The sequence below is a fragment of the Cinclus cinclus genome, chromosome 18, assembly GCF_963662255.1.
Source record: "Cinclus cinclus chromosome 18, bCinCin1.1, whole genome shotgun sequence".
NCBI classification, from domain to species: Eukaryota; Metazoa; Chordata; class Aves; order Passeriformes; family Cinclidae; genus Cinclus; species Cinclus cinclus.
In genome coordinates this window covers 14,379,019-14,485,442 of record NC_085063.1, presented here as the reverse complement: position 1 = coordinate 14,485,442, position 106,424 = coordinate 14,379,019, and the positions used below count along the sequence as shown (strand labels likewise).

At 47.5% G+C, this 106,424-nt stretch overlaps 2 protein-coding genes across 2 annotated transcripts; both read right to left on the bottom strand.

The window, feature by feature from the left end:
• Positions 1–19,419: 19,419 nt before the first annotated feature.
• Positions 19,420–64,063, bottom strand: ATP9A (ATPase phospholipid transporting 9A (putative)). The gene is made up of 28 exons (XM_062504792.1): positions 63,996–64,063; positions 56,877–57,021; positions 56,456–56,569; positions 54,678–54,786; positions 49,525–49,583; positions 48,611–48,662; positions 47,970–48,064; positions 47,556–47,636; positions 47,288–47,363; positions 45,187–45,263; positions 44,436–44,596; positions 43,576–43,718; positions 42,758–42,870; positions 40,789–41,001; positions 35,537–35,698; positions 32,017–32,109; positions 30,994–31,077; positions 29,958–30,128; positions 28,153–28,251; positions 27,807–27,896; positions 27,166–27,310; positions 26,606–26,670; positions 25,307–25,462; positions 24,915–24,979; positions 24,059–24,167; positions 22,760–22,817; positions 20,687–20,890; positions 19,420–19,556 (listed from the first exon to the last, which is right to left on the bottom strand). Exons 1-28 carry the CDS (start codon positions 64,061–64,063, stop codon positions 19,420–19,422), a joined length of 3,144 nt encoding a protein of 1,047 aa, XP_062360776.1.
• A 10,351-nt stretch (positions 64,064–74,414) lies between these two features.
• Positions 74,415–87,059, bottom strand: SALL4 (spalt like transcription factor 4). Its single transcript, XM_062504890.1, has 4 exons — positions 86,576–87,059; positions 76,798–79,332; positions 75,899–76,206; positions 74,415–74,828 (listed from the first exon to the last, which is right to left on the bottom strand). The coding sequence occupies exons 1-4, from the start codon at positions 86,643–86,645 to the stop codon at positions 74,415–74,417; spliced, it is 3,327 nt and encodes a 1,108-aa protein (XP_062360874.1). The 5' UTR covers positions 86,646–87,059.
• Positions 87,060–106,424: the final 19,365 nt, after the last annotated feature.

Here is a 106,424-nt window from a genome sequence, read left to right as displayed (position 1 = left end):
GCAGAGCATCTCCGTGCCCTTTAGCCGAGCATCTCCGCCCTGTCGCCCCACTTTAGGCATGTCCTGCCCGCAGCCCCTCTCTGCCGAGGTTTCAGGGTCCCTGCCGCTCCCTTGCCTTCTCCAGGCTTCGCACATCCCGCTCCATGTGCTCCCATGGCAGCTGCGGCAGCACGGGGATTTCCTGTCTGCAAGCATAGGACAACCTCTGGTAGCTGGAGCAGCTTTAGAAGCATCGGGTCCGTGGTGTTCAAGGCCTCTGTTCTCCTGCCTCGCTCACACACAGCGTCTCAGAGGATGGGCGCTCGCCGTGTTCCCTACTGACCACAGCCAGGTGCTGCCGGCTCGCCCAGGTGCCCCCAGCTACCTCCACCACATTGACTCCATCCATCCATCCATCCATCCATCCATCCATCCATCCATCCATCCATCCATCCATCCATCCATCCATCCATCCATCCCATCTTGCCCTGGCCCTGCACAGGGCGCTGCTCGCTGCCCCCCGGCAGACTCCTGCCCCTGGGATGGCTGCTACAACCAGCAGGGACTTCACCCGTGGGGAGCTGGGGACTCTGGGCTTGTGTGTCCGGGGCATCTGTGGTCAGAGGGCTGTTCCCTCGCTTACCTGTTTGTGTGGTGCCCTTTAGGAGTGTGCAGATGGCTGTCATCAGGTCTGTGAGTTTGAAAATTGCTCCTAGTAGACAGGGCAGGGAGGCAAAGGCAGAGGGACCAAGATCATTAAAAAAGTATTTTGGCGTTTACTTCAGCTTGTTTTTATTTGCTAAGCCTGTCAGCACGACAGCATTAACTGCAAGGCAAATCCGACCCTGCATTACTTGCCTGAGGTCACAGAGAGTCTGTTTTAAAGCACACATGAACCAGAATCTCTGCAGCTGGGCTTATAACCTACTGCCTTTCTCATTCATGTGTGCAGCCAAGTAATGACAAACTGCCTTCTCATCACACCCTTCTGCTCCATCCAGAGGACAAGAGCTCAGACCTTCCCTGCAGTTTGCAGTCAGGTTCTTCACTGAGCTTCTGACCAGTACTGGCTGGTCCCCCTGCAGCTCTGCGTGAGCAGGAACACCTCACAGGGCTGGGGCTGAAAGGGAACTCGAGGAGCAGCCAAACCTGCTGGGAGGTGGGCAGCAGTCACACTGGAATCAGGCCTTGTGGCATTAATTTGTTACTGAAGGTGCCAGGGAACAGGGAAAAGTGGCCGTCAGAAAGGGCAGGTGAGCCTGCAGACACAATGTTCACCGAGGTATTTACAGACACTCCAGCCCCAGGGGGAACCTGTGCTGCTCTCTCCGAGGGCCTGATTTGTTCTGAATTGTTTAAACATCTATGAAATTGGATTGTTTATGTCTGTTGTCCAGTGATCCTTACCGTTTGCTGAGCACTGGCCTTTTATCATTGGCTTTTCTATTTGAAATTCATTAGAAAAACAAAATATACTTGCTGATCTTGGCTAAGCACTAAAGAGAGCTGTCATCCTCACAGCTAACAGCACAAGGAGCAGGATGGGAGAACATCAGTTGTATTAGCCACAGAAAGAAATGACACAAACAAAAACACTGGGCTTTTAAAGTGAGATACAGGTGATTGGCAGGAGGGCGTGGGGAGATGACCCTGACTTCTGCTAAAGCTTTATCCTGTCCTTTACTTCCCAGCTTGCCTGCAATCCATTAGGCATGTGAAGTTTCAAACTTGTCCTCAGCTACTCCTAGGATTAGTAGTACTCCACAGATGGAAAATGTACCTTTTGCTTTCCAAGAGGATCGTGTCATGCAGAAGAGTTTTGCTGCTAACACACGTAATCATCAATTCTGACTCTGGCCAGGAATGAGGGTGACAAGACAGAAATGAGAAAAGTGTTAGAGAAACGCAGGAATTAGCTCAGCTTATAGGATTCAAGGTTTTTTGCCCAGCAGACAGCTTGACAGATGTCAAGGAGCAAGAGACACCAGGCTTTAATGGAGTGTGTCCCTGCTGCTCCCCCTGCAGCTCTCAGGGCACATGAGGACACCAGTCCCATACGATCCCTGCTCAGAACCTACAGGAACAAGAGTTTGCACATGCTCTGAGTGCTCAGAGATGTGAGTTTGAATGCTCTGTGGGCTGGGTTTGAACCTAATAGTGTGTTATCTGTAGCAGAAATATTGCAATTGCACAAAATACTGATCTGGCCAAAATATTAGAGGGGCGTGAAGCCATTGGTAGGTGCAGGCAGCTGCAGAATTCAGCTCAAGTGACAGCTGTAGTTTTTGGAGCCTTCCAAAGGCTGAGTGGAGTTTAGTTTAGACCCAAAACAGGCTCTTGAGCCCACAATGAAAATAAAGCATTATAAATTGTTTAAGCTTTAGCTGTTAATAACTATGTAACTACAAATACTCCCCACAGTCTGTCATTAATAATTAGTGGTGAAGGAAAGGCAGGGAAGCTCCTAGACTTAAATAGACTGTGGGCTCTTCAGCCCAGTATATACACCCAGGAACATCATCCAAATCAATGAGAAAAACCCAAACAATGTGACAGATGCTTCCCAAAGCTTCATTTCCATTCGGGCTGGAGTGAAAGGCTGGAATAGAGTGTCCAAAAGACCAGAAATACTGCTTGGTTTTCCTAAATCTCAATCTTTCTCACATCAGACCCTTCCTTTCTGCAAGGATCCTCTGTGCATTTCTCTTGTGTCCAGGGTCATGGAGACTGGTCCCAGCTCTGCTCAGGCTCTCAGCACCCACCCTGAGATCTGGGAGTCAGCATTAAGTGTGGGGTTTTTTCTATAAAGCTGTTTTCACGAGCCAAAAAGGTGTTTCAAGGACTGAGGCAAAGCCTGTCCTTGGCAGCATTAACAAAAATTGCAGCCACGTATGCTTGCAGCAGGCTCCACACAGAGCAGAACTGGAAATACACTGTGCTGCCATTTCAGGGAACTGCAGGATGGAAGGAGTCCTTTTCCACATACTTGGATCCGTACTGGCCTCTGGCAGGGCTGCACTTCAATAAAACTTTAGAGGAATGTGAATACTGGACTACCTAGGTACTGGGGGACGGGGAATCCAAAAACAAAGCTAAAAAGAGCGCTCCTAGTGTAACACACACAGTGAGTTACAGAGTACTTAACACACCGCTCAGTCTTTAAATGCACTGCCAATGCAACTTCTCATTTATTATTTTCAGTTTCCACTTGTACTGCCCCCCTGTATTCCCTGCACCAATAACTTCACTAATGCAAGGGATCAGAGGATGCTGCGAGATGAAGAAATTTTGTTTCATCTCAGAAATGTCTGTGCTAATTATTATTTATCCCACATGATACATAATTTACTCTGGATCTCTAATACTGCAATACCTTCACATTAAACTTTTTAAAAGAAAAAGACATAAAGTTGATTAAGAAAGCTGCATGTCTATTTAGCTGCTAAAACCCAAAGAAAATATGAATCAATGCTGTCTTAAAAATGTAAGTGTTCTAATGGTGTATGTGGCAGGCATTAGAAATTTAACAGGCAACTAAAACTTGCACATGGACTTAATCCAAGCTCTTTAAAATGAGCTCAGACTGTGAGTGACTGGTTGCTTGGTCTGGAGTGTTGGGAGTGTTATTAGAGAAAAAAAAAAGGAGGGAGAGAGAAGGGAGAAATGTCTGGTAGCTCCTTTGAGAGGCACAGGCACACACACTATTCAATTTTGGGGTCAGGTTGAGTCAGAGATATTACCCCCCAATTTTAAGCTTAAAGTGGTTTGGCAAGAAAGGACAATGGAAAAATTGCTCATATCTCCACGTTCCCATTAAGTTCTGAAGTCTGCTGGGCAAACCAAAGGAATGCACGTATCATAGTTTAAAAAAAAATAGATTAGGCCAGTAGTGGAAAAGAAGTTCTAGGATATTATTATCCTTGGCTATTTTTTTAAAAACGAGTGATGAAATTTCACTTAGAATATCTATTGGAATATTATAAAAGAGCGCTCCAGTTCTGTCAGTGTCCATCTGTGAATGTGATTCCTGCCCTGCACGAAAGACTCTGGAATCATTTGCTGACTGTAGCTGGTGTCCCCCAGCAGACAAAGGTCAAGTGGCAGAGAAATAACAGCTGTGGGACCCCAGGATGGCACAGGGAGCCAGGGGCACCTGGGGCAGATCTCTGCTGGGGCTCAGACTTGCTGAAGCCCAGCTCAGGGAGCAAAGGCACCGAAGCAGCTTTTTGTTGGCAGGGTGTTTGTGCAGAGCCTTCATTCCTCATCCTGAGCCTGCTCCAATCATAAAAGGGAATAAGGGCTTAAAATTATTAACACATCATCATTTACACACCCTGCATTAGTAAGACTCTAACACTTTGTTGTGGGTGCAGGAATCCTCCCGAAGGCAGAGACTGATCCCAAAAGTGCCATGTGTTATTAACCCCTTGCAGTTTCGTGCTGCTTTTTCCTTGTGGAAATGTTGGGAGCAGCCTTGTGACACAAAGGCAAGTCGGGGGCAGAGATTGCTCCAATCACCCCTGCACCACTGACAGGAGCAGACATTTGCAAAAGGCAAAAATGCATTCTGAGACCCAGGAGCATTTTCTTTCTGGAGCACCTCAAGGCCCTGTCGTGCAACTGATTGCACTGCTCCACTGGCTACTGTGGTTTCAAATATTCGATCTAGAAATAAAAAAAATAAAAATAAAAAAATAATGCTTTTCATTCTGGGCTGTGACTGCAGGGCTCCGGGGAAAGCAGAGCTGCCCAGCCCTGGGAGGGGTTGTGGTGCTGCCACCGGTGCTGCCCTGTGCTTTGATGCACTGCTGTCCTGCAGCAGGTGACATCACTGACAGGAGCACGAAACCTCCTCATTCCTTTTGCTGCTCTGCAGCAAAATAACTTCCACGGGCTGTTGTGAGAGTGACTAAGAGCAGCTGGAGCGCTCAGGAGAGAGGGAGTTCTGTCTGGAGAAAGCGGAGGAGACACGAGGCAGGGCAATGGCCTGATCCTAAGGCGGTATAAAGCCACTCAAGAGCCTTTCCATTGGCTTGTCCGAGCGTCGGAGCTCTCGGATGATCCCCTCTGGGTGTAGGTGTTAACGAGTGCGTTTTGGCAGGTGCCCGGGGAGCTCTCTCCGGCAGGAGAAAACAAACAGCCGCTCCTAAGGGCCCCTCAAAGGCGGCCGTGCCGCGCTCGCCGCGTCCCCCGGAGCCCGCTCAGCCTCCGGCTCTGACTCAGCGGCCGAGCGGCGCTGCCAGCGGGCGGGGGACCCGAGGATGGAGCGGCCGGATGGAAGAGCGCTTCCCTTCTGCACCTCCTCCCCCTCCTGCTCCTCCTGCCCCTTCTCCCCGCTCCGGCAGCGCTGTCACAGCCGAGCCCACCCGCCCGAGCTGCCGAGCTCGCTGCTTCTCGGGCGCGATGCAGGAGCGGGGCCGCGGGCGGCGAGGGCTTCCTCTCCACCGAGCATCCTCCGCCCGGCCCCGCAGAGCCCCGCACGGCCGTGCCCGGAGCCTCCAGCCCAGCATCGCCCGGAGAGGCTCCCCGTGCCCCGCTCCGTGCGAGCCCGAGCCCCTCCGCCTCCGCACGGCCGGCAGCACCCTGCCCTGCCCTGCCCTGCCCTGCCCTGCCCTGCCCCGGGCCCGCAGCCCGGCCGGCCAGCGCGGAGGATGCCCGGGGGAGCCTCAGCATCCCCGGAAGGCTGCCCCTGTCCCCGGGCGGCAGCGGGGACAGCCGCGCTGCGGCGGGGACGGTGGCACGGGGCTGACAGCGGGGCAGGCTCCTCCTCTCCCCGTGATTAACTCTTGCCTCCTCCCGCGGCCCCGCACGCCGCCCCCAGCCCCGACCCCCGCCCGCCGCGCGGCCCGGCCGCGCCCCCGCCCCGCGGGCACCGGTCCCGACCGCACCCCGGGCACCCCCGGGCACCCCCGGGCACCCCCGGGCACCGAGCCCCGGACCGCGCTGCCGCAGCCTCCGCCGGGCCCGGGGCAGCGCCGCGCAGCCCCGAACCCCGAGCCGGGCAGGCGGAGCAAGGGTTAAGCGGCCGGGTTAGTCAGCGAGACTCCTGGGGTGATGGCTTGGAAGAGGAGAGTCCCTCTGGCTGCAGTTTAAAGGAGGCTGCTCCAGACAGATTTGTATCGCCGTGGCGGATCTCTTCAAATCAAACCAAAGCAAACCAAAGCAAACCAAAGCAAAACCCAGCCCGGTCCCTTTCCCGAGGGTCCCTCTCGTGATCCCCTCCTGCCCACCCCTCCTGCCGGCGGGCTGGAGCCGAGCCCGGCCCGGGGGGGACCTGCCGAGCCCCGGGAGGGGAGCGACACAGGGACACGCACACAGCACCCAGACAGGCAGCAGTCACACCCTACCTTGATCCATAGACCTCATGATGTGGTGGTAGTGTACCAGCCTGCAGGCAGTTTCTCGCTGCATCAGGAATTTAAAAAAAAAAAATCTATAGCAGAAAAAAAAAAATTAAAAAGGAAAAAATAAAATCTCCTTTAAACCATCTTCGACCAGTGCTGCCCGGACAGAGGGAACCCCTCTTGCTCGCCTCCTCAGTAAGCGTTTGGAGGTGCACAGAGGGATCCGAGCTGGGCTGAGCGTGTTCCTGAAGTGAAGTCGGTTCTCTGCTCTGAGATGAGGGTTACTAGAGAGGGAAAGGCCACTTCCTTCCCTGCTCCGAGTGTTTATAGTCTTTGAATGCTGTAAAATAACGGGATTCCCTCACTGTTTCCTCCTGTTTATCCCAGTGCCATGGAAACCCCTGGATCGCCTCCATCTCCCAAACTGAGGGCTTTCCTGCAACTTCACACTCAGGAATCCATGACGTCTCCCAGCTCCGGGCCAAGGCAGCTCTGCGGCTTTCTCAGTCTGCAGCACAAGCACTTAATTGTTGAGCAGAAAGTTAGAGTGCGAGTAAGAAAGAAATATGGATGATGTTAAAAATCCCAGTGTGTGCTTTTTAAACAAAACTTGCAGGAACTGCAAAGCCTTTCAAAGCAACGGGGCTTCTGTGCAGAAGTTTTCCTTCTTCCCAGCAGAGACAAGCTCAGGCTGCTGCTGCTTTTACCTTTGAATAAATCATTCAGAAAAGCGAAGTCCCCAGCTTATATTTATGTCTTTTAAATTCAGCAGCACTTTATTAATACCCATCTTGTTACTGGCACAGGTTTTGGCTTCTAATTACCACTGGCTCAATTCTTCATACAAAGACGAAAAGAAAAATTAAGAATCGGTGAATTTGTTTAGTGGCATTTCACAGACCTCTCTCTGTTCCTAATTTTAGATCAATTCGGGAGAGGAGCAACCCCATGGATTTCCACTGATACACGTGGAGCTTAGCAAGAATGAAATAGCCAAGGAAGCCTCGGAAACCAAGACAACCCGTGTGTGTTTACATGTCCTATGTATAAACAGGAAAATAAAGCAAAAGAAAACAGGAAAATAAAGCCGGGATGTCATGAACTGCGGCTGTCTCACAATGCACGGTTTTCACTGGGGTGTGAGCAGCATCTGCCTCTCGCTTCTGCTCTGGGCTCGGTGTCTCCGTGAGATTGCACTTGCACAGAGTTCTCTCCAGCAGGGATGAAGAGGTCACACACACGAACGATTCTCCCCTCGGGGAGAGCGGCCGGGGTCAGCCGGAGCCCCGGGTGAGTCACGGCAGCCGCGCTTGGCCGGCTGAGCGCGGAGGGCTGCCTGGCACCCGCCCCGCATTTCCATTTTTCACTCCCTCGCTCCCCACATCTACTCGAAGGAGTTATCGCAATCAAACTTTCTGCTGCTCGGGTTTGTTGTCCTGCAGGCTAGCAACTGCAGGCAGCCCAGGGAAACTCAGCGCACCTCACTTTCCTATCCTTTGTCATCTTTGGACACGTCGGGACGGAAACACCTTCCCCAGCCCCGCGGGCCCGTTATGCAACCGGGGACAGGGGGAGCCCCGGCCCGGGGACCCCGCTGGCCACGGCTCCCCCCGAGCCCCCGCAGCGAGACCCCCTCGCACCCCTCTGTTCTCGGGGAGCCTTTTCCTCCCCGGCCCGCTGGGCTGAGCCGCTTTCCCGTGAGGATGTTCCTGCCTGAGCCCTGGCATGGCGGGGAAGGGCCGAAAAGTTGCACCTGATCCTCGGGCTCCTACCTGGAGGCTTTTCCTGTTCGCAGCCCTCCCCACGAGCGGCTTTGAAGCCACGGGAGAGGTCCCTCAAAGCCCCGGCAGTGCCCCCGCTCCCAGGCTGTGACCCAGCATCCCCCGGCACAGGGGTCACACCTGAGAGTCCCCCGTGTCTTCCAGCACAGGTGTCACATCTGGGACACCCCCCTATGCCCCGCACAGGTGTCACACCTGAGACCCCCCCCCGTGTCCTCCAGCACAGGTGTCACATCTGGGACACCCCCCTATGCCCCGCACAGGTGTCACACCTGAGACCCCCCCCCGTGTCCTCCAGCACAGGTGTCACATCTGGGACATCCCCCTATCCCCGGCACAGGTGTCACACCTGAGATCCCCGCCGGCTCTGAGCGCATCCAGCAGCAGCAGCAGCAACGGAGTCGGAATCATCGGATTCCTGTTTGGGAACACTTCAGGGAAACGGAGGTTTCCCAAAGCTGCTGCTTTGCTTGGGGAGCAAACGATTTTAATTAATTACTATTCGGGAGAAATAAGTAATTAACCCAGCTAACCCAGCTTCCACTGCCGCCTCCCCAGCTCCTCACTGCGGCTCTGACCGGTCACCCCAGCATCCCTGTGAGAGCTGCACTGGGCAGCGCACGGAACGCTCGGGACGGGGCTTCAGGCGGTGAAGCAGAGCTGGGAAGGGGCAAACTGGGGGGAGCAGGGGGGGCCCAGGGCACCTGGCCGTGCCAAGGGGATCCCGGAGCGAGCGGAGAATGGGCCACCCCGACGGAAAGCTCGGCGTCCTCCCACGCGGAGCTGCGGCGGGGGAGCAGCCCCGCGGTTCTGGGCACACAGGTTGGCTGCCCTAGGCTGCACCGTTTAAAAATACAATGTCTTTCTTTTAATAGCTCGGTTTGATCGGCTCCCGCTAGTTCACATGACAGGCTTTTCCTAAAATATCTTCTTCCACTAAGTTTTTTCCAACTTAAAACTGCTGAATCCTGCTACCCAAATTAAACTCAGTGCAACGCGAAAAAAAAAAAGAAAGAAAAAAAAAAGGAAAATAAATAAATAAAGAAGTGAAAGAGGGCTGGCGGCTGCCTCCGGACTAGCATTCCCCAAACCAGCATATGACACAACTGTAAGATTTCCAAGGCTTTTGGAGAGTTCAGCGAGAGAATCGTGTCCTCCACTGGCTGCAGCTTCCCCGCTGAGTTAAACTTTCCTGACGGAACCTTTCTCCATCTGGCCGCGGCTCCAGCGCGTTGTGAGCGGCCGCGGAGGAGAGGGGGATGTAGTTCAAGTCTTATATAACAGTGCAAGCTGGATGCGGGGGCAGAGACTTTCCCTAGAAACGAGAGATTTTTATATATATATATAGTTATTTTTAGCTTCCTTTTTCAAAGGAAGGCCAAATACCTCCGACTTTCCTTTGCTTTCTTATTTTGGTATCACTAAGGGATTTTATTTTTGGAGCTAAGGGGCTATTAATAGCTAATATTTTTAGCTATTTATTCCCTCTTTAGGAGAATACTTCCTCTTCCTTTTAGGGGCACATTCTGGACTGCATCCCTACCCCCCAAAAACCGACCCATGGCACCCTCTGGGATGTGCCCAGCGCATGCCTGGCTTTGGGGCCAGGGGAGAGATGCATCTGCTGGCCCCGACCCCGAGCAGCTCCCTGGCTCTGGGACGGATTTGGAAGCTGAGTTTGTCCCGGGAGCGGCCCTGCCGGGGCTCACCGCCCGGCTCGCAGCCCAGGGGGCCGAGCAAGGAGCTCCGTGCCCGGCCGGGGAGAGCTGCAGGCGGCCCGGGGGGCTCGGGGGGTCTGGGCAGCCGGGGTCCCGGGGGTCCCTGACTTCCCCTGGCAGCCGCCCACAGCATCGCCCTGCCGGAGGATGAACCTCCCTGCCCGGCATTTGGCAATAAAACCGATTATTTTTAAAAAATTATCATTATTATTATTATTATTTCTCATGCTCTTTAGGAGATAAGGCATCGAGGCTTCCTGAGGATGTGCTCTCAGGCCAGTGGGGCAGCTGCCTGGATTTTATCATCAGAGACTTCATGGAGACATCTCTGTTTTCCACTTGCAAAAGGTATTTCAGTCTCACAGCAACAATAAGTATTTCTGACAAAAGCTGCTCGCCCTTCCAAAGTAAATACTGCTGTCCCCGAGTGTGCCCTGGCACACGAGGCTCCCGGAGCAGCCTCCACACGTCCCTGCCGTGCTGCAGAGAAGGGCTCAGCAGGATTCCCACCCCCGGGCTCTGTCCTCCCGGAGCCCCAGCGGTGCCCAGGTCCTTCAATTCGGCACCTCCTTCCCTTCCCTTCCCGAGCTGTCCTGGAGCATCCCCACCCCGTGGCACCGCTTCAGGCTCGTTCCTGACCGTGCACTTGTCTAAAGAACAATGTCTAAAGGGTGTTCTCTCACCTGACTTACAGTGGACTGAGCTCCAGGGGCCCGGGGATCCCACCCACACAGAGTTCTCCGGGTCTGGAACCTGAACTGCCTGAATTTCCCCCAAATCAGAACTCGCTTTCCATCTACAATTGAAAATTCTGCTTTGGGAGGAACTCTCCAACCAACAGCCAGAAGTGAAAGATGCCAATTCTTCTCAGCCTTGGATTTTCAGACCCAGCTACCTGGAAAATTCCCATTATTGGTTATATCAGGATTAGAACTGGCTTGTGAACCTCCTTCCCTTTGGATAGTGCAGAAGGGAAAGGGAAAGGAAGAAACAACGAGGTCAGGCTGTGCAGGTTCAGAGCTGGATCAAGCCACAGCACCCCTGGAGAACAGAACACCTGGATTTCTGTCCTGCCTGCTCTGGCCAGTGGAGCTGGACACCCCTGAGATCCGTCCCCAAATGTCACTGCATACAGCGGCACAAGGAAAGATCTGTTCCCTTTGGTACCCTGCTCCCAGCTCATGAAAGGGTTTATGGAATGAAAATAGCATCATTATTTTTTTTTTTTCTCACACAAATTCAGGGGGAATTGTAATTTAAAATTATATTCTTGAACCTAAAGCCAGCCAGCCAACCCCTATCAGGGCGCTGGCAAAAATGCGTATAAATTGATAGCATTAATTTCAGTTACATTGAGACATAAGTTGGTTTAATAATAATAAACCCACAAATTAATGAAGTTAAACACCTGTGCATTAGGTTCAGGATGGAAACACTGATGCAGTCATTCATTATATCATATGATGGCTAAACTAAATAAAGATAATAAAGAAAGGTTATGACTGTTTTGAAAAGGTGGCTTTAGTCCTTTCATATCAGTGCCAGGGCAAGGGAATCTGATATTATATCCTGAACAGAATTTACAATTCATTACTGGGGCTCTGGCCACACCCGGCAGCTAATCTAGAATTTCACACATTTAATGAACTTCATAGTTGAAATATGTGGTCTGTAAAATCTGATTTACACTGTTGTTAAAATAGCTGGCGTTTGAAAGAGAATATATCTTAAACTATGTATTTGTGCACAAGGTTTGTTGTGTTTTTTTTCTTTCCAAAACCCCCAAACCCATTCATTAATTCACCCCAACACGTATAAAACCTTGCCCACAGTGTAATTTCTGCTGCAGTATTTCTTTCAGCACCTCAGATTTAGTCCCCACGTTTCTTCAGGAGCACACAGCATGCAGTTAGGAGAGGGGCAGGGAGCCCCCAGTGTGACCACAGGCACTTCAGTCCCTAAGTGAAGCTGACAGGCCAGCCCGTGATGGAGTGCAGGGTCTATAATTAGTCCTTACCTGCCACCTCCATAAACCTCTGCTTTAGGTCAGGCCTAAAGGGCCGGGCTCTGCGATCCCGATCCCGGCTCAGCCAAGCGTGTCAGCTTTTTATTGCATGTTAACACCTGATCGTTCCTCCAGGCTCTGCTTTTACCCAAGGCTTTGTGGCACTGTGCTCTTCAGGGCTGGAGAAGGATGGGCTGGGGCTGAGTAAATCAGCGGTTCCTGGTGGGGGACATGGCAAGGAGGAAAAGGTTGTCACTCGTGTGAAACACAAGAGGTTTCTTTCTTTGGAAGGCGATTTATGGAGAACACGGCACTTGTAAGAATTAGTTCCACACTTCAGTAATGAGCACTGGCAAGAATTCAGCTGGGGCTTGCAGAAACCCCGAGGATTGTGTGAGGGGGCGGGTGAGTGTGAGCTGCTGCTTTACACCAGCCCTGGTTCTTCCAGTGAGGCACCAACCTGTGCTCATGTTCCATCTGCTTTGGGAAGCTCCTCTCCTCAGGGCTCAGTGCTGCAAACAGAGATTTCTCTCTGAGAATTTCTCTTCTGGAGCATCTCTAGGAAAGATCAGGTACTGAAATCTGACAGAGGGAATGCTGATCCTTATAAATGTGCTTTTCCTATAAATGCACCATCCTTTGCTTTCCCAGAGCTTTTTGAGCATTATTTCTCCCCACGGCAGTGACACCACTGCTGCTGGAGCAGGGAAATACTTCAGTGAGACCATTACAGCGCATTTATTTGTTCTTATTTTGAATAGGACTGCTGGTCAATAGCAATTTGCATCACTTTTTGTCACAGGCTGGTGGCACCTATACAAAAGGAACCTGAGGTGATTTTAAAGCCAGCAGAGGACAGGCACAGAAACGCCACAGGTCCAGCACAGCTCTTTGGAGCAGATGTGAAGCCCATGAGTTGGTCTGGTGCCTGCCAACAGGACAAGGCAGGACACCCCCGTGTCCCAGTGCCACCAGGCTGTGCTCAGGGAGCTCCTGAGCACAACCACTCACTCCAGCCCACTCGCCTCCACTCGTGCTCTCCAGTTATCCCTGGGCAACTCTGCTTTTACCCTGCTAAACAACTCTCTGGATATGGTTAAGCTACTCAGAGTGTACATTTAAAATAAAATCTGTTTCACATAAAAGGACAAATGAGAATGACTATTACCCCCATCTTTACTGCATTAAATTCTTTTGCACAGATTGTTCTTGTTACTACTCCTTTCTGAGAGAATCTGAAGAGCAGACAAAATTCTGCCTTACGTGGACAATTCCAGCAAGCCAAGAGCAGGAGGCCTTGAAGTGGGAATGCAGTGATTTTAAAGCCCTTTTTTGTAACCCACTCAGGTCTTGGGTCACGAAGGGAAAAAGAGCAGCAGAGGGAAGGAGAGATCTCACAGCCAGATCCTGCAAGATGCTCATCATCTGTAACTTCAATTACAGCAGCAAAATTCCGGAGGTGCCCCACGTAACCCAGAGAGCCCCAGAGAGTTTTAAGTCCATCGAATGCTCATGGCCTAAGGAAGCCCCAGTGAGAGCCCTGGCAGTGCCTTGAGCAGGTGCTGCAGCAGCACGGTGTGAGTGTCACTCCCGCTCCAGCTCTCCTGGATTTCCTGTGCAGTTGTACAGGTGCCTTCCCTGCTGCTCCCCTCGGGCTCCCACAGCTCCCACAGACACTTCGGTTGAACATTTAGCCCAGGTGTGATTTGGAGCTGCGGTTCCAGAAGAACACAGAAGAGAATCCACTGAAATGATTGGATTGGGGTTTATCAACACTCCCAACCAGGTTTTTAAAGCCTGCACTTCTCATTTAAAACCAGACATCTGAATACTCCATGGAAGAAGGAACTTTCCTGTAAGACTCACTCCCACGTTTAAGGTGCTGACAATGTCCAATCATCAAAACTGAAATATTTTTCTGCTTTCTGTGCTCTGCCTGTGGGGCCAGCCCAGACCACTGATTCTGTCTGGCCCCATCTCCTACCTGGGCAAGGGGAACAGGAGCAGTTCTCTCCCTCTAGTGAAGATGTGAGACAATATTTAATGGCCCAGCAATGCAGGGGAGAAGAGGCAGGGGCAGATGTCATGACCTGAGCTCTCAGAAGGTGAAGAAAGAGCAGCCCAATGAGGTTTTCCTCTCTCCAAATGGTTCATGGTGCAGGGAGGCCTCTACAGCTCCATCGGGCTCAGTGAGACAGCCAGTTCCAGCCAGCACCTATTCTTTCCTCTCAGAGAAAAGGAAAAACAGAGATACACCACTGTACAATACAACCACAATTCAAAAAACAAGGCCACTGGCATTCTTTGGTAAAGCCCAGGCTGAAAAGCTACCCCAGGATGTGTGATCTTCCAAAAATCTGCCAGCCCCTGCAGTGTTCAAACTTCTTGCATGACCACAGCCACATGAAGAATGAAATGAAACCCCATGGAAATCTTTGACATTTCTACTATTATGCAATGTTTGGGTGAAAAAAAAAAATTGCTGAAATTCTCCTTCCCTTCCAGAGCAAGTTTAGAAAAACTATTTCTAGCTTTTTTTAATTACACATTTCACCATTAAAAAGAAACCATCCAAAAATTAAAGGAACCACTAACCAGAGCTTATGTAACCCATTTAGAGTGGGAAATTGGTAACACTTGGGAGCAAAGTCTGTTCCTGTAATTTCTGGAGTCTACACCATTCATTTGATGTGTGCAAACATCACAAAAATTGTTTATTTAATATTTGCGTTAACTACTTTATACCAAAAAAAGGTTAGTCATTAAAAAGGGCATCTGTGTCCTATAGAATCTAAAAGAAACTTCCATAGATGGTCACTGATCTGAGGGATTGTTTATTGAAAGCAGTGACAAACTGTCTCCCAAGTTAGAGACTTAACTTTATCCAACTGCACTCTTAATTTATTTTTTTTTTTTAAGAGTGTTTATGGCTCTATTACATTTTTGGTAGAAAAGTGCTGTGCTGTGTTTGTACTCAATACTATTGACATTTCCCCTGTGGAGAATATTCAGTGTTAAATCCTGCCTCTCCCCCTGTTCCTGACCCTGGGACTGCTCTCGTGCCGAGCCATTCACTGAATCAAATGTCCAAGGGATGAGAGCATTCCCAAAATAGCTGTTCCTAACGCTGCTGCATCACTGCTCTTCCCAGGGCAGCATATATCTGTGTTCCAATGAAAATTCCCTCCTCGCTCCCAGCAGTGGCTACCAGCAGCAATGACCACCCCTGTTAAAACCAAAACTGGCTCTAGAAAGAACTGAACGAAGCAGCTCTGATAATTTCTTGGATTTTCCTTTTTCTTGTGCATTTCCCCAACACAGGTTAAAGGGCCACAGTACAACTCCTCCATATCCTGACAATTCCCACACATCTGGGACAGATCATGGACTAACCAGGTACATCATACAGGGGTGAAGTAAAGAAGTTGCATAAAATTTATTTTTTCCACCTTGTTTTACAACATTCCCTTTTAAGTTCTTACACATCTGCGACATGTAACTCCACAGAACAATAAATAATTGGCATTCATATTTCTCTTGACTCGGGAGTATTTATAGGTTGTTTAGCTGGATGACAGGTACAAAACATCAGAATCACAGTAAATACCATTTTGACACCAGAATCCATCTCCCCATTAAAAATTAAATTAACTTACCATTGATTTTTAAAACAATTTTAACAATTAAAAATGTTTTCAAAGGCATGTAAGTACACGAGTTGTCGTAGGCAGTAGTAATGGACCATATTGGCAAAGCTGTGAACCACAGGATTTCATGCAAATCATAAAGTTTTACACTTATGGAATAACTAATAATAACTAAAGAGCCTGTCCAGCTCCTGCTGCAGTGGGCAGGACTGGCCCCAGATGCCGTGGGATGAGCCCAACCCCACAGGAGCAGCTTGGGACTGCACAAGGCAGGCATTCACATCCCTGGGGCAGAGCTCTGGGGGGATGCAGAAACCTTCTCCCACAGCAGCCCCAGGGAGCAGCTTTAGGGATCCCCTCTGACCTGGGGCTCCCTCACAAACCCAGCTCACCTCCAGCACAACCTCCCTGGCAGCTCCAGAGGCCGAGGCTGTCCCAGGCTTTGGCTGGGACAGCTCAGGGGAGCACAGGCAAGCACCTCTGCTGCAGCACTCAGCACAGTCCTGACCTCGAGGGGACACCAGGGATGGTCCTGACCACCCCTCAGCCAGCTCTGACCACAGCCTGCACAGGCTGAAGCTGCTGCTGCTGAACACAGAACGTTGGGTTTCCACTGCACCACCAGCTAAGCTAAACCAATGTTTGGACAGATGAACAGGACAAGCTCTGTGGAGGAGAGAAATGCAGAGTTAAGGGGATAGAGAGGGCTGTGACACACCTGGAATTACTGCAGAGGTGAAGGAAGAGAACAGTGTGTGCCACAAAACCTCACCCTGCAGCAGCAGCAGCTCAGCACGGGGTGTTGGCAGCAAGAGGCAGCAGGAACACAGTGAGACTCACACTGGGACATCACCTGGAGCAGCCCCACAGCACACAAGTGACACATGACCTGCTATAGCACATAACCCACAGATAAAGCAATAGGAAGAACACTAAGGCCACAAACAAGACACTACACAGAAAAAGAAAACAATGCTTCACTCCCCAAAAGTACAAATTATGAGCATACTAGAGGAAAAGATGAAATTTCCAGCAGAGAATCCATTTATTTTAACGTACAGTAAATAGGAATATGTACATTAAATTTTGCTTTTAAAAACATTTTTAAATAAGAAAAATGGGTTGCAAACATAAAGTGCTAAACTTGAAAAATAGAAGTGTTCCTCTTTCCTGCTGCTGGCTAGATGGCAGTTTTAGTCTCTGACTGCTTTGAAAAAATGTAGTGTATATCCAGGCAGAAATTAGTGCCTGGATTTACTATCTTGTGGAAAAACACGAGCTGCAAAGAACATAATCCACACCCCAAAACACAGCTACAGATCACTATCAACTCTACTAAATATGCTACTAAACTTATGATTCAATAAATACAAATGAAATCACAGTTCACTCCCTTTCTTGGTGTAAGCTAATAGTTTGCAAATATGGTCCACTCAGTGTAAACTGTATTGACTTGAGGAAACAGTGAATTCTACCATTTATATGTCTCAAATATTTACACACAGCAGCTTGGCACTGTTGCCGTTGCAGGACATCCAGCTACCAACACATGAGAGAGAGACTGGGCTGCTCAGACACCCCCTGGGGCCAAAAGGAATTCTTGGTTCTTGTACTTAAACTAATGAAAGCAAATTAGATGGGATATTGAGAAGAAATTGCTCCCTGTGAGGGTGGGCAGGCCCTGGCACGGGATGCCCAGAGCAGCTGGGGCTGCCCCTGGATCCCTGGCAGTGTCCCAGGCCAGGCTGGACATTGGGGCTGGGATTTAAGGTCCCTTCCAACCCAAACATTCCATGATTCTATGAAATGCTGTCTGGGGACTCCAGAATAGTGGCATGACCAACCCTATCCAGTCATGATGAAGACAATGTTAAAGATCTTTCTGGCAAAATGACATTTAATTCACAGGAGGCTGTGAGCCCAGCTCCCAGCAGGGAGCTCAGGCTCTGGGCTCTGATTTGGGACAGGAACTGAGGCTCTGGGCTCTGATTTAGGACAGGACCTCAGGCTCTGGGCTCTGATTTGGGACAGGAACTGAGGCTCTGGGCTCTGATTTAGGACAGGACCTCAGGCTCTGGGCTCTGATTTGGGACAGGAACTCAGGCTCTGGGCTCTGATTTGGGACAGGAACTGAGGCTCTGGGCTCTGATTTGGGACAGGAACTGAGGCTCTGGGCTCTGATTTGGGACAGGAACTGAGGCTCTGGGCTCTGATTTAGGACAGGACCTCAGGCTCTGGGCTCTGATTTGGGACAGGAACTGAGGCTCTGGGCTCTGATTTAGGACAGGACCTCAGGCTCTGGGCTCTGATTTGGGACAGGAACTCAGGCTCTGGGCTCTGATTTGGGACAGGAACTGAGGCTCTGGGCTCTGATTTGGGACAGGAACTGAGGCTCTGGGCTCTGATTTGGGACAGGAACTGAGGCTCTGGGCTCTGATTTGGGACAGGAGCTCAGGCTCTGGGCTGATTTGGGACAGGAACTGAGGCTCTGGGCTCTGATTTAGGACAGGAGCTCAGGCTCTGGGCTCTTTCCCTCCTGCACAGCCAAGGACCAACAGCACCAAGCAGTGCCAGCTCTGCCCGTGGTTTCTCTGATGTGGCAAGAAGACAGCAAGCAATTAATTTAGCACAGAATGAAGAACCTCAGACAAGAACAGCTGCCACTAAGAGCCCATCTGTGTTTGATGCATCAACCCAGCTCTAAAAGGACCCTGCAAGTCTCTGTCCTTCTGCTGAGAAGCCCAAGCACGTGTTGCTCACCTCATGATATTGTAACGTGGACCAAAGTTTATTATAATGACAGAACTCATTGAGTTTAATTCTCGAAAATTAAAAATACATAAATTTGCTCTGCACACAAGCCTAATGCCTTTGTATGAACCCACTGCTGTGATTCAGGTTTGGTTTTTAGAGCCAAGCAAGTGCCAGGTTCCAAAAACTGCTTCTCTGCAGGGAGCATGTCATTAAAACATCCACCTAGGAGTGCCTCTGCTTATTTGCAGCTCATCCTCAAAGTTTCACACTAACAGGAAACAGATTTCATGGAGCTGTGAGGAGTAGCAGCTCTGTGACCTCTCCTTTCAGTCTCCAAGGATTCAAGACACGTCTGCCACATTGTCTGCAGAACAGTACGAGTCTCTTCTCACGTTGTCGACACATTTCAAGGATGATCAACTGCAAAGTTCTGCTCCAAAGAGGATTTGCTTTAGTTTAGATAATTTTCTGCTACACAAATAAATACAGAGTAAAACTATTATGTCACCAGCTCCTTTTAACAGGAGGCACAAAAGCTAAACAAAACTGAATTGTCTCGTTCTGAGCTACCACTTCTCTGTCTTTATCAATGGCTGGATACCTCCAAAAATCACTGGGGTGACCACATTTCAACGGAAGGAAAATCTCAGACACACTCAGATTCTCTCTGCAGTGTGTGTAGATCCGACAGACTGGAGCCCCATTATGGAAACAACATGCCATAAATCAGGAATCAGCTGTCAGCAGTGTAGTGCATCACCTGCATTAAGGGATTTCCAAGATGTAAAAAGAATGTAACTGCTTGAATCAAAAAGACAACATAAAAAAATGTAACACAATGCAAAGAATAGTGCAGACACGTAAAAAAATCACTGTAAATTGTCAAACGTAAATCCCAAGGTCAGGTAGCAGCTTCCACAGACTTTGAACCACGCAAGAGAAATCCATTGCCACTGCAGTTCCATGCATCTGACCCCAGTTAAGTAGAACAAAAGTGCCAAGAACTGGATGAACTCAGAGCCTCCACCCTCCAAACACTCCCTTCTGGCACTGGGTTCCTGTCCAGAGCAGTCTGGAAGTCTCTCACTACAGCAGCAGGTAACAGAGATTACCATGGGGTGTGTTTGTTTTGGGACAGCTGGGGTTTGTCTCTGGGCCCTGGGCAAGGTCTGTCTTGTGCCAGGAGCAGCCCTAGGACGTGAGCTTCGAGTAGCTGGGGGGAGAAAACCTCCGTCTCAGGTACTTGAGGACGTAGAGGGGCAGGCAGCTCACCAGGGTGATGACAGTGACCTTCCACAGGAACGACAAGGTGGCAATGAAGTAAACATCTGTGTGGAGAAACCAGCACTGAGTCAAAAACACAGGGAGGAGCTTCTGGGAAGCAGAAAAACAGCTCCACCTACCACTGCCTCCTTCTGCCCATGGCACGGGGTTGGAACTAGCTCAGCTTTAAGCTCCCTTCCAACCCGGGCCATTCTATGATTTTGCAATTCTTAAAAGTGCCCCACCTCCAAGTTTCAGAGCTCATATGATACCTGGCTCCTCACTCTGCTTCCCCAGAAGATGCAGAGATGTGCTGAGCAGCGGGTTGTAGAGTATGTGGCTCTCACAGGTAACTGCCCTCCCAAACCCCACCTGAGACAGGGATACCCTCCTGGCACTGCCAAGCACTGCGTGTCCTCCCACTCTGGGAGCTGCCTCTGCTGCTTGGCTGAGTGCAGCAAACACACAACTCTTGACTCAAAACACCTCAGAATCTTCACCAAAAGAGTTAAAGCATCGTTCCAAATGGAACTGGTATAACCACAGGCAAGAGGCAGATCCAGCCAGGGGGAAGTTATCCCTGCTGTCTTCAGTTGGGAAAGAGCTTTCTGGAAGAAGCAGTGACATCTTGTGGTTCCTGAATGAACACTGGAACAAGCCCATGGGTCTGATATTTGCAACTCAACAGTTACTGGGGGAATCTGGAACTCCCCACCCTTTTTCCTCTAGCCAGGGAACAGGATCAGTTCTCCCTCAGGCAACCAAAACACCACCAACAACCAAACCCATAAAAGAATGGTCCCAATGAACAGATACAATAAGGTAAGTTGAAGAAGGCAGCTCCTTCACCCAGTTTAAAGGACCAAATCTTTCCATCCAACAGCAGAGACTTCAATCTTCCATCTCAAATTCCCATATGGAAATAAAGGTCACTGCTACACAAGACAGCTAACACATGCTAGAGCTCAAAGAATGGATGAGATTCACTGGGTAGCACATTCTGCTGACCGCCTTTACCTTTTCTAGCATTTTGCTGTGGCAAGGAACCACAAAATATCTTCCAAGTGCCTTGAAATCACACAGAGCTCACTGTGGTACCATTGTCACTGTGCCTGCTGTTGGCTCCACCAACAGCTCAGCTCAGTCCTGTTACCATCCAGCCCTGAAATGGCTGGGGGAGAGCATTAAACCTCACCAATAAACTCGTGCAAGAACACCAGGGAGGCGATGTAGCAGGAGAGGCTGAGCAGCTCGGCCACGATCATGAGCCAGTGCCACGTCTGGATCGTCAGCGCCACCATCAGAAGCTCGGTGAGAATCAGGGACGTGAAGGAAATGGCAACAATGTGCACAAACTCGGATTCAAACAGGAGGAGTGCTCCATACATGATGATGCTACCTGCAAGGGAATGGAACTGTTTCAGTCAAACACCAGGCTCAGCTCTCAAACCCACAGTTAGGTCTTGGAAAGGCTGAAACAATCCTATCTTGAGGCTGTTTTTCATGAAACCTGATGAATCTAACAACAATGAATCAGTTACTATTTAGGAGACAGAGCAGATGAGAAGACAGGGAAAAGTTACAGCAGAGGTAACCTAAGTTTTCTAACAGCCTATCACACTCATAGACACATGGAGATAGGAAATTAATACATGCTGTTTTGGCAGCTGGAGATCTCTAACATCATGAAACTCTATCCTCCCACAAAAGCACTCGGTCACTACTCAGAAGCTAGAAGATATCAAATTCTTCTCTATCTTACTGCAGTGCCTGGTGCCAAGAGGCAGCAAAGTGTTGAAAAGTTCAGTGGACACAAGTGAGCCTCAATTTGCACTGCAAGATCTCTCTCCTTTCCACCTCCCCCTAAGAGAATCCCATTAAAGCTCTGCTAATGAGGCATTGTTTGTGCTCCTCACTCTCCTGGCTGGCCAGGGCTCCCTCCAGGCCACCTGCACAAATAACTCATGTGAGTGAGCAGCATGAGTAATCCACACCAACATCCATCACTCAGGCTGCCTCCGGAAGGGAAAACCTGTGAGGGAACCCAGCTCGAGCCACAGAGTTCAAACCCAGCTGTGAACTTTCCAAACTTCTGGACTGCTCAAGTTCTGGTCGGGCTCATCTCTGCTAGCAGCTGGCCCCGTTGTTTGGCCACTGTTTGCTGGTTCTTGAGCACTGGTGAAGTCACTTGAACCAAACCCTGTAACCAGAGAGTGCTCTCAGCTCAAGGAGGAATCTTCTTCCCCATGCATCACCCTCAGGATCAGCCTCCCACCACTTGGGAGTGTTCTCTCAATGCCTTGGCTATGCCATGGGGTTATCCAGCATCCCCAGGCCTTGATCCCTGCTGTAGGACTCCTGTGATAGATTTCAGGAAATAAAGCTAATCACAGAGATTTCACACTCCTAGACTCACTCCCTGCTGGGGATGGCAACATCAATTACATCCATAAGAATGACCTGCTTATTTTGACCCCTTGCTCCGACTCTTGTTGATAAAGAGTTTTAGCAAGCAAGGAATTTGGCCACTCCAGCTTTTAGCTCCACATTATTGAGCTGTTTTCTACAACTCCCTGATTAATACTTACAGAGAACATTGGAGTTTGAGGGTACTCAATGAAAAAAAAGACAAAATGAAAGAAAAGGCCTTCTTAGCTATACACCCAAATTACTACATCCACTGTTGAAAATGCATTGTAACTAAGGCGTTTAATCACTCTAGCAGCCTAATTAAAAAGCATATGAGATATGATCAAGACTGACTTTGACACTGAGTTTCAGAAGCCTGTGAAGCAACCAGAACTATCCAGAACTCCTAATGCCACTTCCACTTTTAGATAAAATACAGAAGGCTACAGATGTTGCATTTTCCATGTTGACAGAAAAACTGCAAAATCCATAGATTGGAGAACTTTTCCCAAAAGAATGGGCAGGAGAGTCATGAGCTCTGCTTTACAGATGAGGCAACTACAGCAGTGCAAGGAACTTGCACAGAATTACAGTGGATGGTTCTGATGGGAAGAGGCACAATGGTTTGAATTCTGCATCACAGGGTTGACCAATTACTGCCAATATTTGGGTTTAGATCATTTTTTCCTTTGGTAACACTACTGACATTTTCCAAGACAAAAAAAAAATATATATTCACCACCACAAGGATACTTTGGGAAATTAATTTCATGCCTTACTTAACTTCTGCAATGCCAAAACTCAGATAGCCACACACACACTACACCATCTAAAGCACAAGCAGGAGTTGATTTCTTACCTTGATAAATGCTTATCAAGACCCAGATTAAAAACGTTTTGTATGACAACGGTCGTCCCTGGGTGGGGGGGGAAAAAAAGACAAAGCTCCATTGGGGTTTTCTTTTATGAAAATTCACTTATTGATCAACTTAGAAATTAATAAGAGAACTGGAAGGTGATTTGGAAAAAATGAACAGAACTAACCAAGCAGACCTGAGGCAGCACCCCTTTATTCTCATTTTTCTGGGTGCATGAAGAGGCTCAGGACCCCCTCAGCACAACCTGGCCCTCTCTACACACACAATTAATTCAGTGCAAAGATGCCTCGGGAGTTCAGTCACTGTACTGTGAAATAGAAGATGTGTGTACACACATCAATGTGAATACATTAATATTGTATTCTAGACACACACAAATCACCCTCATATTGAAGGCAGATAGATTTTAAAAAACCATCTCCAGCCAACACAGCTATACCAGCACAAAACCCCCTATGTTTAGACCAGGCCTAAGGATGGTTGAAGAATTAGTGGTTTATGACATAAGAGACAACATCCAAGTGAAACCAGATGGGGACTTATTGAGGCTCTGGAAAAATAGGCTGTGCTTCCCAGAGTATCTGTTTAACAGGAACCCTTGAGGGAAAGGATCTGGGGAAGACTCAGTCCACCCTTTCCTCCAACTAAGAAAGATGCTCCCAGGCTGCACACCCCAGTTATTCAAAACATTTTCCAAGGAGGAAGAAAAAAAAATTAAAAGGAACCTAAGACAGGATTTACCTTCCTGATATTTCTACGGTAAACATAAAATAAAGTTTTCTTTGTCTAAAGAGAAGGACCTGACTTAGATGCTAAAACTACAAAAACGGCACAGCAAGCAAACCTTTAGGTCATGCTCCAGTCAAATTTCAAATTGAAGAAACTCTGGGATAACCCCCTGCCTCCATCAAATGAGCACATCCCTTCCCCTCTTCCCTTTCCTGGACCCAGGACAGTGCCAAATCCCCAACAATTTCTCTTTTCCCTTTATTATGGAGCAAATTGGTAATATTAAATCCCTAGAATTTCCCACAGAATGGAATTTCTACTTGCCCAGCTGTTTTTAATAAATTGCATTTCATGCAGCATTCAATAAACAACTGCCAGGAACTCTGGTTCTATCTGTTGATTCAAATTTGACTTGAACAGAATTTTGCCTGGAAATGCCTGATAAAGTTCCAGGTCTCCTGGCAATATATTTGACTTTACACATTTAGAACTTCAAACCAAGATGAGGATCTTGCTTTAAAGCAAAACACACAAACAAGAGTCTCCCACACCTTAAGAAGATCTTTGTAGAGCTCTGGGTACAACATTGCGACTTCAGATTTCACATCCTTGTCCAGGACAAGAGAAAACACAGGAAACATGGTGTAAATTGTGGAGTACCTGGGAAGAAGGCAGGAGACCAACAAATTATCTCAGGTGGAGCAAACAAATGCTAGGCTGCAGAAAGGAAATACAATATTCTTTAAGTTACCAATAGTGTACACATTATAAAAACTGGCAAATGGAGCACACCAGAGTTTTAGAGGTAGGGAAAAACCATCAGGATTGATGTGATTGCTTTTTTGTGACTTTTGATTGATTGCTTTTTGATCAGGAACACTCATACACAAGTGACTGGTTCAAATATTCCAGTGGGCTCCTAATGGAGCCAAGGACTGACCTGTGCCCATCCCAAAGTCTGCTCTACAGCTCAGGGTTGAGTCTGTTTGCATCAGAAGGCAATGGAGATGAATTTGCTGGGTTTCTTAAATTATGTACTCAAAAACATAAGAAGTCATAGTGGGATTACAGTTGCAGAGGCCTGTTTCAGACAGATTTTGGACAGGAACTGAGGTTGGGTTGTCCCCCTTCCTGGCACTGCCTCTCACTGCTGTGCAGACACCAGCCCAGAACAACTGTCCCTTTGCTTTTTACTGGGATCAAAGGAACATTCCTGGAGGAGGGGATGCTTCACAAACCAGAAATGTTTCTGGAAGTGTCTGCACTGGAAGGGGATGAGGCTCACACCCAGCTCCTGAAGCAGTGCTGTGAGCAGAGTGCAGATGTGCATGGCTTGCATGTTAATCAACCCAAAAGTGATCATTGTGCAGAGGTTTTCCTTATTACCAGTAAAAAGTGAGCTCTTACCCAATGATGAGGAAGCCTTGGTAGAGAGGAACTGAAGCAAAGTAAAACACTGATGAGAAAACAGCCTAGAAAAGAAATGAGCTTTTTAGGCACTGAGATACTGCAGGAAAAGTAACAGCTTAAATACACACTCTGTTCAAACTGGAACATTCCTGAAATGAAGACAAACTAATGGAATATCAACCCTCAGTCCTTTGGAGCAGTTGCTGGTATTTGTCCAGTATCAGGAATTTTCTTACGTGTTTTCTTATCAAAGTAACAACCTCAAGTCCTAGCCCATGAAAATTTTCAGGAGAAGTAGCAGCAGCACTTCAGGTGAGACACAGGACCTTTCCTTTATGATTTGGCTTCTCCACCTCTCTTTAGAAACCCCCTCCTGGCAGCCCATTTACCTGCATGGTGCTGATGCAGAGGCTCCTGTGGATCACAAACTGGCTGAGGGCTGCAGACCTCTTGTAGCTGTTCCTTCCATGGACCATGAGCAAACGACCCAGGTGCTTGAACTGAGTGATGGAGAAATCAGCTGCCAGCGATGCCTGCTTCCCTTCCTGGGACCAAGAGCAAGGGCAAGAACAGTGAGATCATTTCAGCACTGGAAACTAAGAAAATTGTGTTATTATTGACTTATCACTGACAGAATTTCCAGGAATATTTGCAGTTCGTTAGGTTGGCGAGAGCATTGCCTCAGTACTTCTTTCACTGTGGGTTTTAAGCAAAGAGCAAAAATATGAGGAGAATTCCCACCTGAACCTTGGCCTCCAATTGCAAACAACCTCTGGATTCTGATCCACAACACACATGTTAACGTGACACTCCTATCAAGTCAGTGCTGAACACAAATTCTCAGTCTCAAAAGTTCACTCAATTTTGGCTCACGGCAAGCAGAGTCTGTCTCCTGCTGCCAATCCAGTCCTGCAGCTCCACACAGCTCCAGGTGCAGGAATCAGAGTTCTAACCCTGAGTTTGTAAAGTAGTACCCACAGCTGGTCTGTGGGCCAGAGAGGGTTAGTGAATGAGGTTTGTCTTTGAAAAGTATTCTCTGACCAAGGCTGTTAGCATGGAGACTGAGAAGGAGAAGGAGATAACCAGGAAAGAAAACCTGCAGCTGGGGAAAGTATTTTTAGAAAGGTCCTAGGACTTTTCTAAAAGGTGGACCTTTCTAAAGAGGACCTTTCTAAAGAGGTGGAGAACTTTTCTGCCAATAATTGTTATGTTGATTTATTGTAATCAGTGACTAAAGTGTAAACTTTGTAGAGGGTATGAAAAGACAGCATACTGTTGTAATAAATAGACATTAGCTCTCTGAAATGTAGTGTGTCTATTTGTATGTCACGCCTGCCTCTAAAGCAACAAGTTTGTTGTGCAAACTAATATGAACAGTTTTTAATTGTGCATGTAGGGTATATCTGATCAGTGTAATTAGAACTCCAGTACTTGGAGCATCTAAACCCTCCCAAACTAACCATGAGTGCACAAACTCAGGGATTCTGCCAAGAACCAAATAATGAATTTGAATTCCCTTTAACAGCAGTCTCCTTTACAGCTGAATTATTTCTCATGATAGGGCTACTGGTCTGATGATGATTCTTGTGGGACCTTGTTCCCTTTCTTGCACAAATGTCTGGGAATCCATTTAAGAGTTGCTTGAAAACCGGCCACAGAAATTCTCATTAAACATGAGGTAATCTCACCTTTCCTTCAACTCCAACACCACAGTCAGCCTCCTGAATCATGCTAACATCATTCCCTCCATCACCTGCAAGGCAGAGCACAAACAAAACTGGGAGTTAAGCAACAGGGGCAACCTGCAACCCCACCAGAGTCATCTGCACCACACTGGAATATTATAAGAAACACTTAACCCAATCAACCAAAGCAAGACTTTAAACAGAAATCATTAATTTAAGTTCTTAAGTTTTGTTTTAATAGACCCCAGGTCAGTGATCCATGTATCTCACTTGTAGGTGGTACCATTGTGTCTACAATGCTGAAACAAAGCTCACAGATTACCAGTGGCACTTCTCCTGATCACATTCAAGCTCTGTTTTGCAAAGATGCCACCTGAAAGGCTGATGAGAAGTTTGGCATTGAATTCCCACGTGCAAAATATCCATCATCTTCTCCATCGCCCCACAAAACCACCGCTCCCTAAATCCCCGTTTCCCGGTGGTACGAGATGACGCGTTCACCCAAAAAGAAGAACCTGGAGGTGCCATTGTCCACGGCCACTGCTCCCCGGCTGGTCACTCACCCACAGCACAGGTGAGTTTGCCCGTCCTCTCCTGCAGCAGCCGCACGATCTGGGCTTTCTGCGTGGGGGCACAGCGGCAGCACACGACAGCGGGGCACTGGCACGCCAGCTCCATGAACTCGTACTCGTAGTACTTCAGGCACACCTGGAGCACACACAGCACACACCTGGCTTACACCTGCTCTCTGGGCTTGCTCCAGCCCAGGCTGGCCCTGCTGATGCATTGAAAGTTTACTAAGAACAGGGGCTGGGCAGAGTTCAAGGAACAAAGCAGGGATTTATTAAAAACCCTTCCAGGGATTCCCCTCGGGCAGTGCGAGAGCCCGGCTGAGGTTACACCCAAGATGGACAATGGGTCACGAGTTTCACACTTTGATCAGTTTGGGTCCATTTCCATCTTGGGGTTCATTGTCCAACCCCAGCTCCAGGCTCTGCAGTCCCACCCTCCCAGATTCTGCCCTCAATTCTCTGCCCTTTGCACTTTTTGGGGCTGCAGCTGCAGTGGTGTCCTGGGGCTGGACAAGGATTTTTCTAACTACACTGTGAGGAGAACTTGGAGCACTTCATGTGAAGTTGAGAATTATACACTAATGCAGTACAGAATGTGGGAAATATGAAGCTCAGACTGAAGGCATCAGTACCTCCAGCGAGTCCCCGGAGATGACCAGCGCACAGTCGTGCTTGCGGCGGAAGGCGTTCAGCTCCAGGTGGGCTTCTCCTCGGTTTGTCACCTGGGGGAGGATTGAACTGAGCAAGGTGTGCTTCACTGGGGTGAGGAAACAGCAAAGAATCCCAGAGGGAACAAAAGTGACACAGCCAGGAGAGGCAGCACCCTGATTTGGGGCATGCAGTCACAAAAACAACAACTCGGGGGAGAATGCTGGGTCAAAGGAATAAAAATACCCTGCTGGGAAGCAGCTGTGATCTCAGACCCCTCCTGTCCCAGAGTCTGGGCCCTTTGAGAGAGGCTCTGTGGGTGTTACTCACTAGTCTGAAAATATGGATGTCCTGTGTCCGTGTCACCAGATGAGCATTCTTGGCTGTACACGTGGCTGTCTCCAGCTTATCCCCTGTCAGCATCCACACCTAAAACCCAAGCATTTTGTATGTTAAACAAAGCTTAACAACCACATCTGCAGGACCTCTGCAAGTACCACCTGCCCCTTCAGGCTAATAAAAGGGCTGTTAAAACACACATACAAATTATTCTTCTAAAAAAACCCTATTTTAAAACACGCAAGAAAATTCCCACACCTGAAAGAAAGCAAAGCACTTAAAGAGGCTGAGACACAAAGGAAGTTACAAACTCTGTGTAACATTTTTCCCACCTGCAATATTTCAAGATTCTGCTGATAAACCCACAAAATTCAAGCTAAAAAATGTGTATTTGTGTGTTAATGTGTCCCTCCCTGGCCATTTCTCAACCGAGCCCTGCTGCAGAAAGATCCCTCCTGGCCCAGCCTGAAATGTGGATGATGCAACTGGGGTTAGCTCAGTGCTGATGTGTATGTCTGGAACACACTCATTTGGTTGAGGTTTTTTATATATATTTTTTTTTTTTTACATCTACACTGCTCCTTTTATTTTGTACTGGTGAGGGGAGGGAGTTAGAAAGCAATGTCAGCAGCAATGGCTGGGAATTCCTTCTCCAGTGTAAATATATCACAGTGGCTTTGGTTTTTTCCACTGGCGTTTTTATTCTTTCAAGACACTGCCCAAGAATATTCAATGAAAAATACAAAACCCTTAAGAAAACCCCAAAACATCAACAGAAAAACCCGCACAAAGACTCGTTTATTTGTTCTGTCATGAACTGCAAGACCCCCTTCACTCTAGATTTATCCTCACTTGCAATGCCCTGATGAACACTGCAGTGCAAGGAGTGCTCAGCCCATCCCACACCTCCACAGCAGCTCCAGCCAAGGTGAGGAGAAAGGGAAGAAGGAAAACCCTTTGGAGTGCTGGGCCAGGACTACAACATTACAGGGGAACTCTGATTCCCCTGGTCTCACTCCTCTGCTGAAGTCTCTGTTGTTTACAGGGATGGCCCCAAACAAAAAGTACTTTTGGAAGCTTGTCCCAAGCACTGAATTCCCTTCCTTCCTCAGCCCCAAACACACAGCCCTGCTTTGCATTCACAGCACAGCTTCAGGGTTTTGCTCAATTTGCAACTTAAAGCAGAGAAACCACAACCAGGGTCTTTCACCTACTTTTCTTACCCAAATCTGAATATTTAATCCATTTTTTTCCCCTTTTGAAAAGCTGACAACGTTTTCAGAGAGGGAACCTACAAAGACACCACAGCAGCTCCCTCACTGCTGAGCACAGCTCAGGCTGTAGGTTTGGAGTCACAGATGCTGGAGCCCAGAAAGCCGGGGGAAAAAAAAATCCAGTCCCTGATTCTCTTGGCTCAGACTCCCCTCTAGTGGCTCCTGAAAATGTGGATATCCACAGCTCCAAGCCCAGCACGGGGGTTCACGCACCACAAACCAAACACAGCCAAACCTGCCTTGTTTCATGCAATTCCCTGAAAGAATTGCCCAAAAATCTCCTGTTGGATCCTCCCTTGTGCCCACACGATTCCTTTCTCTGCAGGAGGAGCCGGAGCATGAAAAGCACCAGAGGTGACACGCTCACGTGTTAGGATTTACTACTGGCAGCACGTTCTGCTCCCAAAGTGATGTTTTAAACCCTCACAGGGCCCCCCAGCTTTTAACTGAGTGTCCTTGGGACAGCGGCACGCACTGCAGAGGGTCTCTGCTCCTGCTGGAGCAGCCCTGGGTGAGGCAGACCTTAATGCCAGCGTTCCTCAGCGTCTCCAGCGTGGGCCTGACGTCCGTCTGCAGCTGATCCTCCACCCCAGTGAGGCACAGCAGCTCCATCTCCATCTCCAGGCTCTCGATCACCGTGGCCACTTTGAGGGAGCGGTCGTGCACGCTGAGCTTGGCCTGGACGTAGCGTGCCTGGGGACACACAGCACGTCACAGGGGACACGGGGCTGCCCCGCTGCAGGGGGAGGCAGCCAACCCCCTCTGTGGCCTTCCACGTGCTCCAGGGAAAGGTGTCCCCGTGCACAGCTTGGGACCGCATCCTCTTGAAGGTGCCTTCCAACCCAGTTCTGGTTCTGTGATTCAGAGCTGGAATCTGTAAGGGCTGGGGAGCTCCAGGTGCCTGGTACAGACTAAGGTGGAAAACGCTCCAAGGAGCTGTGGCTGTTTTGTCCCTGGGCAGTTCCAGGAGGGTACACAAAGGCACAGCAGCTGCTGGAGAGCCTCCAAGCAGCTCCCTCCCACCGCAGGCAACACTTCTAGAAAGAATGGCACCAGAGAATCCTCAGCAGTTCCACCAGCACATCCCTGCATTAATCGAACAGTTCCCCTTTCCCATTCTGCCTGCCTGGATAAGCCAGGCAGTGCCCTGGGCAGACACACAAACCCCACACGTGGAGCCCCTGTCTGCAGGGAGCTGCCTGGGTTGTATTCTGGCTGTTTGCAGTTTCCCTGGATGTCACAATGCAACAATGGAAATGAAAAGCCAACACATTTCCCAAACTTGTCTAACAAATGATGAGAATGTGCAGAATCTATAACCACAGGAGACTACAAAGCAGGATTCAGGAACTGCTTGAGAGGGTCCTCACCGGGATAAACACTTCATACCTGTCACTTGGAAAGCAACTTTGATTAAAAGACTATCGAGACACTTTAGAGCAACATTTCTAGCAGAGAGCTGGGAGGTGAGAGGCAGCATTATCACAAGAGTTTTGTGAGAATCACTTCAGTGATTCTTAGTTTAAAAACAAAGGGAAAAAAACAAATAAAAACTTACTTCAAAGTCCTGATACTGCTCTTCTGTCAGAGACTTCTTGGCCACGACAAGAACCCTCAGGCCTTCCCGAGCCATGTTACCACACTGCAAAGAAGGAGCACATTGTAAGCCATAAACTGCAGCTCCACTGAAGTGATTTATGCACAGCAGTGTGGAGATGGCAGTGTAAGATAGCAGGTTAAGAAAATAACCATCCCATTTGAGCAACCCCAGTGAGTCTGTAACATCTGATAAAGTGCATGATAAACTCGAGAGGAAAGAGGGGATCTGCAATGCTTTGTGACCTAGCCCAGTGATCAGGAAGAGAAATGTCCTCTGTGCGACACCAGGGTGGCAAATACAATCCCACTGATTACATTTTCTCTGTCTCCAAGTAAAAGGGCACAAGCCTGGGATTTGTAGACTTCACATCTTTGGCAATTAACTCTTTAAAATAAGACCAACTTATTGCTGTTCATCTGAATACCACAGAATCAGTAACTGAAGCTACTGCTGAGGATGCTCCATTCCTGAAAGTGTCCAAGGCCAGGCTGGACAGGGCTTGGAGCACCCTGGGCTAGTGGAAGGTGTCCCTGCCCATGGCAGGGGGTGCAGTGGGATACGATTTAAGGTCCCTTCAAACCCAAACAATTCTGGGATTCCATGAGCTCTGTTGCACCATTACTGCTAACCTGACAAACACACCCCAGGTACAAAGCTGCCAAATGTAGTTTTGAAATTAGACCCTTCAGGCTAAACCAGATCCAAACACAGAATCAAGCTCGGGACAAATCTGGTGAGTGTCAATCAGTTTTGAGCAAAACCCATTTTATTCACGGGACTTATTCTACATTAAATATGCTGAACTTGCCACTGCTGCCCTTGTTCCTGTGGACATAACTGGCTGAGAACTAACCCAACGAACTTCCAGGATCAGTGACCTCCTGGCTTGCAGGTATTTCAGCAGTGAGGTCCCCCCTGCTGCAGGGGCCAGCTCTGCCAGGTGCTGCCCCAGAGCAGAGAGCAGGAGCAGCCCTCCCCTACCTCCTCCTCCAGCCAGTCGTTGTACTGCACGATGCCAGCCATCACCACATCTGCCCCCTTCATGTAGAACGTGATCTCTCCCGAGGACTCGTCCTGCAGAGACAGCACAGAGACAGCACCAACCTCAGCTGGGACCGTGTGAGCACATCCGGGGGGCCTCAGCAAAGTGAGGGTGAATTCTCAGCACAGCAGGCACAGAATTGTGTGCTCTGGGGCGTGTGAAGGGCCACCAGCTCAGCTGCTTGGCTGGGGCCAGGAGAAGATGTCTGCTCAACTGCAACTCAGCTCCTTGCAGCAGGAATGAATGCTTTGAAGAAGGAGGATCAGCTTTTTAACCAGCATCTCCACAGACAGACCCTCCCAGCCCTGACTGCCTGTGCCTCCAGAATAACCTGAGCCCTCACCTGGAAACCTGATTCCCTGCTTGCCTGAAACAACAAAACAGATGCACAAAGCTCAGCAGAGTAAAAATCACTCTGACTTACCTGCTCTGTTGCACCATTTGGAATAAGCACAATTAAAGCTCATGCTTGCCACAGAAAACAAAGATTGCTGCCTGCCTTATCTGAGACAAGGAGTTTATAGGCTGCAAGCAAAGTGTATTTACATTACCACAAATCAAAAAGTCCCTTCTAAGCAAGCAGGTATGTAAGGAAGCCACAGCTCTGAGTACTACAAGCTAATGGAAACCCTGGCAATTTCCTCAAAAGACACGAAACAATGAGTAAGGAACAAACTGCTCTGTAAACTGAGACAGCCACCAGGGATAAGAGGAAAGCAAACTTAAAATGGAAAACAAAAAACCCCAGGAAGGTCTGAAATAAACAGCTGTGAATGAAAGGGTCAAAGTATTTTAGGAGTAAGAGAAATTGATGAAAAGCAAAGTGGACGCTTCTTCTTCGTTCTCTCACCTAATAATTGGGTGAGTCTCTTCCACCACTACAGAAATTAGTGATGGAGGTTCTCACACATGAATAGGTTAAAAGACCCAGGTCCTGTGGCACTGGCAAAATAGAGATTAAATTCATAGGAAAAAAAAAAATAATGGCATACTGTAGCACCTGATGTGGACACTAAAACTGCAAAGAAAAGGAAAGTCTAACTGAGGAAATTAAGAAGTAGCCAAGGGTAACAAAGCTCCTTTACTGAGTATTTTTGCCAAGCTCACAGAGATATTCACAAGGAAGATGCTCATAATTAAGCCCAAGTGTGGTTTTCAATGTGCTGGAACATCCAGCCCTCACACAGTGATACACATTCCACATCCCCAGAGGAAAATGGGTGTCACTCTTCCAAAACAACAAGAATCTGCTTAAATAAAACACACCACTTCTGGCAGTAGCCAAAGGTAAAAGTTTATCTATGAAATTATTTGATTAAAGAGTGTCTCACAACATCTCTGTAGGAAACTGAATAAAGACTGCACTTCCCGTGCTGCAGAGCTGGCTTAAGAAAGTTTAGATTTTTTGTCCAATACAAATACTATATCAGCTATCTCCTTGCATTAGTCATTTCCTCTGCCCGAGTTCAGGGGGAGGTTAGTACGTTCTCAGATCATGGCAAGATCACTCTATAAATCTGCACACAGATTTGCCAGTTATATTGTTTTGGGGAAGCATCTTTTTCCACCATGGTCTGCCTCTGGCCACGGTTCAAAGGCTCCTTTCAATTCCAGATATGACAATAGCACTATCTCTGCTCCACAACAAAGATCATTCCACATGGGTAAGGGAAAAAAAAAAACGCAAAGAAAACGAAGAATGGAAAATATTGTGGTCAAACAAACAGGCCTTCTTCAAAGAGGAAGATAAGTCAGTGCACACTATGGTGAGGAGGCTGCTTGGGTAGAACAGAATTTCTTAGAATTGAAATAATCAGGTACAAAAATGACAGTTGAGTGCAAGGAAACGCTCAGATATTGCAAAAATATCCCAAACCAGGCAACATCTGTGACTGGTTTTCACTATTAACTATTGCTTTATTTCCTAGCAGCTGTGTTGAAGGAGATCTTTTCCTTGGTGCAGAGCAGAGAGGATGTGCAGGGAGATGGTGCCTGCAGGGACAGCACTGCTGGGCTGGACACAGGAACCTCTGCTCACATTCTGGCCCCAGGCTGTGCAGGAAGCAAAATTCTCACAGGGGCTCTCAACAGCCAGAAAAACTGCAGTTGGTAAGTACAGGTAATACCTGTGCAGGTGAGCAGAAATGTTTCCCTCTGGGCTCTGCTCACTGCAGTGCTGAGTGCACCTTCGTCTCCCTCCCTGTCTATATTTTCTTCCAGATGCTTCCTGCTGCTCTCCCTCCCCCTATTTCTGTTTTTACACAAGCAGCACAGTTTAGGAGATGCACTGAAAAGGTGAACACCCTTCAAGCTGTGGATCAAACCAAATGGAGTGCCTACACATACACACATATACGTTTAATTAAATTGTATTTGCTAGCTACCTACTTATAAATTTATATTTTTAATGGAAATTAAAACCCTGCCTGAATATATTATTTTGGAGTATACAGAAACGTGACAAAGTAATACCCAGGCAGTCAACATCTGCTACTCAACCCTAACTCTGCACAGGGCACACAACGGAGCTGATTTTAGTGCCTCAATGGCCACAAAATAAAGAAAATTCACAGAGAGGGACCAATGCTTCTTTAAAGATATTTAGAGTCAGGATCTAGGCCTGATGTTGCTCCCACTGACCACAAGTGGGAGTTTTGCTGGTTTTGCCTAAAATACAAAATGCAAAATCTAGACAGAGAAGTACGAACTAGAAACCTTTTTCTTTCTAGTGAGGGAAGAGAGAAATAATAGGTTATTTAAAAGGAGTAAACTTCAAATCAAAGAAGAGAAAAGGAGCACTCTTACACTCAAGGTAAGAAAATTTCAGGGCATTCACTTCTGTTGAGCATAAAAACACAATTTAATGAGGCTCACCCAGGTTTTGATGGTTTGTCCACCTCTTGTATCTTTGATGAAACAGCATTTCATCAAAAGCTTGCACTTGCAGTAAAAGCAATGAGGAGGGAGGTTCTTTAGTCCTCCCTCTTCTGTTGTTAGTATTTTAATTCTAGGTCATTAAAAGATTGCCCAGTCTCCGGATATTTTTCATTATAGAAGTAATTAATCTGGAGCACTGACACTTGCTGTACTGACCTGGATACACACCTTGTCACAGGTACCCCCTGCAGCACAAGGTGTCCGTGGGAGCACTCGGTGTCTGTTCAGTGCATTCCCTGCTCTCAGGATTCCCACATTTAGCACAGTGATGACCGTGTACCAGCTCAGCCTCCCAGCTCACTTCCCCTGCCACCCCAGCTCTTGGCCCCGTGCTCGCTTCCCAAACTCTTCCAAGTGTGTCACCTGTGTCGTGCCCACGGAGGGAGTGGATTGTCCTGACTGACAGCCCAGCCCTGCCTGGCTGCCCTCCTGCGCTCTGGGTGACACCTCAGGCCAGGTGAGCCCAGGGTCCCTCCCAGGTGTGCCCGTGCCCCACCCTCAGCTGGCACACGTGCCCCTTACCCTGACGATGATGCCCATGCGCTTGCTCTCGTAGGTGAAGGGGAAGATCTGCAGGATGGTGAAGTTGAGGATGTGCCCCCCTGGGCTCCTCAGCTGCACTGAGGACTGGTCTCTGCCCACCAGAGTCAAACCCACGCTCTCTGTCCACTGCACCAGGGCCACCTGAGAGGAGAAGGACACGGTGAGGGCTCCTGCCACATCACACCTCCCGAGGGGAGGGACAGCAGCTGGCTGCAGAGAATCCATCGGTCCTTAACTCATCAGCCATTAATTCATTAGTCATTCACAGTGCTATCAAACAGGTCCATTGATAAACACGGGTGCTCCTCCATGGCTCCTTCCTAGTGGCTTTTTCCTGACCCAGACCCTTCCTGCCAGTGTTGGCAGGGTTTGGGCAGCCCAGCTCGTGTCTGATGCAGCTGTGGCACTGCCCACGGTCACCTCCCTGCCTTCCACTGCCACGTTCCACTGGACACCAGGAGGAATTTCCCCATGGAAAGGGTGCTCAGGTCTTGGAATTGCCCAGGGAGGTTTGGAGTGCCCGTCCCTGAAGGTGTCCAAGGAATTCCTGGACATGGCACTCAGTGCTCTGGGCTGGGACAAGGTGGGCACTGGGCACAGCTTGGATTCGATGCTCAGTTTGATTTTCCAATCTAAATGATTCCATTATTTCATTTCAAAGGACAACCCTCAGCAAGGGGCAGGCACTGGAATCCTCCACCCAGCCCTAGGGTGCCCAAACCTCCATGGTTTCCACCAGGGAAATCCTTTTACAAACATTTACTTTTGGAAAGAGTGATTTCCCAGCTTGCTGTCTATGAAATTAAGAATTCAAAAGGATACATTCACCCTGGATTTACAATTTCAAAGCCAGAAACACTAATGCAGCACATTAAAAATTCATATTAAAAACTCCCAAATAAAACAAGCTCTATGTTATTCTCTATGTGTTCAGTAGTAACAGCTCAACAGATTTCAACAATTTTGCAGCCTTCAGCAAGGCAGCTGAAGATTCTCAGATACTTCTTAGCAGAGAACCCTTCTCCCTAAACATTAAAAAACAAGTAAACCCCCCCAACAAAAACCCAAAACAACCCCCAGATTGTTCAAGGTTTAACTGAAGTGACGTGGGCATCGTTTTGATTGCAGCCTCTACTATTTCAGGGCCTACAAAACTGAGTTGTGTACAAGCCTTCACTCAATTGCAACCAGAGCCATGCCAGAAGACCAAAGCCTTTATTTTGCTTCCCTGAGAATGGCCCAGAGTGGCCAGCTCAGCTGACACATCCATCTCAGGCTGGGCTTGCTGAGATTTAACTCCAGAAGCTGTCTGGGCAGTAACAGATGGAGCAGCAGCTGACACAAGCCCATCTATCACTGGCCCCCAGAAAGGACCAAGGCATCCTTTCCCTAAACAGACATGAAATACTGCAAGTGTTTTACAGTGACATTTTCAAAGGCACAAGAGTGCTGGGCACATGGTTGCTGTCGACTTGAAGGTTAATTATCCCTCTGCCTTTCAGGTTCTGCCTCTACTGCCTGAAGCGACCACAAATACCTCAGTTAAAAAAGAAATGGATTCTGGAAAACCACGTACAAGAGATGCAAATAAAATCAGAACCTGTAAATACTCACATGGAGTTGAGATTTTATTAATGAATTGATAAAATTAGGACTAATGGAAGAAGCTTTTTGGACTCAGCTCCTTTTCATCCAAAAGTTTAAAAGAAAACCTAAACCAAACTTTTCCTTTCATAAAGTAGTCTTAAATTGTCAGATTAAAAAAAAAAAAGTAGTAATTGAGTTGGCTTTGCCTTGAAAGACCTTTAAGTCAATTTGAATCAATATTTGGCTTAATATTAACAAGTTTGTGCAGGCTTACTCACAAAGAATACAACAAATCAAAGACTTTCACGTTTATCTTTCTCAAAAGTTTCTTCAAGCCATCCTCAGTGCATTAAAGTGTGCAGTTAGATAATCCTCCTAGCAGCCTCAGAGCAGAGCTGGAGCTTGGCTTTGTAACACTCTAGTTAATAACCAATTATTGGGAATTATTTCCAGCATGATGCCGTGTGATGTTCAGCATGTGCAGCCCTGGCTGCTCTTCTGCCTGTGTTGGTGAGCTCCAAGTGCCCAGAGGAACAAACCTCTGCTCCCAGCTCAGCCTGTTAAAGATCTTTGCACAGACACCTCCTCCTCCTTCCCTGCCAGCAGCTCACTGCAATCCTATAAAGCTCTGGAAAGCAAAGCCTTGTGCAGAGGGACAAATGGATGAGCAGCACGTCAGAGGTGGCACCAGGGGACAACTCCACCCATGGCATCAGAAGCACTGACAGCTCTTCTGGCACTCTCTGGGATGGGATGCACATCCAGCTCCATATCAGACACAACAGGTTTGCTCTGTCCCCTACCAACAGCTAACTCAAGGTGCTCTCAGCCACAGCAGAACGATGAGAAATACTCAAGATGCAAAAGTATATTCACAACTTAAGAGGGGGGAGAATTAAAAGCAGGCTCGAAATCCCTCAAACACCTTAAAGGGAGCCCATGCTCACTGTTGAGGGAAATCAATGAAGTCCCTGCCAGCATTTTGCAGCTCCAACCAAGCCAGGCCTGATATAATCTGAGCATTTCAAAGCACAGCAGCCCAGCACAGGATCCTCCAACTTTGCTCTCTCAGACAATTAAATTACCCAAGCCACCAGTGAAGTGGATATCGACTAATAAATTTCATTCTGAAGAGACAAATTGATCCTTCTGTGCCATGAGCTCTCTGCAGGGTCCCCTTTAGGTTGCCTAGGCAGGCAGACAGCAGGCAGAGACCAATTGATCCTGCACCCTTTCATGTCCTGGCAGCTGCCGCCCTTGTCGGGGTTAAAGACTGTTTGCCCAGGAATCCCAGGCACTCTTATCTCTGATCAGATTATATCTATTTCATTTCCCCTGCTAGTTACTGTATGGCTACAACTGACAACTGGCTCGCAGAGCCCCAAGGCTGTAACTGATATCTGAATAAAGATACTTCAAGACTTCTAAATAGCAGCGTGCACAGGAAACAAATTTAGGAAATCCTGCTTTCTGTTACAGGAAATGAATCCTATGCCAACTGGTAGAAATTACCCTTGCTGTTAAAGTAAAGAGAATACAAGTTTTTGTACTCATTTCATAAACTGACCTTCCCTGCCATGGCAATATTTTATTGATATAGGATTTCAAAGGCTGGCTTTAACAGGAGTCCAAAGCCATTCCCCTACAGGGAATGTTATTTAACAGCATTACTCCCTTCTCAAGGACTCCACTTGTGTAGCTCCTGCATTTTGTACCATCTAGGATGACATACTAACAATATTTGTATATCTAAGACCTACAGACAAGATTTCCTCACTGCAGCAAAACATATCTGATTTCTGAACCTGCTGTAATTCTCTACTTAAGATATCACAAGAAAGGAAAAAAGAATTTAAACAATAATCTTGGAAGGATTAGTTATCATGCTATAGTAAAACAAATAAACAATATCCCCTGGGTATTTCAGACAAATTGCTGTGTAAATATTTTAAGGGCAGAGCAGTATAAAGCGTAAAAGCAAAAGAAAAATCACTGACATCACTGTACACCACAGTATGCATGTAAATAAACAGAAAACCTGTGCAAAAAATATCCTGTAAGCTTTAGGATAAAAAAAGAAAAAACTTAGATGCAGATCACAACAATTACCATCTGGAAATCATTCAGAACTCGTTTCACTGCAAAGGCAGTCGTTTTCTGCACGCTGCTTTTTCAGGGGAGAGCAACACATTCTAGAGGAGCAGGGAAGCAAACCCTGGCCCAGCCCAGCATGGGACAGGACACCCACACCCTGCCATGGAGGAGGTGCTGCTGGCACTTCACTGCAGCCACAGCCACGCAGGAGGCACAGCAGAAATGCAGCTTTTAGATAATGCACAGAAGGTAATCTATGAAATTAATTAATTGCCTACTTTGGGAGAAAAACACTATAGAGAATATTTTGAATGTATGCAAATATGCAAACCAGTTCTGTGCCAGCCTTTCAGTAGCACTACAGCCCCAAAATCCTCACTCAGCTGAGCTTCCAACGAGGACACTTAATTCCATGCAAAGCATTTCTCAAACAATGAGGCAAGCCAGCTTCTCTGCTGATGGCAAAGGTGGGAAGGTTATTATCAGAGGCAAAGCTGGTTGGTTTGAGGCAATACATGGGAGAACCCTTTGAATGTAGTCAAAAGGGTGATTTGATCTTACACTGTCAATGGGATTCTCAGGGGAAGTCTCAAACTTCAGTGTCTCTCTCCAGCACAGAGAAAAATGGAATTGTACAAATTAATATAAAGCAAAATGCATTACTTTTGTTGCATTAGAAGATGTATCCACAAAGCATAACCAATACATGAAATGAAACGTGGTTACATTTCATTCCTCCTGTCTTTGGCACAGAAGGAAACAACGCTATAATTACATTTCCCAAATTTTGCAGGGGGTGGCAAACAGCACTTGAGCTGTAATTCCTGTATTGAACCTGATCTCGCAAAGGCTCAGTGAAGTCTCCAGTGAGTCTCTGCAGAGCTCTAAAGCTTCTCCCCACTGTGCCACCTGCACAGCCCTGGCTGCACTGGGTGCTGGCAGAGAACTGGCTTTGCTCTCAAACAAACCTGTGCACTTCACTCTCTCCTCAGAATGAACCTGGCACCTGCACGTGGGATGTGCCGTGGTTACAGTGATTTTTACAGCTTTTCACTGGGCAGGAAGGTCACACACCTGACAGAGCTGAGCTGTGGGAGCATTCCAACCCTCTTCCACAAGCTGTCCTCCCCCAGGCAAGATAAGATTGCTCATAATTTATCAGACATGCTCATGGCATTGAAATGAAAAAAACAAAAAAACAGAGGCAAAATTCTGTGATGCAGAGCCAGAGATACCAGTCTGGATCTTCAGGCAGAGAGGGCACTTACAACCTATTCACAGCTTTTCAGAGCAATAAACACATTAAAATATCACCCCCTTGGCTAAGGAGCACTTCCCAAGGGAACTGTGGGGTTTGGGGACAGCCAGAGGGACAATGGAGCGCTTCCCAAGGGAACTGTGGGGTTTGGGGACAGCCAGAGGGACAATGGAGCGCTTCCCAAGGGAACTGTGGGGTTTGGGGACAGCCAGAGGGACAATGGAGCGCTTCCCAAGGGAACTGTGGGGTTTGGGGACAGCCAGCAAGGCACAGGGACAATCAGAGGGCTGACCTCGTCGGGGCTGGAGGTCTGGTACACCCTGCAGGAGTCCTCGTAGTGGCGCTCGGCCTCGGCCTGGTCGGTGACGCCGTTGGACTCGTAGACGGGGGTGACGTTGTGGCACAGCGCGATGGCCTTGACGGCCTCGTGCACGCGGCTGCTCATGGTGCGCCGCACCTTGGTGGCCAGGGACAGCCCCTTCACGGCCGGCGGCTCCTGAGGCTGCTGGGGGGACAAGGGACAACACAGCACGCTCTCACTGCGGGGACAAAACCAAACTTTGAGCTCAGTTCGCGCAGGCCCCGTCCCCAGAAACCGGCCGTGCTCGGCTCACGCCTTCACTCAGATCCTGTAGGCCCCCAAGATTGTTACACCGAGAAAAAGCCTTTTTACTGCAACTCCAGTACATGACTGGTCCATTTGGACTTCCATCCCCTTCTGTGCCTCTGCCTTGAAGGCTGAAAAGCACAAATAACTCACTGTAACTAGTAGATACAGCAGTGGTATTGACAGTAGTCAAGCAGTGAAGACAGAAATCTGAAATCAGTGCGAAACGTGACGCAAGGGGCAAAAGGGAAGAAAATTTATCCAAAATCGTAACATATCAGATTAGCCCAAGGAAAGAGAACAAAACAAATCCCGTATTTAACTATTAAAATATTTTTTTTAAGGATCTTATATTATTTGTACTACCAGGACACCAAAAGGAATTGCTTATATGCTTCAAAACTGGATTTTATTGATCTTAATGTTTATCTGTGCTGGAAAGGTAGTTGTATGTGATTACCAATTGAGAGCACATCCAATCTGATACTGTCCAAAGAAGATAAAAGGTCTGCCTCTTGGTCACTCTCAAGAAAAAAAGGGTGACACACCAACCTCAAAAGACTCAGAGAAACCACTTTTTTACTCCACCAAAAAACCCCCACTTTTTATCCACAAAAGAGCAGTGGTTTGGGAAGTTTAGAGTGACTTGGGTTTCATGTGCAAGAGAACATAATTGGTGAAAACACAAAACAGATGACTCGTATGGACCTAGAAAATCTTAATTGCATTCATTTATTTTTTAATACTATTTTTAGTATCAGAATGGGAGTCTTCGGATAATTGCACAATTACTAAATTATCCCAGTTGAAGAAGGGACACACAGTGATCCAGTTTCCTGCTCTGTTAACCTTTAGTGTCAAGAGGACAAAAGTTTCACTTCCAGGTCAAAGGGCCACAACATGGTAAAAATAAGAGCAAAGAATAAGAACTACAGTTGAAAATTAATCATGGCCAGCAAATGCTTCTCATTATAAGGACTCTCACTTGAAAGTTTTATAAGACATATCCATTACCAGGGTAATTCCACACGTTATTTTCCACTCTAGTGATCAGGACCCATAAGAACTTCAAATTTACTATCACTGCTCATCAGGACTGCTGCCAAAATGCAACAGCAAAATCCTGAGCTGAAGTGCACTCAGGCACTGCTCACACAGTGTACTAGTCACTCACCCAAATGCTCCTGAAAAATGCTGGACACTTTGGCAAGTAATTAACCAATAGTCAAGTCTTCTCTAAGGATTTAGTAAAAAATGAAGGCAAATAAAGCTGATGTCTGGGGGTTTGTGATTTTGGGGGGGGGGGGTGGTTTTTGTTTTCTTTTTTAATACAGTTCTGTCATTTAAGGGTCTATACACCAAAAGAAGAACCAAACACTAGGAAGAAGAAAGAAAAGAGCGAGTTGGATATCTAAATAAAAGTTATTTTAGACCTCAGAAACAGGACACAGGCACACACACTTATATGTGATGTGAAACAACCCACAGAACATAAAGAGCAATCATAACATGATTTATGCATTAAGCATCCAATGACCTTCACACTTTCCCAACAGCAGCTCATAAGCAGATCCCCACCGCATTAATTGACCACTAGGCCAGAGATGCAGACAACTTTTGGGGGCAGGGAGTCAGGGAATGCAGTTAACTGTACCTGTGTGTAAATGCTGAATATGTGGCTCTGCACCTCGTCCATGGAGTCCAGGCCGTATGCCACCGTGCCCAGGTGGAGTCTCTTGAAAACCATCTCGTTCTGGGTGAGAGTCCCTGGGAAAAGCAGCACCATGGCATGGGAACAACACCCCCCTTCCCCTGCACAGCCCCTGACCTGGCTGTGCCTCGGGCACAGAGAAATCTGAACCTGGGCCAGCAGCTGGACTGGTCACTGCACCACTCCCAGCACAGCCCAGGCTGCAGAAAACCCAGTATTAACAAACCTGAGGGCTCACTCTCCTGGGAATTTGGGTGCATAAATAAATGAGATGCACCCCACCAGCAGGAGCTGCAAGCATAGTTCTGGTCCCACTGGAACCAAAAGAAAATTGGAAATGACTCCAATGAGACCAGTATTTCATATCAGGCCAAGCTTTTCATTACAGTTCAGCTTCAAAAGTGTAAGGACAGCAGCAGACAGCTTCTGCCTATACAAGTTATCTTAACCTGGCTTTGAAAACTAGCTCTAAAAAGTTGATTTGAATTTTATCTTAACCTCAGCTTTTGTTTTAATAGGGTGCTGTACGTATTCCTTCATGTAGTATAATATTCCTGTCCTACCTTACCTATAGCACATTCAGGACAAAAAATAGCAGAACTTTGTTTCAAAAACTGATTAAATCATGTTGTCAAAGTGACAGGAAATACATATTTCTTCCAGACCAAAGAAATCTCCCACTATCCTCTTTTCCTGGCCAAAACCACAACAAAATCCAAACAACATGCCATGACTTAAAGCTGTATTTTCTGCACCAATACCTGTTTTGTCTGTAAGCAAATAGGAAATCCTCCCCAGCTGCTCAGGGATGGTGCTGGACCGAACCACAGTGCCAGGGATTTTGGAATCTCTGCGGATCACCCAGCTGTACACAATCTTCCCCATGTCCAGATTCACACGTAAACTGTACAGGAGGAAAGAGAAAAAGGAAAATGAAAAGTGCCACCAGGTAAACTTTGGAAAAAAGCCTCGTGAACTGCCACAGTGCAATGAAAAGATGACTTCCACAGGGCATCTGAGATGCCAAAGGAGAATTTCAGGAGAAGTTCATTCAAAGTAAGTGCTCTGGTGGCAAATGTAATTACACTGTGATTCAAAGACAGATGAAAAAATGACCACGAGAAGAGCAGGTATGATTTGAGGGGAAGGTGGACACAGGAAGGACAGTGATGGATACCAGAGAGCAGATTAAAAATGGAGCTGAAACGAATCCCAGTCCTGCACCCAAAGTAAGTTACTAATCTACTTACAAATATAGCACAATCTAATATTAAAGTTTCATTGCCCTCTAAATACATAATACATTATATTCTGTATAAAAGACTCTCTTTTTCCATTTTTTGCTTTGTTCTTATCACAGTAATCAGGTAGTCCAAACACTGAGAGAAGGGAATATAAATGCCTAATCCACAGCCTGAGCCAGTGAATGGGTTAATAAGATGAACAAATTCAGCAGAAAAAACAAAGCAATTGCTATGTTTGAACAGGAACTTCATTTCTAGCCTTGCTTAGGTGTGGAATGAGGAACAGGTAAGAGCTCAGGTGCTGTCCCACATGGAAGCAAGGAGAACACCCAGAGCAGGCAGTGTTAGCTGGGAAACATTCCCAGCTCTCCCCTCACCTGATAGGAATGATGTTTGAGAACAGCAGCAGGAATCTGATGATCTGCAGGTACCAACGGCCTGCAAAGTGCTGAAGGGCCACCATGACCAGGGACACCACCACCAGAGCCCCAAACAGGATCTTGGTGAGACAGTTCACCTCCAGATCAAAGAGGCCAATCTAGAACAGTAGGAGAGAGATTTCAGGCACACAGATGAAGACGTCAGCTCAGTGCAATATTCACAAAGGAAGTGAATTGCCATTCCATCCAAAGAGCCATTCCCCACTAGTCAGCTTCTCTTCTTTCCAAACACTACAAACACATTTAAATTTATAATCAATACTCTTGCTGACTTATTAAATGAGATTTCCATCCCTTAGAAGCTGAGCAGAGGATGCAGAGGTGTGAGAGCACTCACGCTGCCAAAAGCTGCAGGCTGTGTAAACATCCCTGCAGTGTGTCTTAGCTTTGCTACGATGGAAGAATGCAGCAAAAAGCAGCCTTTCTATTCTAACTGGGACTATCTCATTACAAACACATAAAACAATGGTTTTGACAACCTTAAAGAAAGTGAGAAGACACATGTATAATAGGATTTTAAAACTCAGGAGAAATAGGTTCTGTTATGGTAACTATCTTAAATCACAGCCTGGAAAATACAAATTATTCCTATGAGGTTGCCCCTCTGATGTGTACATAGACTATTTGGAAGGGTCTTCTTTTTAAAAATGATCCATTTATTTATTATAAACCTGTTTCTTCACCATACCTTACTTCTTGGGTTGGAAGTATTCATCACACTGCGCAGCTCCCTTCCTGTGTAGAGCACAACTCCCACCACAGTACCTGCACACACAAAGGTTTTCCCCATAAAAATACTGGTCAGGTGGAAAGGATTTTCAGCAGGCTAATTTCAGAAGCAACCAGAAATTCAAAAAGCAACACAACACCTATGAAAACACAGACTGGAACAGGAAACATCCTCCCAGGCAGTAATTCAGTCTCAGGGTTGGACTTGATGCAGCACCAAGAGTCCATCAGCTCATGGGAAGAGCAGCCAGCTCTGCTCTACTTTCCCTGACCACCCTTTGCATCCACTTGTCTCTCCACACTATAGATAAAAGTTGTTAGGGATGGAGGAATTCTTGGATTTCCTCCCACCACTTGCAGTCCCACTCTGGTGCTGCCTTCCACCGTTCATTGTGTGTGAAAATTAAACCAGCTCTGGGCTATGGTTATTTATTGGTAAAGGTTGACACAATCAGAGTAAATCCAACGAATTCCAGCGCTCAAAGAAGAATTACCTAATTTTAAAATCCACAATTTCCTTTAAGTGTTCATCTAAATACTGTTCCTACCACAAAGTGAATCATACCAACTCCTACCTTCCTGTAACAGATGGAGCTGCTGGGAGCCCATCAGTGAATCTGAATTCTCTGTCCCACAGTTGCTAAAGAGCTGAGAGCAACAAAGTTCTCAGTTTTCTTCTTGCAGAAAGATAATTCAGTTTAGCACCAGAAATTATGGGTTTTCTCTTAAGACACTTTGCAAAGAGCCATGAAAAAAAAGCTATCTACCATCAGCAGTTTAAAAGCTGCTATTGCCCAGTGTCAGGAGTCTGTAAAAATGCAGAAAACCAACTCTTAAAAAAGCAATACTGCCAATATATTGCTACTTTATACCCTACTATTCCCTGCTCTCACTAAAGATCAAAGTTCGAACAAACTGCAAGTGACTTATTTTTAAATAAGGCTGATTCAAGAGAGGTGGTTTCTAAAAATGTGCTGAGAAACATTCCTTTAAAAAAACACCCCTAAAAACAACCACAAATCGCTGGAGCCAGATGGCAGGTGGTGGCAAGATCATCACAACTCAGATCAGCAGATGGCACAGCTACTCCAAACCCAGTGCAAACAGCCAGAGTCAGACCCAGCCCTCCTGCAGCAGATGGAGGAAGACACATTGCTCTGCTTCATCTTACAGGGCCTGCCCCAGTGAGATGGCACCACAACCCCACAGCCTCCACTCACAGCAGAAGAAAAACAATATCCACATTTTCTCCTGACAGAAAGAACCTACAACGTGCTATTTCTTATTACCACAGAGAAACATACTCGAGTATTGTATTGATAAGTCAGTCAAAATGAGAGGAGGCACCTGCCAGGACTAGAAAAAGCTTGAAGACACATTGATCTGTAAAAAAGGAGTGTTCCTAGTTGGTTTATGGCCATTTCAAACACTCAATTGAATAACCCCTTTGAAAATATACTTGCAAATGCACTGTCATGTCTCTCCATTTGACAAGTTTAATTCCAGAACTGGACTCCAGAATTCCACTCTCCTTCAGCTACTGCAAACACACTGGGCAGGAAAGGAATGAGGCTTTTAGTTTGATGAGCTTCTACAAAGGGGCACTGATTAATCTCAGGCTCGGAACTTTATCGTATCTATGAGTCAAAATCTGTCCAAGACTTATATTTTTCCTTTTTTTTTTTTTTAAAGAGTATACAGGACAAACCCAATAGAAGCACTTACCTGGAAATCTTTCATCTCAGCTTCTGTTCCCAGAATCCATCTGACACCATTTCTGTTACACATTAGGATGTCAATGTGCACAGCAATTAAGTGCTATTCTGCTCCTAGATGCTAAAGAAGGGCCCCAAAGGCCACTCCACTTCTTTCTCATCTAGGAATGTCCAAGAGGCAATTAGATGTCAGCTCAGCTCCCCAGAGGTGCTAGGACAAGGGGGGAACCTCATTCCAGCTGCTAATTTCTCCAACTGACAGAATTATTATTCCATCACAGAAATACCTTTAAAAATTGTTAACATATTCCCTTAAAAACAATTTTACATGGGTCTCCAGCTTACCTGATGCAATCACTGTGCTGGCCCACAGGGTGTTTTCTATGCTTAAGCTTTCATTTACTGGAGGGTCACTGTCCTCCTACAACAGGAAAAAGAGAAAAATAAACAAACTTGTCAGTAATGCAAAAGAGCAGGGCATGAGAAGAGTCCCACAGAGGTGTTTGGAGAGGGATGCTGGGTGAGTTGGCAGAGGGATTTCTGCTAGGATGGAGAATTTTCATAAGCCCTGGTGAACCTGTGGTTGATTTTGAGCCCGTGCCAGCAGACTTACCCTGGTGAAGGTCCCCACGAAGTTGTGTATGTCAATATTGGGCTCTTCTGCGTAGACGTAGGAGCGGATTTGCAGCAGGTCCTATCAAACAGACACATCTATCACTTCCCATCAGCCAGCCACAGCTTAACAACGTACAAAAATTTTACCAGAATGCTTCACCAAGAGTCACTTAGCACGATTTAGACTTGACTTATCTTGACACCTACTGCAGCCCAAGCGTCCCACAGAAAACAGCCCCGGGGCAGCAGAGCACGGAGGGCATTTCCTGCGCTGACACCTGACAGACTCCTGGGCCTTACCAGGTGTCCCAGAAAGGAAACTGCAGCCTGAAAGCAGGACTGCAGCAGGCACACGACTGCAGGTAAAGCATGTGCACGGCTGCCCAGCAGCGGGCTGCAGGCAGGAGCTTACAGAGGCCGTGGGCAGGCGCTGGGTGCAGGTGACAGGCAGCCGCAGCTTCCAGTCCGTCTCCCCGTCCAGCTGGTCCGTGCGAAGGAAGCAGGACCCTGGGGATGGGAACAGCACTCAGGGATGCTTCCACTCTGCCTAGGCACATCTACAGAGAACTCACGGCATGGCTTCCCCTCTAGGACGTTCATCTCCTCTCTGTGGGAGCTGTGTCTGATTTACATTTGTTAATAATGAAAGGGTGATGGTCTGGCATCGCATTCCTTTCCTTCCACTAGGCCAGAACTCTCTGTGCTATACTTTTATAGACACTTGAAATGTTCCCATTAATCTGTTTTCTAATCCTTCTGATCAAACATTTCCTTATCCCACACCAAACAAAACAAGCCTGAGCAGCAAGTAAATACATCTAAAATGCAACCAGATTCATTTACCCTGGACTCAACACCCCTACGTTCTTTGATCAGCAAACAAAACTAGAGTATAACATCCTGAGAAGTGGTGGTCCATAAAGCTACTTTGAGTTCCCTCTCTCTCTAAAATTTTACTATTATCTACTTCTTCCACATTTCCAAAAGATAATTTTCTCCAAACAACCAGTGAAAGGTTAATGGCTATTTTGACAATTGGTTCCAGATGTTTACCATTCTTCTCCGACGTCCTCAGGAAGATCATGTCAGCAGGGACCCTCTGGTTCTGGGAGGAGAAGAAAGGCCATTATTGTGCAGCCAGCCCTGCATGCGTGTGCAGCGCCTTCCCCAGAGCAGCAAAGGCACAAAGAGGATTCCTTTGTCAGCCTGGAGCTTGGGATTCAGTTTGCTTTGAATCCTGAACTCGCTTCCCTGCAGAATTCCAAGTGCAGGATAATAACTGGTGCCAGCTCCCACTGACCAGACCCAAGGGTTAGGTTTACAAAAGGGTTGGAGAGTAATTCTAGAAGTATGAAGAAATCTTAAATGAGTGCTGGTTGCCTTTCAAGGAGTCCCATGTTAGCAGAAAGGCTGTATCTGGAATCTGCAGCTACCAAGTTTCTCTTTTTGTACTGTTTTCATACTGATGGTTTTAGAGGTCACAGCTGCTTGCAGAGAGTGGGTGGAAAAAACATAAAATAACTTCTAAAAACATTAAGAGTTGTACAAAGGGGAAAACACATACATGTATATACCAGTGCCTACAAATGGATCGTTGGGTCTCCCAGAACTGCAATGCTCATACCCAAATAAACACTTGGATGCTGCATTTGTTCCAGGTTTTTAACCTGTGCCCAGCAATCACAGAAAGGATAGGGAAACTCTTTTATCTTGCTATGGTGTAAGTAAAAAATGAGGTTATAGGTGCATGCCTACAGATGTGCCCTCATTTCTAAAGACAATGATGTTATTGGTAAGGTGGGGGAACCCTGTAAAGTGACTAAATATTTTAATTTGTGCTCAACACCTGATATTTTAAGCCTATTGCAAAGTAAGTAGGAATTCAGATCTCATTTTCTAAGGCCTTGCAAAAAAAAAAAAAACAAAAAACACTGCTTTACACAGGAAAGGTGACTATAAAGACAAACCTTTTCAACAATGATGAGGTCACCCACTTGAATGTTAGAGCTCTTCACCTTGACAGTCCCTGCAAAGGAAAGGTGTTGGTGTCAGAGCAGAGCAGGACAGGACAGGGTCTGGAGTGCTGCGTGCTGCTCCTCCCCTCCCTTCCTCCCACTGCACTACGGGAGCAAAAATGGGAAATGTTTCTACCACAGGAACTGGGCAATGCTGCCCTGTAAAGACTTCCTGAGCCCACTACTCCCACTGAGGGCTGGGTCTCCCAAAAAGGGCTGAAAGCCCCTCTTGTACCAGCTCCAGACCTCAGCCCTGGCTGCAGAAAGCCCCAGCCACTCCCTAGTCCTAACTCTGGAACAACTCCTTAAACTCCTCTTCTGTACTGCTTAACTCAGGAATCCAAAAATACTTTCAGCATCAGGCAGATGACAGAGCAAGAACAGAAAGTTACAGCAGGGAACCATCAAATCCAACTCCTTTTCCTCAGGTGCCTGAAAATGTAAAGCTCGACTCTCAAACCAAAGCCTGGATGCTGAAGTACAATGGGTTCATCCAAAATCCAGCCTCATTTCCTGCCCTGTTGCAGCTCCAGGATCTGGCTCAGCTCTGCCACCTCTCCTTTGCCTCTTGCAGGACCAGCCAAACAAGCAGAGAACAGGTCCTACAGAAATCATGTAAATATTTATTCCTGTGCAGCTGTCAAACATTTCCCAGTTGCTTTAAAACAGGGGATTAATTTAACAATTGGCTAGTAATTTCAAATCATTAGCCAGCTCTAGATTTGGCTTCTCAGACTAACTAGTGATTTATAATCAGTTAATTTGAACCCTGCCTCTACGTGTCTGTTGTATTTCAACAAAAGCCTCTTTAATCTGCTGCGATTTGAGTGGAAGTGGGGGAGGCACGTGGAGCTCACCCTGGCACGGACAACACTCCTACTGTACCTCAAAATTCAGGGCTAACTGGCCAGATAGCAGCTCAGGGGGAAAGCAGCAGGGGGAAGGGAGGGGGAATAGAAATTAGCACAAAGCACAAAGGTCACTGGGATTTTACTACTGCCAGTCCCTTCATTAGCATCCTTCTCAGGATATGCTTCAGTGTTTCTGCTCCAAATTAACAATGAAAGCCATTCTGGGCTGGGGGCAGCCTGCTGCTTTGGTGACACACTGTGTGCTTAACAACATGCTTCATCACTGCTGCTAATAAATGCAGACTTCCTTGCATGCTGTAATTATTCCTACAAATTATAAGCAGTCATGGCCCATTTCACAAATATCTCATAGGTCTTTCATAGATTCTGGAGTTTGCCTTGTGAGTTTGGTTTTTTTTGTTGTTGTTTTTTTGTTTGTTTTTTTAAAGTTTTTTGGGGTTTTTTTGGTTAAAAAAAATTAAAATTAGAAAAAAAAGGTAAACAAAATGAATGCTGGGCTAAAGACATCTCTGCCGGGGCAGGAAGCAAACTGGGGATTAAGAGTCCATTACGCCAGGGCTTGAAAAGAAAAGCTGCACTCCAAGAGGATCAAAAAAAGCATCCCTGGCAGTCTTCTGTATGGGCTATACAAAGTTAGGTACTATGACACTAAAAGGGTCTGACAGATAACATCTCTTCCTCCCCTTTTAATACGGTTATTCACAAAACAACAAAAAGTGCTTTTGAATATTCTCCTGTGCAAAGGAAGGGAAGGGGGAAAAAAACCCCCAAAACTGTGTGCTCTCCCTACACAGGCACAGCCATTCCCGAGCCAATGTGCAAAAAAGATGTGGATTTGTTTAAGCATATTTTCTGTATTCTCTTTAAGATCCCAAGGATTTATCTGGTGACTGTCAGCAGAAGCAGCGCTACCTGCAGGATTCAGGCAAACTTACTTTTGTAAGGTTTTCCTTAACGAGGCAAAAACTCATTTTCAAAAGAAAAATTAACGCCTGGACAAAGCTGCAACATGATGATTTCCTATCACTGCATACATAAAAGGCTTTTGGGATCATTATTCTGAAAACAGAACGATCTGTTTTAAAATTTCTCCAACATGAGAAAACCCAAAGCAGCTGAAGCAGATTTGTCTTGGTCACCAACCCTCCCAACCTCAGCTGTTGGAGGGCAAGACAAAGAGGGGACCTTGCTAACACGTTTTTATAACTCCTGGATAAATGAGATGCCCTTTTGAGGTAGCCAATTCTGCTCCTGCAGCCTCCCTGGCCCCCGTGGGTGACATCTCTGCAGTGTGCACCACACGTCCTGCTAAGAGGGCCCAGGACCAGATGTTTCCTTTGACTCAGGACTCCCATAAAGCAACTTACTTGAATTAGTTTTATTTTGATCTTGGGAATTCTGTAATTCCCTTTTCTTTCTGTGGGGAAACTGCCACCTAAACATGGGATGTTTTCTCATGCATGTTTAAAACCAGCTAATAGCACAACTGTTCCATTTCCCATTATTGCTCTGTTATTTGAGTATTTTTGTAATTATAAACTCCTGTTTTTCTAAGTGTGACTTGAAATGTTTCTTCTAAACACATACAGGTTTATTTATCATTTATATCACTTTCAGTTTGTACTTCCTTAAGTTAATCAGAATAGAAGTTGGTGTTTATCACTTTTTTTAAAAGGAACTGGTCTTGATGTCTCTTTCAAAAAATAAATCATTAAAATTTGTTCGTTATTTGTTTCATTCTTTGCTGTATCCTAATTTATCTTTTTAAAGAAAAGAAAGTAAACATAATCAAATGCAAACACTTTGCTCCAGTTTAAGCTATGGTCTTTGAAATTATCACCAAATCTGCAGCATGATGGAGGCACCAGAGGCAGATCATTTCAAGTAATAAATATATTATCCAGAAAAGATGCCCTTTGTCATCCTGCAACCACCTAAATCAAAATTTCACAATAGATCTGCAAAGCTGCACTGAAGTATAGATCCAAACACTTAATTTCAAATTAAAGATGAAGCCAGAGGTTTACTAGAACAAGTTAAACGCATCTAAAAAATAAGAAAAGGAGGGGGGTGGGTTTGTTTGATGTGCTGCACCAAACTTTTGGCTTTTGTAGCCTTATGCTGAGGAGCAGGACTCACAGAGTTTGGGAAAATATTGTTTTTTTTATGGCTGGTAAATGCCAATGATCTGTATCTTAAGCAGCACCCCTCAGTAGGAGGTCCCTTCCCACTTTTCTGTGGAGTTTCTCTCTATTATGCAGTGTTACCCAGCAAGGGGGGCTGCAGGAGAAGAAAAACAAGCCAGGAATTTGCAAGCACAGTTCGAGCTTTCCATCAAGCAGATCAGAACACAGACCCCTGAACACAGGGAGGCTTGTGACTTTATGAATAGGGGATTGAAATTTGATTATTTTTTTATAACAATCCAAACAACTGTCCTTTAAACGCAGAGCTTTCCACTTAAAATTAAAAAAAAAAAAAAAAAAAAAAAAGCTTTCCAGAAGTCTGCTGCTTTCATCATTTTGGAACATAAATGGATCCTCTGGGTAAAAAGATAAAAACGGTTTAGGGTGGAGGTTTTTTTGCCATTAGGTCTCAGTACATGGCTGTGCCAAAACCCTGCATGACCTGTGCTGTTCAACAGCAGCTAAAAAAGAAACAGCCTCTAAATAGCCCAAGTCCTACTGTCAGCTACACTGAAAATTAATTGTTCAGATCAGCTGTTCCAAATTTATTTTGATGTTTGCTGCTTCTGCTTCCGAGCTGCTGACACTCTCCCTTGAAAACCCAGCTCCTTCCTCTGGCTGTACAAAGGGGTGAGATAAATCAAACCCCAAATTTCCATCCCCAGCCTTACCAGGCCCTTCCTTGCTCCTAGGTAATTCCCAGAGGTGCTGAGTTTTTAATCAGTGGAAAAGAGATGATCAGCTCTACCAAAAAATTCAGTACTGAGATTCAGTGAGGGACAGAAAATTACTTTTTGCCCCAAACCATGTGACAATCATAAATAATTTTCTACATGTTTTTCTACTCTAAACTGTACTACAGAGTCTCATTCCTGTTTCTGCACAAAATCCATTTTAAATACAGTGGCTTGAGATTTTCAGCTAGTGCCCAGCTGCCAATCCTCCTTGGTTTCTTTCACAAAATTAGAAAAGTTAAAGGACTGGGGGCAGGGAAATCATTCATGGGAAACGTAATAGCAATATGAAAAGAACTAAAGGAGAGGTCAGGCCCCTTATAGATCATTGAATAGAATCCAGAAGGCAACTCTTTTATATCTTTAAATAGATGTAGTACTCCCCTCTTGGATGAGGCTTTTGTTGGTTGCCAAGCATTTTAAGTGTTGTAGTAAGAACACGTTATTAAAAGGGGATTTAATATTCAGAAACTCAAACTCCCCGGTTTGGAGCTGCCTCATAACCCCTGGCATGTGAAATATATCCAGCCTTAGGCAATTACATTTAAAAAGCAGCCTTATTCCTACAAACTCAGCGTATTTTTACTACACCTACATCGCTGCATCTTAATTCAGGGGCATAAACTTTCATAACTAAGGAATTGGAAACAGAAAAGAACCAAAACTCTCAAATCCCCTTTTTAAAACAAAACTTTGGCCTCACCATCTTTGTCATGGTATTAAGGGTAACTGCACAGTGAGGCAGCACTGAATTGTTGAAATGAGAATTTAAATGTCTTTGTTAGGTACAGCACAGCTCGGAACAATGGCCAGAGCAGGGTCAGGCTCAGCTGAGCCCCAGGCTGGGTGCACTCACAAACCAGGGCTCCAAACTCGCCAGGGCTGAGGGCATGGAAATGCAGGAGCTGATCCTGCCAGCCCTGAGGAACCACCTCGGAGTCTTTTTAGGGTGTGGAGACCTTGGCACACAATTCCCAGAGCAGCTGTGGCTGCCCCTGGATCCCCGGCAGCGTCCCAGGCCAGGCTGGACGGGGCTCGGAGCACCCCGGGACAATGAAAGGTGTCCCTGCCCACGGCAGGGGTGGCACCGGGTGACCTTTAGGGTCCCTTCCCACCCAAACCATCCCACGAACCCCTCGGCAAACCCCAACCTCCAGCAGAGCCTGCTGAGGAACCACCCAGGAGCGGCCACCGGGACCCCAGCAGCAGCGTGGCCACCAAGCCACGTGCCTGGGAGCCCCCAGCCCCCTCCCAGAGCCTGAACTCTGCCTCTGGCTGTCAGCAGGGCTGGATTCCGGAGCCACGGAGCCGACCTCTGGCTGTGAGCTTGCTGTAGATCTGCGAGTTCACTTCCTTGTCCCTCATGTAGCATCGGATCTCCTCGGCCGCCTCGCGGATCACGGTGACAGCCAGCACAAACCCCTGCCAGCAGCACGGGGGCAAACAGCAGGGATGAAAAGGTCAGGGGGAAAAAAAAAAATCACATCTGCCTCTAATAACAGCAGTATTTATCAGTGCCAACGCCAACAATCTGCATTTCCTCACTCTGTCTGATCTGCCTGAATCAGTGCAGCGAGATGTGCAAACCCCCAGAACCAAACATGCAGCAGCTGCTTAAAAACAGACCCGGGGCTTAAGAAACTTCCCAGTTTTACCATGGTGCTCTCCCCAAGCACATCTTTGTAAAGGTAATCCCCCAAGCAAATCTTTGTAAAGTTTATCCCCATGAAAATCTCTGTGAAGTTTCCCTGAGGAATGGAAGCACCAGATCTCATTTCACCTCACAGCTGAGTAACTAAGACTGAGAAATCCAAGGCAAGGCAGGATCCCTCAGTTCTCAGTGCTCACCACCTCAGGGCCTCTGAAGACAGCACAACTCATCTGGGAGACTTCTCTGTATGGAAACTGATACAGCAATCTGCATAACCCCCTTTTTATATACACAGATAAACAGAAAATGCATGTGCCTTCATGAGTCTGTATACAGACACTCCACCTACACAAATGACACTCTGAAGAGATTTATGTGCACTACTCATGGTATAATTACATGTTTGCCTGACTGGGGCTTCAGTCCTACTTTTCTGTGCATATGAGCAATAATTTCATTTCCTCTTGCCATGAGGAAATGCCCACATCACATCCTTCTCTCTATAAAAAAATATTAATTAATGCAAACCAATTCTTCATGGGCTAGCATCACAAAGCTTCTATCAGAGACTATTAGCTCAGACTCACTAAAGAGTTAAAACACTCCTCATGCATCACAGAAAATGAACATTTTACAACTTGTGTTGAAAGTTGCAACCAGCTGCTGATTATCTCTGTCAGTAAGGAACTTTAAGAAGGGAGCAAGGTGATGCCAAAAACTGCAGGTTTCTAGTACGTACATATATCTGAATGTGTGATCTAATTAATTAATATAGCAATGAAATGCATTCGTTCATTTACCTAGAAATTCCTACCTGCTTTCCAAAATAAAACTAAAATAGCAGCAGCTATTTACAGCTCAGGCTTCAGCTGTTTAAACAGCCTTCAAATAATCACCCCAAAATATTCCCACAACTGACTGTGTTACCTCGTGTGTCATTCCAGCCCCAACACCCATACTAGCAGCAGTAATGAACAAAGAATTTTCTTATCCTGTTTTCTGGCAGCTCATATGCAAGTTCTAATTTGCTCACCAGGCACACTCAAGTCACAACTGCCTGTACAACAGAAAGAGAGATCCTCTGTGGTCATGTATTTTCAATTTACTTAATTTACAGGACAGGATCCTACAAAACCAACAGCAGATTCACACAGCAAATGCAGTATAGCATTTAAGAGAGAATTCATGGAGATCCAGGCTTTAAAACAAATAGATTTTTAACAGCAGTGTCCCAAAGCTCCCCCTTCACTTCTTTCTGGCTTTTACCAGGGATCTCACTGCACTGCAAGTCTAAACCCTGCAACATGCACAGGCCTCAGCAAGCAAGTTAAAAATATTATTTAAGGTGTAAACTTACACCCCACAGAAAAGCAGAAGCAGCACAAGAAATTTTGTCAAACACCAAAACTTTCTTGGATAAATAAAGCTTGAATGACCTACCAGAGGAACCCAGTATGTGTAAAGTGCACCAAGCCTCATCTCAACCACGAACTGAGAGCAGGCCAAGAGCAAGAAATAAAGGTTGAAGAAGTACTTGAACTGGTTAAACAACACCTAAAAAAACAAAAACAGACAAAAAGAGGAGGAAGGATGTTGTGCATGTTGAAGTAACCACCAGAAACATTTCTGCATGCTCTCCTAGTGACTAAATGCTGACTTGGGGCAGCTTTAAAGCAGTCCTGGACACTCAGGACAGTTCTGTGTCTGGTTTGCTGCTGCCCTGAGGCAGTTTTTACAAGAAGCCAACCAAACACAACCCCATCATTTTCTCTCCAGATTCCACGCTTACCTACCATAAATTCTGAAAAATGGGGGAAAGCATCAGGGTAGGACGATGAAAAGCAACTTTATTCATGCTTACCCCAGGTAGAAAGGTAAAAAAGTTGTATTTCTGGTTGTTGATGACATTGCGAGGGTACCTCTGGTCTCTCTTCTCTGGGTGCCCAAGCCACACAGTCCGAGGCCTGGGGTCTCTCCTCCCACAGCATCTTAAGCACTCACAGCACCTGCAGAAGGACCAGTAGTGAATTAATGAGTTCATTTCCAAGACACTTCTCTGGGTCACGCACCCCCTGAGCCCCTGGCCCACCTGCACCAGCCCCAGGTGCCTCCCAGGACCTCCAGCCTGGCACTGAGGCCACCAGCAGCTCTCTGCTCACACCAGTTCTGGTGAAGAAAACCCTGCCCTGCCCCACATTACAAACCTTTATTCCAGGCATGCAACCAATCTGAGGTCGGGTCCTTCAGGAAAGATGCAAAGATGTATCAGCCCTCCTTCCTGTGCTCTGAAAAAGCATCTCTGTTCAAAATCACCTCCCAGACCCCAAAAAGGACATTTTTCTGCTGTCACTGCTCCTTCTGAAAGCCAATCTCTTCCCAACACCCTTGTTCCTTTAAGAACAGACTTACTGAATTGCACTGACATTTGGGAGAGCCAGCATCAGCCACACTGATCACCAAAAGCTTCAGAGCTCTTAGAAAACATCCTTCGAGAATGTGCCACAAAGATTTGTTCTTGAACCAAGAGTTCTGCCCCAGAAGTTCAGTTCAGTGCACAGCTAACAAAGAAATAACTGCTGAAGGAAGTGCACAAAGCACTCAGCCAGTGCCTGTCTTGCCAGAGGATACACGAGCAGAGCTCTCAACTCACCACACAAGGTGGTTACCAACAAAAAACTTAATTTTTTAATGTTTCAAGCCCTGCTGGCTGCAAATAAAAAGTAATATTATCAGCTAAGTCAGTTCCCTGAGTACAGAAAGGGATTAAAACTCAAAGAAATAAAGAGGTGTCACCACGAGATTCAGTGAAGCTTCACCAGCCTGACTGGCAAGATGATTTCTCACAGGCTTTGGAAACTACACAAAAGGACTTCTGCTTAATCAAACTACTTGGGAATTATTCTATTTCGTGAAGAGTCACAGACGAGCCCTGAAAAGGTGGATTTTCTCTAGTGTGTGCCAAGCACAAGCTAAGCCTGAGTGTAGAGATGCCCCCGAAGCACAGGGAAGGTTTTCTTCTGAGAGCAGCTTTGAGAGCAAAGTGCAGATGAGACAGCAGGGCTGCACAGCAGGGCTGCAGGAGCAGGGAATCACAGGCTCTGCACGGTGCCCAAGAGACTGCAACAGCTCCAGCCACGAGAGCAGCGAGCACCTAAATCAAATCACTGGAATGAATTAACTGGAGATGTTTTCATGCTCAGGCATACATAAGAGTTCTGATTTCCTACAGACTTGCAGCAGCACTGCTGCCATGCCTGCTTACCTCTGCATAGGGACATTCCCTGTTATTCTGCATTTGTAACTTTTCTAATTGCATTTCCCTCTTTAACTACTCCCTATAACCATAATTAATATGAATACCCTAAATATAACCACTGCCCCTGAAACTCTCCATTTTTGTCACCTCTACAAGCAATTTTTGTTTGTTAAGAAAACTAATTAGCACATTCTTTTACCCCTCATTTATGTACAAAACCCACATTGAAAGGCAGTTGGTTACCAAGACCAGACAAATAGTAAAATCGATGTTAAACACTCAAACTGAGAAGCTTTACCAGAAAAGTGTATTTTATGAGCTGGGTACCTCTTAATTGCAGTTGGCTTTTGTGTTTGCAGGTGAAGAACTAAGAATATATTCAAACAGAAAGTAGTGGAAATGGTGGTATTTGGATTCCAACAGAATATAGATATGCTCTACAGGGAAGGAAAAAAAAAAAAAAAGAGAGAGAGAGAAAAAGTGGTTTTCCTTCTTTCACAAAGGAGAAAAGGCTCCAAAAAGCAGCTTTACCCAAGGGAGCAAATCTGGTGTCCACACACCCTATTTCATCACAATATGCTTTCCAGTTAGGAAAAATCAGTCAGTCCTTGCAATCAGACATCTAAAACCATTTACCTTTTTTTATTTTTGAGGTTGAGTCTCTTACATGGATTGTACTCAACAGCAAAACTCCTCCCACACCTATATCATAATATTTACAATAGGGTGACCCCTTGTAGCATTTCCACCACAAAGAAACTTGTTGTAAGAATGGTAATTTACAAATGCTGTGCTACTACCTAAAAATAATGCAGCTCCAAGAATAAACAAGAAATGGCATGGGAGAACCTGCTGAGTAAAAATAGCAGGTGTGTGAAATCCCTGCCTGGCTGCAGTCAGTTTTTGCAACCTCCTGAATTACAGGGAAAGCAAACTGAAAACCTAATTAGACAAACAAAAGAAAAACTTCCTGCCTAGCAAGTTTTGAAGGCAAATATCAGGAGCATCGATGCCCAAGCAAAGAACATCCAGCATTTCTGGAGTCTCCTACACAGCCTTGCAGCACGAGGTTTCTGTAAAGTATTTGATTAAAAAATCACCAATGAACAGAATACTGCAACCAGCACTGGGAGCCCCACGTTGCAAAGCTTGGCCTGGGGAGGTTCCTCAGCAATCCCAGCTCAGGAATCCCACTAACATCACAGCCCAGGGCTGCAGCCTCAGCCAGGAGCTCCTGTGCCAGCAAAACCTGACTTTTACCCCATAAACATTCCAAGATTTTTGTTCTGAAGGAACCTACTCGTCCCCAGTGCTGGGATTTAACCCTCACCTACCCTGTGACTGTGTTTTCCTCTCCTGTGCTTGGCTGGGTGGGCACAGAGCAATTCACCACTCAAACCCTGCATTAGCAGGAAATAATTTCTCAAGTTCCAGCCCATGAATTGCTGAAATAAGTGAAAAATGAAGTTTTGGTTAGAACAGAGTAATTTCTCAAGCACGGAACCATGCCATCATTCTTGCAGCCAGACATTTATCACTCCTCCCAAAGGTAGCCAATTGCCTTAATTTTTAATTATTTTTAAACTTTTCAGTGACATCTTAAACTTCACTGGGGAAGAATCAATAAGATGAGTAGTTCTCCTTTTCCCATTCTCCTCTAGAAATTGAAAAATCTTAATGCAAAAAAGAAGAATCTATCCATATGGGCACCAGAAACAAAGTTCTCTGAGCACATACAAGTGTGTTTTCAGACTAGCTTTGGTGCCCATTAAATAAAAAGTCCTTTTGACTGGAGCTGTCAGCTTTTTCCAGTTACTATATTTGTCCCTCCCTGCAAGAATTTTGCAGGCATTGTGTAGCTCTGTGATCTGCTGTTTCTCTGGCTACCACCCCTATTTTTAAGTCAGTCTTAGAGATGCAGATGATGAGGGAAAGGACTGCTTCATTACTATAAAATTCTCTGCTCAGAGCAAAGGCAGTGGCACACGAGGAAGTTCCTGGCAGAGAATTATTTGCATTATTAGGAATAATAAAACAATTTTCCATCATGAAATCTGCATCCTGGAAAGGGAAAGATCGTCTAAAAAAACAGCTGAGAGTTTACATTGCTGCTGAGAAACGCTGATAAAATTAACGTGCACTTTCCAAGAATAGGAATCACAAAGTTACAGAAATGTAAAGTTTTCTATAAAAGTTTAGGAACATGTTCTCCTTCTCCATTTTGCATCTGAAGGACTGAAGAACAATCCTGGGATAACCCCTGAAGTATAGAAAACTAGCAAATGAGGGTAAACAATGGACTTTAAAAATTATCACCTTACAGAAAGACCATGAAGACAGCTTATATGGGACAGCTTATACAGCACTGTGCAATTCACATTTTAAATCATAAACTCGGCAAAAATAACAATAGGAAACAAACTCACAAATCCTCAAATAGAGTCACAACCACTGAAAAGAATCTCTCTGGATGCAAACTGTACCTGAAACTCAGTCCTGTAAGTGATGCTGCCCTTTATCTGCAGAGGGATCCGAATGAGCAGCAGGAGCTGAAGAACAGGTCTGCTCTGCACTCCACCTGGGATTGTATTTGCTTACAAAAACACGTTCCCAGTGATGATGTAAGAGGCAGTAACAGCAGATTGACTGTCAGTTGTCAGGTGAACAGTCACTAGCAACAAGCAGGTTTTATTTCTAAATGCAGTGTGTTTGACGGAGAAGTATTGGAAGATCAAATGAAAAATATTTCCATGTAAAACAAACCCAGTGGGAAAAAAGTGCCACGTTTGTGCAATACTGAGGTAGCATTTGTCAAATTAGTGCTGAAGCTCATCGAATATTTAGTCACTTCTAAGCCAAGCCCATTTCTCAGATTTTGTTTCCGTGGCCCTCATGGGTTGCGCTTGGCACCTTTAACACACAAACCAACCCCCACGTGGCATTATTCCAAAAGCAGGGGACAAATTTTCCATGGCTAAAGAAACTAGAGCCATGCACGACCACCTAATCCTTTTATGCACCTGCACATGAGACGCCCCACGTGAAACATTCTGGAACGTTCCCACTGCAGTCCGTGCAGCCGGGATGGCTCTGGAAGGGGCCAGGAGAGCTGCAATTCCTGCAGCCTGGCTGTGGGAAGGCAGCCCAGCCCCAGCCCTGCACCTGCCAAGGCACACCCACACCGGCACACCGAGGGCAGGAGCTGCCCCGGCTCTCTGTTGACTCTGAAATGGAATTTGCCATTTTAAACAGAGCCAGAGCACACAGGCAGCACAATGGCACAGCCTCATCAAGTGCTCCTGTAAAGCTCCTCCTTCCCTGCCTCATTCCCTCTCCTTCCCCCTGCAGCTCTGCATCGAGGCCTTTTCCACAGCAGCAGCAGGAGCGCAGCAGCGTGCTGCTTTAAAAGGAGCCTTGCGGGATTGAGGACTGACACCACGAGCTATTTAGGGGAACACTCGTGTCATGTGCTGAGCGCAGCACCCGGGGTACTCCGGGAACTTGCAGCTCCCTTCCTGGCAGAACTGGGCCCTGGAAAGCTCAGGCTCATTCCATTCCCATCCCATTCCTGCTGCAGTTCATGCCACCCTGCCCTCCTCACCGGCACAGCGCTCACAGAGATTCCCAGGTTGTGCAAAGCCCTGGGATGAACACAGCAGGATTCAAGGCACACAGCACGGGAATTCAGAGCTCAGCCTTAGATGGGAGCAAGGAGAGCCACACTGAAGTTGTGCTCAGGAGCAGATCCCCACTTCTCCCTCGGTTCATCTAGCACGTGGCTTCTCTCCAACACAGACCTGAGCTGTCTGAGCCATCACTCATCCCAAGGCTACTGAGCCAGTTCCTCCCTGGCTTCCTTACAAACCATGCCAGAGGCTGAGGGTAACGAAAGCCTTGCTGGATGGCACCTGCCCTACAGGTGAATTTGGCATTTCTCAGTTTTATTTGAACAGAAACAAAGATTTCTAGAGAGTCATTAATGAGCAGAAATCTGCTCCCCACTCCAGTTGACCACACCAACAAAAACCTGTCTGAAAAGTCACCCCCACTGGTGGGGGAGCCCCCAGAGTAGAAATCAGCTGGGGCCATGGTGAAGTGAAGCCCATCAACACTTGCTCATCCTGGGTTTTCATAAGCATCGAGGAACATAAACTGGATGGATTTTGCTTGGGTTTTTCCTCAGAGGGAACAGAAGAAAGGAGGCCTTGATTATGGCATAGGATTCCCAGGACTCTGTTCAGGCTGTGACACCAGGGACCCCTCGACTTGCTGGATGATTTCTTCTATGGTTTATAACACTGGTTTGGATTGGCTTCACTTCAATGCTTTGCTATCCATCACTTGATCAAATACCAAGAGATCACATCACAAAAAAAAGGGTTCCTCACGTATGACAAATCCCACCCCCAAACAATTACTGCACCAAACAGAAACCCCAAATCCAATTTATTTCAATTGCTATTGAGTAAAAACCCTAGGCAACCTCCCTTCCCATGCTGCTGGAATTTTTTGCTGCCACTGGAAAGCCTCTCTGTGGCTGCTAATCAGGCAGAATCCACAGGCAATGAACCATAGCTTGGGTTAGCTGAGGGCAGGTTCTGCTAGGCAGCGCTAACCACATCCGAACACCCAAGAGGCTCTTGCTGGAGATTAGAGAACTCCAGGAAAAGAAACCATTCCAGCAGCTTGGAGAACTTTCCCAGGCCATCACCTCTCCCAGCTCGCTTCAATCACGTCACCAAATGCAAGGCCATGGTGGCTGCACCTTGTGGCACTTGCTCAGTGGTGCAGGTGACACAGGCACAGGCACTGCTGCTGCATCACACACACCTCCCTGCCGTGGTACCAGAAACAACACTGCCAGTAAGCAACAAATCTAACGATGAATAAACTATGGACAACAATGCCAGTTAGAGGACTCAGAACCCGAACTACCAACCAGAACCATAAACAAGGCAAACTAGTTTATTTCCCCGTGTTCTAACAGCGAAGATTTCCTTCAATATTTTGGTTTATTATGCTAACATCACTCGCCACATTTAAAAAAACCCCAGATTCTCCAGGGACGAATGAAGTGCTGTGATAATTGACAGCCAGGTGACTTGAATACCACGTACACCCTGCTGTGTGCAAACCAACCTGTCTGCACAGCGGCGCAATTTCATAATGGAAGACTATCGGAAAACCATTTTTCTCATTTAACTTCCCGCACGGGAACACCGCTATGAACATGTCCATACGTCTCCTTGAGGGACGCACCGCTCGCTCGGGCTACGGCAACACGGCACGCAAGGATATTGTATTGCTGCGCTGATACAGTTCATGGGAGCCGGGCCTTTGTTACACGCACCATGGATGCTCCTGCGCTCTTCCGCAGCCACGGCCGAGGGATTCTCCAGCCCGGCCGTGCCACACAGCGGGGATGGATGGTGACACGCAGGAGCCGGGCGGGGACCCGGCGGAGGGGACACGGCCCGGCCCCTCCGGGCGCTGCTTCCCCGCTGTGTCCGCGGCCCCAGCGCTCAAGGCCGGCCGGGCCGAGCCGCTCCCCGCCGGGGCTGTCCCCGCTCCCGGATCCTGCGCCGGGCGTGCCGCGGCAATGGCGTCAGGAGCAACCTGTCAGCGCCCGCCTGCCTCCCCCTCATCATCATCATCATCATCCTCCTCCTCCTCCTCCTGCCCCCGTCCCGCACACCCCGAGCGCGGCCCCGCCGCCTCCCTCACCCTCCGCGGTGCTTGCTGTCCATGCGCTTCTTCTGCCGGACGGGCTGCAGCGGGATGTTGTCGGTCATGGCCGCGGCTGCGGGGCGGAGCGGAGCGGAGCAGAACGGGGGATGCGCTGCCGGCAGCGCCCAGCCCAGCCCGGCCCGGTCCGGCCCAGCCCAGCCCAGCCCAGCCCAGCCCAGCCCGGCCGCCGCCGTCTGGCGGCACCGCCGAGGGGCCGGCCCGGAGCCGCCGGCTCCCAGCACGCAGGTGCCGCGTCCGCCCCGCCCGCCGCTCCGCCTCCGGGCACCGGGCAGCACCGGGCAGCACCGGGCACCGGGCAGCACAGCTCCGCCTCCGGGCACCGGGCAGCACCGGGCAGCACCGGGCACCGGGCAGCACCGGGCACCGGGCAGCACAGCTCCGCCTCCGGGCACCGGGCAGCACCGGGCAGCACCGGGCACCGGGCAGCACAGCTCCGCCTCCGGGCACCGGGCAGCACCGGGCAGCACAGCTCCGCCTCCGGGCACCGGGCAGCACCGGGCACCGGGCAGCACAGCTCCGCCTCCGGGCACCGGGCAGCACCGGGCACCGGGCAGCACCGGGCACCGGGCAGCACAGCTCCGCCTCCGGGCACCGGGCAGCACCGGGCAGCACAGCTCCGCCTCCGGGCACCGGGCAGCACCGGGTTCCGCCAGCCCGGCCTCCAACGCAGGCACCCGACGGCTCCACGGGGTCGGGTGGAGTGGGGTGAGATCGGGTCCACTCCGCCCCGGACCGGGCAGGGCAGATCAGCCCCACCCTGTACAGCCCCACCCTGATCTGCCCCACCCCGATCAGCCCCACCCTGAGCTGTCACCGGCTCTTCCCTTCTCCCCATCCTGCCCTTTCTTTCCCCCGTGGCCCCACGTTCGTTTCCCGTTCTCTCCCAGCCTCAGCCCCGCTGCAGCGGAGCCCTCCTGTCCTTCCCCTGCGGCCACAGCCCCATGTGAGCTCTGCCTCCCTCTGGGCTCCCTCCTCTCACCACCCCAGCCGCCTTACAGGGCTGGGATTTTTGGTGCTGCTGCTGCTTGCGCCCTTCCAGCTCGGTGTCTTTCACCCACTGCTCTCAACACCCATTTCTGGATCCAAATTCTGATGTCCTCTGCAAATTTAGGCACAAATTGCTACAGCACTTCTGTTTGTGATTTCAAGCATCTCATTACACTATGGATTACACCAGCACAAAAGCTGCAACTGTCATTTCATGTCTTTTTTTCCAGTTGAAGTAGAGTCATGCTGGCGTTTTGCAATGATGACATTTCAGCAAGACAATGAAGAGTTACACCAGTTCCAGTCAGGCACCAGTACTGACACTGTTTAGACAGATATTCCCAATGCCATCCTAACTCGGGATGTCTAATTACAAAAACTTCGTAGGACTGATTTTTACGCTGTATTTCAATTAAGCAATACCATGTTTTAACTTCTTATTTCCCAATCTACTGTTCTTATTCCATCATAGAGACAATTGAAGTAGAAACAGAAATCCCTTCTCCCACAAACACTTTGACTCACAAAACATATTTTTTCTCATTTGTTTTATGTGAAAGGATATGATGCTGGAATTCACTGCAAAATATAATTTAGTAAAAGGAGCAACTGAAGAACCTAAAGAGGACCTTGTACTTGACCAAAAGTAGTCACACCATTGCCACAAACCCACTTCCCTAACACTGCACAGGCTGAAATGCCAGTCTGAGCCTCCAGCCTTGATTAAAATAAAACTTACCAAATGCCATTTTTATTTGCTTTGATGTGAAAGTAGCACTGGTTTGAAAACATCCAACATTCTCTTTAGCACCCCATTTTTGGCCCTTGATACCTTTGTGATCAGACAGAACTTCATGACATTCCTCCTTTACATGGAGCAGCTGAACTTCCTCCACGTCATTCCTGCCCAACTCCAACATCCAAGAACATGGGAGGGGGAACCACGGAGTGTTGTAGGGTGACTCAGTCGCAGAAATCCCAGAGGAGGAGCACAGGGATGCCCTGCAGCCTGTAGACTCACAGCATCTGAGCCAAACATCCAAAGCCTCCCTTATGGATGCTCTGATTTTCTGCCTTGTAATGAGACACTTGTGATTTTTAATTAGAAAATCACTCTGGATGATCTAGACCAAGCTGTAGCCCAATGGACTAAACCCACTTCTTGACATATTTCTGGCACATTTGCTTTGCATTTCTGGCACATTGACATTTGCTTTGTTGGAAAGAATTCACTTGTGACCTCGGCACTCACAGCAGGTACAAGCTCTCCTGGTTTCTAAGCCTTTGATTTTCATTCTCCTATTGAGAAGGGATGCCCAAGGGAAAACCTCCAGCCTCAGTCTGAGAAGTTTTAAATCAAGTGAAATAAAACCGATTTTGGGGTTTTTTTCTGATGCCACTGGCTTGCTTTGATGCTCTATTTTTGCCAGCACAGAACTTGAGGCTCACAAAGGAGCCCTGCAAGTTCCAGAATTCATACTGCACCACTGCTAATTAAAAGGAGCTGAGATTTCTCACCCACACCTGAGGCCTTCCAGGGCCCCACTGATCCTCAGATTCACCCAGGTCTCTCAGCTTCACTGACCAAAGAACATGTAAATAAATTGTATTTTGGGGGTTTGCCTGTACTCCTTCAAGGAGCAAGTCCTGCTGCCAGTTCCCCACTCAAACAATGGATTGGTTCTGACAATGCATTTGCAAATTGTACTCATTACCTATTTAGCACAATATGTTATAAATTTTCTTCCACTATAGTTTTGCCACTAAATAAATAATTGGGCTTTTTTATGCATAGGATTATTTTTTTACCTGATGAACACACAGGAAAATCTTAATAATTATATCCTGTTTGACTTCTTACAAACTGAAAGATTAATTCAATTTTGGAACTACTTTTGTGTTTGTTTATTTTTTTCCCTAACCATAAGTATCAAAATACAGGGAATTCTGACATCTAAGGAGTTGGCTCGGACTAAGAGTGTATGACTGGTTGAACAAAATGTTTATAATTCCACAGGCAGCCCAAGTCATGCCATTATTCTCTGTACCTGTTATTATCTGATTCCATAAGTGCATGTTTTACAAACACCAGGGTGCACGTTCTTTGTCTGGAAGCACAGCCCGTTGCACATGGGATTTCAGCTTTGTTTCAGGGCTGTGTTTGCAGCTGCCCTGTTTGTAAGGAAGGCAGCAGGAGGAGAAGGGGTTTGGTTGCCAAGGGCAAACGTGCAGCCTTGGCTCCTACACTGGGATAATTCCCCGTGCTCCTGACCAGGGACAGGCAGAGAGGTGGGTTAGGAGCTGTGAAACATCACTGTTCCTCAAGCAGCACTGAAACAGGCCTGCACTGTGGCATTGCACCCCTCAAAATCAGAGGCAGCCTGCCAGAGCTGCCCATTCCTGGGCTGGGCTCTGCAAAGAGCCACTGAGAGCCAGGGAAGCACAACCCTGAGATGGGACAGGGACAGGAGAGCCCTGAGATGGAACAGGGACAGCCCTGAGATGGGACAGGACAGCCCTGAGATGGGACAGGGACAGGAGAGCCCTGAGATGGGACAGGACAGCCCTGAGATGGGACAGGGACAGGAGAGCCCTGAGATGGGACAGGGACAGCCCTGAGAGAACAGGGACAGCCCTGAGATGGGACAGGGACAGGAGAGCCCTGAGATGGGACAGGGACAGCCCTGAGATGGAACAGGGACAGGAGAGCCCTGAGATGGGACAGGGACAGCCCTGAGATGGGACAGGGACAGGAGAGCCCTGAGATGGGACAGGGACAGCCCTGAGAGAACAGGGACAGCCCTGAGATGGGACAGGGACAGGAGAGCCCTGAGATGGGACAGGGACAGCCCTGAGAGAACAGGGACAGCCCTGAGATGGGACAGGGACAGGAGAGCCCTGAGATGGGACAGGACAGCTCTGAGATGGGACAGGGACAGGAGAGCCCTGAGATGGGACAGAGAAAGCCCTGAGATGGGACAGGGACAGGAGAGCCCTGAGATGGGACAGGGACAGCCCTGAGATGGGACAGGACAGCCCTGAGATGGAACAGGGACAGGAGAGCCCTGAGATGGGACAGGGACAGCCCTGAGATGGGACAGGACAGCCCTGAGATGGAACAGGGACAGGAGAGCCCTGAGATGGGACAGGGACAGCCCTGAGATGGGACAGGACAGCCCTGAGATGGGACAGGGACAGGAGAGCCCTGAGATGGGACAGGGACAGCCCTGAGATGGGACAGGACAGCCCTGAGATGGGACAGGGACAGCCCTGAGATGGAACAGGGACAGGAGAGCCCTGAGATGGAACAGGGACAGCCCTGAGATGGGACAGGGACAGCCCTGAGATGGAACAGGGACAGCCCTGAGATGGGACAGGGACAGGAGAGCCCTGAGATGGGACAGGGACAGCCCTGAGAGAACAGGGACAGCCCTGAGATGGGACAGGGACAGGAGAGCCCTGAGATGGGACAGGGACAGCCCTGAGATGGGACAGGACAGCCCTGAGATGGGACAGGGACAGCCCTGAGATGGAACAGGGACAGGAGAGCCCTGAGATGGGACAGGGACAGCAGAACCCCAAGCTGGGACAGCACAGAACGAACCATCAGCACGCTGGGATCGTGGTCCCAGTGCCCTCAGCCTCCACGGGCTGCATTCACCTTGGAAATTTATCTCGGAGAGGGCCGAGCCCAGACAAGACTACTGCGATTAATTGGGGAGTTAAACACTCCCAGATTATCGGGCACTGTTAACACCTGCAGCTCGGGGCTGCACGCATGGCTTTGATATTATTTTTGCTTTTGACAAGTGGGCGATAGCGGATATCCTTTAAGCCTATATTTAATGAAGCCCTCCATAAATCCATCAACACTTGCTAAGGGAAACTACAATAAAGCTCCCACTGCCATGGGCTCTGCTATGCAGGGAACATTTGGCATTCTCATAATGAAGTTTCAGAGCAGATACTGCTCTGAGGAAGTGCAGTCTTTGTGTAGAATCTTTTTCTTCCTCGCATAATTATATGGTGTGGACCAAGAAGAAAACAACCCTTTAGCACCTAATTTTTAAAACCATAATAGTCAAATTGTCGTTCAGCTAGGACAGCTGTCAGCTTAAGGAACGAAGAAAGAAAAAGGCTTTCTAGACAAATAAACTCCCACTTGCATTTTATGTTTGTATTTTGTTAGTTCTTGAAATGATCTGGCTATCTGCTGTAGCTGTTCTGTGAATTCTTGCCATATTATTCTTGTGCTACACCTCCTATGAGTGTGATAAAAAAGTAAAGCTATAAACTGAAAATATTTGTTATATGTTTTATAGGTGCAACTTTTGTAAAAAGTAAAAAAACAAAAAACAAAACCCCTATATAATGTAGTTATTTTGCCATTTAAGACTGGAAGAATTGAGGGGGAAACAGAAGAATAAGTGATGAAGGAATCTGATGTTTTTGAAATGTGGACTTTGGGACTTGGAAGGGGTGGGGTACTTTTAATACATATAGAAATTTAGGTACCCTGAGGCAGCAAATCACCTGAACGTGTGCTGAACTTCAAGGACTTAAGTAATCAAACTGGTTTCGTGGGAAAGAAAACCAAAACAGTGTGTCCAAAAAAAAAAAAAAATTAACAAGTTATGTTTGGTATTCTGAACATCTAGACTGCATGGAGACAATTTTTTCTAAAACAAACTTTGCCAAGTGGATTGACAGGACTCTGAAGGGCTGTAAAGCCAACCCAGGTATTTTGATGTACACACATCCTCTGTCATCACACGCATAGGACTGCAAAGGCAGGGAGTATCTGGGAAGAGCAGGTGAATGGATTTCAGGACTGATTCTGTATTACTACGCTGAGAATACAGGTTATTTGTCATTCTTTCCCCCATACATTCCTCCTGCCTCACCTTCTGCTCACAACACACCATGGTTTGTGTTCCTGAGACAGAGTCAGAATGTCATGAGTTCATAAACTGAGTGCTTTGACTCAGCTCAGTTTTGTTCCCTTCCTGGAAAGGGTGGCCAGGCCCTGGCAGGGGCTGCCCAGGGAGATTTGGATCCCCATCCCTGGAAGTGTCCCAGGAAGGGCTGGACATGACACTCAGTGTTGAGGACAAGATAAATACACATATATATATTTACTAGCACTAGATATGTGAATTTTACTGGATTTGGGGTTTTAGTTTTCTTTAGAGAGACACACACCCAAATGTTTAGTCCTGTCTGGATTTTGCCCAAACCAAGTATGGAAAACAAGGCCCATGATGAGATCCACCTGTCCTCATTCTGACTTGAGACTTCACTTTCTGCACAAAGTAATTGATTCAGAGAAGTGAATGCTTGAATGCTGTGCGATGTGACAATCAGATATATTAATAAAGAAGTTTAAAAGGAGAGTGATGCTGCTAGAGAGTGGCTGGGAAGTCCAGCACAAAATCACTTATAAGAGGCATTAACAAACAATCCTCTCAATAAACCAGTCAGCAATCAGAATGTTGCAAAGAACACGGCCCTTTATATGCAATGAACTCCATGTGCACAAACCAGAAGCTGTGATAACAAAACAGATAGCATGGCGATGGGCTCCAGGAGTGTGTAATTGCTGGTTCTTTCTGTGCCTCTGAGCTGTTTCCTGTCCTGCTGTGGCTGTGCAGTGCCAGGAGCTTTTCTAGGTCAGTGGTGAATGTGAGCTGAAGTCAAACACGTGAGCCCAGCACTCAGCACACTCCGGCCAGCAGGCAAGGGCAGCAGAGAGGAGCCCTCTGGGCTGAGCACGCAGCTCAGAAAAGCACCAGGAAAGCCTCAGCTGGGAGCTGGAACCTCTTGGGAGCAGAGACACCAGGACAGCTTTCTGCCTACCCTGTCATTTTGCAGACAGAAAGGATCACTGTCCCTGACTCCAGATTACAAAACCTGCAAGGAGCCTTCAACAGAAAAAAAAAAAAAAAAATCTTAATTAATGTACTATCCATCTCTTTTCCTTGGTTTCAGCCCCTCTGCCATCCCATCAGCTCAAGCACCTCAGCCAGGTCCTTTCCCTGTGCTGAGCCCAGCTCCATGGTCATTTACCCTTTGCTCCACGCTGTATTTACCAACCCCACTGCCAGCTGTGGAAAGGCAAATCAGCCTCCCTGAGCTCAGCCCAGAGCTGCTCATCTACAATTGTCAAATTCCCTCTCCTAAAAGTTCCCATCAACTTTTTGGGGAGCTTTGAACAGAAAGATTTCTTTAACCTGCCCTTTCTTTAGAGCAATACTTGAGGTAATACGTTAAAGTAAAACAAATGTACTTACTGTTCAGTTTTTTTGTTTTAAGCAATGCAATGTTGAAGTTCAAATTTAACATTTTAAGCAAGCCAGATTTTACCTTAGCTCATGGAAGCACATATGCTACTTACACAACAGCAACAGCCTGCAAATCCTCTGTGTGAGGGGCAAGGTAAGCAACAGCAACCACAACAGCAAGAAATCGCTCCAGGCGAGAGGAGAGGCTGATGAGCAGAGACAGAGCACATACCGAGCTCACTGCTCCGTCAGCTCCCGATTCACATCAGAAGGGCCACAAGACAATCAGCTGTCTCTTTTCATTGTTAAGATGCAACTGTAGATGTTACCGAAAGCTGAGCACACTTGCCACTGTGGGGAGTTGCACCCCGTTGGTTTTCCGAAGGCGTTGGTTCTGCTCTCACCCAGGGCAAGCAGGTAATCCCCAGCCCTGCTTGCTTTGCAGACACTGTCCCCTGCAGCAGGAGCAGCCCTGTGGCCCAGCTCCTGCTGAGGGGACGAGCTCACACAGCTCCTGCCTGTGATCCAGCGGCTGGGGGAAGATCCAGGGCTTGCTGGCAGCAGCTTAGCCAGGGATCCTGTCCTGCTCCAGCCTGGAGCTGCCCTGGCACCAGGCTGGCACAGCTTGGAAGGGACAGAGCTTCCATGGAGACCTCAGACCTGTCCTGCCCTCCCTACACCTTCCTTCAGAGCCTGGGGACAGAGATGAGACAACAACTGTTTGTTTTCTGCCTTTCTTTGCACTCCCAAGGACTGAGCAAGGAGCACCGTGATCGGGCAGCTCTGATGTCAGAGACGTGCAACTTTGGGATTCCCTGCTCCTGCACCCCTTTTCTCCTGTTGCCTCCCAAGGGCAAAATGCAGTTGCTGGTTTATGTTGCAAGAATCAGGATCCAGGATCTCAGCACTTTTCCATTTTATCAGGGCTGTTTCTCAGAACTATTTTTCTTTGCTCTTCAGGGGAAGTTATTTATCCCTTTTCTATGCAGCCAGCATCTTCAAGCACTGGCAATTTGACAACCTCGTATTTTTTTCCCCCCTTTGCAGGATGATCACAGTACAAAAATGATTGCACATATTCCTGCCATTCTATTCCAGTGTGAAAAATCAACATCCCTGGCCCATCCCAACCCCTGCATCAAACCCCAGCTGTTCCTGAGGAATAGATCTCAGACTCCTCCATGCCTTCCTAATTGCTTTTGTTCTAAGCAATGAACTAAAGCCTAACTCTAGCTCCTGGATCTCAGGTCCCTGGAGTGAAGCAGCATGCTGCCTCTTGAACTCACTCTTCAGTGGACAAAAAGCTTTTTTTGCCAGAAAAACATTAGGCACCAAGTGTGAAAAAGCCATCCCAAAATTTATTCTCAAAAATGTCAACAGAAATGCAGCAGTAGATACTCAAAACTACAGAATTCTTAGAAGTCATACATTCACAATGTAAAAACATGACAATTGGGATGCCTTTTGCGTGGTCTATGTAACAATATCCATTTTACAGTGTAAACAGGTACTGGTATGTTCTTACCCACAAGTCCAGCAGGAAAGGCACAACTCGGCATACAGAGATCATAAGCAAGAATTAGGTGCAACAACATCACACAAACTTTTGGTAATCTGCATTTTTGGGGCCTTCCACAACAGAGACTGGACTTGAAGATTTCCTGCAGTCACCAGCCAGGTTTCTTTCCCTCCTTCAGTCCTTCCACACCAAATGCTCCTTTTGCAGCCTGGTTCAGATCCCATTACACATCCAGTTCCAGCAGGCGTTCGAGAAATAGTGAAAGGTCAGTCCAGCAACTCCTCAGGTGCTTCCACTAATAATACATCAGGTTTTGGTTTCACATAGTGCATGGAAGCATCTGCTTGAATCTCAGTCATTACAGTGGTCATTATTAGAAAAAATATACTACAACTACAAAAGGAAAAAATGAGGTAGATAACTTAGAATCCAGATGACTATTCCAGCAACCTTCATACAGCACACATGGATCATTAATTACCATTCTGGTGGAATGCAAGCTCACAGACCACCAAAAAAACCTTAATGACCAGAGTAGGAATGCCATCCAAAAACCCACAAAACATTTAACCTAAGCATGAATACTTCAATATTTAAATACAGGTTTACATAGACTGATCTTCTAAATTACCCAAACAAACAAACAAAAAAAATAAAAATAAAAACACAAAAAAACCCCAAAAAAAGTCTCTTGCTAAGGAAACCAGGTCCCATGGCCAATTGCAACAGTCACCTGAGATTCCTTGCAGAGCTTTTTGACCTGACTTCCCAAGGCAAGTCTTCCCTTTCAAGAGGAAACAAAACAAACAAACAAACAAACAAAAAGAAGTATATACATACCCACCCATGCTTGTCTGGGGCTCTTGTACTGAAATAAAACATCTAGGAAAAACTGCACATCTTTGGAAGCAGGAATTTTGGCACTATACTTGAAGTACTGTCCTAGTAAGTAGTAGTATTAAAAAAAAGCAGCAGTCAACAAATGAAGAACTCATTACTTAGGAGCAATGACTAAAGAAAAACAGCAACTTGCTTTTCATAGACCTTCTGAGGCAAAAAACCAAAGGAATTAAAAAAAAATAAAACAACAAAACTTGGTCGTTTTTATAGCTATTAAAAAGTACATTCAGAAACCACACAGAGCCAAAAACCCAAACAAAAATTCTAAAAGGGTGGCAGACATTCTAGGATATTTACCCGCATTAATAGTTTCCATTTCTCATCAGTAAATAGAAGCTTTTCCATCAACAGTAGGTTGTTTCCACTCTATTCAAAACCCCCATTATCACTCTAAACAAAGAGGTAAATATTCTAACCTTTGGAATTTCAAGTTGTAGAAACTTCTGTAAGGCTTGTACACATTAAAGTCACACGCAAGAACTACTTTGCAAGACCCGCATCTTTCCAAATAGAAGGAAATCCTATTCTTTATTAATTACTATTTGCAAAGCAATATCATGATTGTACTCTGGGCAACTCTTACAAAGACAACCATAAAATCATTTGCACGTCAATAGGAAAATAGGAGGCCGAAGTGGAATCTCTTAAAAATATATGTTTGTGTCTATATATATTTGTTCTTTCTGTAGGTCAACTCCTCTCGAGTCTTTAGCTGACGGCGATTTTGTTCTCCTCCAGGAAGAGGGGGAACTGGTGTTTTGGCACACTGTCTGCGGCAGCACCAGCAGCCTTCTCCGCGTCAGAGGCGGCGCCAGCCTGGGCCGTGTCCACCTTGGAGGCCGGGGCAGAGTTCACGGGCGAGCCCCCGGGCAGGGGCACGGGCAGGGCCCCGCTCTGGATCACCGAGATCTCGTTGTTCTTCACGGCCAGCCCGTTGCTGAGCACGGCCGCGTACTGGCTCCACACGGCGGGGTCGATGCTCACCGAGGGGGCCACCATCTCCTTGGGGAACATCTCGGACACCTTCTTGGGGTCATTCCCCAGCAGGGCCATGGGGTTGTCGATGGACAGCCGCCTGCCCCGCCTGGCCGAGTTGTTCCACATGTGGGTTCCTACGTGGACCTTCCCAAGAGGAAGCAAAGAGAATCATTAATGCTGCAGCTCTTTCGTGGTGGGCCCAAATTCTACTTTGCTTGCAGCCAAGCAGCCCAAAGAAGTCAGGCTTGCTCCGTTTGCATTCAGGTAAATATTTGAGCTGGGTGGCTCTTGCCAGAGTTCCCTTCCTGGCATGTGTAAGACACAGTCACTCCACTGCCTGACATCACCACGGCTCTCTGGAGCTGGCTGCTAGAGGGCTTGGAGAACTGTGTTTTACACTTGGAATAAGTGGAGTTGGCAAAGACACCGTCTCTTCCCCCCAAAACAGAAGCCACATTATCTGCTGCATACAGACCACACTGAAAAAAAATAAAACCCACTGGGTAATGCAAAAAAACCACCAAGTAATTTGGCAGAGAGGTTCATTTAAGCTGAAGTCTTCCACACCACATTCTGCTGGTGCTTCCAGCAAGGCACTGCTCACACACTGCAGAGGATTTTTCCCTCCCCATCAGCACTTATGCAAGAAGACTGAAGAGCTTGAAGAAGTTCTCACAGGGAGGGAGAAGCCTCTGTGCAAATGAGGGAGCAGAGTCCCTCATGGAGCAAATGGATTCATCTGGCAAAAGGACAGACCCACAGCACTTCTTCAGTGCTTAGACACAATCCCCAAGTACTCTGTGCCATGTCAGGATTATCCCAGTTTATCCCTCCTCATCTCACAAAACTCCAAGCAGTGCAGTGTAATGCATTTACTCAGCAGGCAGCATTTTGTAGCAGTCTATGAAATCCTTATGTCTTGACACATCCAAATCCAAAGTAAAAGAGAAAGCAATCTGCTTAGCAAGGGCTAAGCCTTCCCTTCCATCCCAAAAGGAAAGTCAAGGACAGCAGCAAAGACCTGCGGGTGATCTCAGCAACACTTACACAAAAAACTGTGTGGAGAAACTCAGGAAGGAGAAAAGAGTCAAAAGTACTCAAGGAAGTAAAAGAAAAATCAGTGCTGCCTCAAAGGCAGGGCGAATATTAGAAACAGCCTTCCATCTCTAGTCTTAGATTCACAGACAAAGGAGATGACAACAGACAGGACCCACCTTGAGGTTTCCTTTGGTGGTGAAGGCTCTCCCACAGATGGTGCAGGCAAAGGGCTTCTCCCCGGTGTGGGTGCGCTCGTGGATCTGCAGGGCGCTGGCAGAGGAGAAGTTCTTGCCACAGGTAGTGCAGATGTGCTGTTTGGCAGGACGGCAGAACTTGGGCCGTGGCACCAGGAGAGGGGTGACCCCAGGGGACAGAGCTGGAGGGCCAATGAAGTGGCCAGTGCTGAGGGGACGATCGCTGGGCAGCTCCATTTTTATCAGGGCTGGTGGGGCTCTGACAAAAGCAGCTGGAATACCGCTTCGACCTGGAAAGAAAGCAAAGGTGATGCTTATCCCAAACTAATTCTGCTTCTCAGCTTGAGCCTGGCTCAGAGTCAAGGCCCTGCCTTTGAAGCTGCGTGTGCCTAAAGAGCACATCTGCAGAGCCCACCACACTTCCCAGCACACCCCCAAAACAATCAGTTCATCCCTGGGTTTGCTGCTGAGCTTATGAGCTAGAGAGTCTTTCAGGTCAAATTTAGAGCAACCTGAACCTCAATGCTGAAGGGCCTGAAAACCCCACAAACTGTTTCAGGCTTGCCATGTCACACTACTGGGATAAGCAGTTTCTCCTTAAAACACAAATTTGAATTTTAAAGAACTATAAGGAGATGTAAAATGAGCCCATTAAAGACAGCGAGGGCACAGTCTACATTAATTTTAAGGAGATGACAGCACTTAAGCCTTTGAATTTTGGGCCTGATTTACTCAGGAAAACTTGACAGGGCCTATGCCCCCCATCCAAACACAGGAGCAGGAAGAGGGGAAAGCTGAGGAAGTTTTGTTTCCTGTTAGTCCTTTCAGGATTGATTTCCTACTGCCCCACCCCACATCCCTGCCAGCATTTCACTACTCACCATACTCTCCATTCGCAAACTGGAGCCCAGGCTCTTCTTTAATGACCTTCCGACCAATATTGCCGTACGTTAAATCCAAAGCTCCGACAACCCCTTCCATTTCTGCAGGAGCGCTCTCGGGACCCTCTGATTTATTCCCCGTGCCTGAATCCTCCGGGTTGTTGAAGGCAGGAGACTTTGACCTGACGCTCTCAGCCTGGCTGTTGGCCGGGGACAGCGCCTGCAGGGATGCAGCCTCGGAGGCGGCGGGGCTCCTGCCGTTCTGGTAGTCGGCATCTCCTGCCACCGAGGACGAGTCGTTGGTCATGCCATCGCTTTCTGCTGAGCCGTTGTCACTGGACTTCAGACTGCTCTGCCGCTGCAAATTCAGAGAGGAGGTGACAATCTTCATCTGATTCTCCAGTGCTGTAACCCCCGAGAAGGCGGAGGCCGCGGCGGGCGACTCTGATTGTGCATCATACGGAGTGGGAGGTTTGGAAGAACTCCTGGGGCCGTCCTGAGAGTCCACGTCATCTTCCATGTCGATGCTTTCCACGATCTCCTCCTGGCGACCGACGTCTCCGTTCTTGTCAGGCACGGCAGGATCCAGCTCGGCGCCGTCGCAGGGCGGTTCCGGCATCGGGGTGTTGGGGATCTGCCCGCCCATGTGCATGCGGATGTGCTGCTGCAGCACCACGGCGTTCGTAAACTTCTTCTGGCAAATCGGACACGAGTGCTGCATCTTCAAGGGGGTGTTGGCCCGGTGGACACCATAGTGAGTTTTAAGGTTCCCCTTAGTGGAGAAGGCACGGCCACAGATCTTGCACTTGAACGGCCTCTCCCCGGTGTGGGTGCGGTAATGCATTTTGAGCGAACTCTGGCAGCTCAGCACTCTGTGACAGATCAGGCACTCGTTGGGGTCTGCGGTGGACTTGTCGATATTTTCAACCAGCTGCTGGAGCTTTGATGTCTCTGAGCCTTGCTCATTTGACCCACTTACGTGGAAGATGCTCACGCTGCAGGTAGCTTGTGGTGAGCTCAAGCTCTGCTCCGTTCCCGACTCGTGACCGACTGCCCCCGATGAGGAGGAGCCACCCTCGCTTTCGGGAGAGGGCCTTGGCTGCAGCTCACTTGAGAAGGTACCAGGCAGAGACTCCTTGATACCTGCCAGGCTGGAGATAGTCTGAGGTGCACCGGTGGCCACAGAGGTAGGCAGAGTTGTTAGGAGAGGTTTGCTGTCCACAATCAGGTTGGACTCATCCAGTGGCACAGACATCCCGTACGGGATTCCAGTGCTGGTAGGAACATTGTCCAGGTGCTCAGGAACTGGGTAAGGATTCATCTTTATGTGGGGGTACTTGTCTTTGTGACGCTGAAAATGCACTTTAAGGTTTCCTTTGGTCGTGAAGCGGTTCCCACAGATGTTACACTTGTAGGGTCTTTCCCCAGTGTGGGAGCGGAGGTGGATCTGCAGGGCACTGTCGTTGCCAAAGACCTTCCCACAGAACTTACACTTGTGTTTGAAGAAGGGCTCCTCTGCGTTCGGCTTGCTTTCAGACACGCTGATGTTGGGGGGTTTCCCCTTCCCCTTCTTGGAGGAATCCATCACGGACGAGACGGCCGAAAGCGGGTTCTGGAAGATGACCGAGCTGGAGGACTGAGGTAGCAAAGGATTTGGGAACTGAGAGATGGAGCCGGGGAGGCCTCGGCTCCCGTCTGGCTTCAGGGGGAAGGAGGAGGAGAGCCCAGCAGCCAGCGAGCTGGCAGCTGCAATGCCAGTGTTAGAATGAGGTAGTTTTCCTTGCTTCAAGGATTCCAGTGATAGGCTCTGGCTTCCAGCTTTCTGTCCGATCAAGGCCACAGCAGCCGAGAGCTGCTGGGACATGTGGGCACCCAGAGCTTTGAGCGGGTCAGTAGCAGCTGCTATGGAGGGGTGCAGGGCGTGGGGAGCCATCATGGCAATCTGGATGCGGATCTGCTCCGTCAGCTGGATCTGCTGGAGCTGCTGCTGCTGCAAGCACACCAGCTGCTCCAGGATCATGGGGATGGCGTTGAACCCGGCTGCCGAGGAGGAGATGGCGTCGGACGTCCGCTGGTTCACGGCCACTTTGGTGCCACGGATGGTCTGCAGAGTCACGTTAGTGTTTGGTACTTTGGGTTTTGGTAGGTAGCTCAGGCCGGGAGCTGCAGGCGTCAGGGGAGGCTCTATTTTAAGGTACATTCCTCCTACTGGTTCAGCATCCATTTTTCCTTCTCTCTTTTCCGTGGAGCCAGTGCAGCCCTTGGCCTGAATGTCCTTACGTGTCCTGCCATCCATTCGGTCGCTCGGGAAGGTCCCCAGAGAAGCCTCGGAGAAGCTCTCAGGGGGCACTGTCCCCTCACTGTCATTCATGATTAGAACAGGTGGATTTTTAGTGCAATTTTTCTTATGCTCAAGGAATTCAGAGAGAACAAAGAATTCTGCACAGCATTTCTCACAGATTTTGGTTTCCTCCGTGCGGCACCTTTTGGAACTCATTTCACCATCTCTATCACCTGGGACGTCTTGTGGACTCCCTTAAAATAAAAGAAAGTCACATTATTAATTGCTAGATTTAGACCAAACATTCACTATTAAGATCACTGACTCCACCTGAATTGCAAGTTAAAGACACAAGACACTGGAATCAAGTTTGCAGATTGATCTGAAGTTCTACTCTTTGTTTTGATGCCAATTCCTTCACAACCCCTTCACAAACAAATTGCATCTCAGCTCAGTTTACAAGTAAAAACACATTATAAAAAGAATGTCACAATGTTCGATGAGAGGAGATTTATCCCAAATCCCTCTATTCAGGTAAAACCCCCCTAGAACAGACCTGCAAGGCAGCACCTGCAACACAGCTTAAAAGAAACACAAGGACAGAGGAAGCATTGAAGCACTGAGCAAAACACTGTCTGCACTTCAGGTTCTAATTATTTGTTGACCATCTCGCAGAAATTCATAAAAGGTTGTTAACACAGGAATTCTAAGCAGTTCTTACTGTCCCAATCTAAACGACTTTCACTCTGCCATTATGAAAATAATTGCATCCAAGAGCAGGTGACAAAAGCAAAACAGTCCATATCCCCTCTTAAATCCTTCAAAAGCAAACCCATCCCAACAATAATATCTACATTGACACAGTAGCAAACACATGATTAAATTCTGAAGCTTGACACTCCAGTATGAGCCTCCATTGATACGCACGATTATTAAAACTAATACAAGTAACGAGTTCTGCTTGCAAAACTACACCAAGGCATTTCTGGTCTTTGCAGGAGGCCTCACTCAGCTGCATCCACAACTCACCCACTTTTGGGAAGGGACAGGGAAAGCCAAGCTGGGCTCTAAGTCCACTCCTGCCCTTCCACCACCAGCACCCCACAGCTTAGACCGAGCAGAATCTGCACAATATCTGAACTGGAAGACGTTAAGAGAAATGATAACCAAAACAGGATGTTTTTGCTCAGCCTTGCCATCCTTCAAACAAAGTCAGGGCTCGCTCCAGGCAGGGCAGTGCTCAGGGCAGGAGGTAAAACCTCCCAGGGAGGGGGAACAGGGAAGGGCTCCAGCAGGATTCAGCCCCCATCAGCTGAAACATCCTGGAGCTCACTGGAATTGCTCCAGTTTTGGTAGGTGCAGTGACTTTTCCCCGTGGGGCACCTGGACTGGTGTCACTCATCCATCCTGCCCAGAGCACGTGCCCAGCCACCCCTGGGACCAGGTGAAGCCAGGACTCTGCACACTCAGGAGCTTCTCGTGCCTTTGGCTTGTGCAAGGTGTGCCCTGAACACGGAGGGCAACCATGTGCAGGTGACAACTCAATTATTACTTTGCTTGAAGGGAGTGTAAAACCGCTCTGAGGGAGGATATTGCAAACCCTGACGTTTCCTACCTCAACAAGGGCACTGTGCATCCAACTAAGCAAACTTCAGCCATTTAATGTTGTGTGGCATGAAGCGCATGTGAAAGTTTACTTCTAAAAATTAACTTTTGACCAATTACAAAAAACTTGCAACTATCAGAGGCCTGCTCTGCTATGATCTGCAGAGCAATAAATCCAAACCTGCACAAGTCCCTGAACGAGGAGGAAAGGAGTTCTCAGCACAGCTATGATCAAAAAATGTTTGGATGCCTATCTAAACAGGGAGAATGAAACACGTCCCCTTCAGCCCAAATTAACTCCTGTAAGCAAAAAAAAAAAAAAACAAGAATAGCACTCATTTCCCATTCCAAATATCATTAGTGATGTCTCTAAAGCTAATTTAACTCAGAAAACACACAGAGAACTCCAGCCTGCAGACAAGTACAACTACTACACGATTCAGTACTTGGTCCACTGAGCCAACCAGGATCAAGAATAGACTGTTTTAAACTTGTTTTGCAAGAGTCTAAGGAGCTATATTTAGTATACAAGAAGGTACTAGGTTTAAAAAAGACAAACTTGCAGAACTACTCTATACTGATTTGAGAGGTCTTCGACTACTTTCCTATTTCAGAGAACACACTAGAACACGAAAATCTCTTTTCCAAATCTAGAAGTGTTTGGGGCTTTCCCAGTCCCATCTCCCAGGCAGAACAACACTGTTTCCACATCATGAAGTATTAAAAAATAACTTCCGCTTTTGTTTTTTCCTGTGGCACAAAAATGTCTGCACCAAACACTGTTGCCCACCCCCAATGAGATATTCCAGGATAATGTCTAGACAAGTTCTCAAACTTTAACTGCTTTAAAGCATCCGATCATTTATCTCCTTACCCTTGGTAATACTTCTTATGTTTCTACTTCTGCACTGATAAGATCACACTAAAATTCAGTGCCCCTTTCCCAATCTCCAGCACAGCCCACACTCCTCATTTTCATAATTCTGAAGAACTCTTAACTTTTCTGGTTCTGAGCAGCAGTTACCATCTCAAAGAAAGAAACTCCAGTAAACTGAAAGTCCCCGCTGGGCAGCAGCGAGCAGTGGCTGGCAGCCCTGCCCTGTCACATATTTTAATTTCCCGGACAGTGAAGCATTAACTCAGGACTCTGAATAAATTCAATTCAGAGCTTGAAACGACTTGCTACAGGACAAATAGGGAAGTTATGCATTATTTTTCCTTTTGTCTTAAAGAAAGGGTTTTAGACAAATTCTCAAGTAGGATGCTGGGTTATTTTACAGTAGCTGGAGTAACAAAGGAGCAATTGGCTGTTTCTGTAAAACAAAAAAAAAAAAAAAATCCAACAGCTTCTGTGAAAATCACGGCAATGTGTAAGCACCTCCTCCCCCCGGGCCAAGGGCTGCAGTCAGAGCACCCCAGCCCAGCAGCGGTCACAACTCAATAAAAGCCTGAACTCGGGGTGCCAGGAGGGCAGCTCTGCCACCGACTGCACAGGACAGCCCTGCCACAACAATTCCTTGTGCACTTCCTTAACCCTCTCCAAAGGCTTCCCAGGGACAGGACTTCTACTGATGGTTTTTTTTTTTTTAATTATCTCCCCACCCCCGAATTTCAGGAATGTTATCTCTCAGCATCTCGTTATCCAATAAGTTAGAAGAATGCAGTAAACCCAGCAGGGGGGTTAGATTGAATCACTGGCAAATGGATGGATAAAATCCACTATTGTGTAGGACACGGCGGTCATCGACAAGGAAGGCTGATAAAATCCACACCGCTCGAATATTTTAATAAACAGTAAGAGGAGTGAAGCAAACCTGGTTTGATGTGATTTCAAGAGGGGTGCTGCTGGCCTACCACTCATCTAAGCAATTAGTGACTTTTTCTCTCAACTTTATTTCACTTGAACGGGATGAAACAAAACTCAAGCTTTCCCCACCTTTGTTTTTTTTTTTTTTTTTATTCAGGAGTTTTAATACCTTCGGTGAGCTTGCTTTTCCCCACAGCCTACATTTGACGAACTACTTTAAGGCGAACAAAACCACGCATTTCCCCGGTTTAAATTAACTCACGGAGGATTGATTACCAACCCTGCACTCCACTCCTAGACATGAAGCCTCTGCCATCATCAGCTCGCTGTGGCTCTCAGGGTCGCGCTCCCCCGGTGCTTCTCTCCTGCTCCCAGCTGCAAAGCCAGCACTTCCCAGAACTCCTTGAACTGCCCCAAATCGCCCTTCTCTCACTTTCAAACACCATTTAACGCATTCTAACTATGACAAAAGCGCTTTCTTGAGTAAGTAAAACGCATTAGGGTTGACTATTCCAAAGGCCTACCCTGAGCTCATCAGCCGCGTTTTTCTACCCAACAACGAGGCAGGAAAACGCTTTACACCCACACTCAGCATTTCACGTGCTTACAACAGGCTCTCTCGCAAGGCTTTAATTATTTTGTGAACTGTAACTACTTACTAATCCACCCTTTGGCCTGTCCACAACTTCAAGCGAGATATTCAGCCGAACACAGAACGAACCACAGTGAATAAGCGCCGGTGAAAAGCGAAATAAGCGCAGAAAGCAGCGGGGACCAGAAGCGCTGGCCCCGAGAGCACAGCCCTGCTCCGGAGGGGCTTGGAACCGAGCCCACACCCCAAACACCCGGGGACAAGGGATCCGAACCGAACCCACCCAAACCCCCGGGGACAAGGGCTCCGAACCGAACCCCCCCCAAACCCCCGGGGACAAGGGCTCCGAACCGACCCCCCCCCAAACCCCCGGGGACAAGGGCTCCGAACCGAACCCCCCCCCAAACCCCCGGGGACAAGGGCTCCGAACCGAACCCCCCCCCAAACCCCCGGGGACAAGGGCTCCGAACCGAACCCCCCCCCCAAACCCCCGGGGACAAGGGCTCCGAACCCCCGGGAAGCGGCGCTCGCTGCCCGGAGCTGCCGGGGCCGGTCGGTGGAGGGCACTCACGGCCCACGCTCCGGCCCCACCGGGCCACCGCCACCCCGGGCGGGGCCACCGCCACCCCGGCACCCACCTGAGCTGCCAGCATCCCCCGCATCACCATCTGCAGCCCCGGCTGTCGCTCCTGCTGGCTCCCAGCCCACACCGCCCTACCTGGCCGGCCCTACCTGGCCGGCGGCCGCAGCTGCTCCCCGGACCACACTTAACGCTCGCACGGTGTTTAAGAGCGAGCTAACCGGCACAAACCCCGCTGCCAAGGTCAATTGCATGAGAGTCCTAATTGTGAGCCTGACATCAACTTACCACCCACAGCAAGCAGGAGGAGGCAAAGGTTAGAGCAGCAGCTCTGTCAAAACGTCACATCGCCGCCGAGCCCGGCCAAAGGCTCCATCCCTACTATGAATATAATGTTTCACGTACGTAAAAGGAACAGCAGGCCGGGTATCGCCCCCCCTTGATCCCACGGCACCCTGTCCCCCTTCCTAGGGGTGCAGCACCCCGGGCACGGTGAGGATGCTCCTGCACCCCGGGGCTCCCGGCCGGGCCAGCCAGTCCCCGACAGCAGCTTCGGAGCCAAGATAAATCACCACAAACCTCGGGCTTTCCGTTTCCAACATGCCTCTCCAGTTCTACAGAGCTCAGCGCACGAATCGGAGATAAAACTGAAGTAAAGCTACGCTAATTTTACCCTGATTAAAAAAAAAAAAATAAGTTGCAGATTGATACTGTATTTTTAAAGAAATGAATCCGATTTTTAATGGCAGCAATCCAGCACAATAGGCATTTTCAATCCCTTTGTGGAAATGCTAATTTTCAGTATGTGGCATTATTCCCCTGTGACCACCTGCTGATTTTTTGACCTGTTAATGGATCCCCAGGTTCGCGGGACACTTTAACTCGCTGCATTGTTCACAGAGGTGGGTCCCAAATCGCTTTGCGAAAAAAGGGAATTCTTGCAAAAAAGGAGATAAGGGCTTGATTTTATTATTACGATTACGTGTATATCCTCGCTAATGCCCCAGACAAATCCCTGCGGAATTTCGACTTTGTTATGCAGCTTCATCACTTATTATTTACGGGCACACCTGGAGCGGGGAATATCAAGACTATTTGGGAGACTGGCGGGCGGTCCGAGCCGCCGGAGCCGCAGCCCTGGGTTTGTATTTCGGAGAGCGGAGGTCCCGCAGGATGGGGCTCGGTGCGGGACCTGCCCCGACCCCCCCAAACCCGCAGGACCCCCCCAGGCGGGGCCACAGCTTCCCCAGGTCTGGTCGCTGAGGATTCCCGGAGGGAATTTCATCCAGGGTTTGGTTGTTAAAATCGAGAACGGGGGGGGGGGCGGTGGAAAGGGGAGGGGGGAAAAAAAAAAAAAAAAGAAAAAAAAGGCCCGAACAACAATAACAAAAAAAAGCAGCTGGCCATTGCCCCGGAGAGCGCGGTGTGGAGCGATCCTCCCTCCCTCCCTCCCGCCTCCCCCGCCCCAGCGGCCGCATCAGGAGTGATTAACCCTTTTGTTTCAGCGCGGGGCCGGAGGTGCCTTTCCAGCAGCGGGCAGAGATTTACATGTGGAAACATCACCTCCATCCCCCAACCTAACCATATGCACAAAGGAAAACAGTCATGCATTAAACATGGGATTTATTGCCTTCTGGCCAGCATGCTGTTTCTTAAGTCACCATTAACCGGACCCAACAATTGCACATTTCGACTCAAAGAAGAGAAGGGGGAGGAAAAAAAAAAAATTAAAGAGCCCGAACCTCCTGCGGGCTGGAAATAAGCAGCTCCCGTAAACGTGCATGGGTTTTGATCACTTCTAGGCACGGAAACAAAACCGGTCCCAAACGCAAGCGGAGAACCCAAAGAAAGTTCTTGGGGGGGCACAACAACCACAACAAGTCCGAACAAACACTGCCCAGCCGGGACGGGCCGGGCACCGCGGGAGCGTCCCGAGCCCATGGCGGGGCCGGCGAGCCCCCAGCCCGGCTCGGGAAGATGCTGCTCCGGTAGCCCCGGGCCAGCCCCGCTCCCGCGGGGCCACCAGCGAGTGCTTCCCCCCCATCCCCTCCGCCCTTCCCCTGCACGCCCAACCCGACCGGCAGCTCCCGGCTGCTTTTAGCCAAGAATTTCTACTTTTCCCGTAGCACGGCCCAGGAATGCGAGTTCCCCAAAAGCGGGGAGAGCGATCCGCGGGGGCCGAGTCCCCCACGCTGCCCAAATACAAAGCGCTCGCGCACACCTCGTATTAGCTCACCGGAGTTATTTTAGGAAGTCGGAAATCAAAGATGGCTGGAGGTCAAGCTACAAAAGGTCCAGGGCGATTGTGATCTCCAACAAAAATAGTCCGAGAGTGGAGGTTTTCTCCCCCCGCACACTTGTTTTTTAAAAAGCCCCACAAAAGTTCTCATCTAACTCGCGACAAAGTGCTAAGTACGCCGAGAAAACCCAGCCCGAGCCATGTCCTACCTCCCCCGAAGTTGTAATTTCTCACCCTGCTCCCCCACCCTTTCACCCCCATGCCCCCCATTCCCTCTGGGCTCCCCTCCCACGCGGCCGCGGCCCCACGCGGGACCCGGCGGAGGCTGCGGGACATCGCGGGGCGAGCGCTGCGCTCCGCAGCCACCCGAAACTGAACCCCCCCAAAAAAATAACGAGGAGACCCGTGCCTCGCTCAGCACCGCGTCGGAGTTCACCCCCCCAAAAAAAAAAAAATTAAAAATTTTTAAAAATACAAAAATCCACAAAACAAACCACCAAAAAAAAAAAAAAACCTCCAAAAAACCTGGGGCGAGCCGAGGGCCAGCTCCTGGCAGAGCCCGCGGGGAAAAGGAGCGGGGGGTGAAGCACGAGGGTGGAAAAAGCCCCTCGGGAAGCGCCCCTCGCACCAGCCCAGCCCGGAGCCGCGGCCGCTCCGCGCCCCTCTGCGCTCACCACTTGCAGCATCTGGGGGCTGCTCCTCGGAGTTGATGTGCTGGGGCTTCGCCTGCTTCCGTCGCGACATGGTGCACCAGCATCGGGAGCATGCAATAGTAGCAATTATTTTCCTCTTCACAACAAATTCCTAGAGTTGGGAAATTTGGGCGGAATGCGCATGTCAGAGTAATTATGATTATCAATAATGCATTGCGATTTATCATGGGTCCCTGACGGCTGATTGGCCTGAGTCCAAGGGCTCACAGATTATTCAAATCAGCCCCATTGATCCGCGCAGCGGGGCACGCTGGGCCATGTAGTCCCCGCTCCCGGCCCGCCCCGGCGGGCGACAAAGGCGTGAGCCCCGGGCCACCTCCCCGGGCTGCGGGGGAGCCCGGGGCCACCTCCCCGGCTAAACAAACAGCCCGGCTCCCCAGCCCGCACACGGACAATGCCTTTGTTGTCTCACCTGCGCCTTGTATATCGTGCTTTAAAGAGGGTTTTTTTTTTTTTTTTTTTTTTTTTTTTTTTTTTTGTTCCCCCCGCTCTCCCCTAAAGCAGAAGCAGCAGCCCGGGACAATGCTCGTTGTCCCCTTTGTCGCTCGATAAAGGTGGTAAAGGGAAGAGCAGCGAGAGCTGGAAGGGGCGAGCCCCAAGTCCCGCGGTGGGGTGGGCGACTGGAGGGGCTTTAAAAGCGGATGCAGACGGTGCGTAATTAGGCTGGTTTGGTTCAGCTGTTTGCAGACTTTAAAGTCTCACTTTCTAGGAAGCTGAGCCCACTGGTATTTTTAAAAGCAAGCCAAAACGCGAGGCACGTGAAGGCTCGTGTGAAAAAAAAAAAAAAAAAAAAAAAAAAGTTGAAGCACCAGCGCTTTGAGAGTTTTTTTTTTTTTTCCCACACTAAGTTGACTGCCTTAATACAGAGTGGAATAATTTTCATCTTTACTCCCCTTTTCGGCTGCTGGGTTCCATGGGAACGGGAGCCACGCGTAAATCTTCCCCAGGAGCCGCAGCCGGGTGGCCCCCGGCGCTGGGTGGCACTTTGGGGACAGTCCTGGTGCTGGAGGTGACTGCAGGATCCCTGCCCTGAACCCCCCGAGTGCCACAGCGGAGTCACCCCCGCCCATCCCACCCCCAGTGAAGCCGCACGGATCTCGCACAGCCAAAAATGTGAGGATCCATGAATGTATTGGAGATGTGGACTGCAAAATCTTTGTGATGGCTTTTTATTTTTTTTTTAATTTAATGCAGAACGACACACATCCCCCAGGTCCGTCTGTGAAAAATAAAGTGGTTTGCTGGAAAACACTGGAGAGTTTTCCTTGACGAAGAGATGGTTTAGTTGAGTTGGAGGGGCAAGGGCTCAGGAGGCTCAGCTGAAGGCACGCTCGCTGTGCACTTGCCATGGCATTCACCAGCAAACAATCGAGCAGGGGCTGTGCCTCAGTTTCCTGCCCGTGCACCGAGGGCTCCCCGGCTGCAGAGCTGAGAATCACCCAGCCGAGGTTTTGGGGCGGTTCAGAAGGGTGCTGCAGACTGCAAAACCCGAATCTGAGTGGCCAGCGGGAGGGGGGAAGCCGTGGCAGCTCACACAAGTGCCGCAGGACATTGCACAACAGCACAGGCTCACTTCACCTGGTTCTACACTGGCACTTTTACCCTGCAGAACCCCCCGGGCTGCACAACATTTACTCTGTACCAAAATTCGCGCTTGTGCACAGTCGTGCCAAGTACTGGTCGGGTTTCTCTACATTTTGGTGGTGCTTGAGGAGAAGGGACCTGGATGGGACAGGAGTAAAATATCTTGATGTTGTAGATCAAGGTAAGCAGTGCATCCTGATCTAATTAGTTCTGTGTCCTCCTGGGGGCTGGTTTTGTTTTTATAGTGTCTCATAAGGGGGTTTTATTTCGCTAAGGGTAACACAAATCTTGCAGAGCAGAAGGTGTCACCCTCCTCCTTGGACAACTACTGAACATGGAAGTCCGGGGAGAAATTTTGGTTTTCAAAATTTCTTCTGCAAGCAAAAGAATAAAACCCACACTCTTGATGCACTTTAATAGGCATATTACATCAAAAGAAACTCTGTATTTACTAATATAAAATGGAAGTGATTAACAGGTATTTGAAATCGCTGACCATTTTTATCTGCTGTTTACTCCACCCCCATGTTACCCAAGGAGCTTCTCTGTATTTGTTTGTTTAATCAACAGTTTGAAATGCTCTTTGTTCCCAAAGTGTGTCCTGAGGAAATAGACGGTTAAACAAGATTGATACCCATCGATCCACAGATAGATATTCACATTGATGAACCCTCTCCTTCTACACCTGATATGGTCAGTATGACCAACAGATTTTTCAGTTATTATACAGAAAGCTCCCAAGCCACGCCAATGAATTTATTAAACCATGCTGGTTTATGTATCCAGCTGAGAGACTGGCAGCCCTGTACAGTAGATCCATACTTAAAATAGACAACTCCTGTGGAGCATTTGCACTGAATTTAAAAGAATATATTATATGAAATCAATAGAAGTTTTGGTATTGATTTCACAGGGCTGGGATTTCACTCAGCACGGCTCTAAAACACGGAGAAAATACAAGGCATTGGGAAGCATTAGTTTAAAATGAAAAATTAAAAGTTGCTGTATTTAAGGCTGGGAAGACAGCAAAAGTAGGCAAAAGAGCAGAAAGAAAGTGAAAAATATGGGGAGGAAGAGGACGAATGTGACCAAGGGAAAGCTGTCCTGATTGTATTTTTCTAGGAAGGTATTCCCAGCCAGTGGTGGTTATAAATAGGCTACCCTGGCCGATTACATCATATGCAAAAGGCATTTTACTTGGCTTTAGCATGATCGTATGGATTAGCATGATTACAGCTCCTGGATTTGAAAAATAGCAGGCTTCCTTTTCGGGCTTGACATTTTATTTATTTTTTTAAGAAAAGTCCCGAGGAACAATCTTCTACCACCAACAGAGCTGCAGCATTGTCCCTGACAGGCGAATTTCCAGGAACAGTGATAACAGGAGCTTTTCTAAGGCCCTGCCTCAGCAGCACGTGGAACTCCTGCCACCAGAAACCCTTCCTGTCCTCCAGAATGTCACTACAAGACGGTTACACCTATGGAAAAGTCTGTCAGGGTGTTTGCTGAAGATGTATATATTGTGTATATGTCCCTGTGCACACGTACTCCCACCAAGGTAAAGGACGTGGGCTGAAATCCTGCCTTGTCTCCTCTGACCAGCTCCGTTTGTTGCTGGGAGCAACACACGAGTTTAAAACTTAAATCGTTTTTTATGTCTTCAGAATCCAAACGTAACTAAAAATGTCTTTTCCTATGTGTTACCTACATCTTTATAGCTCGTAGAGCCAAAAAAGGGGAAAAAGCCTGCAGTGTCCTTGAGGCTGAGGTGATCCTCCCCTGCTCCTGGGTGCAGCTCACTGCCAGACAAAGCTCCCAGTGCAGACTCCCAGGGCTCCTCTCCACTGCTGGAAGTTCCCTGCTGGAACACGTTAAGGGAGCTGCAAGGTTGCTGATATGAAGTTGACCATAGCTCTGCAGGCAATGTAAATCAGGGTGATTAACATTCATTGTTGGACCAGTTCATCAAGATTGAGTGCAGAGATCCAGACATTCAAATTTAGCAGCAGTTCATAAGGGAGTTAAATTGAATGTTGGCAAGGGCAGTGACTCCTCCAGACTAGACTCCATCCCAGTCCAAACCCAGGAGACTCCTCTTTAAACACTTTTTATACCATTATAACTATGATACTGAAGGATTTTTTTTTTCTCCTGTATAGCAAAATAAAAGTTATGTTTTCCCTCCCTCATCCTCCATCTTCTCTTTTAGAAGCTGCTGAGCACCTCGGTCAAACCTGCTCACAGGGGAGAAGTTTTGAAGAGTTTTTGCTAATTGTGTGACAGTCATCGCCTGGAGAGAGAAGATCCGAATTAACGTGGTCATTGGAAGCAAGAATTTGGGTTCAAACCTTATCCAGCAAGGCAAAGGCACCAAAGTGGGACAGAGCAGGGAAGACACTGAGGAGTGGGAGAAGGATGCAGAACAATCCTTCAGCAACCTCGGGCACGACTCGGGAACAGCTCCCTGCTTGAGCTGCTGGTGCTTTTGGTCCAGCTGCAGATGATGCAGCCACAACACTGCTGAAGCAGCTTCCATGAGAGAATTGTTACTGCAAACACGACTGAGCTGTCACCTGAGCCATATTCTGATTTTTATGCGTATTTTCAATATAATTACAGGGTACCTGTTCGTTACTAAGCTTTGGGCCAAAGTAAAAACTTTCAGACCAAGCTCAGCTGTCCCACCAAGGGAAGGGAAGGGAATTCCCACCCAGGAATTGGAACTTTTTGAAAGACCCACCAAGGAGCTCCCGGCCAGGAGGAATGAGAGGCATGTGGGTTAGGCAGGTAAACAAACAAATCTCTGGGTGTTTGTTAAAATGCCCCAGCGTTTCACCTGCACAGGAGTGAACTTTATCAGCTCTGATTTCTCACAGCATGAGAAGTGTCCTTGTGCAATATCTTGTATTAGATGTCAGGTACAGTCTGAGAATGAGAGGTCCAGTGCTCCCCAAGAATACCAGGATTTCAGAATGGATTACCTGGGTATTAGGTGAATATCATTCCCCCTCCTCTGCGATATTTGTTCAATTTCAAACACTTACTTGCTTCTGAATAGCCCTAAGATCAGGGGTAGGTGTAACTTGGCTTTGTCTGCTGCCTTCTGTGAATTCCATGGCCCAGTGATAGCTCAGGGAGAGTAGCAGGAATCCTGTGAGATCCTTCCCTCCCAGACAAGGTACACAAACCCTTTTTTTAGCACTCTGCTGTAATGGAGCACTGGGAGATGTCTCGTTATTATCCCATTTTCAGGGGGATGTAGGGCAGTGGTGTGGGGTGAATCAGGGCTGCCATAGCCTGTGCTGAGTTCCCTGCATGGTTCAGAATTGGTTTATGAGGCGCTATATTTTTTTTTATTTTATTTTACTGTATTTTATTTTATTTTATTTTATTTTCAGGGAATACCAAACATTATCTGAATGTGCCAGTGAAGTACTGAATGAGATGGCAGTGAAAATACAACTCGGTGCATAATGAATGAGGACACCTCCCCCTGTGTCCTTGTCTCAGATAACCACGGTGGAATTGCAGGCAGTGCTGCTCCATAATCCATTTGTTGTTCCACTGCGTGTTCTCCCAAAAAGCAACTCGGGAAAGGCACATGGAGCACGCTGCCTGTCCTGGCAGAGCACTGAGTTTGGTTCCAGGTCTGTGTTCCTGGGACTTGCAGAGAAAATCGTCTGTGTGGGGATGAATTGAAACAGCAACTCAAGAGAGAATTATCAATTTCCTTGCTCCTGTCAGCGGAGCACCAAGATCGAAACTGAATTATTTTCAGATGTCAAAATACCACTTAGCAGGGGGCTTTTACTTAGTAAAATTAGCTTTCATTTTCTGCTTTTATGACTATGATTAATAACATTTTTTAAATGTGATAGACCTAATTCCATTTCTTCTGCTACAGCAGTTTTCCAATTACTTTTTATCAGTTCTATCCCAGTCCTAAATTTGGCTACCTTCCATATGACTGAATTTGGTTCATGCCACACTTAGTGAAGGACTGGCAACCAATTGTTAGTGGAGATTCAGAGCAGGTTTGGGAGGTGCCATCTGCTCTCTGATAACTCAGCTTTTAGTTAAAAAAGAAATATTAGCACCAGCTAAAGAATCCCCAAGTCCCTTTCTTCAACTGTTATGGTTGGAAGACAATAGGACAAAACCCAAACCAAAACATTAACATTTAAAACCATGAATAGAAATCAACACAAAATGATCCAAATAAAAGCTGAGGGGAAAAAAAAAAGGGGGGGCATTAATTGATTAGTTGGGGTTTTTTTATGAAGTCTTAGCTTGGAATGATGACTTGAATATCTAAAAATTATCAAATTCAGTTCTCTACTCTGTTCCAGGGCGGAGAGGGAAATGCAGATAGAACAGAATGATCACTCATCAGCATCTGCATAATTTACTCTGAGTGTTATCCCTTTCTCACAATTTATAGATCTGGTACAAAGAGTAAAGTGTGGAAGAAGTTCATCCCTTCCTTCTTCCCATTCCAGCTTTCCTACAGGTCATTTCTTGTCCGAGACTCAGAGCTGGTGGCTTCTGCCTGCCATAATTGTCTCAAGAAACTGTGATTCCAGTGCATTATCTCCATGACATTTCCAACATGAGCTGAGGGACTTTTGTCTGAAATTTGAGAGATGCTGAAGAGCCCATTGAAGTTCAGATTACACTTTTAATATTATTTATTAGATTGGACACAAGTGGGTGTATCAGCTCAGCTGAGTGCCTTAGGAAGCTCTTGGGGTGAGAGGTGAGGGTGGCTTTGTGCCAGCCCTGGGTGCCAGCCTGGCTGTTCCAGCTGTGCCAGCCTGGCTGTTCCAGCTGTGCCAAGGCCACACAGTGAGCAGGGAAGGTGCAAGACCCCAGAGAGTTTCAAGGTGATGCCCTTTGTGGACATGGCTCTCCCTTTATGGGGAGAGCTGGGATGAAGAATTCAGGAGGAACAAAACCCCCAGCCAAAGCTAAATCAGTTGCATTTGGCTCAGAACAAAAGTACTTTTAAAGACCCTTCATAATTTTAACCTTGGCAGGGACTTAGCTGCAAGGAGAGCTGGTGCAGGGTTTGGATCCAAGCAGGATAAACCCATTTCCATTGCAGACCTCCCACTTTTCAGCTGCTTGTGTCCTGTAACTTGGTTATCCCTGGATCAGCAGCTTAAATTTTAATGTAGTTCTGTCAGCTGAGGTCCAGTCTACTCCACAGACTTTAACTAGATTAAGAGGCAGATCAGCTATAATTGGAGTCCCTGATTGAATTAGATTGGGATTACAAATATAATTGGATACTACCCTATTTGAGACACTTCAAAGGAAATACACCTTCGGAGCATGAAAGCTGAAAAATCAACAAACCTTTGGAAATCCTTGAGCCTGTTTCCTGTGTGGATGCAGCCAGGCCCGTGCAGCTCCAAAAAGATATTTTTTAACAGAGAGTTCACTTGTAAAAACCCTAAATCGGATTCCTGATGTACATTCAAGTCAAGGTAACCTTGGCAATTTTTAATCTTGCCCCTGGTAGTGGCACAGCCAGATTATGCTAAAACTGTGCCTGAAAGAAGCTTTAAAAACTGGTAACAAGTCCTAAGTATGGACTAATAGGCCCCAGGTTTTATTGTGGCTTTGGAGCCCCAGCTGAAGCCAAGATCTCCTTTTTGCTGCCGTGGCTTTTGCAGATATTTCCATTTGAAAGGGGCACTTGGGTGAACAATGGTCCCGGCCTGGCTCGGTGCTTGACACCTTGCAGCACCTAAAGTACAATGGCCTGAAGACTTTGGGTTTTTTTAATATGATATCTTTTCCTGTTTGTGGCCTTCAGCTCACTCCTGTGAACCTGCAGCCACTGGTTAAGTAGGTCACACCTAGAGCAGGTTTATCACAATAACAGCGGGCTCATAGCTCCTGCATACAGTTTGGGGAGAAAAAACAAAATTCTAACTTCCTCTGAACTGAGCAATCATGAGACCAAAGGGAATTACAGTTCCACCCTCCGAGTACCCAGTCCTAGTTCAGCATGAGCCTCCTGGGGATCCCAACAGGACTGAGAGGATGCTCCAGCCTGGTCCGGCCACCAAATGACTTCAGCTCACATCTCACCCTCCTTCAGTCTCCTTACCCAGGCTTCCCAAAGCCCCGAACACTCAATTTTATGTGGAGAGAAGTTATGATGGGAGAGGTATTTTCAGGGGAAACACCCAGCCTGGGGTGCTGTTTGTTCTTTTTTTTTGGATGTTCCCTTTCTTCACCGTCTCCTTTGGACTGCGCTCACGAGAAGAGCTGGGCTGTGGCTGTGCACAGCTCAGCCCTGAATTCTCAAAGTGCCTTCCACACATGAAATATGGTCTAAAAAATAAAAAACTGCCTCAGCGAGCCACAATCCCCTGGCCTGTTCCTCGTAACACTCAGTCCTGCCTCTCTCCACCAAAACTCGAGAGCAGCAAAGCACCTTCACAGGACCCTGGAATGTATTTAATAAATCGTAATCCCCGCACTCGTGTTTCCCTCACTCTTTTGCCGATTCATTGTTAACAACATCCCTGTTTAAAAGTGTGCTGGGATAAACTCTGTCCTGATTTTTTTTTTATATATATATCCCACAATTAGGTATTTTTAGGCAAAAAAGACAAATGCATTCAAGTAATTCTGTGGCCCAAAGTGAGACCAGTAACCATGAAAAAAAAAAAAAAAGAAAAAAGGGAGATAGGGGACTCTTGTCTCCTTTGTGTAACGGGTCATGGGTGTCTGGGAGAGGTTTTATTTATATGTCATTTGTATACACAAGATTTATGTCTGCAATTAAGTTTCAGTGTAAATTAGCCAGGCCTGGGTGTCTGTTTAATTGCAGGTGCAAATCAAGCTGGTAACACATCTCTTTTCTGCCCCTTCAGGTTTGGAAGCAGCTCACATCTGAGCTCCCAAAATCCCCAAAAGTGAGGATTTTACAGATGGCAAAAAGCCTCACGAAAAGGACTGAGCTCCTACCTGTAAATGGTCCCTTACACATTTTAATTAAAGAGGTTTTTCCACAAGAAAACCTGTTAGGTTCGGGTGCACAAATTCACTCGATTTTGCACATCAAGAGAGAAAATGGTCTCCAAATATTGATACATGTTGAAACTATTGATCCAGCCGAGCAGGTATCTTCCCCGTAGCTGAGATTTTCCAATTTCTAAGGCTGGTGTTATGTGACATCTTTAGCATGAGCAATCTTTATCTTGGTGCTGGTTAATTGAGGGGGCTCAGATTACCCTGAGGAGCCAGCCAAGAACAATTCAAACTTTTCTTTTCATCTCCAAGATTAACTTGAAAATTTTCAGGGAGGGAAGGGAGAATAGCTGGGGTGGGGAAGCACCAAAGAGATTGGCAGTCACCTTGCTTGTGACCAAAGAGAGGAAAAAAAATGCAATTTCCTTTATTTACTAAACTTGCTCCATTCCGGGTTGTGTACGACTTGGCAACAATGTATTGATTTTTCAGGAGTTTCTTTTTACAATTACAAAAGAAAAGAAAATTACTGATTGGGAAGGAAAACTTCTTTGTTCTGTTTGTGTAGAAGAACCAGGGAGTTTTGTGTGTTCAGAAGAAATAGAAATGCATTAAAAGATGAAAAAGGGAAGGAAGAAGATGATGCCACATAAATCAATACAGAGAATTAGGTGAAATAGAACATCTTGTATGTTCTTCAGAAAATGATTTTCCATACACTAAATACATTTGCAGACTTGTTTCCTACAACCCTTTTCCAGTTGTTATTGGAAGCCACAAGTTTTAAAACGGCTGAGAAATTTTATTTTTTTTTTTTTGAGGGGAGGCAGTGGAGGAAAAGCAAAAGGTTGGGAAGAACTTGGGCTTTGAGAGACCCACTGAAGTAATCTCCAGAATTGCACAATTTTATCCTCCCTAAGCGGCATAAAGTTATTGCCTGGGGCTGGAAGAACCGATCAAGGTGCAGGGTGTTACCTGCAGGTAATAATGAAAGAATAACGAAAGAATAATGAAAGGTGGAACAGCCTCATCACCCCCTGCTAAACACCCGGCTGGTTCTGGCTTTAAAGAGAGTCCTTGTCCGAACCCAGGGGGAGAAATGGTGAAATCAAGGCTGAGGAGCCTGAATTTTGGGTGAAATCAAGGCTGAGGAGCCTGAATTTTGGGTGCTAGAATTGGAATCGCCTCTGCCAATATCCAGGGAGCAGCCCCACCCTCAGTCTGTCCCTGGTTTTTATTCTGGGTCTCCAGCGTGCCCGGGGCTGTTAAACCAGAACACGGCAAAGCCCAGGAGGCCCAGCCAAGAGCCCTGATGTGAAGTTCCAGATTGGGATGAGCCAAATTCCTGCTTCCAGACAGCCATGGGGAAAGGAAGGATGGTGGCGAGGCTTTGGGCAGGGTTTTGAACCCACAGAGCTCCCAGTTTAGCTCGGTGACATCTGAGCATCAGCACGAACAGCATCGTGGCAAAACCAGCCCCTGCTCCCACCTCTCTTTTGTTCTTTTTGTGCTATACTGGCTGAACAATAGCCCAGTTAAAAAAAAAAAAAAACAAAACAAAAAAACCCCCCAAAAAACAACAAACTGCAGGCTCAGCTGGGTCATTTCCTCAGCCCATGGCCACAAAAAGTGCGTGTGGGTCCCTCCAGGGAGAAGGGGAGGCTGCACACGGGGCTGGAGCCCACCAGCCCCAAACCTGCCCACCCAGGACCAGCTCTGGGTTGTGCAGGAGCATTTCTCCTTTTGAAAAGACTCTGTGGGTCTTTCTGCCAGCAGGGTAACTTCACATCTAGGAAAGGGGAAATTAGTCTGCAATTATGTAATTATCAACCACCCTGAAGCTCAATTAATGCATTTTGTGACTCTTCCGGAGAAGAGGGGACGGGTGCATGGTGTAAATGTGAACCACGGGGATTTCTCCCTCCAGCTTTGCCTGGCTCTGTTTTTAGCAGCAGTAACAGAGTGGTGCTTAAAGCAAACTGAATTCAGAGCAGGCAGGGTTTGCTTCTACAGGGTTTGCCTCTGAGCTGGGCTTAGTTCAGATCCTGCCTGCATGAATGGAGCTGCTGCAGCACGAGGAATTCTGCTGGAATAGCCCAAACCAGCAGCCCTGCAGGGAATACTCTGAGTACCTGGGATGCACTTCCTGGGCCAGGCTGGATTTAGCTCCCCATGGATTGCACAGCAGAGCATAACTCTTAAAATCCTCTAAAATCCACTGCTTTGCAGTGAAGCACTGGGGGTGCTCCCCAGGGTCAAGCTGCTTTTCCAGTATTGAGGTGTCTACAGAGACAGGACAGGGCAGTGACACCTAAATAAGGTCTGGTGTAAATAAGTAACTTAGCAAGGCTTTGGGATTCATGTTAGGAGGCAAGACCTGACCCTGTCACTGCACAAACACCGGGTTTCTTGTCCCAAGGGCTGTTGCAGCCTCCCCTACAATGGATTTACTCCCTGAAGCTGCTTTAGTAGCTCCCAGCCTGGCCAGGGAATGCCACTGCCATACAGGAGGGAAAGGACAGAGGAATCCAAAAAACTCACCTTTTCAGTCTTAGTAAACCCTGAGGAGTGGGGTGTCCAGCTCTTCTGATGTCCCACAGCCAGAGAACAGCATCTTCTGCCAGACCCACCCTCCAGAGCTCAGCTCATCCCCCAGCAGAGCCCAGAGCCCTGGTGGGATGGGTGGGGGTGCTCATGAGCCCTGGGGCGATGGGGAACACCTGAGGCTCCAGCCCCATAGCGCTGGTGACCCATCAGCTCCTTTCTACCTTCTCCTTTCAGCAGTGACTCCGGGGGAAACTGGTTTTATTTCATAGAACCGTGGAATCTCCTGATTTGGAAGGGAATCCAACTGCAGGCCCTGCGCAGACACCCCAACAGCCCCACCTGAGAGTGATCCTTGAACTCCAGCAATCAAATCTCACATGTAAACCAAACCTTTCATGTAATTCTGTTATCTGTGAAATATGATGGGAGTTCCATCCGTGTGTGCTCAGAAAACCAGGAAAAAGGGTTTTAACTCATGGCGTGAGGGGATATTTGTGCAACCTTCCCTAATTTTGGGGATCTACAGTTACAGAGCCAGCTGATGGCCACTCTGACCATGAATGAGGACTATTCAGAGCCTTCACTGTTCATATCCAACAGCTTCTTGATACAAACTCTTTGGTTTCGGGTTTCCAGCTCCCACGATATTTGAGGTTTCATTTAGAACTGAGGTTCCTGGAGAAACAAATGCTTGTAAGAGAAGACTTTCTTCTGCAGATCTCTAAAGTGATCTTAAAATATGGGACAATAAAGAAGAGCTTGAAAATGTGGGGTCTTGGTGGGGGTTCATCCTAAGGTCATAAACCCTCAGAAAGTAAACAGAACATTTTCAGTATATATATATTTCTAGTATATAGGTATTTCCAGTATTTATATATAACCTCTGTGTGTGTGTATGTATATATTAAAGTCTCAGATAACTTTAAGGTAGTTTTAGAGTTTTTGGGGATAATTTAAGCTAATACCTGGCAGTGTGAGTGTGTATGCCTGTGCTCTATAGGGATTTTCTCCTCCTAGAGCTATGAGCATAATGCTGTGTTTATCTCTTACGTGGAATTTATTCATCTAAACTCAGTGAATATTCAGTTTTCCAGGTACTACCAATGTTAGGTGAATAAAACAGGCAGGAAATCAGATTTCAGCCTGCTGGGAATCTGAGCTCCAGTCTCTTTCTGGTTTTAGTCTGATGATCACAGCTGGTAAATGGATTGTGGAGCTGCAGCTTGGGAGAGACATAAGAATAAGGAAGAGAAATGCTGAGGGACATAGATGGCAGGAGGTGAGGGAATGGTGAATAAAGTGAAACGTTCTGGTGCTGGGGAAGGAGCCTGTGATGGAGGGGCTCCCTGTGACAGATTCCTTGAGGTGAAAAGATGCCTCAGCAAGACTGAGCTTAACTAAATGGGCAGTTCCACAGTGGGCTTGCAGCCATGAAGCAGATTTGCCAAATTGCCTTTGATTCATTGTATTTATGAGTTTAAAAAGCATGGTAAATATTTATTCTCCCCCCCCTCCCCGGGAAAGAATTGACATAAATAATGCAGTGGAAGGCTGAGTGCAGCAGTGCAGGGGTGCTCTCCTGAATCCTGATGGATCTGGAATTAGGGCAGGTGGGATCAGGTCTGTGGGGGCTCAGTGTGGTCCAAACCAGCATCCAGGGAAGGAAACTTCTCTGAGCTGCTGCTTATTGCTGGGCTTTAGAGCTCAACCCCTCTATCTTTTAGAGGCAGAATCTCTCTGAGGGATGTTTCACCTTTTCTGCAGGGTGTGAGCACCAAAACTTGATTTTAGGACAACAGAAATGAGTGTGTGGGACAGAAATAACTAAACCAGGAGGAGGGGAAGGTGCCTGTCTCATCCAGTAATGAGTTTTGTTACTGGACATCATTTGATGCTCAGGAAAGATGCTGTCAAAGACCAGCAGGATAATCAGCCACCACATTTGGTTCTGTTTTGAGCTGAAAATCAGAGTGTGGAGCAGACTCTGAAGCCTGAGGTTAAACGAGCCTTGCAGAAATGCCATTAGCAGCACCAGTTAAACAAAGATACTTCTGCCATCCAGTGTGTGCATGAAACTTTTAAAATCCTTCTCTGGGTGGCCACAAGTCCCACAGTTCAATAAATCACTTCCCCGAGAAAGCATTTCCTATGAAGTTGCTGTCTAGTAGAATAAAATATCTCCTGAATGTCATGTCCCCTTTTTATGTATCCCTGCAAATTTTAAATGATTTTACTTCCTGCTGGGGTCGGGCTATTGTTTAATCTTTGAAAGCCTGATTTTCAGAAGTGCTGAGCACCCCCAGACAGAGTCAGTGGGCTCTGTGAGAGCCCCGGGTCTCTTTAGGATCAAGGCAGCTCAATGGTGCCATTGACTGCAGCCCATTGGATGGAACAGATTTCCCAAACAGCTGCCAGGGGATCACAGCTCAGGAATACACTTTGTAAACGGGTGCATTACCTGCTCTAAAGACTCATTTAAAGAATTTTATACAAACCCGGGTCCAAAGCCCAGCTGCTCTTCTCCAGCTGACAACTCACCTTTGCATCTCTGAGCGGTGTTTGGTAATGACAGCAAAGCCAGCAGAGGACTGGCCACGTGCTCCAGCTCTTGGATCTTGCTGTGGTGATGTGGGTGGGCTGGAGGCTGAATTCTTAAATAAAAGATGCACAGGGAGAGTGCTGAACCAGCCCGTGGCAATGAGGCTGTTCTGTATCTGAACTTGCTCCATGCAAGTAAAATATTTTGCTTATAAAGAATTTTCATAAACATGTCTTGGGATGTGTATGAGAGGTGGGTCCGAGGATGTGCATTAGGGGGAAGCTGAACAAGCTGCTGTAAACACAGGCCTGGCTCTGGAGGAGCAGGATAAATGGCCTGGCTCTGCTCTGTCCCACGGGGCTGCAGGATGAGCCCCAAACCAGCTCCGTCTGTGAGAGACACCCCAAAACACATCCTGGCTCATCCACAGCCCCTGGCTAAAACATCTTTAGATTGCAACCACGTCTAACTCATCTTCAGCTAAAGTACAAAAGGGCAGATCGACCTCAAGGGTGTCTTGGTGCTGAAAATATCTGAAATTTCTCAGGCATGGAAAGGGCAAATCACAGAGAATGAGGAGATTTTATTTGGTTTGCTGGCAAACACTTCCTCGAGGTGTCCTGCCAGGTTTTGAAAGGGATTTAGGCACTGGAGGGTGCAGTTAGGCATGGAAGGGGGCTTCCAAAAGAGCCTGAGCATTTCAGGTGCCCAATTCCCCCTGCAATTCAGACACACCTCAGAATTAGTGTCCCTTTACTTTCATTGTGCAGCCTTGATTCCCATGAAACCCCAACTTGGTCTAACCTCAGCTGGAAAAATCCGATGTTCAGCATTTAAACTCTGCTAGTTGCCTAAATATAGGTGCAAGAGCCTAATTTGAGACTTCCACTAACCCTGTGTTTGAAACTACCACCACATCTAACCCATACAAAGGCACAAATCCACCCTGAATAATCAAACCAATAATTGAATTCAAATGCTTTCATCCAGATAAAGGCAGCAATTGAATTAAAATCTGCAAGGATTTTTGGAGCCAGGGTGGACAGTGTAAATTATAATCTAGTTTATGGTATAAAGTACTAATTATATGTCCATGGTATTCATCAGACTAAATGCTTCCTGTGTGAGGTTAAAAAAAGTATGGTAAAGATTAATTTAATTATACATTTTATAGATGAAACTATGTTTCTAATATTTTTGTACCTAACAATAACTTTAAAGGGCAACTGTAAATATATAGTATTTTGGGACCTTAAAAGATTAAAATAAATAACATATGGAGCAAAATAACGTGTGAGGCCTGGATCACAGTTTTGCCAACATCACTTTTAGAAGTACAATACCTTCCTGACAAGTGTGACCAGCAGAACACCCAGCTCAATATAAACCCTGAAATATTGCCCAGGAAAGGACTTTTTACTAGGGGGAGTTGGGAGCCATTTAAGCTAAATGGACAAAAAGTCAGGCTGGGAGGGCTCAGAGCCTGGCTGTGCTGTATTAGCAGACCTGCCAGGCTATCTGCATTTCCCAGCTGTCAGCACTACCCATTGAGAGGCCACAAAATAAATCACAATTCCCACCTCACTGAGCTCATTTCCTTGTTCCTGCTGGCACCTCAGTGGTGACATTTGGGACAAGGTGGATCTCTGTGCCTGGGCAGTGTCTGGGTGCTGGAGCATCCTCAGGAAGGAGAACTTCAGAGCAGTCACAGCTCAGATAAACATCCCTGTGCTCCTCCTCACCTTCAGCTGGGAATTCATGTCCCTGCTCCAGCACAGCAGCTCCTGGTGCCACATGACAAACCCATCAGGGACAGACCCTGCTGACCAAACACCACAAGTTTGCTTTCTCGGTGCAGTAATCAATTGTGATGATTATTTTTTTGGAACGGAGGCTCTGCTCTTTCCTCTGCCTGGGGAGGGCTGTTAAAATTATTCCTGTGAGAAAGGAGGCTGAGAGCAGCAGCAGCAGCTGTGGAAACCATTGCTGCTCCAAAAGCCCCAGCACGGAATGAGCAGAGGCAATTTCCCTGGGACAGCAAACAAACAACATCTATGTGAAGGTGTCTACGTGTGGTCACTCTTGTCCAAACCCTTTTTTCCCCTTCTTTTTTCTCCTGTTTGTTTTGTGGCCTCTGTCTGATTAAGGCTCCTTTTTGTGTTCTGCTCGGCCTCGTAGGCTGCATCACTAACAACTTGGTGCTATTGAGTTTTATTTGCTCTTAAAATGAACAAGGCATTCTTAGGATGTGTTATGTGATACTCCTGTTTTGTTACTTCCCCTGGATAATAAACAGTCTGGAAATTAATGATTTATAGAGGGTTAGTGTTTGGGTGACAGAAACTAGGACAAGTGGCTTGACTCAGATCCCCTGTACCTGTAACTCCAAATATTTCAGACGATTCTGAATAAACTGGCATTTATTCAGACTCCTGCCCGCTGCACCTCTTTTAACACCCAGAAGTCAGATGAGCATTTAGCACTGATGTTGTGGCCTCTGATGAGGGAACCTGGTGCAAGCCATGCCTGTATTTTCTTTGCAATGAAATACACACACAGCTGAGTTATATTAGGGGGACAATTCTGCGTGGTAAACTCCAACTGGGCCTTGTTTGATGTACAAATAAGCTTCAGCCCTGCAGGAATTCAGAAGACAGAGTCTCAGCCCCATGCACAGCCCTGCTGGGAAGGGACTCTCCCATGGGAACAGGCATCAGCTGCAGGTTGGGGCCATAACCACCCTTAGCAGATTCCTGTGACCGTGGGGCTGGACACGATTGTGGTTTCCAGTAATCCAGGATTCCCTCCATGCTGCCTCTCCCAGGCACCAAAGTCCTTCCTGTGCTGGCCCATCTTGTTCTGAAATCTGTCACCCAGCCCAGGGAGCCGTTCCAGCTCATCAACACGCACACAAATCCAGGGATGGGGACTGGGAAAGGTGCGATGGGGCAAGAATGCTCTGAGCCCTTGCTGCCAGGAGGCCATGGCCACAATCCAGAGCTTTTGGGCCTCTTGAGCACTCATCAGGATGAGGATTATGCTTCCTGGCACATAGGGCTTGGTTCTGCAATTAAACATAATTGTTTATTAGCTAAGACAGCATTTGCAAATGAACTTATGAATAGCTGCACACATCCTCAGCTGCCTTGGACTTGACTGGCTGGACTGGCACAGACTGCCCCCTGCTAGAAAACATATTTAAAAGAAAGATACTCAAACACATCATTATTAAATAACACCGAGCAATTCTCAGTGATGCAACACAAAATTTGGAGATCACTGTTAAAAAGCTGTGAATGGCTCTTGCTCCAGCTGAAATTTAGTCCAACTCTGCAAACCTAGAGGAAAAAAAAAAGCCCCTTTTAAAGCTGTGCACCTGCAAAAATGCCATTAAAAACCCCAAGAGAAATAAAAAGCAGTTCTCATGTGAGCTCCCTCCACTTTGATGCTCCAAATGTAGGTCCTGGGCAGAGCACATGGGGGATGTAACACCCTCAGACAATGGGCTTTTGTTCAGCAGCTCAGGAGAGGCTCCAGTATAATTTACCATACAATGGGGCAGTGTGAGGGATGTGCGAATCCACAAACACCCCCCCAGTGGTCGGTGGGTTTGAACCGGCACGGTGAGAGCACATAGCCCAAACTGCAGAGGGGACATCAGCAGCCACCCCCAGCCCGGTGGCTGAGACTCTGGGTCAGTGTCTTCCAAATGCTCCCAGGCCAGGCAGGGATCGGTGGCTGCAGGAGCAGGAATGACACCGGGGGTTACGAGGCTTGGCTTCCTGCGTGGGTTCCTGAGAATTGCACATGGACAGGAGCCCTGGGGCTCGGGGCTGTTTCCTGCCTCAGCAAGGGACATCTCAGCCCCCAAACCTGGGACTTTTGGCAGCCAAGTGCATCAGCAGCTGGTGAATGACAGATTGAAAGCTGCTGTGGACGCTGGAAGTTGTTGCTGTATTTTTCTAATAGACCCGTGCCAGCTTTTCAAGACAAGGGCCTGTCTACAGGCTGCTAATTTATTACCGGTAAAGCTTGGTTTAATAAACTTGTGGGAAATATTTTCTGCTTTTAAGACCCTCTCAGGCTTCAAAGGCCCCCGTTTGCTTTAGGGTCCCTGGGGATGCTGGTGCCAATGAGCCATGTTTCATTAATTATGTTGCACAAATAAGCCAAATATTGCACAACTGTGTGGAGCAGCGTGGTGAGGAATGCACACCCAGCTGGGTGCTCTTTTGAAGGATGGTTGGTGCCTGCAGCACACCCCTGGGACCTGTCCACACCCCAACATTTTAGGGTTCCTATTTAGGGCAGCACAGAACTGCTAATAATTTTTCCCCGGAGTTCACAAACACCAGACTGTCTTTCCCAGTTAGAATTGGGATAGAAGGGAACAGCAAGCTGCAGAGATAGCCACATCTCATCTCCTTAGGCTGGGAATTATGCAAATACCACGAGATACCAGAGGATAAGGAAGCCTGAGGTGCTCCCAGGAGTCTTCTTTGCCTGGCCAAGGTTCAGAGTGGGGCATCTCACCGAGAGGAGCCTGGGCTGGATGTTTGTGCCTCAGGTTCAGGGTCCTTTGGTGCTGGAAGATGAAAACAGGCAGTGCTGTGAGCAGGTACAGTGCAGTGACCCCAGAACAGGGAAAGGGAATAACCAGGGTATTCCACAGCCACTCACAAAAGGTCACCGAAGCCACACCTTTGTGAAGGACTGCTGCAAGAGCTACAGGCAAAGATGATTTTCCTGCACAGGGGGATTTCAAAACAAAACAAAACAAAACAAAACAAAACAAAAAACAAAACAAAACACCAACTAATTTTGGTTGTCACCTCACCTTTCTGCTCCTGCCCCCCAGGCAGAGCAGCGCAGAGCTGCAGGTGAAAGCCCTGTTAGCCAGGGAGTGCAGAAACTGAAAGGCTGCAGATGAACTCCTGACCAGTCACTCCCTAAACCTGCCACTCTCACAGCCTGTGCCTTCCTGCTAGCTGAGGAGGAGAATTAACGAAGCTCAGTGAGAACTGGGCAGTGTGGAGATGTTGTTTGACTGGCTGGACAGTGTCAGAGAACCTCAGAGCACACCCTGAGAGCGTGTGCCACACGTCAGGGCACGCGTGCTGCTTTATAGTGCCCTGGCAGGCAGCTGTGCCTGCCCTGTGTATGAATTTTAAATGAATTGTTAACACGTTTTATGAATCTGGTAAAGGCGTGCTGATGTGGGAGAGAGCACGCGTCTGTTCTGCAAGATGGAGTAAATAAATCATGACTTCCACGAGATAAAACTTTATTGAGCAGCAATAAACGACAGAAATGCTTCTCACAGTGTTTAAAGCCACGTAAAAGAAAGCTCTGAGGGCTGATTGCCCCCAGTGCCCGTGCTGGGGACAGGGTGCCCTGCCAGGGGGCAGGGACTGTCACACCCTGCCTGTCACACCCTGGGGCTGCCTGTCACCCCTCCCAGCACCTGCGTTTGCTGCTCAAGTCTCTGCAAGGTTTTGGTGCCTTTCCCCAGACAGAATTCCTTCCTTCACTCTCTTTCCCCACCATCAATTCATCTGCTCTGTTGTCCCCAGGACAGCTTTGGAGCAGGGGAGACATTGGCAGTGCCACCCTCCTGCCTGGGCTCACACTCTGAAGTTGTAAAGTTGTTCTCTGGAAATAGTAATAGTAGTAGTAGTAGTAATAATAATAATAATAATAATAATAATAGTTCAAGGCCATCAGGAAGTAGAACATCAAAATTCGGCTGGAAGGGGGGAAAACCAAACTCTCTTTGTTTTTTTCCTCCTAAAATTGTTCACAAGAGTGCCCTGAGAGCACTTCTGGCCCTTCCCAGTGGGGTGGGCAGGAGCTGATCCAGGTCCTCTGGAGCATCCTGGGAGCCCAAACGTGCAGGGATGCTGCAGGTGATGACATCCCGCTGCACATCCTGAGCAGGAAATTGCCTGAATTTGTACCAAAAAGCTCTGGCAGCTGCAGCAAAGTGGGCCAGTGTCCTGCCACACCAAACCACACAACCCCTTCTGGAGATATTTACTCCACCTGCATAGAAGCTGGGCTCTAAATAGAATATTTTGCTGCTATTTTTACCAGCAAATGTCAAATCCTCTCAGGCAGCAACAGATTCTCACTTTTGTTAGAAAGTAACCAAAT

What these genes read in the sequence shown, in the direction of transcription:
- SALL4 (XM_062504890.1), bottom strand. Translation starts at nt 86,645, where the DNA reads ATGTCGCGACGGAAGCAGGCGAAGCCCCAGCACATCAACTCCGAGGAG. An exon ending in GTTTGCGAATGGAGAGTATG is followed by an intron (nt 76,207 to 76,797) that starts GTGAGTAGTGAA and finishes CTTTCTTTCCAG; the next exon opens with GTCGAAGCGGTATTCCAGCT. An exon ending in CCACCAAAGGAAACCTCAAG is followed by an intron (nt 74,829 to 75,898) that starts GTGGGTCCTGTC and finishes CCTCTTGGGAAG; the next exon opens with GTCCACGTAGGAACCCACAT.
- ATP9A (XM_062504792.1), bottom strand. Translation starts at nt 64,063, where the DNA reads ATGACCGACAACATCCCGCTGCAGCCCGTCCGGCAGAAGAAGCGCATG. An exon ending in CTTCCAACCCAAGAAGTAAG is followed by an intron (nt 44,597 to 45,186) that starts GTATGGTGAAGA and finishes CTACTGTTCTAG; the next exon opens with ATTGGCCTCTTTGATCTGGA. An exon ending in TCTACAAAGATCTTCTTAAG is followed by an intron (nt 22,818 to 24,058) that starts GTGTGGGAGACT and finishes CCCCCCACCCAG; the next exon opens with GGACGACCGTTGTCATACAA.